This window comes from Artibeus jamaicensis, unplaced genomic scaffold (genome assembly GCF_021234435.1).
Source record: "Artibeus jamaicensis isolate MK-2021 breed Jamaican fruit bat unplaced genomic scaffold, CSHL_Jam_final contig_391, whole genome shotgun sequence".
Taxonomy (NCBI): Eukaryota; Metazoa; Chordata; class Mammalia; order Chiroptera; family Phyllostomidae; genus Artibeus; species Artibeus jamaicensis.
The window spans coordinates 32,277,888-32,384,814 of NW_026521814.1; the positions used below are offsets into that span (position 1 = coordinate 32,277,888).

Here is a 106,927-nt window from a genome sequence, read left to right on the forward strand (position 1 = left end):
AAAAATGAGTGATCCCTTCCGAGGTGACTACTTCCAGGAATGTAACATTCGTTTGCAAGTCCACGTTTCAGGATTTTGGTTTACAATAATCACATGCGTTATGGCTGTCTTCCATGTATTGATGTTACTGCTGTTATTGGTATTTTGTTTTCTGATGTCACTATTCTCATGAACAATACACCGGTGTTCACCATCAACCCCCTAGGGGCATTTCACCTCTTCAAACTCACCCACACTCTCTTCCACAATACACCTATCTGGCTGTCATTGTTGCCTTGTTTACCCACTGATTCAGATCACTCTGCCCTATAAATCACACACTGTAACCTTGGCAGGGTGCCTCTCATTAGCTGGAAGAATTCTGCTCCGTTAGCACCGGCAGGCTATTTTTTCCAAGCCAGGGCCCCAAGATACTACAGGATATAAACAGATCAGGAAAGAGTCATGATGGGATTGTGATCACGTGAAAGCTCCAACTGCTTGCAGCACACAGCCAGTAAGTCGAGTGACGAGGAGGTGGGCAAAGAAAGTGACTTTATGCGGAAAGCCAGCAAACTAAGAAAATGGCAGACTAGCATCCTAAAGAACCATCTTGAGAAAGTACAGAGAATGTAGACTTCTTTTCTGTCCCAGATGGAGGGGTTTGCTGTCAGGAGGTGACTGGCAATCACAGACATCTGGATGTCAGCAAGGGTGCAAGGGGATGGTGAAACTTCAGACTCTGCTTACTGTGGTCTCAGTAGATCCTTTGACAAACAATCATTATTTTTATACATACCTTCCTTATCTCCTTGTGGAGGAATTTTGAGCCGGGAGGTTGTTTTAGTAATGTCTAGGCTGCAGGCAAGATCCCTTTAATGATCAGCACATCTGTGTGCAGGTCTGAGCAGAAGTTGCTGACTTGCCATGTTGTGAGAACTGAGCAGCCTCGAGCAGAATGGAGTCAGGAAGACTGATCGTTTTATTCTACTACCATACGTCTAGCCACTCTTCAATTTCTATTACAATATGTGGGACTACTTTTCAATTTGATTTTAACTTTACAATGCATTTTAATAAGAAGGATACTACTGGATTTGATTAAATATAATGTGGTTCAGTAGTATATGGTACATTTAAATGAAAGGCTTTTTTTTTTCTTAAGAGAGGGAACACTGCAAATTCCTTTAGAGGATCATTTTCTTGCTGGAGCAACAAATGCAAACCTTAAGCCAGAACAAGTCCTAGTGTCTGTTTTTATTCCTGTCACCAGAAAGGTACAAGATTAAGAAATGCATCATGTCCACTTTCATCTGTTTGGTTTTAGTTGCTTTATTTTTATCTTGAATTACATTCAACATCATAAAAATAGAATTTGCGGCAAATAGGTTACACATGCCTGGGTTAAAACAATAATAGCAGATTCAGTGTTGACCTGATTTATTTGGAACTTCAGAACAGTGCATTATTTTCTTATCCTTCTCCAAACATTCTAAACCTTGGATCCTTGGAATCACAAACCATGTCATTGAAAAAGACTAACACACTTATTGTATAGGTAAGAAGATTGAGGCCCGAAGAAATTTAATTATTTCAATATGGTTTCACAGTGGCAGAACCAGGACTGAAACTCCATGGGGCACATAGAAAAGGTGTTGTGATGTTCCGCACAAACTAATCTGCAATGCCAGAGGAGCGCAAGTTGAAGCTGACAAAATCCATTTCCACCTCCAGCCGAGATGGGCAGAAGACTGACTTCTTTAGTGGGAACTGAGGACAAATGCCTGAATGAGCACTCCCTTCACTGATGGAAACTGGATACAAATTCTGAAATTGAAAGGCATTCTTCAATTTTTTAAATAAAACGTTTAGGGTTAACAGCAACCTACCAACAGGGCGAAGCAGAGGTCATTTGTCCTGACTCCCTGTATTTCACTGTCTAGTTTTATGAAAGGGTTTTTTTCCTGAGCACTCTCTGAAGTTTCAGAGTGCAGCAAGAAGACAGATGTGTTATCAGATTTGTTGTCAGAGTGACAGTCAACCCTCCCCACTGCAAAGCCACTTTTAGAATTCTTGGAGGAAGTAGGCTCTTCACTGGGAACAGGGCCAAGTGGGGACTAAGAAATCAGTACAGAATGCATGTGTACGTACATACAATACATATTTGTTCTTCCTTATTACGAAAGTGAAATGTGTCCTTTAATGAACATTTGACAAAATCAGAAAACTATAAAGAAGAAAATTAAAATCTGTAAACCTACATAAGTAATTTGAAAATATTAAAAACTTGATTCTCATGCAAATTTAAAGTAAGCACATGTCAAAGATTTCTGTAACTCACTAACAAGGGACCAGCAAAATGGTACAACTAAACGAAGGTAAACTTAAAAGACTGAGTCAACAGGCACTGAAAGGACCATGAAAGAAGATTTCCAATTTAGATACTCAACTGGTTAATATCTTGCAAAGAATAAGACTGGGAACTTTGAGAACACAAATAATTTAATTCATTACTGGGGAAAAATCCACATGTTTTCATGCAATTCCACAGATTCTAGGCTCTAATCAATAGTAAATAATAACTCAAAGAAATGTTCCCCATAAAAGTCATTGGGTGGATCTGCTAGTGTGTTCCAGTATGACATGCAAAGGACATGCAGTCATTCTTTTGCCTTTCTTTCCAAGTCTTGGATAATTTTTCTTAACACACCATTATAATTTTAATAGATTCTGTTAAGTCTGAAGTGTTATTAGGATGTAGGTAGAAGGCAGAAGCGACACTCACCTCTTCCCAGGACCAAACTGGAATTACAACTAAATTAAAGATCATCCTTGACTTTCAGTCAAGATGATGGCATAAGTCAATATGCCTCGCCTCCTCAACTACATCAAAATTACAACTAAACTATAGAACAACCATCATTCACAACTGTCAGGAATTGCGCTAAATGGAAGTGCTACAGGTACGGAATTAAAGAACAAGCTACATCAAGATTGTTAGGAGGGGTGGAGATATAGAATAGGCTAGTGGTAGATAAAAATCAGGAGGGATATGTCAGGAACACAGGGTCTCAGCCCCACACCAGGCTCCCCAGCCCAAGGTTCCAGTGCCAGGAAGTGAAGTTGCCATAACTTTCAGCTGTAAAAATCAGCAGGAATTGAGGAATTTCCCTTGATTCACTCAAACAAGCAGCATCTGCCTTCAGTGAACCCCCATATCTTTCACTAAGTTGTCCCAGATCCAGCACTAGCAGCAGCTGGCCTTGGTTCACAACTTGGCCTCACCAGGACACCTCCAAGCCCAGCACAAGTATCAGCTATCTGAGATCACTTTGTAGCTTATGCTGTGCAACCCTGGACAGAACACAGGTGATGGGTGTGACCTTGGACATGCCAACAGCAATCAAGGCCCAACTATAGCAAGAGGGTATATACAACCCACATGGTGCACACACCTCAAGTACCAGCTTGGAAGATAGGGGGCGCTGTGCCACTGGACCCTACAGGACACCTACTACGTTAGGCCACTCTACAAAGCTTGGGAGATGTAGCAGCTCTACCTAATACAGAGAAACAAACACTGGGAGGCTGCCAAAATGAGGAGACAAAGAAACATGGCCCAAATGAAAGAACGGACAAAATTCTAGTAAAAGAACTAAACAAAATGGAGACAAGCAAGATACTACATGGAGAGTTTAAAACACTGGTTATAAGTATGCTCAATAAACTCAGGGGCAGAGCAGATGAACTCAGAGAGAACTTCAACAGCATAAAAAAGGGCATAAAATTCATTAAAAGGAACCAGTCCAAAATAAAGGAGACACTAATTAAAATAAAGAATAATTTACAACAGCAGTCCCCAACCTTTCTGGCACCAAGAGGCAGTCTTTCCATGGACAGGGGAGGAGGACAAACAAGAGGCAGAACTCAGCAGGGGGTGGGGGGACAGGAGTTAGAGCTCAGGAAAGCTTCACTTGCTCACTGCCCCTCACCTCCTGCTGTGGACCAGGTGGGAGGGAGCATCAGGGAGAACAGAGTCAGGAGGCAGAGTTCAGACAGGAGGTTTCCCTTGTGTCCCAGTTTCTAACAGGCCATGGCCCAGGGTTTGGGGGCACCTCATTAACAGGAAATCAACTGTAGAGTGGATGAAGCCAAGAATCAAACCAGCAATTTGAAATATAAGAAAGCAAAAAACAATCTAGCAGAACAGCAAGAAGAAAAAAGATTAAAAAAATGTACTGTAAGGAGCCCCTGGGACAAGTTCAAGTTTACCAACATTCACTTCCTGGGGGTACTGGAAGGAGAAAAGAGAGAGCAAGAATTGGAAACCTATTTGAAGAAAATAATTCCCTAAGTTGGTGAAGGAAATAGACATACAAGTCTAGAAAGAGTAAAGAGTACCAAACAGGATAAACCCAAAGAGGCTCACCCCAAGACACATCCCAATTCAAATGCCAAAGGCTAAAGACAAAGAGAGAATCTTAAAATCAGCAAGAGAAAAGCAGTTAGTTACTTACAAGGGAGCTCCCATACAACTGTCAGCTCATTTCTCAAAAGAAACTTTGCAGGCTAGAATGGCCTGGCAAGAAATATTCAAAATGATGAAAAGCAAGGACCTACAGCCAAGATTACTCTACTCAGCAAAGCTATCATTCAGAACAGAAAGATAGATAAAAAGCTTCCCAGACACACACATACACAAAACTAAAGAAGTGCATCACCACCAAACTGGAATTATATGAAATGTTAAAGGGTAAGAGTCCCAAAACACCAATTCAAAAGAATTTATGTACCCAGTGTTTATAGCAGCATTATTTACAGTAGCCAAGTGTTGGAAACAGCCTAAGTGCCCATTAGTAGATGAATGGATTAAAAAACTGTGGTACATTTACAAAATAAAATATTATGCAACAGAAAGAAAGAAGAAAGAATTCCTACCCTTTGCAACAGCATGGATGGAACTGGAGATTATTATGCTAAGGGAAATAAGCCAGTTGGTTAAAGACAAATGTCATATGATCTCACTTATAAGAAGAATCTAATGAGCAAAACAAACTAATGAGCAAAACAGAGCCAGAGACATGGAAACAGGGAACAGACTGACAGCTGCCACAGGAAAGGGGGGAGGGGAAAATGGTGGAAAGAAAGGGAAGGAAACAGCCAAAAAACATATGTGAATGACCCATGGACATGGACAATGATGTATGGAATGACTATGGGTGCAGTGGATGGGCAGAACAGAGGAGGGCAAAGGGGGAAAATTGGGACAACTGTAATGGAATAAATTAAATAAGAATAAAAATAAATATAAGAGAAATATAAAAATATGAACAATAAAATGGCAATTAATACATATCTATCAATAATTGAATCTAAAAAAACAAAGTAAACAAACAAACAGAAACAGATAGATACAGAGAACCTTTTGATGGTTGCCAGATGTGAGGGGGGCAGTGGTGTGGGTGAGAAAGCTGAAGGGGTTAAGAAGTGCAGTTTGGTAGTTACAGAACAGTCATGAGGATGTAAAGTGCAGCATAGGAGACAGAGTAGCCAAAGAGCACATATGCATGACCCATGGACATGGACAACAGGGTGAGTATTGCCTGAGGGAGTGTGTGGGGCTGTGGGGGAGGGCAAGAGGGGAAAATGGGACAACTGTAATAGCATAATCAATAAAATATAATAATTTTAACAATGCAAGATCCACCAGAATATTTGTTTTTTTCAAAGGGGTTTTACACATTGGTCAAGTTTAAGTACCCTGCCTAGAGGACTAGGAAGCAGGTTCACAAACTGATGATCCACATTTGATTTAATTTAAATATTAAATATTTTGCTATTCCCTGTGCCTTTTATTTATGATGTCATTCCAAATATTTATTTTTATAAGGCCTGTCAAATTCTAATGTCATCAGGAAAAACCCAAAGGAAAGACGGGAGGACTAGGTGAGTGTTCTCCTTATTATCTCTGCCAGGAAAAGGCAAAATTGTGTTGGCCACAAAGTCCATTTAGTTTTTTCTGTAAAGTAGAAGACACATTTTTCATTTTTACCAATAACTCTATGGGTCTGAATATTTTGAGTATGTCGGCTATCACCTGCATGGTTAAACATTACTTGTTCTCAATGTCTCAATTGGATCGCTGTCAGCTTCATCCAGTCTACCTGACCGTAGAGCACCGTCCAGCAAGAAATCTCCATTAGGAAACTTTGCAGCACTTTTTTTTTTAATTTTTTTTTGATTTTATTTATTTATCTTTAGAGGGGAAGGAGAGAGGGAGAGAAACATCAATCGAACCGTGGTCCTCTGGTTCACAGGCCCATGCTCAATCCACTGAGCTACACCAGCCAGGGCTTTGCAGCACTTTTGACACTTTTGAAACTTTGCAGGTTTTGAAACAGTCACAGAACCCTCTCCATACACTGCACAAATCTTTTTTACTTTTTGCATTTCTGTTGCATTTTTACCTTTCTTGACATAATAAAGTATAATGTGTCAAAAACATCACTTATTTTCTCCCATCTTCAATATTAAAATGGCTGCAAAAAATTCACCAATTTTGATAAGATTTTTTAAATGCATGCTGATATGTCAGCTGTCACTGTCACAATACAATCTAACGAAATTGTTTCAAATGAAGTTCAAGACAACTAAGTGCTACTAGAGCCATCTTATATGGGGGGAAACCCAAACGAACTTTTTGGCCAACCCAGTACATCCAGATGTGTGTAAGTCCTAAGTGTGTGGGCTGGTTGGTGGTGCCTGTTCAAGAAACAAAGCATTTATTAGCATCTACTTCTGCTTTTCCAAAAGAGAGAAAGAGATGCCTGTGTTCATTACGCTTCTTTGTTGAAGAGCCTGATTTCTCACAGCGTGGTAACAGCAAAGGCCTTAGAGTGAAGCACACCGGGGCTGCAGCTCCTGCTCTGTCACTGCCTGCTGGGACAAGTCCCTCCGCCCTGCCTCAGGGCCTTGGTTTTCTCACCAGAGCAGTGGAGATAATAACAGTCCTAACAGTAAAGGATTACTCTACTTTTAATAATAATTATTATACTTAGCATTAGTATTATTATTTCCAGCTCCACCCAGTCTACTCCAGCAGAGAAGCTGACACAATATACTGAGACAGCCAGTCAAATAATTTGGAAAATGGCAGGGTAAAAATAAATACATACACACACATAGGTGTGTGTAGATATACACCTATCTGTGTACATGCCTAGGTACATAAGTACAGGAATATGGACTAACCCCTTCTTAATTTAAAAAGCAATTCCAGCCCTGGCTAGTGTAGCTCAGTGGATTGAGTGCAGGCCTGCAAACCAAAGGGTCACTGGGTCAATTCCCAGTCCAGGGCATATGCCTGGGTTGTGGGCCAGGTCCCCAGTGAGGAGGTGTGGGAGGCAACCACACATTGATATTTCTCGCCCTCCCTTTCTCCTTCCCTTCTCCTCTCTCTAGAATTAAATAAATAAAGTCTTTTTTTAAAAAAAAAAAAAAGCAACTCCAAAAACACAGAGTCCCAGAGCAGAGCTAGCAACTACTTTTAAGCACCTCCCTGAAAAGCATGACCTGCGGCTTGTACCAAGCACAAATCTCACTTGAGATGAATGTTCAGAGCTTGGTGCAAACAAGAAGAGGCAAGCCCAGCACGGAATTTTTTATTACTTTCCCTAAACTTATATTTCTTTGTAACCAATCATCTCTTCTGGATTGCAAAAGCCTACGGAGGACCCAGCAGCCTGTCGACTACTAGATATTTCATGTAAAGGATGTTTTTACCTTGGTTTAGGTTACACTTGGGTGGAGATGCTCATCAATCTGTACAGATACCTGCAGAGCCCTGCAGCTCTGCTGGGCCCTATGTTAACCCTTCAGTCATGGGTGCTGGGCGTGCGGCGGACAGAGATCTGGGAGAGAGCCAGGGACTCCTTGGAGCCATAGGTATTTACCAACCAGGAGGAACACACACTGACCCATCCCAATAACTACGTGCTGGAGGGGAGGGGTCAGACACCAATAGACCTTCTCCCTATGTCTGCACTGGTGCTCTTGCTGTTCTGATCACCATGGCCCCTTGGAGGAGAAGCAAGGAGAGGCCTTCAGCCATGGGGTGGGAGCTCTGTTCATCTCCAGGACCCAGAGAGCTATAGGTGATGAAACCACCAGTGGGGAAAGTGCCTTTTCTTTCATTCCTGATTTCTCTTCTCAGTGGCTACCTGGAGCATATGGATGGGGAGAAGAAGGAACGTGAGCCTCATCCATATGTTGTTTATGGAGCCTCCTGTTCTGAGACTGAAGTTGACTGCCTGACTGGGGCTCCAAGGTAAAGCGGGACCGTGGTGTTCACCATCTTCACAGTGTACAGTGTGCACACAAACACATCTTCTATGCTGTAAATAACAATCACTCTGATCCTGCCAATGGAAGAACCAGGGACAGGTATAAAATTATAGTAAAGGTCTATTTTAAGTAAATAGTATTTTCCAGCATGTAATTTCTCTTGGCACAGGTCCTTAGGACTGACATCTTCACGGATGCTCCTTTCAGTACAAACCCAGCCCCGGACACTGGGCAGGTGTGTGGTACCAGGACTCCCCGCAGGGACCCGTTGTCGATTCCACTCAGAATATGATTTCCCACAGTTCTCCAAAAGTTGTTTATATCCAGTACAAGTATTCTGCACTATATATCATATGTCAATATTACACAAAAAAAGACAGATAAAAATTGAAAGAAAATTCAAGAAAAAGTTAACAATGATTGTCTTTATGTGGCGGAAATATGTGTGATATATCCTGCTTTATAATTCTCCATGCCTTCTAATTTTTCTTCAATGAACATAAATTAATGTGTGTACTTAGGGAATATTATATAGATACATAATCATGCAGTTACATTAGTATTCATATTAATATTGAATTTAAGTAGACTGAACAATTTAGAGAAATATAAGGGGGAAAATGCTTAAAAACAATTTTTCTCCTCTTGCTGAATTTCTGATTTTTATCTCACAAGTAAATAAAATAACACACCCAAAATCTTTTCAAAATTTAAGTTAAAACCTTTCCAGCTGTTGGCGTAGCTTTGCTATTTCTCCCCACCACCACCACCACCACCAGCCTTGTTACTCAAAGTGGGGCCAATGGGCCAGCTCCATCAGCTCACCCAGACCTTCCAACCAGTGCCCAGAGGAGGTGAGGCCACTGGTCTGCAGCCTGGACCTGAGGAGCTGGACAACTTGAGCAGCTTGGCATCAAACCTGACGCACATGTTGGTTTCATCTGCCAACATCTTCCTCCCTTCCTAAGTCCTAAGGAGCTCATTTGCCTAGATTGGCCAATGAGCTTCCTAAGAAACAATTTAATTGGTCCCTGAGTATTTCTAAAAATGTGGTCCTCAGACTCTGCAACAAAGGCCTCTATAGTGTTTCTTGGAAATGTGGATTCTTGTGCCCACCCAGGCCCAGACTTCTCCATTGTAAGTTTGCTGGGCTGCACATTCTACTCTGCACATTTAACCTGCACCTGAAATTCATCTTAAGTCTGTAAAGTTTGACAAACGCAGCTTGCCTCAGGCCCCACCTCTTCTTCCCCTTCCTATCCCCTCCTACAAGCATCTTCCTGCCTTTTTATTGCCTAACCAGGGGTGTCAAACTCATTTTAATCGGGGGTCACATCAGCCTTGAGGTTGCCTTCAAAGGGCCAAAATAATTTTAGGACTATGTAAGTGTAACTACTCCTTTACTGTTAATGAGTTGAAACTATATCCGGCCCTGGTGAAAACGAGTTTGACACCCCTGACTTAAGCAAAGGCAAAAGGGGAAATGTTATGATCAGGAAAACCCTACATTTGTCCCATTGGGAAAGGTTTTCTTAAACCAGGAGTGTCTTAGACTGGAACTCTTGAAATTTGATCTTTTCCTTTAGGGACTAGCAATTGAAAATATCCAAATTCGGCATTTAAATTTGTTTACTTTATTCTGTAATTTTATAATTCAATAAAATGCAATGTGTAGCTCTCCTTCAATTTTTTTAACCTTAAACCTTTTTTGTCCTAAGAGCATAATAGCTTATAAATAGGACTTCACATGGTTTTTAACAAAAAATTTAATAAAAATATTTCTTCCAACCCACCTTGGTTTAATTGATCTACTCTCCACCATAATTTATAAAAGGAAGTAAAGAAATCCAGGTATTATAATAACTACAGTATCCTGGTTTCATTTATTCTAGTTCACGTTCCCTTAATGTTAGCTTCTTTTTCATCTAATTCAACAGGCATTTATTGAGAATGTAGGTGCCAGGCTCCACACTAACAACAGAATACAAGAAGGCCAGGCCTCAGAATGCTCAATGAGAGAGGAAGTGAAGCAAGAGCAAGAAAGAGGGAGGGAGCGAGGGAGGGAGAGAGAGAGAGAGAGGTGAACAAGGAAAATACCCTGAACGCCACCCTGATGGGGGTGCAAACGCAGTGAGGCCAGGAGAAAGCAGGTCATAAATCCACCCAGTGGGGTGGTGGGAGGATTCAAGAGGCTCCGAAGTGTCAGTTATTCTTCAGCTGGAACTCAGAAAAAGAATAGGATTTCCAAGTGGACGAGCTGAGGTGGGGAGCAGGGAAGAGAGTCAGGAGAAACTGCCTTCACAAAGAATTGGAGGTCTGAGTGAATGTGGCGGGTCTGGAGAATTGCCCAGAACTTGGCAAGTGTCGAAGTCCTAGAATGTAGGATACCTGGGCAAGAAGAGCTAAGGATTAGGGTAGGCAGGATGACAAGCCCCAGATCCTGAAAGACCATTGTAAACTTAACCGCAGTGCTTTTAGGAATGGCTGGCTGTGGTTCAGAGCTCCGTTTTTAATCACGTTGGAACACATTTTTGACCAACATCATATGCTTATAAACTGTAAAATGTTTGCCTGTAGATTCAAGGAGCATTTATCTGAGGCATGGCATTAGGTGCCCTAGAAGCACTGAAATACTCCCTGGTAGCCATGCTTTATTCTCGGAGCCCAGATGTCTACAAAATCCCCACTGTCACTGAAATACCAGAATCGTTTTATATTGCTTTGGTGCGTTCCCAAAATTCCGTAGCCATCTATTCATCCAAGATAAGAACTCAAGACCCCTCTCTCAGCTTCTAGGGCTGCCTGACAGAATTCCAGATGAGCTGGCTTTAACAACAGAGATGTATTTGCTCACAGTTTTGGAAGCTAGAAGTCAGAGATCAAGGTTTGATTTTTCTCAGTGGCTTCTCTTTGGCTTGCAGATGGCCATCCTCACGGGGTCCTCACATGACGGTCCTTCTGTGTGTGCACATGTCTGATGTCTGTGTGTGTTCTAATTTCCTTTTCTTATAAGCACCCTCTACAGACTTCATTTTAACTAAGTGGCCTTTCTAGAGAACTTATCTCCAAATACCGTCACACACTGAGGTACTAGGGGTTAGGACTTCAACATATGAATTGGAGGGGAGCACAGTTCAGCTCATAACAACCTACACCTTCAAGAAATAATAAAACAGTCCCCTGAATTTGTGTACTTCTTGAAATTGCAGATCCCAAAGGGAGTTGGGACAGCGGGGGCAGCAGTGGGGGGAGGCAAACTTATGGCCAAGTGGGGCTCACTGCCTTCAGAAGTACAAGTAGAGTCTTCACTCTTGAGAGAGATCATGAAACATATTTAAATCAAACAAAAAGTCAAATATTTTGGTTCATGAGGCTAAGTGCCACCATGAGATAAAAGTGAAGTTGCAGGCAAATTTCACCAGCCCAGAGTCTTCTTTACACACCCGTCCCGCATGTCCTCCCGTTCAATTCTTTCTTGCTCTCTGAGTCCCCTCACCTGCTCCCCAAGTCAGAATGTCTCTGTGACATTCAGAATCTTTCAAACAAGATTCTCCCCAAGGATTGATTTGCTCTGAGATGTTCATAGCCACTGATCTAAGAGGCATTGACCCACGCTCCCCGGAAGCCCTGGAGTCTAACTGGCTTATTTAGGCTTCAGCAAATTTTCTCAAATACAAGCATACAAAAAACACATCTTCACCAACCTATGTCCTGTTCTGAGCCTGCATGTGGCCAAGACAAATAGCAACTTTAACCTCAGATTTTCAGGAAATTACCTCTTTCTTAGGAGTAGGTTGAAGTGCAGAGGAAAGTAAGACTATGAATAGCCCTTGTCTTCACTTCTGCAGCAGACTTTGGCCAGGGATGTCTCTAGAGACTGTCCTGACACAACTCTGCCTCTTGGGGTCTGGCCACACCCCTGCCAGTTCTGTTCCAAATTGGGCATAGGACCTCTCTGCTCTCACCTCCCCTCCTTACCTCAGGGAAACCCCTCCTTTCCCCCACTCCACATTTTCCTCTACATTTGCTTCAGAGGAAAACCACAGCCTGGGACAGTCTTTATTTGCTTTAGGCCCTTTGTGTTGATCAGGAGGACCTGCGTGGATCAGTTTACTGATGAGGCACAGGTCTGGAGAACAGGCTTCTGCGTAATCCCGCTTTGCATGGACATTCAGGTGCTCGGTGTGAATTTGCTGTCTGTGATGAAATTAAAGGGCAGGGTTTTTTTTCCCAATGAAAATTCTCATTTTTCCTCCACTTGTTACTTCCTATATGCATCAAAGCAACTGTAAAGTGAGTGAACCTCTTTAAATGATGGTTCAATTGTTTCCAGCCCCAAAGAAAAGCACAGTCAATGGAGTCAATGCTCATAGCAAATGGACATGTTGGTTATTTCTTTAAACATTTGGTCAAAATGCAGTTGATGTAGGATTTTAATTACCTCAGTAACTAAATTAGATTAAATAGATTTCTGATCTGGTCAATTATCGGGAAAGTATCTGCTAAGCAAACTAATATAAAAATTGAAATGATAATATCAAGTCATTGGGCACACACTAAAAGAACACAGTTTCATTTTCCAGCTGCTAAAAAATATATCTACAACTTTCATAAGATATTATTCCTATATTCAGCTGCTTACTGTAGCCCTAAATGAATCTGGTATGAAATTAGATTGCACTTTATGTCTTTTAAAATTATAGGGCTTAGAATAAGATGCATTTTATCCCAGACATAAGTTTATGAGAATGAGGAGATTTATGACTCAAAGTTTGAGAAAAATATGAAAATATATTATGTTGGTAAGAATAAAAAGACATTGACTTGTTCTTTTAAAAAAAACAATTTTTCTTCTGAATTACAACTTTTTTCATTTAACACTTTTTTTAATAAAAAACGAAACTTATTTTTCTGAAACAAAACAAAGTTCTGGAGCCCAGGGCAGCCCCATGATGCCATCAGGGCCCCCGGCTGCTTCCAGGCTCCTGCTCACTCTCCCTGGAGTGTGGCTCCCAGTGAGTCCTGTCACCTGGTGGTGCACCCTCCCTCACCCCACCCCACCCCACCCCCCGCCAGTGACTGTGCTCCAGGAGGATAAAGGGGCAGAGACAACAGGCTAGATGGACGTACCAGCAGAATTCAGACCTCTTTTGGTCTGAGTTATTTTATTTTATTTTAACGGCTCTGAATTTCAGAAGCTTTTATTTTATGGCCATCATTAAACAGATTTTTCTTCTTTGATCTATATAATTTTTTTGCCTTGTTTTGTTTTATATTTTTCAGTGACAGTTGACATTCAGTGTAGTCTTAGTTTCAGGTGTACAGCATGGTGGTTAGACAGTTACATGACTTACATAGTGACCCTGCAGATACATCTGGTACCCACCTGACACCACACATAATTATTGCAATATTATTGACTATATTCTATGTTGTGCTTTACATCCCCATGGCTGTTTTGTAACTGCCAATTTTGTACTTCACCTTTTCTACCCAGACCCCCAAACCTCCTTCCATCTGACAGCCAACAGTTTGTTCTATGTACAAGTCTGTTTCTGTTTTGTTTGCTCAATATAATGACATTTTATGAATAACTACCTTCCTTCTTTTGATCTTTTGCAGATTCCCAGAGATGATCCTTCAACATCATTCATACCTTGGTTCATCCATGTGTCTTAATCTTATGTTTTCCTTAGAAAATGACTGGCCTTAACATTTTCAAACCAGAGCAATATATAAATTGGCTCCCAAATGTCAAGGATAATTTTAGCACCTTTTAATTATTCTCCATAGTTTTGGTCACTGCATGACCATGTTTAGGATGCAAATCTTCACCGAAATATATAGTGAAGAATCAAAATTCTTCTGAAGATCTACAGTATCACAGGGTTATTGTCTTAGTCTATTTGGGACTATAAAAAAATACTATAAACTAGGTGACTTTAAAAAACAAATATTTACTTCTCAGTTCTAAAATCCAGGAAGTCCAAGGTCAAGGTGCCAGCAGATTTGGTGTCTGGTGAGCAGCTGCTTCCTGGTTCACCGACTGCTGTGTTCTCACCGGGTCCTGATTTGCAGGAAGGGACAAAGGAGCTCTCCAAGTTTTCTTTTATAAGGACACTAATCCCACATATGAGGGCTTGGTCCTCCTTATTTAATTGCCCCCCAAAAGCTCCATTGCCTAATGCCATCACCGTGAGAGTTAGTAGTTAACATATGAATTTGGGCAGAACACAAGCATTCAGACCAGAGTCTTCTGCAGCTAGTCCCCCCAAATTTATGTTCTCATAGGCAGGCAAATTGCTCTCCAACTGTGAACTTGTGAAATTAAGCATGTTATAGCCTTCCAAAATGCATGATGGGACAGGTATAAAATACACATTCCTGTCCCAAAAGGAGAAGTAGGAAAGAAAAAAGAATGGCAAGTCCTAAGCAAGTTCAAATTGTTAAGGCTTGATAATACTTGTCTTTGGCCAGATGCTCTGCCCTCTGAGTCCACTCCTCATACTCACCCAGATCCAGGGCAGGAACGGGTTAAACAACTCATTTGGCACTCCTGACCACCTATTCGCACCAATGCCAGACTTTCTCTTTGCCCCACTCACACCCCTAAAGACCAAGATCATAGTCCTCAGGGGTGAAAATTTCCAGGCACTCCCCCAACTTGTGGGGAGGGGACCCCTCCCCACACATCCTGAGGCCTCACTGGTACCAGCTTCCCATAAGCCCAGCTGCCACCTGGTTCAGCAGAGGCTGACCCATCAGAGCTGGGAGGGGAGGAAAGAGGCCTCACAGTCAAAAAGGTTGAGAATGGAGGGTCTGGAACCAGGACACTGAATGACCACCCCAAGGCTCCTACACAGTGCCCCACTCCCGGTCTGCTCACATGTGTTCCGTCTTTGGCTTTTGAAGAGCTCACAACAGACAGCAGCACACCAGGGACATGGAAGTGTGGCCAGTACTTTTCCATTTACATCAGCAAATGGAAATGGCAAGGATTTGTTGCCGTTTTCTAAAAATCGGTTTGTTTGAGTCGTGGGGGAGGGCAATGTCATTTCCGATATTGAATCTGTCGTTGGGTGACAGGTCCTTTGACATAACTGTTAGGTAGGACAGGAAGTACACCAAGGCAGGGAGGAGGAGAGAGACCTGTCGCACCCATTCACCCAGCAGTCCCGAGCCTGGTCCGATAAAACGGCCAGGCATTCTGAACACCACATGCAGAGATAGCCCGGGAGGAGGGAAGGACTCAGTGAGACTCAGCTCCGGGAAAGAGAGACTCTGTAGCAATTCCACCAAGACAAAGAAAGGGCCTTTACTAGCCGAGAAAGAAAGCCTTTGTAGCTGTACATTATTCCCAAGGTTTAGAAGTGGGGAAGAGGAGGAGAACCTAAAACTGACTAAGGTAGGTAATCCATGAACCCCAACAGTCAGAGTACTCGGATTAGCTGAATGTCCACTTATAGCCTCAGCTCAAGTGTATAGAACAAACTTACTAACAACTTTATTTCCTTTATACGTGGGACATTCAGACTACCAGGGTGCCTGCTTGCAGATTTGTGCTTGTGTGTTTCATGCATAAACTTGCTGTCTCATTTCCACTTTACGTGTGTGTCTCTCATTTGAATGGGTCTCTTGCAAGTGAGGCAAGAACCAAGGAACAGGCTGGGGGGTGTACCGGCGGGGGGAGGGGGGCGCCCTAACTTAGATCTCTCCCTGGTAACATAAGTAACTCATATAACCTTACTCATAACAAGTATACAAACCCCTGAGTATTTGATAGGATTTTCTCTCATTCACCAGAACAATCCATTTAAAAGTGAAGAAATGGAGTCTGGAATAAGATCTGAGAGAAACACTCAGCAGAGACGTCACCCACCTTTGTACCCTGTGTTCACTCTGCAGTGAGGGGTTTCAGACCAGCTCCCAGCCCTGGGGCTTCTGAAGGAGGGGCAACGTGAGGTCTTCAGGCCTCACTCCCAGCGCACTGAGCTGAGCAGTAACCTTTCTGTTGAATTTGCTCACACCCCTGGAGTGGGGGAGTGGTGGGGGAAAATGGAGACAACTGTACTTGAACATAGATAAAAATAACAATAATAATTTGTTCACACGTCCTAAAATTTCATTCAGACAAAAGTTTCCCTGCTCAAAACAAGTTTGAAAACACTCTTGAAAGTTATGCAAGGTCAGTTTTCAGTTTCCCAGTAATTAACGTATTTAGTTTCCTTAATTCAAAGTATTTTTATATCTTCCAACTCTAATACTATAATCTGATTTAAGATCTCTAAAACTGGTCTTCACCATTAAATGCTTGTATTTTATGTTGACGCTGGAGGGTTTCTTCCCACAAATATTGGGAAATGCCATGACCCGCGGCAGGTCATGGCAGCGTCCTCACATCTGCAAACAGGAAGCACGTGCTCTTTTAAGGGGCAAAGTGGGATGGTGAAGAGATTGTGGACCCTTAACAAACCCTGTAGCAGCACCCCCCCCAGCATGCAAGCAGCCATAAGAAGGGTCTTCATCTCCATTGTTTCCTTCCCCAGCCTGCCCCCCCATTCCAGTTCTCACAGAGCCAACTCCTACTCATCTTTCAGGCCCAGCTGTACCTTCCTCAGGCCTTCCCTGACCCCTCTCCCCAAAACAAAGCGCATCTCCCTGTTCTCACAATAGTATTTAATTCCATGTTAATTTTCCCTCTTATTAACCGTGAACTTCTTGGAGGAAGAAAACTTGTATTGAAAACGTGTTTTTCAGTGTGCCTTATCATTTAGTGTACTGCCTGGTGCAAGATGGATGGTCAGTATCTACTGGGTGAATGAATGAATGAATGAATGATGCCTTCTTCATTCAAAGTGTCTTAGATAATCAGTCAGGCATTTATTAACCCCTGCAAAGAATACGTTGTCATTCACACTGACCATTGCGATTAGTACAACCACCTATTCTAACCTCCAGGAGCATAAGACCTAATTGGGAAAATGAAATACAAACGATGAAAAGATTGCCAGTGCCAGATAAGATACTAGTTTTCTGGTTCCTGGTTTATTAAATGAAAAGTAAAGAAGTGATTGTTGAGCTCTGCAAATGTTTTTGGAATTGGGAAAAAGGACAGAAGGAAAGTTTGACGCTGCTTTTTGGTGGTAGATAAAGAAGGGGGGAGGGAAGAGAGAGGGAAAGAGAAAGGGAAGGGAAGAGAAGGCAACCACAGCGGGACAGGAACAGGGTTGTTATCTCTGCAGGCGGAAGAGCCTCTTCCGTCATCCAACAAATACTTAACCAGGCTTTCACTCTGCGGTCGGCACCACGCCAGGCCCAGGGATACAGTAACGTCTGCCTCCGTGGAGCGTTCATTCCAGTGGAGAAGGCAGACGATTTGAATCAGAATCCATGCAGTTGGTAATGAGAGGTATAGAGAAAATGAAACGGGGTGGTAGAAGTGAGCGTAACAGAGATGTGACTTCAGACTGAGTGATCGAGGAAGCGCTCAAATAACAAGAAGGCACCAGTCCTGCCAAAGTCTGGGGGGAAAGGCAGAACACATAACGTGCACTAAGGCCTTGGGACAGGAAGAAATCCAGCACATTCAAGGGTCAATGTGGCAGAGATTATGAACAAGGGAGAGAGCGGGTGTCTGCAGAGAAGGGGGTGGGGCCAACCCCGGGGGCCCTCCACGGAAAGTTTGTGGGGTTCTGCTAGATGTGATGGGAGGCCAGTGGAAACTTTCAAGTAAAGAAATGCTAGGTTTAGGCAAAAGAATGATGAGAAGATTAGTTTGGCTGGAGCAGGAGATTGCTTTTAAAGAGCAAAAGAGTCTGAAGCCAGAAACAGGGGCAACAGGGGCAGATTTTGGAGGGCTTTGCACACAGGGCCAAGGAGTTTGGTTCTCATGTTCCAGGCCTCAGAGAGCCACTGGAACTACTGTTAGCAGAAGCAGCATGATCAAAAATTCTGACCTGGGGCCCTGCCTTTTATTCACAGCCTGCATCATCTCCAACTTCGACTCTCGCAGCCCTGTTGTGGATTTATTCGGCGACTTTACAACACACACAAAACACTCACAGACACACTCAAGTACACGCATATGCACTGAAACACTCATCTCCACAGGTGCACGAGGAAGGCTGTGCCTGGGACCTAGGCATTAGAATTATGAAGTTGGAAGCTTCCAACTGCATTTGCATTAGGAACGTTTCTGGACTAGCTCTGTGGTGGGAACGATTCTGAAGCCACATCTGGACCATGTGGGAAAGAAGGTCTTCCTTAGTTAGCCAGGCCAAGAGGACGGCAAGTGGGCACCCTCTCTGGCCTGAGGCACGGTCACACCGTGCAGGACAAAGGGTTGACTCTAGCACTCCAGGGCTCCGCACACTCGAGAAGGAAGTGTTGGGAACAGAGATCTTGCCTCCTCCCCTGAAACCAGACCACCTGAGCAGCTAACTGCATCACCCACATGTGAGGCTAAGTCCTGGGCATTGCCTTAGCTGAAAAAATAAGAATTAGTTGATTTCATCTGCATATATCTAACTAGAGATATTCAGCAAAATCAAAACTGGTATTTTTCTTTTTATCAGGGAATCTGTCTTATACGCTCACAGGTGTTGGGGTTTTTCTTACTTTCTTTTTTTATTGCATTTTTGTCTATTACCACTTATCACTGACAGGTGTTTTAATCCCAGAGCTCTTGACTTTAGTTTCCACTTTGCCACTTAATTTCTGCATGGTCCTGAGCTGCACAGGTCTTATCTGTCAGAGCCTCTGTTTATTTATCTGTGAAATGGTTGCCTTGACTAGATCACTGTTTTCCAGCAGACCAGTCCTGTGGGTGGGAGGAAGTGGGAAGGGTAGACAGGGGCTAGTGAATGCAACATCCCACACCTCCACTTTAGGGCACGGACTGGAATTGTCTGTATAATGCCCCTCGAGGATATATTTCTGCAACCAGAGTCAAATAAGAGTTTGGAAAAGTGGGAGGTCCACTTCCAGCTCTCCTTGAGAAGAAGGAAATCCACTCAGGATACATCGCTGGGGCTGAGATGGTGTGCAAAGTGGTTTTAAGCTTAAACAGCTGTTACGGTTTTCACGCTGAGGCCCTCTGACTTCAGAGAAAATGAGTAGAGAAGAGATGCAGCTCCTGCACCGAGCCAGCTTTGAAGCCAGGGTAGGTGGGAGGTAGAGTGACGCTTGAGAGGCAGGGCCACCGTGAGAGCCCCAGATTAAAGAGGCCAGAGAGCCAAGGAGTCTCCGCCTCCTGCCAACCTCTGCAGGACTGCAGCTCCCAGCTGTTGGAAGGATTTTAGTGTCTGGATTTAAATCCTTTGTGCCCAGTTCAGAGGCTGGTGCAGGAGCACATTTCCACTTAGAGTTGTAAAGCGACACCTATTTACAGCTGCGATGCCTGATCAGTGGAGATCGGATGAGTTGGTTTTCTTTGTGAACGGGAGGAAGGTAAGTGTTGGGTATTTGAGAGAGCAGAAAACTACTAGCTTGGGGGGGATCCTCTGTGGCCCATTTGGGTGGAAACCCCTCCAGTCAGGGACAGGAAGCCAGGGACTGGGCAACCCTACTAATTTGGTCTGTTCCCCACTCAGCCAGGCTCAGCCTCTGGGATGTGGGGAGGCCGTATAGCACTGAGGTTAACCCGTTGGTCGAATATGCTGGTTCTAACCCAGCTCTGTTATTTTACTGTATAAACTTACGTAAATTACTGCTCCTCTCTGAGCCTCAGAGCACCCATCCTCAGAACTGACTTTCTACAGCGATTGTCAAGATTAAAAGAGAGATGCTTCTTCACAGACTAAGAATCCCCTCAATGCCTGTAAATCACTCAGAATTGAGCTGGAAGCACTGTACCTAGTAGCATATCTTGAGCTTCAAACTCAAGAGAAGAAAGAGAACTTTATTTTTTTTTCTATTTATCTATTTATTTTTCTATTTCTCCATTGCACAGAATTGGTTGAAATGTAATTGCCATCAGTTTTGAGTCCCCTCTTCCCCTGGGTTGTGAAAACAGGGAAACTTTTCCTGAGTTCCAGGAGGAAGCTCTATGACAAGGGGGGGGTCTCCCCTTGTCAGCTTCCTTGGCGTCCTCCCCTCCAGTCCACACAGGCCACCAGTTAAGCCTCAGTGCCCTCTGCCAGAACCCATCCTTTCCTGAGTCCCTGTCTTCTTTTTAAAAGCATTTTTAAAGGTTTATTTATTCATTTCTAGAGAAGGAAAGGGAGGGACAAAAGGAGGGAGAGAAACATCAATATGTGAGAGAAACATCTTGATAGGTTGCCTCTCGCCACCAACCAGGGATCTGGCTCACAACCCAGACATGTACCTTGGCTGCGACTTGAACTAATGACCTTTTGGTTCGCAGGCCAGCACTCAACCCACTGAGCCACACTAGCCCGCCCAGTCTGTCTCTTAATGGAACCAAGCTGTAGCTCCCAAAGCAGGTGGCTTCTCTGGGGTCTCACTCCCCGTCCTCCGTGGCCCCGCACACCTAACTGGGACTCGATCATGTTCACCTGCTGCTCACCTCTCCAGAAAGGACATAGAACACAGAAGCTGTAAATTCTCATCATTTTCCTTCTAACTCTCTATCTTGTCTTCAGCCTCTGCAGCCAGCAACCACTGTACATTTGTCCAAAAATATCACTCATGGGCTGAGTCCTTATTCATCTGCTTTACTGCCCTAGACCTCAGAGGCTCTTTCCTGCATTTTCTGTTCCACATCCTCTGTGAAGTGGATGCAACTAGAACAGGGAATAACTATAGAGTTGGAGGAAATTTAAGTGTATGCGGTGGGGGGTGGCAGTCAGCTAGATAATGAAAATAGTACCCAACTACATTCTCAGTAAATGTTTCTAAAGAACCCGGGGTGGGAGGAAAGGCTGGCAGAGGAGGGCTTCTCCTTTCACTGATTAGAAGCTCCCTAGGGATCCAAAAAGCAGTTGAATTTTAATATCTTGACTTGGAAGCACCTTGCTGTACTTTTTAAAAATATTTGAAGTCACACTAGTTCATGTTTCTCTTCTGGGTAAAAGAGAAGAACCAAATGTGATGAATTGTATCTTCCTTTCTTGAACTGCCGGAGGGGTTTGCAGGACGCCCCGAGGCAAAGTCGAAGGAAATGTCCCCAAATAAGCAGAGGGGAAAGAAGTACCAAACAAGGTTCCTCTGTGTAAACCCCCCACTTTTTCAGGTGAGGGAGGGAGAAATTCTGCTGTTCCACCAAAGCCACCCTGGGGTCCTGAGCTGGGGCAGCAAAGACCGCCATCGGCCACCCTGCCACGCTGGCACCTCCAGGGTGACAGCAACTCGCTCGACCCCCCTTTCTGCCACCAGCACCTACGATCCCTGACGTTATCGCGTGCACTCCCCGCTGGAGGTGTCTCGGAGGCACCAGCATAGAAACGCTTCCTACCCAGCTTTCTTCCTTCCAGGACCCTTCACCAAACACACAATCACACGCACGGCATCCAAGCCTCCCCCAGCATGAACTATTTCAAGAGGACGAACGACTAGGCTGGAGGACCCAGTGGAGCAAACCCGAAGGACACAGCTTGCAGGGCCCCTGGACATAACCGTGGTTTCCCGCTCTCGCCACATCGGAAAGCGTAGTGGCCACACTTCTTGGGGCGTCTCGGACTCTGCAAGTGTGTGTGCGGGTTGTTTGCCCTCCGATCACAGAAAAGCAGGGGCAGCTGGAATCAAGCCCAGTATTGTACCCCAACCCCTAACTCGAGCAGGCCACGACAGACGCTCTAATTCAGTCCTCGTAGTAACCCCTCTTCTGTTTTCAACGCAGGTGATAGAGAGGAATGCGGACCCGGAAGTCACCCTGCTGACCTTCCTGCGAAAGAACTGGACCCTTTTGATCAAAGTCTCAGCCGTGCCTATATTTTCCTTAAAACCCAGGCCTACTGGGATTATGAGAGTCAAACTCTCCATCCCGAACAGTCAGCCCCTTGGCCCTTGCTCTGCCGTTGCAATTGTCAGTGGTTTTAAGGATATTAAGTTAACTGGGCTCTTTACAGAGGATGAAGTTTCTCTAGAGGTTCTTATATCTTGATTTCAAAGCAGTGAAACAGAAGCTAAGCTCTTTACTTCTGCATTAATTACCCCCGTAAGGGCCTTCCAGACCCCAGGAGGGCACTTATGTAAGGGAGGGTTGTGTTTCCTGTCCCCTGTCCTGGGAAAAAAAAAACCAAAAAATTTTCCAGATTTAGGAACAGCATACATCAGAGAAAAAGATCGCCTTTTCCTACGTCTGTTTCCTTACAGCAGATTGCCTCCCACCATTTTACATTCTGAAATTTAAATCTTCATCCCAGCAAACATATTTTGATTGATAAATCAAATGGATCACCCAGGGAAGACCAAAAAAAGAAAGACAGAACTACAAATTGAGGAAATCAGCCCCTCAATAAGTGTTGGTTAAAAGCCATGGTTTTTCATTAGTTGTCAATGTTTGAAAATAAGGAAATCTCATACGTGGTTTTAAGAAACAAGATTTTTAGCTTCTCATAAAAGATGGGAAGATAGCCATTCCTCTGTGCCTGGAGCCTGGCTTAGAGGTGAGCAGGGACCACCCCCTGTGCAGGGTGCAGGGGGGGCTCTCCTGCTACAGCCAGCCCGCTCCCTCGTTCGCATAACCTCTCTGGTCATTTAAGGTTACGACTTAATTTAAACGAATAAGCCCCATGACTTTAAAAAATCCCAAGTCTTCTTAGCCAGTCTGGTTAATTACATCCAGTCCTCTAAACTTTGTGGAAATGCACCACAGTTAGAGAGAAGGTGGAATAAAGAGGTGCAGCAGAGGCTGAGCCTAGAGCTGGAAGCGAACCTGCACCAAGCAGAAGCAGAGGGACGCTCAAGGTGGTCTGGGAAAACAGGGTGGGGGTTTTCTCCCAAGCCTCACTCACTTGCGTTCAAATGCAATACAAATTACTGGGCAAAACTAGCAACACACAGAAGTGCTAAAAACAAATTCTCTTCCAACTGCATAATTAGAACCAAGAAATGATGAAATAATCCATTATCCTATGAGATACTAATGGAAAGCACATGAAGCTAAAGTAGGTACTATTTGGTTGGCCAAAGAGTTCATTTGGTTTTTCCCATAAGATGGCTCTAGTAGTGCTTAGTTTGTCTTGAATTTCATTTGAAACACTTTTGTTAGATCGTATTGTGACAGCTGTCATATCAGCATGCATTTCTTAAAAACTTACCAAAATTGGTGAATTTTTGTGTAGCCATTTTAATATTCAAGATGGAAGAAAATACCAAACACTTTCAGCATATTATGCTTTATTATGTCAAGAAAAGTAAAAATGCAACTGAAATGCAAAAAAGATCTGTGCAGTGTATGGAGAAGATGCTGTGACTGAGCAAACCTGTCAAAAGTGGTTTGCAAAGTTTTGTGCTAGAGATTTCTCAGTAAGTGGTGGGTGCTCCATGCTCGGTGAACCAGGAGAAGTTGATAGCGATCAAATCAAGGTATTAATTGAGAACAATCAACATTCTACCACACAGAAGATAGTTGACATACTCAAAATATCCAAATCAATAAAGTGATTGGTGAAAGTGAAAAAACTGTGTTTTTTATTTTATGGAAAAAACTAAATGGACTTTTTGGCCACCCCAATACTCTTTCCTCTTTGCAAGTGAGAGAACAGTAGGGAGAGGTTAATACAATTAGTGTCACACAGCTGATAGGTATGGAGTGGCCTTTACTGAGACCTGGAGGCGATGACTTCCCAGACCCGCACCCCTCACACACACGCCCAAAGAAGACTTTCCTCCACTAGCAACACCCTAGGGAGGCAGCTGCAATGAAGGCCACACATCCACGTTGGCATCTTTTCCTTGACCACCTCCTTCCAGTAGGTCTCACGGGAACCAAAGACGGCTGCAGAAGAGGAGGCTGTGGCGCCTGTACTGTGATGGTGTCCAAGTGCGACCCTGTGTCCAAGGAGATCAGGTATCCTCCCCAGAAACCCAGAGGCCAGAAGGGGGCTTTGATATTTTGCCAGGCTTGTGTTCTCATCTCACAATTTTAAAAGGTTTCTCTAAAAATCTGATAAAACGATGACCTCTCCACTCAGACAATGCATTAAATTAATTATGTTTTGCACACACTTTCAGGGAGATCACGGTCCTCCTGAGCCCCATATATGCATTGCAAGTTCAGAAACCCCAGTTTAGGACAAGCATTCACTTTACAGATGAGAAAGCTGAGTTTCAACAGTACCTAGGGACTTGTTCAAGGTCATACAGCTAGTAAGTCATAGGATGAGGACTCAAAACCCTGTGTTTTGGCTGACGCTAATGCCCTTCATACTGTTGGGCTGGAACGACCCTGCAGAGCAGGACCCGGGCCATACTTGCCTCTGTAAATTAAGGACCAGATTCCAGGACTTGGGCTGCTTTCAAATCCACTGGACCCCGCCCCCAAAAATCAAGAAATGGCCTCAGAACACAAGCCATCCAACACTGTTCAGTGACCTTATATAGGGAGTTTAAAATTAGGAAGCAAAAAAAGTCACCACTGTGGGTAAAAGACATGGGTGTGCCTTTTGCCTGGTATGGGGCCAATGTCCTAATGGATACCTGTTGAGGTCCAACCTGGTGACACAACTCCATTCCCATTAAGTCCAGACCCAGGTAGTCTGTTCTGGGCTTACGAAGTGTTTCTGAAGTTCAGAATGTCCCTGAGGGTCCCCACTTTTCCAGATACCACAGAGTCAGCAGAGGGGGCCCTTCCTCCCTGCCCTGCCTCCAGTTCCCCTCTCCCAGGCTGCACGTCCTAGGCCTGGGGGGCTTCCTGCTGCCCTTCTTGCTTCCCAGGTTCCCCACGAGGCGGGGCCGTTATTGCCCTTGATTTTCCTTACTTCTCATTCAAAGACACTTCTCCATCACTGCGTGCCTGGTGCCCATCTGCTCTCTGTATGGAGCTGCTGTCACCACTGTGGAAGGTGTGGGAAGCATCAAAACCAAGCTGCACCCCGTGCAGGTAAGAGCACATGTTGATTCTCGCCTCTTCACTTTATCTTTTTAATGGATTCTGAACGGACTGTGCTTCTTGGGGCTTCTAGACTGTGGTCAGGTCAGTAGAATCTTTGGCTACATATCAATCAAGGTAATAATATCTGTTATGTAGTTAAAAGAAAGCTGGAAATCCATCCGAATTTTCTTAATGATCATCTTTTTTTCTTACTTTGTTTATTTGAATGATAAAAAGGATTATCAAAACATTGATTAATACCTATTGGACTGATATGGAATAACTAAACAAAATAAACATCTCTGAAGTTAACAGGATAAAATTCAGGATTATTCCCTGTGGCCTGAAGGTCTTGGGAATAAAACCAGAAATGAGGGTGCCTGCACCAGGGCACAAGCACAGTCCTTTCTCCAAAGCTTAACTCGAAACTGGGACACAGAGACTGGTTATAGGAGCGCTGTGACATGCATTGGCAGAAAACAGTGATTCCTTCGTCATTGTCTGGACCTATGACTCCCTATGATCTGGGGAGTCATTGGTCCAGATCCACCAACACCACAGGTCCTTCCAGGCAGGAGGAACTTAGGTTTGACCACATGAAAATCGATTCCAAGGAGGTCAGCCAACACTAAGGACCCAATGGAGTTCATAGTCTTGGAGAAGGTCAGAGAATATGTTTACAGCAAGGGTGATAAACCTGACTCCTAGGACAATCCTACGTTATATTGTGAAATCTAGCACAGGACTTCCCAAATGTTCGTGTGCCTAAGAATCAGCAGGGAGTTCTTTAAAATGCAGATTCTGAGTCAGAAGGTTTGGAGCAGAGGCCTGAGGTCCCGCATTCCTATCAGCTCCCAGGTGGAACCAATACCCTTGGCCCACAGACTACATTCTAAAAGCAAAATGCAGAACACAGACCAAAATCTTGGAGCTTTGGAACTAGAGTTCCTCTTGAGCCAACACAGAAGAATTTAAATAAGTAACTGTGAGGTCAGCAGTAGATAATCTCCAAGTTAATCAGAAAGAGATGACCCCATGGTCAGAACTGAGCTGGTCAAGAAGGAAAGGTGTTGAAGAAAATGGTTTTTAAAACCTACCCATAATTTCCTTATAATTACTGATTTCTGGGGAATTCTTCTTACTCTGGGAGGGAGGTTGGACACTGCTAATTCCCAATTAGAAGTATCTTGACATTTGAGCTTGAGAATTTATTATAATGATAGAAAATGGCTTCTGAGTCACTTCTTCCAGGAGCAGAGTAGGGAAGGGGACACTGGCCATCTCCAATCAAGGGGAGGAGGGCACAACCTAGGGAATGAGTTCTGCCCTGTCCGGGGAGATGCGGACGTGGACCCTGGGGAGAGGAGGTGGCAGCAGGAAGGCAGGGCCTGTGGCCATGTATGTGTGCTTCCAGGAGAGGATCGCCAAGAGCCACGGCACCCAGTGCGGGTTCTGCACCCCCGGGATGGTGATGTCCATGTACACGCTGCTCAGGAACCACCCGCAGCCCTCAGAGGAGCAGCTCATGGAAGCCCTGGGGGGTAGGTTTGACACAGGAAGTACTCACCACCCCCAAGGTTAGGTGGGAAGTGTGCCTCAGACTGCTTCACCCCACCCACAGTGTCACCCCAGCCCCACTCAGGGAGTGCCTTGGTCGTTTCTAAAGTAGCTACCATTCACCCAGGAGAGAAGAAGAGCATTTGCTGAAGTGACCTGCACAGAACTAACACAGTGCACGTGAACCACGCCCCCACTTGAAACCCCACTTCTCTGTCTAGTGACTTATGTGGCTGCCTACATTAGGGGTGTCATAACCAAGAACCACAAACTGGGTGGGTCAAGACAACAGGATGTATTCTCACACAGTTCTGGAGGCCAAGAGTCTGAAATCAAGTCTGAAGGGTCTGCAGGATCCTTCCTTGCCTCTTCCTAGGTTCTGGTGTTGAGAGTCACCCCAACTTACAGATGCATCACCCCACCCTCCATTTCCACCTCCTCACGGCCACCTACCCTGTGTGCCAGTGTCCAAATTTCCTCCTTACAAGGGCACCAGCCACTGGATCGGGACACGCTCTACTCCATTATGACCTCAATTTAATATGGGTGCATCAGCAGAGACCCTATTTCCAAATAAGGTCACGTGTACAAACTCCAGAGGTCAGGACCTCAACATATGTTGTGTCCCCTTTTTCAGGGGACACAATTTAACTCATCACAGCTCTTCACACATCAATAGGATCCTTTAAAATCTGGAATGTGGTTAAGTTACTAAAGATTTCATAAGCATATCCCTCTTGCAGGATTAACAAACACCATTTTCAAGGGTCAGTAATCTCTAAACTAGTCCCATGTTTGACACACAAATTCTTAGACTGAGTCCTAAGCTCGATCTAAGAATTTGACATTCTCCTAACGTGCCAGCTCCTAGCGAACTTCTTTTCCTCTCTCTGCTCCATTGCAGGAAATCAGATCAAGTCATCTAAAATCTCCCCCTTCCTTAGGTCCTTCAACAGCTCCTCCCCCCCTCACATGTGGCCAAGCCTACCCTCCTTCACCAGGCATTCAGAGAAGTCCAACTGGGCTCACTAATTCGTGCTTCCTCCTCTGCTACATGGCTCTCTGCTGGCCAGTCCCCTTGCAGTCCCTAGTTTCTCTGCACATTTTCCTTTCTGCACTTTTGCTCAAGCTGCTTTGTGAATCCTGAATGTCCCTCCCCTGCTCTCCACCAACCCATTGCTTTCTCATCCTTCAAGCCTGGGCATCTTTGTGAAGGCTTCCCGAATAAATTATATTCCACACTGACCCTCCTCCACCCCCACCCCTATGCCTTCATCCTTGGAAACCTGAGGTTCTCAAACATCACCATGCAATGGAATCACCCACAACCTCTTAAATGCAGATTCCTGGGCCCATCCCTGGATGTTCTGATTCAGGAGCATTTTTTAACAAACACCCTCAGGCAATTCTGATGTAGTGACCTAAAAGCCACTGGGGAGCCTTACTGACAAACTGTCCAAGGCATGACTCTTTGCTCATGTAGTGCCTTAGAAATGGCCTGTATTTTTTTGTGTTTGAAGATCCCTATACCTTTCATAGTGTCTGAGATATAGTTGTTGTCAATAGATACATGTTGAATGAATGAATAAATTAACAGATGCATGCCAGCAAAATCACCAAACAGACTATCGTCTTCTTTAGGACAGAGAATAAAACTGGAATTGAGGTGGTGAAAAAGATAATATTCTAAGAAGAGAAAAAAAGGATTGAATAGTCTGGCAGATATGTAAATACTCTAAGAGATGCCCGGGCTTATTTACCTTTCAAAAGCAACCAGTTAAAATAAAGCCTACTGATAGCCATGCTCCTTATTTTACTAGGCAATCTGTGCCGCTGCACAGGGTATCGGCCGATCCTCGATGGTGGGAAGACCTTCTGCACGGTGAGTAGGTGACTGTGGGCACACCTTGCAGAGCAAGAGTGGGAGCTGGAGACATTTGGGCAGGAGCAGAGAACTGGAGGATCTAGTACTTTGCTAGATACTTAGGAAAAACTATTGAAGGAAGAGGATAGCAGAAGTGAGTTAGGAGTAAATGGGAAATAAAAGAGCCAGCAAATGGAAACCTGCTTTAAACCTGCTTCATTGATTGTCCATTTATTCCCAGTGAGTGCCATGCAGATTCCAAATGTGTAGTGGCCTAAATGATTTTCTTTTTTTTATGTTTTTAAAATTTTTTGCCTTTCTTTTGCTATTTTAAGTTCCTTATATAAATGTTAACATTCATTGTTGTTGAGTCTTATATATGGTAAAAAATGGACAAATAGTCATTGCCCTGAAAAGCATCTTAGTGATTAATTTTACCACTAGTATTTTACCTAACAAAAAATTCAGAGATGTACCCAAAGTTGTATGAGTAATAAACAGAAATGTATATTACAATGTGCTTTCTAGTTATAAAACATCAGATAAAACCTGAGTATACATCAATAGCAAAATTTACATGTATATATCCAGATGATGGATTATTATGCAATAAGCAAAATTATATTTTAAAGATGTTTTCATAATGTGGAAAAAAAGGTTCCTGATGTAAATGAACAAATAGGTAAATAAATAAACAAAACAATAGAGAAGTGAACAAAAGGCAAAATAAAAAGTGTGTTGTATTATAAACATAGTACAAATATTTATTATGTACAAATATTGTCAGTGGAATAGGGTAATGATAGTTTATTTCTTTTGTGCTTCTCTACAATATATTCCATATTATTGCTTTATACTTAATTAAATATTTTCTATATGTTATGTGTCATAAGTTTTATATAAACTATATGTATCATTTTACTTTAAAAACAAAGAAAAAAGATCTCGTGATGTTCCCTATTCTAACAGAAACCACCAAAAGTGATGAAAAATGTCATCTCGTTTAAATTGCCAAACCTCTCAAGGCACACACCCATTCACATATTAAAAAAATAAGTTTTTCATCTCGGGGCATTTCCCCTTCCAGGATTCAAACGGCTGTCAACAGAAAGGGACGGGAAACTGCTGCTGGGATCAGGGAGAAGATTCCTCACGTGGCAGGAATAGTGACGTAAGTCCCTTTACTTGTTTTGTCCTCTCCCTGAGAGCACTGCTTGGTGCTGGCCCAGTGTTGACACCAAGCTTGTCATCCTCTGCTTCACTTCAACAAATGTCCCAAGTGTCCACACGAAGAAAGCGCTTTTCATTCGGGAGGTGGCTCAGGTGGTGACTCGAAGCCCAGGCTCCGACCTTCCTTCCTCTGGGCTCTCTGGAACCTGAAACCACAGAACAAAACCCTGCTCCGACGAGAGGGAAGGGATGAGCCCCGTCCTTGGGCGGAGAAGGGCTTCTGTGCCCGCCCCACTCCTGCAGAGCTGTCCTCTGTCCCTGTGTCTACCTGTTTGTTCACAAAGGGCGCAGCAGCCTCCGGAAGGCTCAAAGTCACGTGGTCAGTCCGTGCCCCTGCACAAACCTCACCTAAAACATTCCAGTCCCCGGCTTGGCCCTCTCAGAGACACCAGTTTTCAAAATAAGACCCACTGCCAGGTTCTTAAATGACTGATTTGGAGAAGCTGGAATTCAGGATAAATAGAGTTGGCTCCCTATAGATGAGGAAATCCAAAGGGACAGAGTTGGCTTTAGAGGAAACTGCGCCGTCATCTCCCCCCTGAATCTCTCCCTGTTTCTCAGACCTTCCTTAGTCCCCTTCTTGGCCTCCCACTGCCACTGTGTTGTGGGTCTGAAGAGGCCTGTGATGAGCAGAACACTGGGCCTCACCCCACGACCATTTCACAGGGAAATACTGCCTTGGAGGGGTCATTACGTTCAAAAGTCTGACTCGTGGGCGTTGTGGCCTTGGCTATTCAATCTGGGTGATGATCGGGCTCTAGAAAGCACCTGACTTACTTTGACTAAATTCAAAAGAACATGTGAGGGAGGAGCCCCCAAAAACACAGAATGTGTTTATAAAAAACTGTGTTATTTATTCTTACATGTTTAAACTTCAGTCACCTTCTCCACTGGATGCAATACACCCATCGAGACTTTTTCCCCTCACTCTTAGTTTTTGAACTCATTTATTTTTATGCCTTTTAGTGCTTCTGCTGTTTTGTTTGTTTGTTTGTTTCACCTCTTCCACATCAGCAAAATGTTTCCCTCCGAGGAGTTTTTTCACTCAGGGAAACAAAAAAAGTCACTCAGGGTGAGATTGAGTGAACAGGGGGGTGGGACACGGGGGTCATGCCGTTTTCGGTCAAAAACTGCTGAACACTCAGCAGTGTGGGCAGGCGGACTTGTAATCGCCCTTCATGAAACGGGCAAAACTCAGTGAAAAAGTCTTCAAAAAAGAAATCACTGATGCCGAACGCAGCCTCTCACAACAGTGCCAGCTGGTACACTGATACAGATGGGTTCCTAGAACACTCCCCTAGTGGGGGCTCACCCCCAGAAGATAATTCCAGTTTTGGGGGTTCCTACCTCATATGTGTCCTGATATTTCTTCACAAAGAGAAACACAAATATAAAGCAGATCTTATGGCCACTGAGCCACATGTCCTTCCCCTATAGAAAAACAACACACAGGAGGCCACAATTTGAGAAGGTGAGCACGGATGCAGAGCAGTTGAATTATCTTTTTTTTTTTAACTTTTTTTTATCGATTATGCCATTACATTTGCTCTATTCCACCCTCCATTCCCCTCCACCCTGCATACCCCTCCCCCACCATTTCCCCCTTTAGTTCATGAACACGTGTCTCAAATTCTTTAGATTCTGTATTTCCCCTACTATTCTTACCCTCCCCCCATCTATTTTCTATCTACTGTCTATGCTACTTATTTTCTGTACCTTCTCCCCCCTTCCCCTCCTCCCACTCCCCTGTTGCTAACCCTCCATGAGATCTTCATTTCTATGGTTCTGCTCCTGATCTAGCTGTCCTCTTAGTTTGCTTTTGTTTTAGGTGTGGTTCTTAATAACTGTGAGTTTGCTGTCCTTTCACTTTCATCTTTTTTATCTTCTTTTTCTTAGGTAAGTCCCTTTAACATTTCATATAATAAGGGCTTGGTGATGATGAACTCCTTGAATTTGGTCTTATCTGAGAAGCACTTTATCTGTCCTTCCATTCTAAATGAAAGTTTTGCTGGGTAGAGCAATCTTGGTTGTAGATCTTTGGTTTTCATGACTTGAAATACCTCTTTCCAGCCCCTTCTTGCCTGTAAGGTCTCTTTTGAGAAATCAGCTGACAGTCTGATGGGAACTCCTTTGTAGGTGACTGTCCCCTTAGCTCTTGCTGCCTCTAGGATTCTCTCCTTCATTTTAATCTTGGCTAATGTAATTATGATGTGCCTTGGTGTGTTCCTTCTTGAGTCCAACTTCTTTGGGACTCTCTGAGCTTCCTGGATTTCTTGGAAGTCTATTTCCTTTGCCAGATTGGGGAAATTCTCCTTTATTATTTGTTCAAATAAGTTTTCCACTGGTGGCTGTGCCTTTCCCCCTTCTGGTTCCCCTATAATTCGGATGTTGGAACGTTTAAAGATGTCCTGGAGGTTCCTAAGCTTCTCCTCATTTTTCTGAATTCTTATTTCTTCATTCCTTTCTGTTTGATCATTTTTTCCTTCCTTCTGGTCCACTCCCTTGATTTGAGTCCCAATTTTCTTTCTATTACTATTGGTATCCTTTGTATCACCATTCATTTCAATTAGTTTAGCTTCCATATGTTTCTCTAATTTGTGACTAAAATCAACCAGTTCTGTAAGGATGCTGATAACCAGTGTTTTGAATTGTGCATCTGAAAGACTGGCTATTTCTTCATCACTTAGGTCTATCAGTTCTGGGGCTCTGAGTTGTCCTAGAGCCATTTTTGGTCTATTCGTGCTGTTAAGTGAGCGGAGCGAAGCCTTAGTTGTTTACCAGGACGGGGAGACCCAGGTCGCTGGTTTGTGACGCTGTGTGTGGGGGCGTGGTCAGAGAGGGAGCAATGGCGGTCCTCTCCGCTCGCCCAGCGCATCCAGTCACTCCACACGCCTGGGGCTTGTTGTGCGAGCCTGCTGCCCGCACCGGCTTCCCTTCTCACTGGTTTCTCCGCACGTAAATGCGCGCGACCGACCGACCCACCGCGTCCCTTCTTTGTGCGCTCCGGCAGCCAGCTCGCTCGCGATCGCGCCCTCGGTTGCCTGCGCGCACCGCGCACCGCCCCCGGGAATTTTTTCTTGCTAACCTGCTCCGCTGCTGGCCTCGCTCCTCGTACCGATCCAGCTGAGTATCTAGTTGTCCTTTGGACTCCATATTGTCGATTTTCCGTGTGGCTTGGTTGTGACTGCTGTTAAAAATAGTTGTGCTTAGATTTGGTTGTGCACAGAGGCGAAGTGGTTTCTCCACCTACGCCTCCATCTTGGCGGAAGTCGCAGTTGAATTATCTTAAGGGTAACCTTCTAGAAGACCACTCTCTCCACCAGGGTAGGCCTGACATCTGCCCCTAGACACCCCCTCCTATTTAAGCTACTAAAATATCTTCCACTGAGCAACTGTCACATCTTGGTCCAGCACCTGTCAAGGGGAACTTTTAATTCCTCATTAGGTTTGTTTTCCTCTTTCATTCTCAAACACAATCTCATTTCTAGGTTTGAGAGATACACACATTATTATTTCCAGTGCTGCCTACACTTCCAGTTCCAGCTAACACAAAAACTGGTCACTCAGGTACCAGCCTGTCGTGCCTCAATCTGGGGTTCTACTAAGAACCTTTACAAGGCACAATTGCAAGTTTGCTTTCTAGATCCCAAGAAAGCCTCAGAGAGGAAGTAAAAGATCAGGAGTGTTGGATAAATAAATGTCAGGCCACTTTACCTGTCATAAGTACCCTTCAAAACAGGCATTGTTTCCACTTATCCTTTAAAAGGTTAAGTACCTTTCCATAGGAAGGGCCAGAGTCATGGCAGAGCCGAGAGTGAACCCAGATCTGCCTGCCCGCAGCTCCTCCCCACGCTCCACCCCACGACAGAGACCCCCTGCCCTGCTCCCAGAGCACCCTCCCACCTCCCCGACCTCTGCAGGGATGTTTTCTGGGAATAAACACTGGATTCAGGCAAGATTGCAACAGAGGCAACTTTTCACTGTGCTTTAGTTTTCTAATCATCAAAATGGAGATGATAAGGTGCTTTCTTTGTATAGTTGTTGTGAAATTAAATAAATTACTAGTACCTGTAAAGCACCTGGAAAACAAGCACTCCATAAATACTAACTCTTGCTATTAAAGTTGGTGGGGGGAAGTTTACACATGGGCACATTATGTTTAGAGTCATTTTTACTTAAGCTACAGGTCTTTTCAGAGCTTTTAGCCTTTGGAAGCCCAGCTCGACAGATGAGAGGATAGTGGTTTGCATTCCAAGCTTATACGACCTCTGATAGTTTTCAGGGACTCTGCTAGTGCTCAGTTGGGGACTGTTTGAAGTATCGCATGGAATACCTTTTTCTTCAGTATTATATTAGTGGCAAATCAATATTTTTCTTACAATAAAAGGCTTCCTTAAACCAATTTGGTTGGAACTATTTCTCTGTACAAGGAGAGTAGGAGAGTTATTACTATGTCCATTTTGCCTAATTAATTAAATAATTGTGATGTGAGCTGTGCTGATGGGCCATCTTCTCTGCCCTTTACACAGATTTCCACAGGGTTATTTGCAAAAGACGAGTTCCAGCCCTTGGACCCTACCCAGGAGCTCATATTTCCCCCAGAACTCTTGGTAAGATGAACTGGGTGTTTTACGTGCTTGTTAAAATATCACTGGTTATAGACTTAGTTTCTAAACCACCCTTTCCTTCCTGTGTTTCGGAAACGTTGGATCAGACTAATGTGCTTGTCCCTGCTCTGCTCATTAAGGCCTGGCCGATGATGGACACGTTCCCCAGAGCCTCAGTGAGGCTGTTTGTTAAATGACATCATCCTTACCCTCATCATCGCCATCGAGCATGTGTCCCTGTTGACTGTCCCAAGGCATACAGCTTTGCTCAACTTCTAACTCGTCTTTCTGGCCATTCCAGTAGAGCAACCCTAAGGGGCACTTCCAGCCTCGCGCCCCACCCACCCCATTCCTCACCCTTCTCTCTCTCGGCATCTCTATCTTTCCTCTCATCATCCAATGGTCCCATTCTATAAAAGGACTAAGTCTGAATGGGGTTCCGATGTGTTTATGCAGGCAGTTGACAACTACCTACTCATTCAGCCACATGCCAGGCACTGTTTTAGGTACTGAATATACAGCAGGGAACAAAACTACACAAAGACCTCGAGGAGTTCGTGATCTGGGGGGAGAGACAGACAATAAGCAAGATAAGAGATACAGAGTATGAGCAAGTGAGAAAAAAATAAAACAGGAAAGAGGGATAGGATGCAAGGGGTTTCGGTTTTAAATACCCAGTGACAGAAGACTTCTCTGAGGAGGTGACATTTGGAGAAAGCCGTAAAGGAAGGGAGGGAGTCAGACTCAAAGATATGTGGAGAAGAGCAAGCCAGGCAGCGTGACTCAGCAAGTGTAAGTGTGGGGAGAATGTCCCTCTGGTCAAGGACAGAGCAGGGGCCAGCCTGGCTGGGGTGGGGCAGAGGCAGGGGTAGGGGGCAGGAAGGCAGACCGTACCGAACTTACAGCTTTTACTGTGTGAGAGGAGAAGCTACTGGGGAGGCTGGATGGAGACCGGGTTTGCTCCTTTCAACATTGTAATGGGATGCGAGGTCACGCAGGCTATTGGGATGGGCGGAGCTTGCAGAGGGGCAAGGGAAGAAGCAGGGAGCCAGTCAGGGCGCTGGTGGTGTCCTAGGAGATGGTGGTGTCCTAGGAGATGGTGGTGCTGGACAGGCTGCCTCTGTGCAGGTGATGAGGAGCAAGTGGATTTTGGAATAAGAGCCAACAAGGTTTGCTGATGGACGTAATGTGGGATGTGGGAGAGAGAGAGGAGTCAAGGCTGACTCGGGGCTTTGGGCAGCTGGAAACTAGCCATTTCCAGAGAAGGAGAAGACTTCCTAAGGAGCAGAGTGTTTTTCCTTTTGGGGGGATTCTTTTGGGAGGCTTGGAAGAGGACAAAATATGAGCATCTTGGTTTTAAACATATCAAATTTGAGATGCTTATTACACATCGAAGAGTAGTCACTGAGAATTCATTCAGATAAATGAGTTTGGATTTTAGGTGAAAAGTCCAGGCTGAATACATTAATTTAATAACATTAGTATAATCATGATTTTTAAGGCCACGATACTGAATTATGTTAAATTAATCTATACTGCAATGTCAGTGATGGGTGCCAGTTCACACTGTCACTTGTCTCCAAAGAGCTACCCACAAACAAGTCTTAAGCTAAAGGAGTAAACATCAAATTATGGAAATTCAGGCATTAGTCAGTGGGCATAGTGAGTATCTATTTGGTCAAGTGCAGCCCAGGCCTCCTGAAATCTCTCTAAAGGAACGTACCTCCACCTGGGACCTTGCCTAACCCAGGAAGACAGGCGTGCCCTGCGCCCACACATTTGTCATTTGCACTTAGAGAATGGCAGAGAACCCAGAGAAAAGAACCCTGACCTTTCATGGAGAGAGGGTTACCTGGATCTCCCCTGGGACCCTCAAGGATCTCTTGGAGCTGAAAGTGAAATACCCTGAAGCCCCCCTCGTCCTCGGCAACACCTCACTGGGTGAGTGATTACCATGGTTCTGATGCTCCTGTTAATGCCCAGATGCACTTACTCTCCCCTGCCTGGCTGTCAGTCTATGAGCACAGCTTTTTAAGGATAACACCCCATCCTTTATAATAAAAGTAATATATTATAAAATATAGTTATGTCACATATTCATAATATAATAATTACATGTTATACAGTCACATAAAAGTATAGCACAAACATTAATATATTATATTACATTACATTATATTATGTTATAATGGTCTCCAAAGTTGAAGACCCTAGGAGCATGCAGGGTAACCCCTTGAGGCGTCGGGGGAAAGTATTAGAGGGCTTTTATTAATCATTTATTTTATCTTGTCCTTATTTTACATTGCTTTTGCTGAACAGTGAGTAGATATAAGAGAATTTTATAAAATATATGCGGGTAAATTAACAATGCACACCCATCTATCACCTACTCCCCGTTTAAGAATGAGAACTTGACTGGGACTTTAAACACCCTGTGGGCCCACCCAAACCACACCCCCTCCCTTCCCTTCCTCTCTGAGGCACTCTTTAGCTTGCATGTGGTACTGGTCAGTCCTTCCTTATTTTTACAGTTTTACCACACGTATTTGAATCCCTAAGCAGTACATTATTTAGTTTCCTGTATTTCTGAACTTCACATAAATAGATTGAGCTGGTATTATTCTTCTGCAGTTTGCTTTGTTCACTGAACATTCTTGAGCTGAGATTTGCCCGCACTGTTGACTGTAACTGTGCTAGATTTCATGGTGTGACTACGGCACAACTGACCCTTCCACTCTATTGTTGAATCCTTCCCAAGTGCTTTCCACTTGGAGTGCTTTCCAAGTTTTGACTGTTGCTGATATTGTAATATGTAACTCATGGTGCCCACATACAAGAGTGTTTTAGGAACCTCTCACCCATTTTACTTCCTACTTTTATATACATCCACTGGGTGTGTAATTAAATAGATACACTGGGTGTATAATTAAATAGATACACTGCAAGTGGCACTGTAAATTTACTTGGCCGGGTGTATAGGTACTGCTTCATATCTATATTTATTTACTTATTATCGATTTTAAAATTAGTATCTAAACATTTTTTAAAGATTTCATTTATTTATTTTGAGAGAAAGGGGAAGGGAGGAAGAGGGAGAGAAACATCAGTGTGTGGTTGCCTCTCACGCACCTTCTACTGGGGACCTGGCCGGCAACCGAGGCATGTGCCCTGACTGGGAATCAAACTGGCAACCCTTTGATTCTCAGGCCAGTGTTCAATCCACTGAGCCACACCAGCCAGGGCAATATCTAAACATTTTTATGAAAAAATTCCCATGCCCCAAAAAGACATTTTCTCTTTCCTAACTCTGTCTAAAATATATATTTACTTTTCAGGACCTGCAATGAAATCTCAAGGACATTTTCACCCAATTCTCCTCTCTCCTGCTAGGATTTCTGAGCTGAGTATTGTGTCTACAACAAGTGAGGGTGAGTTCCTGGTATTGTAAAATATCAATGAACCAATCCCTGCACTAAAGTTCCACTTACAAATAGTTTGGAAATGCCTCGTACGCTTGTCTTGTCTGGCCTTTCTCTAACTCTTCATCATTTTGCTGATGTGATGTGCATCCCACCCTGAGACTTTACTATCAGAAACTTTGCACAGATGATGAGGTATTTAGATGATATCATCCAAGACATTGTAGCCACCTGCAAGATTCTTGCCTGTTGAGTGCCATGGTGACCTAGAGACAATAAATTTGACATGTCACTTTGATGGGCAGATGGCAAGGGAGAACAGGTGCTACCCATCAGTTGGCTGAATGGTCAGTCCCGGGATCAAAGATATTTGCAGGGGGGAAGTAGGAGAAATATTGTCTGGCACTCAGACATGGGGACAATGGCAAGAGGTCAGATTGGGCAAAGACCTGCCTGGGGTACAACATCGGAAGAGCCCACCATGTACCGATATCATCAGACAAGGAGGCATTCACAAAGTGAGAAGGAAACATGCAAGACTTTGCCTTCAAGATGCATGGATTTCTTTTGACAGAAGGAACTCTATTTTACTCCTTTCTGCATCCCTTAGATGTGCTAGCACATAAATACATGCACGAGTATTGTGAGTATTGTGCACCTATATAAGAGCTCAGTCAGTGACTTAATGGGAAAACAAATGAATGAATTGGCCAGGAACTTGAATTTGGGATGCATAGAAATAGCAGTTTCCTGAACTTAGGCAACAAGGAGGTTGACTGAACTGAAAGCAGGCCACCCTGTGTTTGGGGGTCAGTGCCAGGCAGTGGAGGGGACCTGCCTTGGCTCTATCACTTGCCATGCAGGAGTCCCAGTTTCCTAGCCTCTAACCATCGTCAGCCAAACTTAGACGGGGCGGCAGACCAGCAAGCCTGCCCTTCCCTGGCCTTGCCCTACCCATTCTCAAGGAGAGGGTCACTGCCTGGTTGGGCTCAGCACCCTGGCTTTCCAGCTTCAGCCTTCGGGCGATTCAGGCAGCGCACCCGAATACCTCTCAAAAAATGAGGGGAATGCACTTAGATTTGCCTGAAATCTTGGTGTTGACAGAAAGGAGATGAAGGGAACCAGAGTTTGCCACCCTGAAGTTATTTGGGGGGATATTGATTTTAAGCTGTTTATTAAGAAACCAGACTCAGAGGCAACCTTGACCCTCCCCCTATTTCTACCCAAAAGATTCAGACAGAGAAACCTCTTTGGGAAGAAGGAGATCTTAGCATGCAGGCTTCACCTATTTGATTTAAGTATGGCAGACAGAGGGCTTCAGACAGGAGACCTGTTAGCTAGATAGCCCCCGGGTCCCCTTTTCTTTCTGAGTCACCTTTCAAAAATTTCCCTGCCATGTGTGTTCCACGCTTCCTCAACCACCTATAAATTGTCCATTCTTGCTTCTGAAATCAAAAACCCCCTTCGCTCTCTTCTCCTCTGTCCACAATGTCTTCTCCACCCAGTGCTGCCTCACCGCCTTCGGACTTTTCATGTCTATGTGAATTCCCCATGCGCATGTATTAAAACTTGGTTTTCTCCTGTTAATCTGTCTCTGTGAGTGTAATTAGCCCAGCGTAGAAGAACTTAGAAGATGGAAGGAAAAGCAGTAAAATTTTTAGCCCTCCTTCCCCCAGAGAAAAGGGGAAGGGAAAGTAGTAAAGCGGATGGGTTGGAAGCTGAGGCAGCCGGTGTCAGCGGGAAGGTTCCGAAGGTGTGGATGGAAAGCCCTTCCTCCTCTTTTTGCCCCAGGCCACACTTAGTTCACGTGCGTCAAACTCCTCCATAGCGCCACAACTCGGACCTCAAACAAATCTTAAATAAGTGGAAATCAGTTGCTCTATTGAAAAAGGTGACAGACTTTTCAGCATCTCCCCCCTCCCCGGCCCTGCCACTGAGCCCCCTACACCTGCCCCTGAGAGCCTTCTTCGGGGCACAATGCACAATCTTCCTCTTAACTCCGGTCCCTCATTTTACAGATGAGGAAGCCCAGAGGCAAAAGGAGACTGTCCTTGCCCAAGGTCTCTAAACTGGCTAGGGACCGGGTCACCAAGCCGCACCTCTCCCGCTTTCCACCTGGAGATCTTTTGCTACTGCCATTCTCTGTCCCCAAAGCCCACCCCAAACAGATGGCTCAGTTTGCATTCTGCAGGCAAAGTAGGACCAGATTCTGAAATCTGAGGGGAAAAAGTTTGTCTGCTTTAGAACTTCTCAAAATTGAAGTGTGAGCGCCCTCTAGTGGCCTCCATGGATGTTTCCCAGGATTCTCAAACTTCCTGAAGCCTGGAGGAGTGAAAAGGAAACTGCTAGGACAGGTGTCCTCTGGAGCCAGAGGTCCCCCCCCACCACCAACCCCACCAGCATCCCCACCCTGAAATTAAATTTCTTCAGCAGCATATATTTGTTTAAGTTTTGCATCCTAATGTATGTCACCTGCATGTTTAGGTCACTATACACTTTTCCCTAAAATATAGTAAGTTTAGTACGGTATGTTTAATACAGTAAGTGCTCCAGAAAATCGCTGCATCTTTACCTCATAGACCCATGAATTCTGAGAAGCATGGGGTTGAAACAAAACCCACATTCTGAGAATCACGCCAAGTTAAAGTTCTTTTCAACTCCAATGAAACACAAACTATGCTTTGTGACCAAAGATGGAATAAAATATGAGTGGGATTACAATAAAGAAAATTTTCTCAGTATAGCAGTGTCGCACCCACCCCAAAGGGAGGGGGTAGTGTAAGCGATGGAAATGGCCAAACAGAAGCTGCAGCAGATTGTCTGGGCTTCACCCGAGTTTGAAATCTGTGCTTGCAGGGACGCAGGCAGCAGAGCAGACAGCGGGCAGCGTACTCTAGATGATAAGTCTTTTTGTTTCTGGTTTCTTCCCTATTAAGAAGACTCTGGGAAGGAAGAATCATATGGAGCAATCTTGGTCTGCCCAGCTTTCCTGTGGGGGAAGATGAGGCTGGGATTTTTGCAGAAGTTGAAGACCAAGCTCCAAAAATAGGAAGCAACAGACCATAGCTGAGGGGTCTGGCAGGGGGTCCCAGGCTATGGAGTACTTTTTATGAGACACTGAGACAGAAAAGGGTGAGGACCCTAGGTGGAGACGTTCCTGGGAGGAAGTGCAGTTTGGTTGCTTTTCTGCAAGATTTGCTCAGCAAAAGGATAATAAACAGCAGTGGTTTCCATAATCAATCTGGTTAGCTCAGATTATTAAAGCCACAGGTGCTGTGCATTTATGTTGGCAGAGGTGAGGGAAGTATTGTGTCAGACCATTTTTAATGTTGATTTGAAATAAAGCTATGTGGGGGGAGTGACATATTTTCAAAGATTAATCTGCAAGAAAAAACCAAAGTCCAGCCTGCAATCTGCCATCAGACCTGGGCCCTGGAAGTGATGCAATCAGTCTCAACCTGTTAGAGATTCATCCTGCAAACCCGAGAAGTGAAGGATTAACTTTTTTAATGACCAAGTAGACTTTATCTCAGGACCGGAAGAAAGATATTACATTAGGAAATCATTTACTTTATCACATTATCATAGTGAAAGACAAAAATCTTGTGATCACCTAAATAGGTGAAAAAAACAGTAAAAATGCAATACCTACTTATAGTGTATGAGTAAATTCAGAGTCAACTAGGAATATAAGGAAACATTCCAAACTGGACAATGGGAGAAGGATTAACTTTAAATGACTAAGTCATCTCCTGATGATTGGGGTGACCTCTTCACTTCCAAAGATTGATCTAAACACTTTATATTCATGCCATAAATCCACCCCAAAGCCAGGGTTAATATCCTGATGATAATCACAAGGGTGCAGTGGTTGTTAAAATTCTGAATTACTTCCTTGCCAGGTAGCAAATAGCGCCAATCCAATCTTCCTGGAAACTCTCCCATTGGTGCTGCTTCCCTGGCCCCTCCCCCAACAACACCCAACGTAATCCCTGTGGCAGCTCCTAGCATGGGCTGTGCTCATTCCGATTGGCTGAAGCCCCTCATGCAACTGATTATTGAAGATTTTGAGCATCAAGAGCAGCTAGCTATAGGGTGCGTATCAGCAGTCAAAGCATTATTGATTTTAGACAATGACCTACACAATTGAAAGGCCTTTGCCATTATTTTAATGACATCAGGTTTATTCCCCTTAATTAGAAAACGTCATTGCACATCTTCAGTGTTGTCAGTCAGGAGGAAGTCACAGAAAGTCCCAGTAGGGTCTGCTACCTGCTGCTGGTTACTGTCATTCCTTCTCTCTGGCTTCTACTCCCTTGTGTTTGTTCAAACAAGAATGTAGACCAGTCCAGAGGTCTTAACCCTCGCTGCACAGGAGAACCACCTGGGGAGCCTTTGAAAAAGGCCCAGGCCCAGAGATTCCACTTCAGTTGATCTAGGAAGTGAGCAACTGAGCTGTTTTCAAGTTCCTGGCGATTCCCTGAGCAGCCAGGGCAGAGAGCCCCCGTGCTGCACAAACACTAAGGCCCTGGCGTCATGATTACAAGCCAGCTCTTCCTTCCACGTCATCTGCAAAAACAACTTGTTTTCCAGGGCTGACAATTGGTGCAGGCTGCAGCCTGGCCCAGGTGAAGGACTTCTTGGCTGAGAGGGTTTCTGAGCTCCCAGAGGAGAAAACTGAGACATACCAAGCCCTCCTGAAGCACCTGAAGAGTCTGGCAGGCCAGCAGATCCGGAATCTGGCAGTACGTTCTCCCGCCTGTCCATCCTATTTCTCGGTCTCACCAAAATGCTGAAATGGACATCAGCGGATCTGTGTGCAAGAGTCTCAGCAGATTGACGTGACGGGCATGATAAATATTTAATATTTAACAAACATTACTGAATAACATACTTAAATATTTAATGTTCAACAAACATTATTGAGTAACATGCTTGCAGGAGGATTCTAAGTGAAGTTTAAGTGAATAGCCAGGTAGCACTGTAGGGGGAAGGACTTCATGGCTGTGCTAATTTTGTAATAAGACTGTCAAAGAACCTAATTGAGTCTAAGGCTGCATTAGCAGAAGTAAAGCACCTAAAACGAGGAGGGTGGCCTCCTCTGGGCCAGGCTGTGTAGGCCACAGCTGCAGCATAATGCTCAGATCCAGAAAACAGTTGAAGGCCTGGTTATCTTGAATATCAGGAGAAAGCAGAAGAGGCATGGTTTTCAAAACATACATGATCCCTCTCCTCCATACCCCTAGTGGTGTATTAGGAAGCCTTGGCACATGGGGGTTGGAGGAAGACATGTTTCCTTTGAAAAACCTTCAGGTGATTTCCGAGCATTCTCTCCTCCATCGAGAGCTCCGACTGACACCCCAGAGCCTGGCAAAGGGATGGTTGCAGGAGGGCACGGTCAGGTCAGGAGCCAGGGAGCCAGGTCAGGGAGAGGAATAGGGGGGCAGTCAGAGGGATCATGAGAGCTGCTTCCAAGTATAGACTCCTGAGGACAGATCGATTTATTCCACGCAACTGAACGGGTGGAAGCCTGTCCAATAGAAGACAGTGTAGGGAGAAAGATTTCAGCTCAGTGGAAACAAAAACTTTAAAATCAAGCTGTCCCCAGAGAAACTGGGGATCCCTCTCCCACCAGGGTTGCAGCCTAAACCGCAGCAACGCAGGTGGGCACGGTGGGTCCCATCACTGCGGGGAGCAGGGCATCGAGCTGAACGCCCAGCCATTGCCCTCCCAAGTTCTGAGGTACTGTAGCCTGGACTCGATCAGAGTCGAGTCTTGCAAAAAGAAGACAAAGGGACCCCCACTCTAAGTGGTATGGGTGAGGCTCCCAGAACCCCAACATGGTCCATGTGAAGCCTGCACTGTGGCCAAGGCTGAGTTGGGGGGGGTTCAAACCTGGCCACTGAGCCTCGCTGCAGGGGTTCGAATCCCAGTCCTGGCCCTTTCTAGCTAGGAGACCTGGTTCAAACCTCACAGTTTCTCTCTGCCCAGTGTCTCCTTCTGTAGAATGGGGAACCGGCGTCAGTCTCACTGGGTTGCAGTGAGGATGAGTGAAGTCGTGGGAAAAGGCTGACAGCAGCGGAGCACACCGACAGCCATGCACATGTTAGTTAGCGTCGGCTCCTCTTAATCCCAAGCAGCCGGTGGGAGAGGGGCCTCCGGCACAGACTGAACTCCGAGGCGGTGTGAACTGAGTCTCCCCTGCAGAGGAAGCCCAGGCTCCTCGGGGCTCTTTCACTCCCAGAGACGGCCAGGAGCAGGTGCTGCTGGGGCAGAGGATTCGAGGGGCAGGATGACTCAGGCCGGAACTCTCTCTCCTCAGTCCTTAGGGGGACACGTCATAAGTCGGCATTGCTATTCGGACCTGAATCCAGTTCTGGCTGTGGGCAATGCTACCCTCAATCTGATATCAAAAGGTAAGCTACCTCAGCACACTCTGAACAGCACCTGAAGGTGGTTGTTGTGGGGGGGGGGGTGTCTTTTTCTAAGGATTCTCTTTAAGTCAGAGCCCATGTCTCTGGCCCTCAGTGCACCTGGGAAGCTCAGGCTCCTGGAGGAGGGCCCGCTGATGCAAAGGAGTGGCCGGCGCTTCCTTCCGGCTCCACACTCACAGAGCCCCACCCCGGACCACAGCTCAGTCAGCCCAGGAGCCAGCTGGGGGTGGGCTACCAGGCTGAGGCAAAGGCCCCCTCCCTCCTTGCCACGTACCCAGACCTCTCCCCCAGTTGCCGTGTGAGAAGCCACAAGTCTAGTGAGGACACACTGCAGACACCTGGGCCCTGTGGGGGCGGGAGGAAGGCAATGATTAGTTCTACATAATGGCCGAGAGGGATGTTCCCTGGCGCTGCTCCATGTTAAACTCCCCTGGTCTCCCTGGAAGTGCTCAGCTTGCACACTGCCTCCGGCTGTTCCCAGGGTGCTGACACTCCCCTAATGGGCACTAACCGTGAGCCCAGCTGCGCTGGACACTTTACACACAGCAGGTCTGATCCATCGGCCACCCGGCTGAGGTCACCTGCAGAGGCGTGCAGGGTGGGAACCCCAGCCTGTCTGATTTCCAAACAGGTGAGCCGGCCTCTTGTCCATTCGGCTGCCTCCCCGGGGCCTCTTACGCCCCCTCCCCATCTGTTCTTTCTTCTTTCATGCACAACCCGTCACATACGCACTGCTGCTGCCCATCCCACTCGGCCTGTCCATTATTCGCCCCTGCATGGGCTGGCATGGGCCCAGGCACTGGGGTGCATAGCCTGACTGTGTGAACTTCAGGGGGTGTATGACCAGGAATTCTACCCCAGGCATCGCAAACCTCCCGAGAGGTGTGTTGGCCAACACCATCCCATCCCTGATCGGTGGGGGAGACTTGGTAGCAGAGGAAAAGCTCTCCTGCCTCCACTCAGCTTTGTATGGGGCCCTCCCTGGAGGCAGGAGGGGAAAGGCCTCATCCCAGACAGCCCGTCAGCCACGTTGCTGAGTCCTGCAGGCCTGTGGCCCAGGACGACCCCAGCTGACCCCCAAAGACCAGGAGAGAAGAAGCGCAGACTCTGGGGTATCAGGACAGGACGGACGCCTCCTACACTCTCAGTAGGAGTAGTAAAGGTAGTGAGAATGTCCTTCTACCGGGCTGTCAGTTGTCAGTCCAGCTTAAGGTCTCCGTTCTCCCAGCTCCGCCAAAGCGCCTGCACCCCGAGCGTAGCCCAGCTCCAGCCAGGCCAGGATGTGAGCTGGCTGACCAGCAGCGGGCGGGCCAGCCACGGTCAGCTGGGGGTCCTGTGGTCTCCTGGATGCTCCTCCTGTGGAGCCACACACCACCTTCTAAAGCCAGAGGGGACTGCTTGGAGTACTCAGTGAATACAATGAGGCTGAAAGATTTTGCACGTTCTTCCCTTTCCTTTAAAGGTATCTGGCTTAGGAGCCAAAAGGAACAGTAAAAACAAAAAGCAAACCCAATGGTTTGAACTCTGTTAAGAGTGGAAACAAACCCTGTCTCAGGGTAAGTTATGTCCTGGCCTTAACCACAGAATTGAAGAAGTTGGGTTTAAACAGCCTCTGCTGAGAGATGAAAACCCGCACAGGCCCGGCAGACCCTGGAGGCCCCGTTTACACAGCGCAGGTGCTGATGAGAGTGTCAGGAAGCTGCCACCACCCCCCCTGTGGTGGAGGCAGGAGAGACCTGACTCCCTCCCGCACACTCAGGCCTCTGCATCACTCGGTGCTGAGGAAGGTGCCCTTTTCTTCTTTGCTGCTGACATTTAAAAGTGCAAAATAAATCTCACACTCCTTGTTGCCACGGTGCAGAAATGTCATTTGTCTTCAACAGAAGGCACACGGCAGATTCCTCTAAACGAACATTTTCTTGCTGGGTTGCCAAGGGCAGATCTGAATTCAGAGGAAATTTTGCAGTCGGTGTATATCCCTCACTCTCGAAAGGTAAGAGTCCCCTGGTCAACTCCTGCTTTTCCCTTTTTATCACTGAGCCCAGTCATCTGACAAGTTTGAAAGCAGATAGGAGGAAAATAACTCTGCCGTGAGAATAATAACTTCCTGTTCACCACGTGCTGGTGCGGCTGCAGGGGCCTCCCACACCCTTGAGCAAACAGCCCCAGGGTGTGGATTTAGGGTGTTGTTTCAGCTGTGGGGTGGGGCCTGCTGAGGGCCTGCGGTCAGTCATGCTTCCTGGTGTTCGGCCGAGCAACTCTGGGGTTGGAAATTAAAGCTGTCTGGCCGTGGAATGAGCTTCTCAGCCTGACTCACAAGGAAATGGTGGCGGGGCCAGGCCGCCCCACCCCCCACTCAAGCTGACCCGAACAGTTCATAGAACACGAGGATCTCAGACATCTGCTAACACAGGTCCCTGGGGCTGCTGTGGCCACGCCTCGCCCCCAGCTGTGAAGGAGGCCGGCCCCCTGCCCTCACTCGCTGTTGCCTGTGCCTCTCTCCAAAACCACACCCGAATCCGAGAGGACAGTCTTCCCGGAGAGGGGCAACACAGACACACGCACAGATCAAAAGCCAGGAATCAGCTGGGTTGTGCAGGAAGTCTTGTATTAAGCCGTGCTCTCAGCCACGTGTGGTCTTCACTTATTTTTCCTGCGGAATGAAAACTTTGAACTATGCTCCCTGTCAAACTGTACAGAGGCCCAGGGCAGAAAGACAGGCAGACTCAAGCACAGCACCCACAGTGGCCACCCTGATAGAAACACACCCAAGATACAGGCCATCCCCATTCACCCCATGCTGGTCATGGTGCCAGGAGGTCAGTGGGGCGGCCACCACCCTCCTGACTCTTGTTTCTGGTACAGGACTCCTTAGCTCTCTGCTGAAAAGTTCATTTTGACCCCCTCATTAGCTATGCAAGGTGGAAAGCCATTGTTTCTGCAAACCAAGATAGGCTGGGGGTCTCTCTTGCACTTCGGGCAAATCGTGTGGAAAAGCACTCCTCCATCCTCACAGGACGAAGGGGTCTGGAGACGACAGGGAAGGGCGCCTGGAAACAAGAGCGCGTGGGAATGACCCCGGCCTCTGTGCGGAGGCCTCTGACCTCACAGGAAAGCGGTGCAGAGATCCCTGTGCCTTGAGGGCATCGGGCATTTCGGGGGGCCTTTGCCAGGACACTGTTCCCAGTCCAAATGAGAAGGCAGCCAAGTGGCCCTCAGATTGTGCCAAATGTCCTTTGTGTCCCCTTAGATTGGGTCTAAGTGCTTAAATTAGTGGCACCAAGAAGCAGAAACATGCTCTTAGTTTTGGCTATCAGATAACTCTACGTGGTTTTTGCCCCCGCAGTGGGAATTGGTGTCAGCCTTCCGGCAGGGCCAGTGCCAGCAGAACGCCTTAGCCGATGTGAACGCCGGCATGCGAGTCCTCCTCAAGGAAGGCACAGACACTGTCGAGGACCTGAGTGTCGCCTATGGAGGGGTCGGGGCGGCCACCATCAGTGCTCCCAGAACCTGCCAGCAGCTGAGAGGGAGGTAGGCAATGAACCCTGCACCCGAGGGTGAATCGATGTCAAAAAAAAAAGAGAGAGAGAAAAGAAAAAAGAAAGTGGAAATCTAGCTCAGGCAAGTGTCGGTAAAGCCCTGAGAAAATGGAAACTCCTGAGTGTAGAAACACTGGTTGTTCTTTCCACAGTTTTTCTAAATGAATGAAACATTACTTGACTTGGATTAATGAGGTGGCACTCTTTGGGTGAGGAATATGACAAAGATGACCAGCCTTTAGCCCCAGTCCTCTCGTGACACCAGCATCTCAGCAAACCGACACCAGGCAGTGTCCAAACAGCCCCTGCCCTTCCCTCCAGGAGGGTGCAGCCTCTTCCTTCCACTGTAAGAGCTGAGTCCAAGTCTGAATTTTGTCCAGTTCCTAATGGAAGTGGCCCTTAGCCGTCTATGTATTTAATGCCAGGTTCCAGCATGTTTTGGCTCTTGAACACACTTGGTTCATGTTCAGGGAACAGGTTTCATCTGTACCCTGCCATGACCCTCAGCCCACTTCTTGCTTCTGTTTTCCTGAAGGGCTTGGTTAGGTGATTTCTAAGTTCTCTTCCAACTCATTAACAAGAGACTCTGGGATCTCTAAATGATCACCGTCCAGTAACTAGAACCTGTCACATGATCAGAACAGCCCTTTAACTGGTTCCTTCCTGCCTCCAACCCTCCCAGGTGCTGGAATGAGCTGCTGCTAGACGAGGCTTGCAGGCTGCTTCTGGAGGAAGTCTCCCTCCCGGGCTCAGCTCCAGGGGGCAGGGTGGAATTCAAGAGGACTCTGGTGGTCAGCTTCTTCTTTAAGTTCTACCTAGAAGTTCTGCAGAAGCTGAAGAAGCTGGTAAGGCTGTCCTCTGTGCCTCTGAGCGCTCGGGCTTATAAGTGCACCTTGCAGCCACAAGCTCCCAGCTTTTCCACTGTTTTTGCGAACTGTCTTGTGGGCAGCCTGCACCAAGGCGGGCCACCTGTTCTGGGTCAGTCCCCAGCCGCCCCTCCTTCCGGATTCCTGAGGCTCGGGACACCAGACTGTCTGCAATCCACAGGTGCTTACCACATGCCCTGGGCAGTGAAACTTCACTGGTGCCCCTGCTTTGGCGTGCAGTCGTTTTTCTCTCAAAATCACTTGGCGAAAGTATAGTTACATATAATAAAGTACATCTATTGAAATTCAGTGAGTTTTGACAAGTGTGTAAACCCACGTGGCCACACCTCAGAGAAGACTTAGAGCATTTCCATGACGCCCGAATTACCCTTTTGCCCCCTTACAGCCACCCCTCCCATTCCTGCCCCTAGGCAACCAAGTTTCAATTTCCATATGGAATGTAAAATAAAACTTTATTTTTCAAAGATATGAAAACTTATTTGCATGCTAATATTTAAGTAGCTTCTTTCTAGATATTCTGATTATAAGTTTCCGAGTTAGAACACTTGACTGGTTTCCGTGACACAGGGAGGCTTTCCAGTAGTACAGCTCTCCAGAGAAGCTGAGCAGCTGAGAAAAACAATTAGTGTATGGACTCATTTGTGAACCCATATACCCATATACCCATATCATGGACTCCAGCTCATTCTGGAATGGCTTATTCAGCCCCAGATTTTCTTTCCTCTCCCATCTGCCAGCCACTCGCCCCCAGGCCTTTCTCTCTCTCTCCTCCAGGTGACTTGAGGATCAGATTCAAACCAGTCAGTCCAGTTCCTCAGTATGTGGAGAGGGAGGGCAAGAAAGTTTCATACAAAGAAACTTGCCTGGGAGGTGAGAGGGACTTGGGTTATTCAGGCAGCACTGACCATGCGGGTTCATGGAAACTTTAGCCAAGAAATTTTCTCCTAAATCAAAGCCCCACTTAATCACAAACTACTCAGCTTATCTGTATTGTTTTGAATCTTCACTCAGGACTGCCTTCGTTTTCCTGAAGTTTCTGACCTATTCCTAAGTGCTCTCGAAGATTTCCCAGTCACAGTACCCCAGGGCGTCCAAAGGTACCAGGTCAGTAAGTTTGATTTAAAGGAAACTTATCCACTGAGAGATAAACAAACCGCAGCTGGTGAACAAGCCAGCAGTTCAGAGTTGCAATTTCCAGTTCTGACTTTGTAGCTTTTGCTAGCCTGTGACCCTTTGCTTAGGCCAATTCAGGGAGATACTGGACCTGAGACCAGGCCTGAGCTACTGCTGTGCACTCAAGGCTGAACTAACCTGGAGCAGTTTGAACATCTAACGACTGATAGCCTCTTCAGACTATCAAGCTGATGTCCTTTGGGCATTTGTTTGAGGAGCAGCTGAGCCTGGTGGGGGGGAAGGGCAGCATGGGAGAGCAGCGAGGTTCAGCCCCCGCCCCCTTGCAAATGTTTCATCTTGTCAGCAAAACGAGAGCCCTGCACGGAACTGAAACCGCAGGGCCTTGAAGGACAACTTAGAAAGTATCTATTATTCTCTACCAGAGACCACCGGGCCTTGAAGGACAACTTAGAAAGTATCTATTATTCTCTACCAGAGCACCAGTCCTCCCCGACCCCCATCTCCACACACCACACACAGGTCTTCCTGGAGAAGAGTTCCACAGTAAACATTTTCTGCGTTACTTTATACTCCCAGCGATGTTTTTATGACCCTCACAGGGGCAGCCAAGGCAGCTCAGTCTGGATCAGATGGACTCCATTGCCATTCGCCACCGCCTCCCCACCAGGGGTCCTGCTCAAGTCAATAAGCAGGCTTTGGGCACAGACTTTGGTCCCTTGCCCAAATTACATCGCTTTAGCCTTCACCATCACGGCCACTTTATATGTGAACAGGTTGATTCCTGGAAAGGTCAGAAAGCAGGACAGGGAGACCCTCTAAACTCCATAACAAAGGGGCGGAGGGGTACCACTTAGAAAAAGAAGATGCCAAAAGGAGAAACTGTGGTGCCCCTCATCTGTTTCACAATTTTACCAAAAAGCTGGCCCTGTGGGAGGTATTGCTACATAACTGAAATGGCCATTTCCCAGCGTAGTTACATCATTAAATTGTCACGCTCTTTATCTGACCCACGGCCGAGTTTGTTGCCCAAGGGTGGTTGTGTTTTCTCAATCCTGAGTCGGGAGTGTTGGTTATTGTCCAGGCCACTTCTGAAGATTCAGCTTTTCCAGGGCAACTCTTGTCTTCCTCTGTAGAGGGTGGATCCCTGCCAGCCCCTCCAGGACCCAGTGGGACGCCCCATCATGCACCTCTCAGGTCTCAAACATGCCACAGGGGAAGCCATGTTCTGCGATGACATCCCCAGGCTGGATAAAGAGCTTTCCATGGCTTTGGTGACCAGTGCCAGAGCCCATGCAAAAATCATGTAAGTAAATGAAAAGCTTTCAAAAAGGCTCTTGAAAACACACCTGGAGGAATGTGCCCATCCTTCTGCAACGTGCTAGACCCGAAGGACCTAAAATGGAAAGAGTAAAACACAGTAAAGAAAAGGTCATCGGCCCCAGGAGGAGGAAGAGACGGTGTCTGGAAATGGCTACCATGGAAAAGAGAACAAAAACTACTGTTATGCGTCTCTTGCTTCCACTCTAACCTCCCAGCACCTCCCCTCCCCGCTGCATCCTGAGGCAGGGCTCCAAGGAATAACTCTTCATAGAGCTGATATTCAGCTGCTGATAAAATACTGAAGTACTTCATTCCCAAATGGTAGAAGGCCACATCCTAAACTTCCTAAGGATGCCCCAGCAGGGTCCTCCTGGACCAGAGCGAGTCAGCTCTGGTCAGAGCCTAAGCTGGACCAGTTGTTATATATTTTAATTGTCAGCTGTGCTCTACCTTCCTCAAGGTTTGGGCCCTCAAAGCTTGCTGATGTCTACCTCTTAAATATTTCTCTTTTTCCAGATCAATTGATTTTTCCAAGGCCCTTGTACTACCCGGCGTAGTTGATGTGATAACAGCTAAAGACATTCCAGGCACCAGTGGTGCTACAGACAGCAAATTTTTGGCTGTAGATGAGGTACGGAATATGCCTTTCTGGATGACTTGTGCACATAACCACCAAGGTACCACCTCCAGCCAGCTTCTCCTGGTCTCCCAGCCCTCTCTGCCACTGGGAAGGAGGGGTGGGGGTAGAAGTGCCAGTTCTTCTAGCTTCTTTCTACCCCTAATGTCTTCATCCAGACAGACCTACTCTTCTGGAGTCAGGAAGTAACATAACAAAAGGAAAAGTTATTACAGAAAAACAGCAACTCTTACTTTTCTGCTGTGTGCTCTTGAGTCAATTTACCTTCATCTGAAAAATGCAGGAGCAAACCTGTATTGGGATAGAATAGAAAGATCTAGAAAGGAGAGTACAAAAAGCACAGTCGCTCCCTGTTATTCACACTGAATTCCCTCCCTTTCTGGACCAGCCAATTCCTTCACCTTCCACCTACCTCGCACACTCCATGTTTAATAGACCTGCTCTTGCCATCTTTGACCTTTGACCAAGACTACAGTCCTTCGCTGAGCACCTGTTTCTCAAGGCAGACTACCGTGGCGGGTGTTCCAGCTCCACCCCTGACTAGCTGTGTGTCCTCGGGTGTCATCACCTGTGAAATGGGAATAATCTCGGCATCCACCTCATTGTGTTGATTTTAATGAGCTTGTACATGTGAAGTGCTTGCATCGGTGCCTGGCTCGTGAAGGCTCTCGGTGCTGGCTATCGAGGCCACATATCAGACTGTTTCTCCCCCAGCCAGGGCATGAATCCCTGTTCTTTTAGTTGAACTCCAGGCAGTGGTTTAGGAACTGTGTTATCTGCTCAAGCTGACATGACAAAATACCACGGACTGAGTGGCTTAAAAAAAAAGAGATTTATTTTCTCACTGGAGAAAATAAATAAAAGTTCTGGAGCTGAACGTCAAGATCAAGGTGTTGGCAGGTTTGTTTCTCCTGAGGCCCCTTTGCCTGGCTTGCAGACACCCACCCCTTCCTGGGTCCTCACATGGCCTTTCCGCTGTGTCCAAGCCTCCCCGGTGTCTCTTCCTCTTCTTGTAAGGATATCCGTCAAATTGAATGAGAGCCTCACCCTTATGACCCCCTTTAACCTTTATGACCTCTTTAGAGGCCCTGTCTCCAGTGCAGTCACATTGAGGGGTTAGGGCTTCAACACATGAATGGGGGTAGGAGAGCCAGGTTCTACAAAAAATACTCCCCCTATCTTTAATCTCTGAAATGACACCATGAACGCAATACAGTGAACCTCACTAGATAGGACAGAGCAGATGCAGGTCATAGCCAATCTCATACCCACTCCCAGGCTTACATTCATTGAGTAAAATGGCCAGTGGAAACATCTGTATTATTGAAATTATTTTTAAATTTAAAAAGTATTTTAATGTTTTAGCCAAGCACATGCAGTTGAATGTGACTTCAGCGTGGTTAATATTACTCAACGATGACAACTAAGACACCAGCCACTGGTACAGTTGAGCCAAGCTTACTGCTACCCAGAATTTTCTCCCTGCTTCGCGCATGTCTCTTCCGCAGGTACTGTGTGTGGGCCAGATCATCTGCGCCGTGGTTGCGGAGACAGATGTGCAGGCAAAGCAGGCAACTGGAAAGGTAAAAATCACCTATGAAGATCTGGAGCCCATAATCCTCACCGTGGAGGTAAGCTGGCTGGTCTCTCCCATAAGGTTGTCGAATTAAAAGCACTTTTATAAATACTTTAATGCAAGACTAATTCAGGGCTCTAATTTTTTTCGTCATTGGCTTGCTCTGAAAAGATCAGCTCTCTCTCTGAAAGATACGACTTGTACAAATTGAAATTAGCCTTGGCTCCAAGAAACAGGAAAAAACACTAACACAAATTTCTTTCTCTCTTATATTCAAAAAGTCTAAAAGTGGTCACTCCAGATTATGTGGTATTCTATGTGTTGGTGATCTGGGCTCCTTCTATCTAGTTATCCCTCATGCATGGTTTCCATTCATACTTTGTCCCATAATGGCTACTGAAGCTCTGGCCATTGCATCCACATTCCAGATAGCAAAGACAATGAGGTAATGATGAAGGGCATATACCTGTCTTTAAGGACAGTCCCAGAAGTTGCACATATCTTCCTATACATCTCATTGGTTAGAACCTAGTCATATTCCATGCCTAACAGCAAGGAGAGCTGGGAAATATACATTTTATTCCAAGTAATCAGGTATCTACCAAAAATCAGGAATTTTATTGCTTGAGGAAGAAGATGAGACTGGACATTGGGAACAATCATGTTTTTAGTGTGGAGCCCAACAGCGGTGGGACTCTTACAATGGAATTCCACAGAAATCCCCATTCTCCTGAGGATGGACGACAGAATGAGAAAAATATTTAACTTAGAATTGAAAAATCCAATGTCGATTGGGTTTGTAGGTTCCAAGTCTAAGTTCAGAGCAATTGAGTTAAGAAAAGCTTACTTATTTGTGTAGCTGCGACCAAAAATAAATGTTTTCCAAAGGCCCCGGTGAACATTTTTAAATGTGCCTGAAAGGTACAACTTGTTTCGTGTTCAAACTGTTTCATGATCTTTCTAAACCAAATCACCTCTTATCCAAATTCCTGTCTTGCCAATTCTGTCAGAAGCCCGGGCCATTTTCTGAGCTCACTCCCCTTCCTAGGATCCTAATACGGGCTTTTAAATTTTCAGTTCTAATCCCATCTTCTCGAGGGAAAATGATGCACCCAGAGGACATACCCGCCAAATATCCTGGGACTCAGGAGGGTTAGGGATCCAGCATTCCCTCAGAATAGGACTGTCCAGAGTCAGCAAAAAAAAATCATTTGGTAAACCAAAGTAGGTAACAAAATAGCCACATATACCAGTACTTATGTACCCATCCATTCATTCATTTATGTGATTATGCATATATGTGAGGCAGTGTAGGGTAGTGGTTAAAAGCGCAGGTTCTGGAAGCAAACTGCCACGTTTGAGTTCTGATTGCAGCAGTTACTAACTGTAGGACCTTAGGCAAGTTCCTTGGCTTCCCTGTGCCATGGCTTCTTCATCTGCAAAATGGGGTTGATGATAATAGCACCTACCTCATCAGGTTGTCCTGAGACTAAATGAGTTTATACATGTAGAATCGTGCCTGGCATATAATTAGTGCTTACTAAATATAGCAGGTATTGTTTATCAAATTATATTATGTTATGACACATTACAGTATGGTGATGAATATGCTTCCACATGTACTTGTGTGACTTATTGAGATCTTGGTATAGCAGAAAATGAAAAAAATTGACCACATTTTTCATTTTCTGCAGCTTTGACCTATCAACTGTTCATCACTAGGCAAGATGATTCTGAAAACTAAACCTGGGCTGACTCTATCACTTGGAGGAAATTATTATAACTTCTCTATGCCTAGTTTCATCATCAGGAAAATGGATCATAATAGAATTTATGTTAGAATGCATGTAAATACACAAAGCTCTGGACCATCACAGTGCCTCCAGCTCTCAATTCGGAATATTTTTCTAACCCTTGTTGCAATCTAGAAGACATTCCCCCTGACATACCACCTCTGTGGCGAGCCTACTACTCTAGTACTTCCTTGCTTGTGTGGCTGCATTAATGTGTCCTAATACATGACAGTCTGGGGGCGTTGGCTGGTTTTGATTAAGAATAAAACTGCCAGCCCTGGCTGGTGTGGCTCAGCGGATTGAGCATCAGCCTGGCCTACAACCCATCATGCCTGGGTTGTAGGCCGGGTCCCAGGTTGGGGGCACGTACAAGGCAACCCATTGATGTTTCTCTCACACATCAATGTTTCTCTCCCTTTTTGCCTCCCTCCCCCTCTCTCTAAAAATAAATAAATAAAATCTCTTTAAAAAAACTGCCAGTAGGCCCTGGGTGGTGTGGCTCAGTGAATCAAGTGCTGGCCTGCAAATCAGAGGGTTGCCATTTTGATTACCAGTCAGGGCACATGCCTGGGTTGCTGGCCAGGTCCCCAGTGAGGGGTGCATGAGAGGCAGCCACATGCTGATGTTTCTCTCCCTCTCTTCCCCTCTGTCTAAATAAATAAATACATAAAATCTTTTTTTAAAAAAAACTGCTGGTGGAAGAAAAAAATACAAAGAATTTGGCTTTTGTGTTTTGTTCCCGCCCCTTAGGATGCCATAAAATACAACTCATTCTTATGCCCTGAAAAAAAGCTTGAACAAGGAAATATTGAGGAGGCATTTGGAGAAGTTGATCAAATTATTGAAGGTAAGAGACTCAGGATATTTGATAGGACCTTTGCAGGATTCTATTCTGAAGCGGACATTGGGAGCACATGGTTTCCTCTCAGAAAGACCATCCTCTGAAGTCTTGGCACTTGGCCAAATTTTTCTTAGCTCTCCTCTTCCTAAATTGTGTGTGCGTGTGTGTGTGTGTGTGTGTGTGTGTGTGTGTGTTTGTGTGTGTAGCTTTTGAGAGTGGGAGGTAGGGAGCAACCGAATAAATAGAAGAATAACTCCTAAGATATTGATGGGTCAAGGGCAAAGTAAGGAACAGAACCAGACACTTTCAGCTTGTTGCCCACCCTGTGGTCTCTGAAACAGCTTGCCCTCAGGACAAATGCCTGACCCACCAGCTCCTCAGTCAGGACAAACCCATGCTGGCCAGTTTATGTCTTGCTCGCTTTTGAATTCCCTGTGCCTGCCCTCCACAGGAGAGATCCACATTGGAGGACAGGAGCATTTTTACATGGAAACACAAAGAGTGCTTGTTATTCCAAAGAGAGGGGACCAAGAACTGGACATTTATGTGTCAACGCAGGACCCCGCCCACGTGCAGGTGAGGCCCAGGACCGCCCCCACCCCTCTAACTTTCCAGTTCTATCGTGGCCTTCAGTCCTCACGGCCTCAGAGTTGGCGGACATTTTCCTTAGAAGACAAGCCAAAGACATCAGCAGAGAACTTAACACCCCAGAGCTCTTTTATTTTTTCTGGTCTTGTGAAGTAGTAAATAACAGGACAGCCAGAGTCACATTAGAAAGAGTGCGTTCATTTGCGATATGCTTAAATGGACTCTGGACAACAGCATGAAGCTATATCTGTACCTGATGTTCTCTAAAATAATTATTACAGTTAACCTTTGGAGCAAACCCCTCACTTTATAGCACATGTTCCTGTCCCCAGTCACAAAAGCACTAGTTCTAGCTGGGAGCGCTTCTTCGGTAGGTTGTCACGAGTCTGTGGTTTTTCACCTTATTGGGACAATAGGTCTAGGAGTTTGTCTAGGACTTCAGCTTCTGGCGGGAACCCAGGTCTCAGTTCCCCGTCTGGAAAATGCCATTTTTTCTGCTGGAAAGGCGTTCTGTGACAATGACTATGTTTATGAACTCAGTAGGGCTCCACAAGACACATTCAGACTATGTCGATCTTTTTTTGTACGAGCAGTAGGTGTGGATGAGTTTTGCTGCGATGTTGTATTTCAGCAAACCAAAGTCTTCATTGCCATTTCACTGTTGTAAAATTTTCCCCATATCTAACTTTTATAGAAAACAGTGTCTTCTACTTTAAACATCCCAATCAACAGGATCACCTGTCATGTGAAACAAGTGGGTGGAGGTTTTGGCGGAAAAATTAAAAAACCAGCTACACTCGGCGCTATTGCAGCTGTGGGCGCTATTAAGTAAGTGCACTTGGGGCTACAGAAGGGCATAAAATGTCAGAGCTGAGGGCATCTCAGTGGCCTGAGAGTCGCTTGGGCTGCTGTCATAACCACCTACATTGGGCAACTTAGATTCCTGTCTTTTCTTTTTTTAAAGATTTTATTCATTTATTTTTAGGGGGGGAGAAGAAAGAGAGGGAGAGAAACATCAATGTGCCTCTCACACGTCCACATCTGGGGACCTGGCCCACAACTCAGGCATGTGCCCAGCCACTTTTCAGTTCCGGAGGCCAGCACTCAACCCACTGAGCCACACCAGCCAGGGCTCTTTTTCTTTTTAATTGTAAATATAATACCCAGCCTCCTAGAGTTATCAGAAAAGTCTTTTGTAGATAGGACTTTGAAAATGCTAACTTCCTATAAAAAGGAAAAGTGGTGTCGTTCGTTGAACACCTGCAGGGCTGGGCCTGCCCTGTCTCTGAGAATGGAGTGCCTAGTAGGACTAGTAGGACTAGAAAAGTGGGAGCATTGTCCCCCACTTTTCCTTCCTACTCTCAACTGTAGACCCAGTGGGGTGAGGAAAGAAAGGCTCCCACCACCTACCTCCTTGCACCTGGGAAGGGCTGGCTCTCCAATGTGTGCTCAGTGAACCTATGACATCTTCAAAGGGCTCCCAGGCTGACCTCAATGAAGGCTTGCTCCTTCACTGTGTATGCTGTGCATGGTGCTGGCTTTTCCATTCTTTATTTATTTTCTTTTTTCTTTCTTTCTTTTCTTAATTTTTAAAATTTATTTACTTATTTTCTGGTACTTTGTAGAACACCAATCAGCCTGTAAACATCAAACATCCTGGTTCCTTTTGCAACTTCTGTGTAGTCCAGAGCTAGGATACTCAGATAGGTGTCTCCTTCCCCAATGAGAGGTAGAAAAAGGCAGGATCTGAATCTCATCTCCAGTTGTTTTTATAATGAAGATCTCTCTATTCACACCTACCAGGGACCCAGCAAGGGATAATCAGTTCATTTTATTCCCACCAGGCTTGTGCCTTTAAGACTTCTCAAGCATGACTGCCCATTAGAATCATCTCTAAAGTGTTTAAATCCAACTCCTAGGATGCCCCATTCTGACCCAGTCATCACTGTATTTTACAACTTCCTAGTAGTTCCACTGTTCAGCCAAGTGCAGGAAATAGCATCTTAGGCCACAACCCTGCCTTAGCACACACTTGCCTTGTGTTAAGTGATCTCCAGAGCAGCATTCCAAAATTGCTGATGATAACAGTCTTCTTGGCTCATAGAAATTCCTGCCTCCCCATCCAGACCCACTTTATCAAAGTCACCAGAGAATGAACCCAGAAACTGAACATTTAACTGATGCTCCAGGTGGTCCTCACCATTAAAGAAGACCAGGGAACTTTACACTAGAATCATGGTTTTCAACATGTATCTGAAGACTCCTGCATCAAAATTGCTGAGGAAAATGCAGATTCTAAGGCCCCTCCCCAACCTCTGATTGAATCAGAGTCCTAGTGCTCAGGCTCAGGAATCTGCATTTTTACCAGCCCTCCAGAGGATTCTTCTGTACTCCAAAGTCTGGGCATCTCTGCCCCTGAGATACAGAAAGGCTAAAGCTCCTAGCTATTCAGGGGCCCAACTTGGCCAACAGCATACCAGCCATGGATGAGAAGGAAGATCCAAATCCAGACATCCTAGGACAAGTGTTGGCCTTTTTTGCAGTTGTGTTGTTAAGTTTGCATTTATCTGTTCACATTCTTTGTCCTTTGTTAGTGGTGGAGATATGCAGAAATGGCTGGATGTGTATGATTGTCAAGTTTAAAGCCATAACAACAGGAGTTAACTGACATGTGACATTAATCAATTTAGCTAGATCTGAATTATACACCACAAAGGCAATAGTAATCTTGTCATACACTAATTCAGACCAATGCCTAACAGAGTGTATGCGTTCAATGAATATATACAGAATGGTTGGATGGCTAAAGAAGTGGTTGGACAGAATGGGTGGGAGGGCAGATCAGGGGTGCATGGGTTGAAAGGTAGGTAAATGGATGGGTGAGTAGATAGTTTAACGAGGGTACTAGGGGAGTAGATGGGTGGGTGAGTGGGCAGGAAGGAGGATCTGACTAAGATGTGTTTTCATCAGAACTGGTCACCCCATTCGTCTTGTGCTCGATCGTGAAGATGACATGTTAATAACTGGGGGAAGACACCCACTATTTGGAAAATATAAAGTGAGTATTGAAATTATTAAAATACCTTATTTTATTTCAATGGCTTTATTCTTTTCTATTATTTTGATTTTGCTGAATTCTAAAAAAAAATAATTTAGTATCTAAAACAGTCAATGAGGATGTCGTGTTGTTTGAATGCTCATAACAACTTTATGAGGAACTTTTAATAAATCTAGTATAGAATTATGAAGCTAAATAATCAAAATACTTGGTAAAAAAAAACACTACTGAAGGAATAGGGTTTACTCTAGTGTTTCCTCAATGACAAGGAAAAAACCTGAAAGAAGCTACAAACTTGTTATACCAAAACTTCACTTACCAAGTATTTCCACTAAGTGGTTATGAACATGTCACAAAAATTTTTTGCAAATAGGAAAAAAGAATCCACTAACAAGTGAAATCATTTTAAATTGTTTCAAAGCATATGTATTGCATTTTTATGCAACTGTAGCATAAACACTATTAAAAATACTGTTCACATCTTGTTGATGACATACTATTTTTCAAGTTTGTGACTGAGTTTTTAGAACAGTTCTAATGTAACGTTTCCCTCTCAAACATGCTTTATTTGGGAATTGCTTATAGCAGACAGGTAACTCAACTTGTCACTGCCTTAGATTACTGAACTGTTATATTCACTGTATTACTAAAGCCAGGCTTTTCACACCACAGACAGCACAATTTCATTTCTTCCATTGGCACTGGTAATTTTTATAATTGGAGGGGAATAAACCATAGCTGACAATTAAATTTTGTATTCACCTTCAAGTGCACAGAAATTAGTACAGATATTATCATCTTCTGAGGCACATTCTGGGATGGGGCAGTTGGCATAGTGTAGTGGTTGCAGAGTTCTTTGGTTTTGGCCTAGATTATAAATCAGGATACATTTATATTACAGTTATGAGACTGTTTTAGCACTAGTCCTTATTAAGAAGATTCCAGACCATAAGTATTTTGGTAATTATAGTAATATAAAATATAATTAAAAAGAGGGAAATAATCAGATTTTCTTTAAAATCCAAATTTTATTTTATTTTCAAAGAAATATCTTACTTTCAATATAGTAATATACGTGTATGTATACATGTATGTATATGTCCTCATTCAAACTTAGCTAACAATGTTTTGCTTGGGTTTTTGGGGGGGAACTATTTGTAAATTAGTATAATAGATATTGATGTGTGATAAGCTCTTCCAAAATTCTTTAAAAGTTCATATTAAACAGCTTAAGAATTCTCTCTGCTATCTTTGCTTAGCGTGCTTTCTTCACGAAAAGTTCAACTTCAGCCTAGCCTTTGTCAAAATTACCATGAATTCTGAATTCGTGGATTTTTCCACATGTCCTAACTGCTCTGATGTATCATCTGACGTTTTTCTTGGAGTAGATGACAATAGCCATATGGTTGTATGGTTTCATCAGTTGTATTTATCCCTGTTTTCAGAAAGACAAAGGGGCCGGAGCCAATCCTTCTCTGGTAGAAGTACAGCAGGGAGTGGGAATTTTTCTCTTCAACCTGGGCTGTACAGACAAACTGGTCTAGGTGGTGGGAGGTGGGTGGCAACTTCTGAAAAAATGCAAGGTGCCTTCTGTGAGTCCCCACAAGAACAGAAGCACTAACCCACATTGGTTCCGTCCACACCCAATTACAAAGCTCCTCGCAGCTCAGTACAATGGGAGCCACCACTCCACAGCTCATTTCTGACCTCGGCTTCCAAAGTTTCCTGAAACTAGATGCACTGTGCTTCATTCCGATGCACACTGGAATTCCAGAGACTGTCCCATAACAGGGAAAACCACAGTCTAAATTAGAAGGAATACCAGTAAACAATGAAGGATAATCTTCCAAGAATAAGGAAGAAGAAGGTAGCAATTATATGTCTGGAGATAAGCAAGGACTTTAGAATTTCATGCTGACTGTGCAGCCAGAAAATTACACGTTGAAAGGAAAGGGCTCGCAGAATTCAGGTCAGAGGAGGTCTTTGTCAGCCAGGTACTAAAAAGCAAGGGAATAACCAGGTGTGGGACACCACCAAGCAAACAGGAGCAGTGTCTGTCTTCAGCCCTGCCCAATAGTGGAACAGGGATGTGGTTCCAACTTGGCGTGTAAATTTCAAACACAAAAATGTCTATCATTCGATGACAGGTGGGATTCATGAAGGACGGGCGAATCGAAGCTGTAGACATTGAGTGCTTCATTAACGGAGGGTGCACAATGGAAGACTCAGAGGAGGTACGTGCATCAGAAACCAATGTCCTTGGTCGTCGATAGAGTACAGAATTTCTAGATGAGTCTTTACTGAGCGTATTTCCTCAAGTCCTCACCGAGTTCCACAGCAGCTTGACTCTGTGTACTTGACTTTTACAGAAAAAGAAAAACTGTTGTCCAATATATGTGAATATCTTCTATTCCTTTAGGTAGCAGAATTTCTTTTACTAAAGCTGGAAAATGCATATAAAATCCAAAACCTTAGGTTCCGGAGCCATGCGTGTATGACCAATTTACCATCGAATACGTCCTTTCGCGGATTTGGCTTCCCACAAGGAATCCTAGTAATAGAATCTTGCATCACAGCTGTGGCAGCCAAATGTGGTCTTCTGCCAGAAAAGGTAAGGTTGTAATAAAGGTCACAACCAAGATTGCTGAAGAATCAGGTGATGTGTGAAACCAGCTACCCAGGGAAATACCATAGAACAGCGATTTTCAACTGGTGTGCCGCTACTTTTTAAAACATGCAATACCTGACTATTTAGTTAGGGGCAGTGACTTCTTTTCCCTTAGATTGTCAAGGAAAAAATAACAACATCCTGCACCCTGAGTGCATTCCAAAGTGAAAAGCATGTGCAAATGACCTAAAGATCTAATGCCTCCTGATTCAGAATTCATGCCGGGCCACATAAGATTGGATAAAATGAGCCACAGCAGGGTATAGTTGCCTTGTAAGAGAATGGCCCAGGGCACAGGGAATCATATCTGGCCCAAAAGGAAATGTGCAAAATTTCTTGCTTTTCCTTTTCCAGTGATCAGACAACTAAAGCCACTAACAGACAGCTAATTTTGTTGGAGGAGGGATAGAACAGCCGCAATCCCAGGGTCTGCAGCAATTGCCTACTATTACTAAGCACCAGAATGGGGACTGTGGAGGGCCAGCTAAGGCATCTGCTCAGGGTGGGGAAAGAGACACCCTGGATGGACCCTGCTCTGTAAGGAAGCCTGACCAAAGCAAAACAAACAACCTGAGGACGGCCAAAAGCCTCTGTATTTATTTCAACAATAAATAAAAAAGACTGAAAAAAATGATAATAGCCAATACAATAATTATCTCATGTAAATGATTCAAAATTATACCATTTTTTGTCAGATCAGCAAAAAGTCTAATGTATTTTTGGTGTGCCGCAGAATTTTAGTAATCAGTTTATGTGCCATGAGATGAAAAAGTTGCAAATCGCTTCCCTAGAAGAACCACTCAGTTTAGCCCTGGATCAGGATTCAGGATATATTCAGGGCTGCCTAAAAGAATTCACCTCCCTCTCCTTATCCTCCACCCTTCTTGTGCAAAGATTTCTTTTTCCTCCTTTTAAAAATCTGTACAAGGATAATTACTCTTTTTAAAGTTCCAACCCCACTGAAGTAATTAAAATAAAAAGTGAACCTCTCCTTTTATCCCCTCATCCCTATTGGTTAAGGGTAACCATAGTTAACAGTTCCATCTTTATTGTTCTAGTCATTTCCCTATGCATATCCACCCATCTGTATTCATACACACATAAACATTGCCATATGTTTGTATGTGCACAGACCATGATAAATGCATTATTCTGCACTTCACTTTCTCTACTTGACAGTAGGCCATGGCCATCCTCCTGTGGCAATAGAATGATCTACTTCCTTCTTTTTCATGACTGAATAGTGCTATGTAATATGCATGTAGCATAATTTATTTAGCCATTCCACTACTGGGACACATTCAGGTTGCTACCCATCTTTGGCTATTAAAATGATGTGGCCCTCTTTGTATAGCGTAAATTTATAGAAGTGAAATTGCTAGTGTACTTGAAAACTTTTGAGAGATACTAACAAAAAGATGCCCTCCAAAAATATTATTTTGTACCATATGCTAGCAGATGCTCAGAATACGCAATATGCTAGACAAGGGAGGGGCCGCCACTGGCAGTTGAGGTCATTGTTAATAACACTTTCTGCTCCTCCTAAATTCCCATGAAACCCCAGCCTACTTTCTGCATCTCAATCCCGTTTCCTCAATATAGTCCCTCACTCTAGCAAGGACTCTCTGCGTATTGTCCTTTGACCCTCTTGTCCCTAAATTCAACAGGGAGGACCACCAGGTTTGGGATCTGTGACTGTCAGCGTACTTCCTCCACACTAGAGAGCACCTAAACACAGCAAAAGTTATCCTAAGAGAAGTCACTTCAGCTGTTCTATTGGTACAAAGGAGGAAGACATCTCCTTGGTTTGGCAGGAAGGGAGTTAGAACTTTCTGGAGCAGAGGGCACTTAAGCTAGGCCTTGGAGGAACGATAGGCACAGATATTGAAAAGGTAATCAAGGCCAGTGGAACAGCTTGAACAAGGAGAGGCACATTCTTTGTGGCTCAGATTTCTTATCTATAAAGTGAGGTCAACATGACTCGGTTCACAGAGTTCCTGCAAGAATCAAATGAGTTAGCATCTGTTAAAATGTTTGTTTTTATAAACTAGAAGTGTCATTGCGGTGTTGCTACTGATGATAATAATTACTTCATTTGTTATTAGAATGAGAGGATAATGAGAGGTAATTCAGTGGGCTCCCCTTCTTTGTCAGCTGCTGCAAGCTTCCAGGACATGAGACTCACCCGTATTCACACACATTTTCAAAAAGATTTGACTTGTCAACATAGGAAATGCCCAAACCTGTAGAGACATTTTGTAACAGTTTATCTGAGGCAAACTGATGATTATACGCCAGGAAGCAAGATCTCCAGTACTCTGGAGAGTAACAGTTTGGCAGCTTCTTTTATGCATTTGGGATTAAGGAGGGACTGTAAGGAAGATTACATGGAGGGGGGAGAAAGCAAAGCAGGAATTGGATTGCAAAATAGTTATCAAGATTCTGTGCTCTCTTGAGGGTGGTTACGGCTTATTTCAAAGGTATATTAGCCTAGATGCACAGAAACAGTGCACAGGGCTTGCTTAAGGCAAAGGTAAACTTTTTACTAAAAAAGTTACACGACCCACCCTGACCTGCCCAGTTAGGAATTTATGATCAGATCACCCTGGGAGGTTCCTCTCCATAGAATCCCTTTTCTCATCCACAGACCACACATTTCAAAGGCAATTAGAAGGCTTAGAGAAGATCTGCCATTTGTCAGTAACTGCAGTGCTCTTCCTCTCTAGCAGAACAAATCATCAGTTATGATAATAAACCCTTGCTTTTATATACTATTTAACAACTCTGCTCCACCTCTGAACCTTGTAGGAAGGAGAAAATCTGCCTCCCTAGTCCCCTTCATCACCCGGACCTCCGCCGACCGGTCACTATCAGACCCTCCACTTTCAGGAGGGAGAGGCCCTGACTGGCGCTTTGAAAAAGAGATGAGAAAGAACCTCCATTGTTTTTGTAAAAGCAAATGCTGTTCAAAGAGAAAGAAGAAAGGCCCTGTCTTTTCTCCACCAAAGTTTGTGCTTTAATGGAGAGGCTTTTCAAGTCTCTCTTTTGCAGTCAGCTTCTGTCTTGCCATAACTATTGATTCAATTTCCCACCCATTTCAGGTTAGGGAGAAAAACATGTACAAAACTGTTGATAAAGCCATCTACAAACAAGAATTCAACCCCGAGCCCCTGATAAGATGCTGGAACGAATGTCTGGACAAATCATCCTTTCACAGCCGAAGAATGCAAGTGGAAGAGTTCAATAAGAAGAATTATTGGAAGAAGAAAGGCATTGCTGTTATCCCCATGAAGTTTTCAGTTGGCTTCACTGCAACAAGCTATCACCAGGTAAGTCCTGTGCATGGTAAATAACCCTCATGTCAGACACACTCCTGGCCCAATCAGCTCGCGTTGACAGGGCACTGAGCCCCTCCCCTCCAGCCCCAGGGAGAAATGTGCAGGACTTTGAGCGGCACCCATCTGCAAACACTTTCAACACTGTGAAGCAGAAAAATGCCTCGATGGCAGAAAGTGGCATCAGTCCGCCAGCAGCCATGTAACTGCCAGGATGGAGCATTGACCACTCGATGACCACCTTATTCAAAAAGGGAACAAGAGCCCACAAGGCCTGTGGTGCTGTGCTTTCGGAGCTTGGGGGTCTCGAGGCTTAGGCAGGAATGGGCTGCTCTCTGCCTGTGCCCCAGACCCCACAGCACTCCTCGGCACACCCTGAGTCTTTAGGCAGAGAAGTCATTCCATGTTGCCCTCACCAGCCGTTTGTTTCAAGCCTCCTCTCCCAGGAACCTGTGTCAGTTCTGATGGGGAGACGAGGATGGGAGGCCTGCAGGTAGATTTGCAAATGGAAGAGGCAAGTCACTCAGAGGCCCCACTCCAGAAGGGAGGAGGAAGGATGGCACCTCGACCAGTGCACTCAGTGGCACAGGACTGGCACAGTCTTCCCGGCAATCCCAGTGTGTCATCCACAGGAAGCTGTTTAGAAAACTGGGAAAGACTGTTGCCTCCCCTGACTGTCCACTAAAAGCAGAAGAATCTTACATGCATTAGATCTAAATGTAAATCTAACAATGCATTAGATCTCTCTTGTGGGTCTACCACTGAAAGCATTCTTCCACTCACAGCCAGTTATCGACAGCCAGTACACACTCACACACACCCCGCAAAATCTGCCCTACGGAGGGAAATCTTTCTTAGGTAATGAAGCAGTTCCCCCAAATCCCTAATCAACTGGAGTCAGACAGACCAGAGAAATCCCTGACCCTGACGCTGGCTGTGTTATATCAAACAAGTTATTTAACCTCTCTGAGCCTCAGCTTCCTCAGTTACAACCGGAGAATAATAATCCTCTTTCAGGACTGATGAGAATTCGATGAGATGATGACTGTACAGCACTTGGCAGGGTTCCCAGAACACTGTGTCCTGTCCTTATCCAGGGCAGCCCATCCCCAGGCCCCGGAGGTGCAACACACCTCTCAGGGCCATGGCTCTTCTGGCAGCCGGAGGAGACTCCCTGGCTCCTGGGTCCCACTCCTGTTCAGGTCCAACGTGCCATTCTGTAAAGAGGTGCAGGAAGGTTGACTGTCCCGTCTGCAAGCCTGGGCCGCATCAACAGCTGGGGTGTAAGAGATCCCGGAGAGTCCCATGCATAGCTTCTCCTCTGATGCCAAATGTTGTGTCTTCTCTGTGCCCAGTAATTCGATTCCATCCTGACACCAACTACCCAGAGTTAGTGCAGACCCCATAGGACAAGGGCCGAGTTCCACAAGGCTGTCTCCCTTCCAAACGCTAACACAAACGGGGTGCTGGCATTTCTGCCCAGCCAACTACAAATTTGGGGGCTTCCACCACCCAGCCCCTCAGGTTTAATAATTCACTACATCAACTCACAGAACTCGGGAAAGTGAGTTGTAGTAGTAATCGTAAAATAATTTACGATTACTACAAATTTATTATGAGCGATACTGCCTCACAACAGCCAGATGGAAGAGAGGCGTGGGAGAGGGGGTGCGAGGCCGTCGTGTCCCCCCTCTAGGCCATGCGGCCCTCCAGCTCAGGGGTGTGTTCACCAGCCCAGAAGTTCCCAGAACTCTGTTGTTTGGGGGGCGGGGGTTTCAGGAAATTTCGTTACATAGAAACGCTTGATCAAATCACTGGCTGTGGGAGACTGAAGTCAATCTCCAGTCCTTCACCTCCACCTGGAAGTCAGGGAGTGGGGCTGAAAGACATGACTCCCTGAGTGGCTGGTTTTCCGGCAGCCGTTCCCGTGCCCTCCCCACAGCCCTGCAGTTACTATGTTTCCTCCTGACTGTCATTTCATTAGTATACAAAGGACAGTAGGTTCCTCAATTCTGTGGAGTTGTTTGGGGGGAAATTTGTATATATTGATTTTTAGAGAGAGGAAAAGAAGGAGAGAGAACAAAAAACATCGATTTGTTGTTCTACTTACTTATGCATTCATGGGTTGATTTCGTATGTGTCCTGACTGGGATAGGACCTGCAGCCTTGGTGTATCCGGACGGCACTCTAACCAACTGAGCTACTTGGCCAAGGCCAATTTCATGGGTTTTAGGAACCCTGTGCCAAAAACCAGGGGCGAAGACCACATATTTATTTTTATTATACCACAGCTCCCCTCACCTTTATGGCTGCCCCTCACCGAAACCACAGCCTACTTTCTGCCAAGTTCTCATCTCACCACAAAAAAGCTTCTTTAAATCAAGCATCAGTCTCCCTTTGAAAGGCCTCCAGCTTCCCCACAGAGTTCCAAATTGATGCCCTCAAGTAGCAGGCTAGGAGCTGAAGCATGTCATTCCAGGTCAGCTAGCTGATGACTCATGAAGCTGGAACACCTACTCCTTAAACTAGGTATGAGAAGCACTGTCCTCACAGGAGTCAAGAAGGCCCTCAGTGAGTAAATACTATTATTAGAATCTGCAAGCCTCGATGCTCTGGAATCCCTCCTGGGCCTCCAAGGCACCTCCACACAGAATAAACTGAAGCCCTGGCTGCACCTCCTCCTCTTCTTCTTCTTCCTCCCTACAGAAAAAAAATACCACATTTCCATTCATCCAGTTCAACAAACATTTCTTTGGCGCCTCTGTGACTCAGACCTACTCAAAGTTCTCTTCAGGTCACAACGATAAAAAAAGACTAAGCGCCCTTCCTCTTCGAGTCTCTCACGGAAGACCTGTCTCTCCGAGTGCCCCCGCTTCCCGTGGCTGCAGTAACGGAGTACCACAAACTGAGTGGCTTAAAACAACCAATTTATTCTCTCGGTTCTGGATGCTAGAAGTTCAAAATCGAGGTGTTCTCAGGGCTATGTTTCTCCATAAGGCTCCAGGGAAGACTCCTGCCTTACCTCCTTTTAACTAATTACAAAGACTGTTTACAAATAAGGTTACATCTGAGGTTCTAGGTGAACAGGAATGTGTAGGGGACACTATCCAACTCAGTACATCCTGCAAGAGAAAGTGCAGAGAAGGGGGTAACTGATCCTTCCCAGAGGGGAATGAGGAACATTCCCAGAAGTTTTAATAGAATAGAGACCATGGGTGTGGATCTGAAGGCTGGGGGTGAGCCAGGAAGAGAGAACAGCATACGCGAAAGGACAGGTCAGACAGAACTGTAGCAATGCCAGACTTAGAAGCAAGGCAAGAAAAGACAAGGATAAAATGGGAAAAGTTCAAAAGACCAAATCCTGAAGGTCCCCATATTATAATAAGGAGCAGGCAATGGGGAATTCTTGCCCCCCTTGCCCAAGTGGCAAACTGTCCTCCCTTCATGTATCCATTCAGTGTCACTTTGGGGAACCCTTCCCTGGCTGGCAGAAGCAGCCGGATCTGCCCTCCGGGGTCTCCGGGGCCCCTGTGCACACCCATTTATCTCATAAATCATTCTGCATTCTGGTGCCTTGCTGTCCAGCCTGGCCCCCCACCGAGCTCCTTGAGGAAGAAGCACATCTAGGCTGAGCCTAGGTTGGTACATAACACACGTAAGTATCATACTTACAAGTATTTAACTCACTAGTTAAGTGGCTTGCCAAAGGTTTTAAGCAGGGGTATAGCTTTCAAATAGTTGCAACAAATACCCACAGCTCCTGACTATCCCAGGGGACTCCTACTAAAACCAGGTTCCTAACTTCCAATGTCTTTACCAGCAACTTTTGCACAAAATGAAACCGAGCTTCAGAACCCTGCCGGGAAAGCCCGCCCCTCTGACCCACCACTGCCTCCTTTCTTACGTTGGAACCCACTAAACACTCACTGCGCTGCACGCTCTCGGTCGGTTGTTTTTCCAGGCAGCTGCACTCGTTCATATCTACACGGACGGGTCTGTGTTGGTCACGCAAGGAGGCAATGAACTGGGACAAGGTATTCACACCAAAATTCTACAGGTAAGATAAATAAAATGAAGTCATTAGTTTCTCTATTCGTGCTTGACATGACTGACATTTGGCACTAATTTCAACTGACAGCTCCCTGAACTCAAACTCTAAGGTCTTAACTATGGAGTTGAAAAACTTCTTTTTTTTTTCTTTTCTATTTATCTTTAGAAGGGAAGGAAAGGTGAGAAGGAGAGAAATATCAATGTATGGTTGCTTCTGGTGCATCCCCTGCTGGGAACTGGCCCGCAACCCAGGCATGTGCCCTGACTGGGAATCAAATCTCAATCTTTTGGTTCACAGGCCTGTGCTCAATCCACTGAGCTACACCAGACAGGGCTGAAAAACTTCTTATACACCAAATAGAATGGCCGAAGTGTGGAAAGCACACACATGTGCAAATGTTCCTGGAGCTTGGCCGGGAATCATGGACGGAGGTGGTTGTTAGTGAAAACACCAGTATTGAGCCCTGGAGCACTAGTGGGTGTGTTGTGCAGGCTTCCCCAGAGTAGGAGTTTCTCAGCTCTTCTCTCTTGAGATCTGTGTGTATAATTTTTAAAGTTTGGACAACAGTATTACCATATTATTTTGACAAGTAAATTTAAAAGAATATTTTAACACATACACACAAAATATGAAGATATCTCGGGAGAAGAAAAAATAATTCTTTGAAGGGAGTAAGTCCAACTTCATGACAAATTTACTAGATTGTTACAGCACACATCTGCAGCTTTTGACTGTCCAGCCCCTGAGCTACTTTGGATTACACCTCCCACATTCCAGGGAGTTCTGAAGGACTCCTCAATGCTGGTGGCTTTCCGCCCCGTCCTCCCTGCTTGTTACTGATGCAAGGTTCATGCACAGATGTTTTGAAAAAAAAAAACAGCCAACAGTCAAGACGTCAGAGTTTGAAGTAAAAAAAGGTTTATGGTGTATTAATCGAGAAGGCCCAGCTGGAGGAGATGGGGTTGTTTACAGCTTCTGCAGATCCATCATTGTTTTCTTTTCCTTTTGTCTTTTTCTTCTTCTGCAAATTCATTTTAAGAGAACCCAGAACCCAGTTGTCTTTTCTGTCATCAAGGGAAAGGAGGAGGAGGAAGAGGAGGAGGAGGAGGCAAGAAGTAGGTGAGGGCCACAGACAGCTAGGTCCCAACAGGGTTCTAAGGAAGAGCAAAATTTCTGAGCCTCTTCATTTCCAGTTGGTCTGTTGACCCCTGCTGATTTGAGAGCATCTGGAGACTCCTATAAATCTTTAACAAACAGTCATCACTTTGTACGTACTTCCCCACTTCTACAGGAAAGGTGACAGAGGGCTGTTCTTTAGCAAAAAAACTCGAGCCTCAAGCAGAATTTCTCTAGTTAATTAACATTCTCTATGGCAGGAGCTATTTACCTCAAGACTAGAATTTAGACAGTCAGAGAGAGCAAGCATTTCACTCTGTTGCACTCCTTGCCCCAGTACCCACCGTGAATATAGACACAGGACCACCTGGCCAGTCATGGTCCCTGAATCCCAATGCATGCAGAGATTGATCCAGGAAGAAGCACATGATCAAGCACGGCCAGAGTCCTTTCTTAGGACTGTTTTGTAGATCCTGGGAAAAGGAGCTATTATTCCCCTATGGCTGTTTGCTGCTACGCTACAGGCCATGGGTTGTCAGAGGCAAGTCTTCCATGCCATGGAGGAAGCCTGTCTACTATTGGGCCATCACAGAAAGTGGCCATCACAGAAAGAGAAGCAAACGTGAGAAGCTCTGAGAATACACTGATGAGACCATAAAACCACTAGATACAGACGTACATGAAGCCAGTTCCATCTCTCCTTCTCCTTCTCCTTCTTCAAATTTTAATCACCAAGAACTGCTAGAATTGCCTTTTTTTTTCCATTTTGCATCTTTCTGGGAAAACTTAATAATTGAATGGCATTAGTCTGAAAGGCTGAAGATTAGCATTTAGGAAGAGGTACATACCTGCAAACATCTGGAGAAGGTGTTTTTGCAAAAAAAGAAAACAAAGATAACATCAACCAAAGTGATGCTTTTTTTTCTTTTCCTGCCTTACCTCTCCTCCTCTCTTTATTTTTCATTTCTTCTTGATCAAAAATCTTAATTTCCACATGTGTCTGATAGAAAAACAGAAAGAAAAAGAACAGAAAAGAAAAAAGTGAACAGCAAATACCAGAAGTATATAAGCAAGTGGGAACAAATAGAAAAAAAGGGGGAGGAAGCTAAAAGTTAAGGTGAGGATGAGGGCAAAAAAGGGGACAGGCCCTCAGGTCATTTCAAGTTCATCTGGTCCTGATACCAACACAAGATCAAGTTCTGAGTCAGTCAGTCTGATCTCTTTCTTCCTGCCATTGTCACCAAATAAATAAGAATAATAGGAGCTTGGCCTACTCTCTACACATGTAAAACTTAGAAAAATGAAATCTTTAACATCCTAAATGTACTAAATTTAAATGATAGAATCACTGGAATATTACCAAGAAAACACATTAAAAAAATCAGCATGAAGCTCTACTAAAAAGTGGTTTTAATTTTTTATAAGACATTATACTAGGCTTTGAAGGACATCATGAACATAATAAAAATATTAATTTTTATTAAGAAAAACAATGACTCAAACTTTCTTAGAACTCCTCACTGAACTTGAAAATATTTATTTTTCTCCTAGGTGGCCAGCCATGAATTAAAAATACCCATGTCCTATATACACATCTCTGAAACGAGTACAGCCACAGTGCCTAATACAATCGCTACAGCAGGGTCCATTGGCTCAGAGGTCAACGGCAGGGCCGTGCAGGTGCTTCTTCCTGTCTGTCCTTCCTGGGGTACTTGTACCACATCTCTGGTTTCTTAGCTGGATACAGGCACAAGTGACTGACTCCGGAGAAGTCATCTGTGTCACTAAACATAAGCGTATGTTAATCAAAGTGTCAGGAGAGTGTGTTAGTTAGTTGGTGTCGGCTACACTGAAGTGACAGACCCAGAACAGAGTGGCTGGAACCCAACAGAAGTCCCTTTCTCATACACACAAAAGTCCAGAGGGAGCGTTCAGTCTTTCAAGCACCCAGAGTGACAGCGATTCTTCCACCTCCAACATGTGGCTTTCAAGGTTGCCCTGAGCATCGTCATCCAATGAGCCGGAGAAGGGAGAGAGCATGGAGGGCAGACCTGGCAGTGGTGCAAGTCACTTCCGCTCATCATCCATTAGCAGAACCAGTCTCAGGCCACAGCTAACTGCAGGGGAGGTTGGGAAGTGTTGGGGAACCATATGCCCCACAACTATGGAAGAGGGGGAGGATGGATTTCAGTGCACAGGCAGCCTCTGTCCCTGGAAGACACAGAAAGAAGAAATCTGGGCCGCAAGTAATGCAGAGCTGTGCAAGTTTCACCTGACACACGTAAGTTCTGGTAGGCAGGTAGGCAGACAGAACGCCAGCCAGGTAGAAAAGGTGCGATTTAAGTGTCTATATCAGTGGGGTTCTACCACAGTACTCATCCTTTCTGTTTGTACTTATCTTCAAACTAATTTTTAAAAACCTGTTAGTTTTTAGTTTTTGAGAACAGAACCATGACTGCATGTTCCTTCACTCAAATATCCGATTGTATGTACTTTTGAAGTAATAGCTACTTGCCTTGCTTCTATTGTAAGCGGTCCACTTTTTCTATGGGGATGCTGTGGAGGCATATCCCCTTACTCCCAGAACACTACACTTCAGCTCCCAAGAGGAACCACTTTAAACTCACTGACCTTTGTGAGGACACACCTAAGGAGCTCAGAAACCAGAGACGCTTTTTACTCAGGACAAATGTGTGGGAATCTTCAAGTTCATCAGATTCAATTTCAGATGGACTCAAACACAAGATAGGAGTAGTCCAGTGTATCTGGGAGTTGTCAGCCTAAACTAAGTGTTAATTCATCTTCTAGGACAGCAATTTTCAACCAGTGTACCACAAGAATTGTTAAAACACACGATACCTGACTAAAGTCAGGGGCACTGATCACTTTTCCCTTATATTGTCAAATTTAAAAAATGACAATAGCCAACTGATATGAAGTATCAAAATTATACCCATTTTATTATCAGACTGGCAAAAAATTTGGGGGGTGTGCTACAGAATTTTAGTAATTAGTTTACATGTGCCATGAGATGAAAAAGGTTGAAAATCACTGTTCTAGAACATTGAGTTTTAGGTTTCAATTTCGAGTATCAGAAACTTTGTAGATCCAGGTTATCATAAAAACAAACTTAATTATTTTCTCACTTCACACCCAAAGCAAAGTCCATCACGGCGGGGCTTTGCTGGTGGAAAGATGAACAGAGAGAGAGATGGACGGAGTTGGGTAATGCTTCAGACCCAGGAGGATCTTGGCATGTGATGGCTGCAGATTGGAAAGCACAACTTTCCGTGAAAATAAGATGTTTTGTTGCACTTATTGTAATGGCTGGAAAATACAGGAAAAGGTATAAGTCGAAATGCAGAAAAAGAGAAGGAGGAATTAAGAACGTGAATATTTTTAGAAAAGGGACCTGAGAGTAGAAATTTGGCTGAGCCTGTCTTTTCACAGGAAGTGAAGCAGGGAGGGGGAAGCTCTAGAGTAACTGACCCTCCTCTCAAGGTCGAGGGCTGTGCTGTTATTGTCTCTCTGTGCCCAGTGCGCCCATCTCAGGCACTATATAAGTATTCACTGACCTAGTCAATGGTCAATTAATATTCTTCCATACAAATCCTAACCACTAGGCTCTTCTCTAATGGGAATTCACTTCTTTACTCCTTCAAGGACGCTTGTCAGATCCTTCTGAAACGCCTTGAGCCCATCGTTAAGGAAAATCCAAAAGGCACATGGGAAGATTGGGTAAGTGTTCCACTCGGCTACTACACATGAGAAAATAATGCAAACTAGTGCCAAGAGAACCATGGCAGCACAGTCATACCATGTACAGATGCTTCTTCCAAGACTGGGCAAGATCATCTATGGCCCAAAGGCTGAGACGGCTGATCCATGATGTGCACCAGGTATATGTGGAGAGAGCACACTGAGAGGAGGAATAGAAGTGTATGAAGAATACCCAGCAGGCCGTGCGCACCCTGCTTAGATAAGAAAGGAGAGGAAAAGAGTGAGCCTTCTTCAGCCACACCCACACACAGATGCACACAAACACACACACACAAATGATGTGATGAGTAAGGAGGAAGAAAGCTAAGACATAATTGCTATTGAATAAATCCCAAGGGAAATAACTTGCGTAATCCAAATTTACAATGCCCTGTATACTAGCTCATTGGCACAATTATCTCACACTTGCACACGCACTGTCTGGAGTGCTGACGCTTAGGAATGCAGGCCCACACACCTTGTGAATGAGCCCGTGCATCACAGGCGTGCAGCAGGGCTCTATTTTATTAGTTTCCTGCAGAGTTCTGAGCTCCATCAGGAGGAAACTGTCAGTGGACCAGCTGAGGGAAAGGATATTATGTTGAGTTCTACTATTGGTAACAAAGCAACAACAACAATGATCAGATGTCAATTTTAAGACATATTTTCATTTTGAATGTGTTCATGCCCACCTGTCCGATGGTATATTTATTTTAACTAAATATGCTCATTCTGCAGATAAAAACTGCTTTTGAACAAAGTATCAGCCTTTCTGCCACAGGATTCTTCAGGTAAAAATTACAATAACATCTTGACTTAGCTGAGAACCTGTGAGGTAACCCAGTCACTCTGGGCCTCCATTCCCTCATTTGTAAAGTATGTTTTCATCTTGTGGTCTCCGAGGTCCCTTCTAGGTCCCAAAGTCTGTGACTTCGCATAGGCCTTTGAGCTGTGTCCAAAGGTATACTAAAGAAAAATACTTCTATTGGGTAAAAAAAAATTAAGGCACGACTTACAGCAGCTAATCATTATTTTCTTTATTGTGAAAAATAAAGAATAATAATGTTCTTTATTATGAATAATAAAAAGAAATAACTTGAAACCCAGTTTTGCAAACCTTCCTCCCAATACCATAAAAACCTTTCTGTGTTGAAGCTCCTCGCTAGACAGGAGGAGATGGGCAGGTGACCACCACCCACTGGCATTCCTGCGCGTCCAGTGGTGGGGGGCCCTCGGTAAACGCAGGTTAATGGAAGGAAGCCCAGATAGGAAAGCTGATTGTCAAATTCTGGAAGTGTACGACATTAGTTTAACAATCCAATGAAACAAACCACCTACAGAGAGAAGGGGGGAGAGAGAGAGAGAGAGAGATCCTTAGGAAGAAAGAAGGAGAGGAGGTCACAGTGCAGCCCAGTGCCCTGTGCATTGTGAGTCCTGAATTCCTGCGTTCAGTTACCAGGAAGAGAGCAAATCAGCCCTGATCTGATTCTCCATTATAAACTAACACATTTTCCATTATAAATTAACACATTGAACTGCCAGCCCCCCCCCTTTTTTTTATCAGCTAGAGGATCCCTCTTGGAATGCTGATAAAATCAACTGAGGTTCTCAGTGTGCAGAGCTAAAGCAGATGTGTCAAAATGCAAATCTGGAGGTCTGAGCCCAAACCGTCTGTTGGCTTCTCCCTATTTGTGACATCCTCACTACAGCGCAGAGTATCCTCTTTTAAATGGAGGCAAAGATTAGTGTTACTCTAACTAGCTAGGTTGTGAGTACAAGTAGCAGTTTAAATGAGTTCAAAAGGCAGTAGAGCCCTGGCTGGGTGTCTCATGTGTCCGGAGCATTGTCCTGCACATCGAAAGGGTGCGGGTTTGACCCCCAGCCAGGGCACATAACTAGGTTGCAGGGTTCAGTCCCTGATCCAGGCTTATGCGGGAGGCAACCAATCCATATTTCTCTCTCACATTGATGTTTTTCTCTCTCTCTCTCAAAAATCAATAGACACATCCTTGGGTGAGGATTTAAAAAAAAGAAAAGAGAAGGTAGTTAAAATAAACAACAAAGAAATGCTATCATAACTTCATAACTTGGTAACTTTAAAAATGAATCAATACTGTTTGCAAACACACACCAACACAGGCACACCCTACACTAAAGGGCTTCATTTCTTTCATCAGGGGCTACAAGGCCTTCATGGACTGGGAGAAGGGGGAGGGTGAACCGTTTCCTTACTACATCTATGGAGCAGCCTGTTCCGAGGTTGAAATTGACTGCCTGACAGGAGCTCACAAGGTAATATAACTTCCCTCCTGGCAAGTAAAAACAATAACAAAACCGCAGTGGACATTAATAGCCCAATTTCATTATGTAATACTTGTATACAATAAGAACAAGAGTCAGTTGCTGTGGGAATGTCTAGAGATCCAGCTTTATCCTGCATTTCCACTTAAGAAGTAGTTCAAGAAGGAGTTGCCTGTAAGAGCCTAAAATGCATCGTTTCTTATTCTACATCAGATAATAAAATCCATCTTCCAAAATTTTCGTAAAAAAGTGAGGGGGGGTTGTTTCTAAAGGAAGATTAAGTTATGTAATCTGAAGGAATAGGTAATTCAGCAAATTTTCTTGAGTAAACATTTTGAAAGCACATAGCAATGTGATAAACTTTCTCCAAGGTCAGTTATCCCAAGGGTACTACTGATCTAAAGAAATAGATTGAGGATGGGAAGATAAGGGGAGGGTTGTAAAAAAAATTTTGTGTCTGTTAGCTAATTGGGTATCCAAGAAACCATGTACTGAAGGAAGTCATATTTATGCAAAAATGAATACCCCAAATACCATTCTGGGAACAGAGATTACAGAAAGCTTTAATAAAATGTAGTTTAGTCTAAAGTTTAGTCAATTGTTAGGAAATCTGCAGGATTGACCAGTGACACATCTAAATCCCATGTACAAATTATTCCAACATCATCTCGAACCATCCTGCCCCAAAATAGAAATGGCCAATTCATGTAAAATAAAAAGGACTCTGCTAACATGGACTTGTAAATCTTCTCAAAATGTCTTCGATTTGTTCCATTGTTGATTGACTTGTCCACCACTTAAATATTATGTGAATAAGACTTTTAAAAATATAGTAAATGAAGGGATATCTAAAGAGCCTTCCAATGTCACTCAAGTTCATCCTTAGGACACAATTACTATGATGTCTCCCTTTTCATTAGAGATCATTGCCAAGAAGTGACTCACGAAATAGAATCACAGATTGCTAAACTGTGTATCCTAATGTATGTCACACCATGACACACACAGATAATGATGTTTGCACAGCACCGTGTGGCAAACAAGAAATTCGTGGTGGCAGGTGATTGGGCTGCCCCCAAGCCCCAGATGTCAGTGCCACTGTCCAGCCTCAGCGTTGAGAACCCTGTGCCCTACCTGAGGCTCCACACTAGATGGGAAGCTGTTGTTAGAAATCAACTCATTTTCTTTTTTATTTTTTAAAAGATTTTATTCAACTAGTTTTCTGATCCTCCACCTTTAAGGTGGTGTTGCCAGATCTAGCAAATAAAAATGCAGGATACCCAGTTAAATTCGAATTCAGATAAACGACAAAATAATTTTCTGGTATAAATATGTTCCACACAATATTCGGGACATACTTATTATATCTGGTGATTCCACCTGAAGTCCTTGGTATAAATCCCCAAAGGAATGGACCTGATGGATGGATCTTCCAGAATGCATGATGCCTCCCTTGTTACAGTTTAAGGTCCAGTCATTTCAGGATCAATAGTTTATTCTTTTAATTAGAGACAAATCAGAGAATGTTGCTGGTCAACTAAAACATCTGATAATTCAGTTAGTGCAAAGCCACCTCTTCCTGTTGTCCAACCCCCACAAGGCAAAATAAAACAGGTTTCAAGATGGGAGTAAGTTGAAGGCAGCTCTGAGGTGTGTCCAGTCTCCTGCCCCATCAAGGCCGAGAATGTGTGCAGGCTTATCCCAGTGCCCACAGGAGGGCACATGTGGGGCCAACGTTTGAATCAAAAGAGCATTTCCTAGTCAAAGAGCTAGACAGGAAGCAAGAGCCCAGGTGTTGGGCCTAAACAGAGACTGGTGGTGTTAGAGCAAGGACCAGACTCGGGGGCAGAAGGAAAGCCCAGAGATCTTCCTGAGACAGACCTCAGGGGCTTTCTGCAGCTCTGTAACTCTCTGTGTGCACGTGCCAGGTACCAACACTGAAGAGCCTGGTTAGTGTGATGTTTCTTGGGGAGGAAGTAGGTTAGCAAAGTCTAAGGTGGTCTCAATATTTGCCCTTACTATGTTTCAAGACCTTGCAAATCCCCAGATTCACATATGCTACTATGGCTGCACAATTTCCTCAGTAAAACAACATAAAAACACCTACACTGAACCATCATGAGGATTAGATGTGTTCATGAGTCATATCTGAGCAACAAGTCCAGGTTGAGAACCCGATGGACAACCAGGCTCAGTTATTGACTAAATGACACTCAAGTACAACAACATGCCATGTTGAGCCACTTAAGAGGGACTTTTGAGTCAAGAGGAGTCAGAACCACAAATACAAAAGACCCTCTGGGGCCACTGGCAGCGCCAGCACTAACTGTGAAGAATTTAACAGCTGCTGACCACCTCCACTGTGGGTGGAATTCCAGGGTGGTGCTAATTAATTAGCAGGGGTTCTGGAAAAATTTGGGACCACTCTAATAACTCTTTAAAATCTTTTCAAGTTTTCACACAGAAGTAATTGTGATTTTTGGCAGAAAATCAGAACAGACATCATCATGGACGCGTGTAGCAGCCTCAATCCAGCCATCGATGTCGGGCAGGTAGGTCCTGGCCCGCTGAGATGCCTGCTGCTTCCTGAGGGCCGTGGCGGAGGGGGGAGCAGCCTTCTGAAAAGGTCTGGTCTCACAGAGTTTGACATTTCCCCCCTTCAGGTTGAAGGAGCGTTTATTCAGGGAATGGGCCTTTATACCACCGAGGAACTGAAATACTCCCCGGAAGGTGTCCTGTACTCGAGAGGCCCGGATGAGTACAAAATTCCAACCATCACCGACGTCCCCAAGGAGTTCAATGTCTCCCTGTTGCCATCGTCACCAAACCCACTAACCATCTATTCCTCCAAGGTAAGCACCCAAACCAGCCACTGTGCCATGTGGTGGACCAGGCAGCATAATGAAGGAAAACAGCTGGACAAAATAAAAAATAAATGTCAACCATTCTACAGACCAGCTCAAGATAGGCTGTTAGAATTTGGAGGTGAATCACCTAGAGAAAAGTGAGAGTCGGGGAATCCCGGGCCAAGGTTCTCTGTATTAAATCCTCTGTCACTGAGAACTCTAAAATGCAGCAAAATCATCAATTGGATAGAATAATATTTTCACTCATGAACCTTAAGACTGAAATATTAAATGAGAATGAGGCCCAATGCTCCTGAAATCTTAGAAAACAGTGGCAGCATGAACAGAAAACCCTGGTCAAAGCCTCAGAAAACCTGGATTCCTGCCCCACCATCTCTGTGATTTTAGGCAGATCACTCACCTCAAAGGGGCTCAGGGTCCCCAGCCACACTTTGAAGTAATCCAAAGCGATGTTTCTCAACTGAGGCAGAAAGAGGTGGGGGACTTTCCCCCTCAGGAGACCTGTGGCAATGTCTGGAGACGTTTCACATTTCTGGGTTGTCTTCCCCACTACGGGGGAAGATGTTACTTCTCGTGGGTAGAGGCCAGGGACGCTGATAAATAGACCTTGATGCACAAGGTAGCCCTCGACAACAAAGAACTACCTGGCCCCTGTGTCAACGGTGTCGGAGAGCAAAGCCACCAACCCTCAGCCATTGCTGAGGTGGTAAAATCGCAAATTAAAATAAAGGTCAGCGAGTGTCTGCATTGCTGCATGCAGGTACTTGAAAAGCACCCTCACTGTTGCAACTGCATTTAGGTTTGAGATGTAGTATTGAAATTTACTTTTAAAATCTTTTGGGAGACTTCTTACTAATGGTGGCAAATTAATACCAAATGTAAATAAATAAATGAGTTCACATCTATCTTCCAGAATTTTATCGTTTCCAAACTGGATCCAGCTTGCAGCCCAGAAGCTTCCTTAGGGCTTACGGCGAGGAGGAGGGGCAGTCTTGAAAGGAAGGACAATCGACAGGGCCTTCCGGTTCTCTTTGGGCTGGAAATCACTCAAAAGGGAAAAGGCAAAGGATGCTCAGAGCCCACAGAAAGCAGCTTTCAGGCCACCAAGAGTAACAGGCAAGCAGGACCCTTGGGTTCCTGTGGTTGTGGCTGGCCACCCACAGGAAAATCATGGGTGTGCAGGTGTGAACAAAGTATACTAAGCAATAATAACAGGGACCCACCCAGTACCAGGTGCTGTGCTAGGTGCTTTTGCACTCTCTGAACTTCACGATGTCCTGTCAGATAGGTATCAGTCAGATGCATTGCCTGCATCTCACTCACAAAAGAGAATGGACTCAGAAAAATCTCACCCAGAGAAACCCAGGAGTAAGGACCAGAACTCAGTTTCAGTCTGTCCAGCTCAGGAGTTGCAAACTGGGGCCACTGGCCAAGTCTAGCCTGCAGATGCGTTTTCCTTGTCCCTCACAGTGTTTTTTAAAGGCAGGGAACTTTACTTGAAAAACAAATATCTAAATTTTCTTGAAAAATTGGATCATCTGGTCATTTTGGATGAATTTGATCATGAATTTGAATTTCTGGAAGGCAGCAATTAGCTAGAAATGAAGAAAGCTGCCTACTTTAGACAGGACACAGGTATCTCAACTTCACCACAAATCCTACAATTTCTTACTGACCTTCATGTTTTCGCATCACTCATTCATGTTACCCACTTCTTACAGGTGGTAGGCTTGCAACCCATTTTCTGGTACCAAAGCCTGGACTCTTTCTCCTAGACTACCCTGCCTCTCCCAACCCTGGAGTCATAATGAGGCATTTCTCTCCGCCCGTGAAGCTGGGCAGTTCAAGCCACTGAATGTGTTTTTCTGAATAGGGTACCCTCACCACACACACACACACACACACACACACACACACACACACACTTTCTCTCTCCCCTCTTGCCTATAGAATGAAGATTTAGCCCAAACAGGATTAAAGATAAGGGAAATTCATGTGGTATTGGGATTTTTAAGAGCACTCAAGCTTCATTCAGTCAGTAAGTCAATCAACAAACATTTATTGAGAGCCTTTTGTAAGACACTATACTAGGGCTTGGAGATACAATGGTAAGCAAAACCTGGACCCTGATTTCTAGTGACTTGTAGTCCAAAGTAGAAGATTCTAAAACCAATGTGCTTTCTTGCAGGGCCTGGGGGAATCTGGAGTGGCCCTGGGGTCATCTGTATTCTTTGCCATCACTGATGCTGTGGCCACGGCACGCAGAGAGAGAGACATAGCTGAGGACATCCCAGTGAAGAGCCCGGCAACTCCAGAATGGGTTCGAATGGCCTGTGCAGACCGGTTCACAGAGATGGTATGAAATTATGGCTTATTTTCCTAATAGGTGACTTTTCTTTTTCCTGCTTCTCATACTTCTTAGGTAAACTTATAACCTAATCTGTGTCTAATCAAATTGTAAGAGAGAAGTTAAAATCAGCCATAATCCCACTAACCAGGAATCACCATACTGCACACACACACACATCATTTCAACCATCTCTTTTAAAATAAATTATTTACATATAGATACACAATCTTTTTTTTAAGATTTTTATTCATTTCTGGAGAGAGAGGAAGGGAGGGAGAAAGAGAGGGAGAAAAACACAGATGTGTGAGGTTGCCTCTTGCAAGCCCCCACATGGAACCTAGCCCACACCCAGGCATGTGCCCTGACTGGGAATCAAACCAACAACCTTTCAGTTCACGGGCCAGCACTCAGCCCTCTGAGCCACACCAGCCAGGGCCAGACGCACAATCTTCACACTGGCCCAGGGTCTGTCATCAGCCCGACCGCCCTCCCTCCACCCATCCTCTAACTCATACACATTCATATGTAAAATGTACCTTATCTATAGGCTTCTTTACAAAATCAGGTCATCTCTGATGTGTTTGAAACGATTTGACCAGTGTAAATGGGAGTGACTCTGTGAGCCTCATTCTCAGGAAATCTGGATTGAGAAGATACTTTTTCCCATGAAAAATCGCTCAAAAAGTAGTTGCTTAAACCCAAAAAAATCCCAACTGGCCAGACTCATTTTTCCCACAAACTCATAATCTTTATTTATAGCCACTGGCATAAGTTTTGGAGGCGAGGGCCGGGCAGAATGTTTAACTTCTTAATAATAAGCCCCTTGTTACTAAGGCCACTTAGACCATGTCTAGAGTGAACATTTACCTGTCATACGTATCCTGACCTGCAATATTCCTGCCACTCCTCGGCCTCACATATATTTGAAACAATGAGCATATAAGCCCTTCAAATCCTTGAGGAGTTAGAGATTCAAGAGTCGCTCTGTCGTGGCCTCCAGACCCGCCCCCTACACACACCTGCCGCTGCCCGCACTTTGCTGGGCACCAGCAGGAACCAGCCATGAGTGGGGCCTCCCAGGGCAAGCAGCAAGGAGGAAGCCCCGACTCATGGTCTAGCAGAGAGCACAAGAAACACAAAGTATCGATTCTTTGGCTATTTCCTGTCGCAGGAAAAGGAACGCAAACCAGAAACCTGGGAGTTGGCCTGGCATTTCTCTCTCTTGTTCTAAGTGGCCAGACCTTCACCATGTCCTGTGCATTTTAACCCCTAACAATCTCCTACGTCCTCCATTTCTATCCACTCTGCTGCGCGTTCATTAAACAAACATTTGTTGAGTATCTAATAGGTGCCGGGCGTTATTCTGGGTGCTGGGAATATAGCAGTGAATGAAAGAGAATTATCTCTACTTACTCTCTGGAGCCCCTAAGTCCAGCCACCATCTCTCTAGCCTGGAGCAGAGCAGCCTCCTAGTGGTCTCCTGACACCCACCACAGCCAGAGACCTGTGGTGTGACAGATATGTTCAGGTCACTCTAGCACACAGGTAGCAAACACAAGGCCCGTGGGCCAAATCCAGCCCTCCACCTTGCTTTATCGAGCCTGGCACCCAGCTTCTACCCGGCTGCAGTGCCAAGCTCCTTGCTCCTAGTTAAGGAGTAGTTACATTTGTATGGTCCTAAAGTTACATTTGGCCCTTTGAAGGCTGACGTGCCCCTGGTGAAAATGAGTTTGACACCCCTACTCTAGCACAAGGTGAAAAGGTTCCCATTGCTCTGGGGTTAAAGATGAGACTTTGAAACCTGCCCCACCAAGTCTAGAAACCTGTGAGGTCCAGTATGGCAGGCCGCCCCCCCCCCCCCACCTCTCCAGCCGCAAGTGGCCCTCCCGCCCGGCCTTCTCTCTCCACCCTCCACGTGGCCTTGTTCCGTCTGTTCCTTGTATCAAGGACAGAGGCTCCGCCACGCTCCGGCTCCTGCTTGGAACCACCTTCTTTCTTTTCCTCACCTGGCTAAGCCCTGCTCCTCTTTCACATATTAATCATTTTCAAGAAATTAACTTGATACTTTCCTTATTGCACAGTTTGAGGTGCCCAGCACATAGTGCTGATGTTTACAGCTGTTTACAGCGGTTACTCTATAGCAGAGGAGAAAGAAACAATTCCCGTTCACTGTAAGTGCTTGGCTGACTCTGGGTTATCCCTGTGCATCAATGGAACAAAACTTTTCTAACGTAGCCTTAACTTTTCTTAAAGTCAGAGGAGTCGTGGATGTGGCTCCCACCTTGTTCGTCACCATGTGATCATTCATTCATCCAACATTCACTCAAACCCTTCCATGGTCCCAGCACCACTGGGGATCTAGAGACAGAGTGAGCTAGTCAACTTTGCCCACATGGAGCTTACATTTTATTGGGGAAAACAGACAGTAAACAATATAATTTCAGGTGATGATAAACCCGGTGAAGCAAAATGGAAGAATAGGAGGCTAGAATGCAATGGAGAAATTTATTATAGTTTACTTTTATGTGGTTTATTGAGAAGTTTCTCTGGGCATTCACATTGAAGCTGAGGCCTAGGATAAAGTGAAGGAGCAAGCATGAAGCTGGCACGGGCATGGTTAAGGCAGAGAACAGCTAGTACAAAGGCCCTGAGGCAGTTTCAATGGATTTAAAGTAGACTTGGACTAAGTAGCTCTCAAAAGTAAATGATAGTCTTCTTCCTAAGTGTCTGATCTTGCTTCTCTGGTAGAAAAACGGCCACTAGAAGGTTGTAATTGTTCTCCCTGGTAGGGAGAGCAAAGAAATAGAAGTCTATGGATGCACCACTTACCTTCACGTCAGCACGGTGACACCTGGACAGTCCTTCCCATCCACAGTTTTCCTGGCAACCAGCCTCTGGCATGATCAAGGTCTAGTCTTCTGATCTTCAGAAATTATGTTCATTCTGTCAGCAGGCCTCCTGAAGTTTTACCAGCCTGGCTCCCCATACTGACCAGTCTTCTTTAAGTATGGTGGAACAAATCTGAGCCTGTATCAGCATTTACATTTGATCAAACTACAACATGGTTTTTAAATTGGAATATGTCATGATTCTCACTGCCATACAGCAGTGTACCGTATTAAAAAATTTTAAGAAGCATAGATGCTAACATTTTTTTGCATTTGCCTTTGAATGGTGTTGTTAAAACACAGCTTGCCTTGACAGGTGAAAAGATGAGAGGATCAGATGTCCATGTGCTGAAACTCGGGCACTGCAAAGTCTAAAGCCTATCCTTTCAATGAGCTCCTTGTAACCACAGGAAAAGTACTTCTTACAACCATAAGGAAAGAAACAGCTTGACTATGTCTGCTCCTTAAATAGAAATGAGGGGTGCCCTGACTGGTGTGTCTCAGAGGGTTGGGTGTCATCCCACAAAGCAAACCATCTCCAGTTTGATTCCAGGCGGGGACATACCTGGGTTGTGGGCCAGGTCCCCAGTTTCATGCAAGAAACCAATGGATTGAGTTCTCAAACTAGAAAATTGAGTTCTCTCTTCCTCCTTTCCCTTCCCTCTAAAAATAAATAAATAAAAACTTAGAAAAAAAGAAATGAAGGTCAAACACAGTACTTTTACTTCTGGAACTACATAAAATATGCATTCGAATGCTCGTAAAAGCACTGTGTAAATACAAGTCACTGTAAATATTACAGTTAAGGTCTCCACCAAACACCCATAACTGTTAGTGACCTTCAAAAGGCACCCCTCCCAAAGACTGTAAAAGTTTCCATATTAAGTCAAGTTGACCCGGTGAGGGCAGAAAAAATGACTCACGACTAGCAACCTCATTTTCCATGGCTTATTAGATTTAGGCTTCAACAGAAAGCAGGTGTTAGTAGGAAGGCTAGAGCATTTTTGTTGCAAAAGTTCTTCTATTTGAGGAAGCACTTACTGTATGAAAACACTTCCACACATGTGGCTCTGGTTCCTTTTTTAATGTATTTTATTAATTATGCCATACAGTTGTTCTATTTCCCCCCTTCATTCCCCTCCACCCTGCACACTCTCTCCCCCACCATTCCCCCCTTTAGTTTATGACCACGTGTCTCAAGTTCTTTAGATTCTATATTTCCCATACTATTCTTGCCCTCCCCCCTGTCTATTTTCTACCTACCATCTATGCTACTTATTTTCTGTACCTTCTCCCCCCTTCCCCTCCTCCCACTCCCCTGTTGCTAACCCTCCATTTGATCTTCATTCCTATGGTTCTGCTCCAGATCTAGCTGTCCACTTAGTTTGCTTTTATTTTAGGTGTGGTTGTTAATAACTGTGAGTTTGCAGTCCTTTCACTGTTCATCTTTTTTATCTTCTTTTTCTTAGGTAAGTCCCTTTAACATTTCATATAATAAGGGCTTGGTGATGATGAACTCCTTGAATTTGATCTTATCTGAGAAGCACTTTATCTGTCCTTTCATTTTAAATGAAAGCTTTGCTGGATAGAGCAATCTTGGATGTAGGTCTTTGGATTTCATGACTTGGAATACTTCTTTCCAGCCCCTTCTCTTGTGAGGTCTCTTTTGAGAAATCAGCTGACAGTCTGATGGGAACTCCTTTGTAGGTGACTGTCCCCTTATGTCTTGCTGCTTCTAGGATTGTCTCCTTCATTTTAATCTTGGCTAATGTAATGATGATGTGCCTTGGTGTGTTCCTTCTTGGGTCCAACTTCTTTGGGACTCTCTGAGCTTCCTTTGCCAGATTGGGGCAGTTCTCCTTTATTATTTGTTCAAATAAGTTTTCCACTTGTGGCTGTTCCGCTTCCCCTCCTGGTACCCCTAAAATTTAGATGTTGGAACATTTAAAGATGTCCTGAAGGTTCCTAAGCCTCTCCTTATTTTTTTGAATTCTTGTTTCTTCATCCTTTTCTGTTTGGTCATTTTTTTCCTCCTTCTGGTCCACTCCTTTGATTTGAATCCCAGTTTCCTTTCCATTACTATTGGTTTCCTGCGTATTTCCATTTATTTCAATTAGTTTAGCCTTCATATGTTCCTCTAATTTGTGACTAAAATCAACCAGTTCTGTGAGCATCCTGATCACCAGTGTTTTGAACTATGCATCTGAAAGTTTAGCTATTTCTTCATCGCTTAGATTTATCGGTTCTGGGGCTCTGAGTTGTTCCAGAGCCATGTTTTGATCTGTTTGTGCCTGTTGCGTATGAGGAGAGGAGCCTTAGGTGTTCACCAGGGCGGGGCCACCCAGGTCGCTGGTTTGTGCTGCTGTATGTGGGGGCGGGGTCAGAGAGGGACAATAGCAGTCCCCTCTGCCACTTCCTGCCACTGGGGCCTGCGAGGTCCATCTCACTGCTAGCTCCTTCACTGGTTTATCTGCGCACAAATGTGTGACCTCGATCAGCCCTCAGTGGGTCCACTGCCTTGTGCCCTCAGTGGGTCCGCCTGCTTCTCCACACCTGGGATCAGCCCACGGCTGCTGGCTCTGCCCCTCTTATGGGTGTGGCTGAAGGGTTCGTTGTTGTCAGACTTCCCGTGTAGTTCAATTTTCTGTGGTTTGGCTACATTTTTGTTGCTAAAACTTTGTTGTTTTTAAACTTAGTTGTGCGAGAAGGCACAGTGCTTCCACCTATGCCTCCATCTTGGCGGAATTCTCTGGTTACCTTTCTAAGAGTCGTTGCTTTTATCCATGGGCCCTTCCTGAGGTGGCTCCTGGCCAGAGCGGTGGAGCCCATGGCCGTTTCAGCTCTGAGCCCAGGGGAGCAGCCTGGCTCAGCCAGACGTGGGCCCAAACGTTGTGTCTATATACAATTTCCTTTTGGGGAGATGAAAGAAAAGTGTATTTTTTGGAAAATGTGTTTTATAGAGTCACTTAAAAACTACTCTTTTTAAAGAGGACATTTTTATTTATTATAATTAACACTTTCAGGTTAGTACTTTTCCTTGGAAACGATGATTTCATTTTCTAAAACACCTTTAAGATTCTTCTAGCCAGTGTGGCTCGGTTGGTTGGAGCAGTCCCATGCGCCACAGGTCACGGGTTTAATGCCTGGTCAGGGCACACACCTAGGTTTCGGGTTTGATCCCTGGTCGGGACGCATATGGGAGGCAGCCAATCAATGTTTCTCTCTCTCTCCCCCCACCACCCTTCCCAGCCCCCAAATCAGTAAATGCATAAAAAAATTTTTTTAATCTTTGGGATTCAGAGACATAAAGGATTTCACTGCCCCCACAATTAGAGAAATACTGTCTCGGAGAATTTGGCAGTAGGACAAACACAAAAACCTTGTTTCCTTGTTATCACCAGCAGCAAAATGTATTTACTGAAGTGAACTAGAGACGTGGGGGGGGGCGGCTGCTGCCGCAGTGGGAGCCATGTCGAGCCAATTAGCAGAGCCAGTTTCCATCTCCTGGGAGCTAAAATCAGACAACTCAGCTTAGAAACAAGTCTGTAAACAGGTTTCAGCTCACTCCACATTTTGAAGGGGCAGCTTTCTAATGCTGACTCATAAGGAATCCTTGCGACCACAACAAATGGCTCCGTCACATGTCAGACTGAGCCCTGGTTCTATGGTAACTTCACGGGAAAGAGCTTCTCATTCTAGACCAGTGCTCAGTTCAAATCAGCCGTACCTGCCCTGCCCCTGTCATTCCATAACAGTGAATCAACCCTTCTCTCCTGGCACACACAAACGAATTACTAAAATTTCTGCAACACACCGAAAAATAAATTTTTTGCCGATCTGACAAAAACTTTGTTCTGTTGTTGTATTGGATGTTGTCACTTTTTCAATATGACAATCTAAGGGAAAAGAGGCCAGTGCTCCAAGTACTAAAAATTCTCGTGGCACATTAGTTGAAAAGAGCTGTTCTCTAAGGCCGGCCTTTACATTCCCCACTTTGTAAACCCTCCTCCGTCCCCCTCTCCCGCTTTCCTTCCTCTGTAGCACTACTGCCATCACCACCCACATGTCTCATTTTCTCTCCCTGCTTCTTTTGCACTTCTAGTTGCCCAGACGCCGTGAGAGCTGGCAGCACTTACAGTGCCACCTGTTCAGTAAAGGCAGCCCTTCCTGCCAGATGTAGGAGAGGCGTGTGCACATTTCCGGTGCTGCAGGCAGCCTGGTTTACCTGTGCTGCAGTCGGCTGGCTCACCCATGTCCTCTGCACAGCCTGGCATTTCTCTGAGCTGGGAGAGGGGTGCAGCCTGTCCTCCGAGACTGCATTCTGCTTCCTGTGGTTCTGGAACCTTCCCCCATAACACGTAGAAACATGCAGTCTCCTGGTTGTTCTGCTGAAAGCTAAGCCACAGATAACTGGCAGGGCTTTAAAGCAGCACAGACACACCCAGTCACATGGACTGTGTGAGATGGGACGCAGATGCAGACTGCACGACTCGGGAGGTGACTCAGAGTGGCAGTGCCTTTCTTCCTCAGAGTGACAAGCATACTCCCCATTCCAAGACTCCTGTGCACACACACATGTACAAAACACAATGCACACACATGCACACACATTTCACATTCTTTGCCCTGCATCTCACACTGTCTTGGAAGAGGTTTTTCGTCACTCTAACAGGCTGTGAAACATGCTTGTCCCAGGAGGCAGGGACTGAGTCTGTTCTCTTCAATGCTTGGACATGGACCCATTGTACAACTGAAGGTAGATTATCAGATACTGTTATTAAGTGTATATTTCTGTATCTAAAACTCTCCTATCTGGTCTCTGGAAGGTTACTCCTTTATGTGAGAGAATCAGGGGAAGAGGAAAGATAGGGGAGGCACTAAGAAAGGAAGAGGACGAAGCTGGAGGCATTCCTCAGATTCAGAGAGGGAATGAGCAGGGCAGGATGTGAACCGGGAAGGAGTACCAATGCGCTGCTTTAACTCAGTTAACACAGGGCCCTGGAGGCAGAGGGACCTGGGTTGGAATTCCAGCTTTACCGGTCAGGATTTATTTATATTGTCTGATCACTGCATTTCCTTATCTATAAAATGGGGGGAGGGAGGAGTGCAGAAAATAATTATAATTACTTAACAGGGTTGTTGCAAGATTTAACAGCAACCTTGATAACACACAACAAGCATTTAGCAGTTGACCACATGTAGACAGTGATCGATACGCACTGACAACGATGACGATTGAGTCAGAAGTCCCCAAGAGCACCGTCAGTGTCAGAGATTCACGAGGTGGACTCACAGGACTTAGAACACTGTTATGTTCATGGTTTGGTTCATTACAGTGGAAGGATACAGATTAACATCAGCAAAGGGAAAAGGCAGGCAGGGCCGATTCCAGGACAGACCAGGTGTAAGCGTCCAGTGGTCTCATCCCAGCATTTGATTCTCCCAGCAAGAATATCCAAGAAGATGCACAAGGTATTGCCAGCCAGGGAAGCTCACCCGGGTCTTGGCATTCAGGTTGCTTCTTGAGCATCAGCCACATAGGCCTAGGTCACCTGCGTAGCTGACCTTAGCTACTCAGTGTTCAGTATTTCCAGAGGTCATTGATGCCACAAAGCCCAAGGCCTCAGATAAACAAACACACTCTTCTCAGACAGGGTATTTCAAGGGCTTAGGACCAGGGGAGCCCAAACTTTGGGCATCTCTGGGCCACACTAGGAGAAGAAGAATTGTCTTGGGGCCACACATTGAATATATTGCAACACATAATCACAAAAAAATCTCATAATGTTTTAAGTAAATTTATAATTTTGTATTGGGTCACATTCATAGTCATCCTGGGCCTCGTGCAGCCTGTGGGCCGCAGGCTGGACTCCCCTGGCAGTGTTATCTCCCAGGAGCTGGTCAAAGGCTAAATTTTTCTTTAGAATGTGCAGGGTTTGGACAACCCAGGCCTGCTGAGTGGATCTTTTACTACACAATAATGACGATGAAGATAATGATAAAGAATTCTGGATTGGTGGCAACTACTACTGACATTAGGCCTTGACACCAATGAGACTGGACACAGACATATCTCGGAAGCTGAGATTTATCTAAAAGTGGAATCAGTCTGGATGGCCACCATGAATACATTGCATTCATTATGGCTATCAAGAACCAACCAGGGAGCCCTGACTGGTGTGGTTCAGTGGATTGAGCGCTGTCCCACAAACTAAAATGTCACCAGTCCAATTCCCAGTCAGGGTACATGCCTAGGTTATAGGCCAAGTTCCCAGTTGGGGGCGTGTGAGAGGCAACTGATAAATGAATGCTTCTCTCTCTCACTGATGTTTCTCTCCCTCTTTTTCTCCCTCCCCTCCCTCTAAAAATATAAAGTCTCTAAAAAAAAAACCCAAGAAGAAAAAAAAGAACCAACTAGGGAGAAAGAGAAGGAGGGAGGAAGGGGTTGATAGCACCAGGCAGGGGAGAAGATACAGGGAAGATCACCAAAGACCAAGGAAGAGCAGCGTAAGTCCCAGGGCTGGATCTCTGAAACCAAAAAAGAAAGGTATGTCTTCACTTAAGCTGCTGGGGAGTAAATAAGACCCAAGAAGCCCGAGGTAGCAAAATAACGAATATTGATCTGAGTTCCAGAGGGAGAACTTAAGTGGGGTGGTTGGTAGGGTAATAATATGGGTGTGATCATTTATACTTTCAATTCAAACATTTCACCTAAAAGGTCATGGGGTGTGCTTAAATGTGATATTGTTAGGTTGCCAGAATCACATGCTTATGATTTCGTAGTACAAGATTGTCTAATAAAAAAGGGGCATTGTTGTGATGCACCCTGTATAATTCTCTTTGAGATTCATGTCTTGGAGGCAAAGGAGTTAGGTAGCTAATGAAGTGCCTTCTTACTTAACAACATGAAGTGGAGCAGGAATAACAACTCCAGACCCTCTGTCTCTTCAGAGGTGTCACTGGAAAGGGAGGATATAGTCCTTTTCCCAAGATAATCCTGCCTCCTCCCATCAGCAAATGTTTCCCAAACCTACAGGTTTGATATAATTTTCCTGGTGAAATATTGCAATGGTATTTTGATATTAAGGTATATGAATTTGCTTTCTTTCTCAGATCCCGAGAGATGACCCGAAGACATGTGAACCTTGGTCTATCCCTGTGGCATAACACTGCTGTCATTTCTTTAAAAGGTAAGAGCAAGAAGCTGAAACATGCTTATTCAGAAAGGGAAACCAGATCTGCCACTCCTTTGTGTGCAATGGAAATTCGGGGTGGCAGGAGGGGGGTATAAGGGGACTGAATGGTAGTGGAAAACATACAATAAAGATTAATAAAAAATAAATGAAAGAAACGGCAGTTGTGGGGGTGGAATTTAGGATGGCATGAGTATATAAATCAAGTTTCATTTTTAAAGATTTTATTTTTATTTATATTTAGAGAGAGAGGAAGGGAAGGAGAGAAACATCAATGTGTGGTTGCCTCTCGTGTGCCCCCAAGTGGGGACTTGGCCTGCAACCCAGGCATGTGCTCTGACTGGGAATCGAACCACCGACACTTTGGTTCGCAGCCCGCACTCAATCCACTGAGCTACGCCGGCCAGGGCTTCAAGTTTCATTTTAAAATCTTTTAAAAAATTTATATTTATAGAGAGGGGAAGGGAGGGAGAAAGAGGGGGAGAGAAACATCAATGTGCAAGAGGTATATCAGTAGGTTGCCTCTCACACCCACCAGCCCCTGGGAACCTGGCCCACAACCCAAACATGTGCCCTGCCTGGGAATCGAACTGTCCACCCTCCAGTTCTCAGGCCAGCACTCAATCCACTGAGCCACTCCAGCCAAGGCTCATTTTTTAAATCTCGTTCAATATTTCAACCCATTAACCCCTAACAAGCATGACTTTCGATAATGACGAAGGAAGATCAGGGCATTTTACTTAGCATAGCCCTTTTCCTTTTCATTGTAAAATAAAATTTTACAATGAAAATGCTATAGATTAATATATTTTAAAAATCCTACTTCTTGATATTTTTTGAGAATCACTACAACTGGAGTGCAACACATCACATTAAAATCTGATTACTACATTAAATAATTAGTGCTATTTGGAAGAGTTACCCGATTGTTTTCATTGACTCCAACTGCTACAACTCTGCACTGCTGCTTAACACAGAACGCAGAGCACTAAGGGCTTGGAGAGCTGACCTGAAACTATCTGGGAAATATATGCTGTCAAAGAAACACATTTTCCTCGCTAGAAAGTTAAACTGCTTTTCTGCACACTTAATGGACAACATTAGAGAAACTGGAAGCAGGCCAAAACTGCATCATAGATTCAGAGAAACAATATATGTAATCAAACTCTAATTTTCCAATTAAATGTCTAAAACAACCCACAAGTATTCACATACATATGTTTACTTTCATTGTGCTTTGTCAAATGAGAACTTGTATCAATGACTTTGCTAGATCAGACCAAATAATCGATGAGATTTTTGTTTCTCCTTTCATAATAACAACAAAAACCAAAACAGGCAACACTTTAAATTATATTTTTAAATTAATATAAAATAGTAATTCAAACCATACACCCAGGGAAGGGGGACCAAATATCTGAGTTCTTTAAATATTCTCTCTCTCTACCTCTTTCTTTGTAAGTCTTAAAGTTAAACGTGGATTTGGTGGTAAATCCGCTCTCATTCCTGTGTGAAGGAAGGTGTGTGAAGTGCATAATAGCACTGTGCCCAACACTAGTACTCACTACAGGATCACTACTCACACACACTCAGATGTGCAAAATACCAAATTCTAACAAATTAGAGCCCACCAATAAATAAACTGAGTTGTCAAGTTTTTATATAGATTTTAAAGACCATTCTTTGATTGCAAGACAAATTTAAAAAACAAGACAGCCCTGGCTGCTGTAGCTCAGTGGATTGAGTACCAGCCTGTAAAACAAAGGGTCACTGGTTCGATTCCCAGGCAGGGGACATGCCTGGGTTACGGGCCAGGTCCCCAGTAGAGGGCTTGCAAAAGGCAACTACACATTAAAATTTTTCTCTCTCTCCCTCCTTGCCTTTCTCTCCAACAATAAATATATAAAATCTTAAAAATTAAAAAAAAATTTCTTGCCACTTTATCACTTGCGGCTGTTTCTGTGTGCAGAATTTTCTCTATACTCAGCAATTAAAACAAAACTGAGTCCTTAACTCTCATCTCTTACCTGCAATATGTATGTGAATCTCTGATCTCATCCAGCCTCTTATTTTATAAATGAAGGCATGGAGGCCAAGGGAAAATAAGTAACTACCTAAATGTATTTATTCACATCCATGAAACTTACCAATCCAATTTTTCAACTATTTATTGAGGGATTTATACACTTTTGTAATTATTCTCTTTTCTTTCTCTTCCAGGTACTTCAGTTTCTTACAAGTGAAAAGATGGCTTGTTAACCTAACTGGACTCCACGTTGACATTCGTACACTACTGTGAAAAAAGCAATGACACAAAATTTAGAAACATTATTCACGTCTGATCATATTAACAAGATGAGTCATTATTTACAAATGATTAACTTAGACTTTCTAGCCTAGAGTCCACCAGACAGACCATGCAATAGTCACAAAATCAAGTTTAATGCTGAGTTGTTTCTGACAATAGCAGGTGAACATTGCGTTAAAAGCAAACTTTCCTTTGTGTCCATCCATTCTGAGCTGGTAATACAAGTTATAATCCTAGAATGAAAGACACTTCTCAGTAAATAAATATGTAATTACTTTTCCCACAGATGTGTTTGATTCAGTGGCCACAGGGAGGGACACCACAGAGTTCTACAAGGTTGAGGTTTTGTTTTGTTTTTACTGTGCATTGGCTGTGGGTCTGTGTGTTTGCATTTGGCAGCAAAGGTGTGGTTTTTCCTCATGTAGATCAGCTGTTCAACCGAGTGCTACTCTTGTGGAACTTGGAGGGCAAGCAATGTAAAATTGTTTTCAATGTAGTATCACAAACCCTTTTATTTTTTAATTTATTTATGAAAAACACCTAATCTGCTATCAAAGTTTCAGAAATACTTCATTGCTCAGTTTCCCATATATTGAAGTGAGTAACACAGAGCAAAAAATTAAAAATTGTAATTACCCCATGCTAATAGTTGAAAACATGCAGAATCCACCAAATTTCATTATGCAATTTTAGTGGACTTCAGAAAAGGAGAAACCAGCTTGACCAGAAAGTCAGGGAGTAAACTGACACTCTGTCAGCCAGGATTCACACGATCAGGCTCACCAAGCCTTTGACTGTCGTGATTCCTTGAAGTGAAGGAAGGGTAGGAAGGGCAGGCTGAGCTGAGAGCACCTGGCGATTGGTGAGAGGAGGTAAACATTAGACAAGTCAAATGGCCTGGAAGCTGAAGGTCACGGGAGGCACTGAGCCCATCTGATTGAAGGGACTGGGACATAGCTGTCTGCAGGCTCATTGGCTGCTTTTGGAAGCTCCGTGAGGCCACAGGAGCCCGACAGAGAAATGAAGACAGGAGCACAAAGAGAAGGGAAACAGGAACAGAGAGGTCATTGGCAGGACAAAATTTATGCAAGATTTTTGAACATGTGAGCAGAAGAGTTGGGAAACTTAGTGGGAGCAGCTGGAGTAAAATAGGTTGAAAGTAAAAAACTATTTTTAAAAGTAATTTAAGCTCTGTCAGTTGGTTGGAATGTTGTCCTAATAGGTCAAGGTTGCAGGTTCCATCCCCAGTCAGGGCACACACAAGAATCAACCAATGATGCATCAGTAAGTGGAACAACAAATTGGTGTTTCTCTCTCTCTTTCTTACAACTCAATAAATTAAAAAATTATAATTTTTAAATGTTTTGGCTCTTGAAAAGAAAATCCATAACTGTGTCATCTAAATGATAAGTTTGTTTTATCATTTGTATCATTTTAAATGATTGTGACTAGAATTTTTTAATTGGTCTATTAGAGCTAAGATAGCTGCTGGGCCATCCGTTTGAGCGTAAATGGTTTTATTTTCCATGTGTCATTACTGGGAACTATAAAACATTAAAAACAGAGGGGTCTGAATAAAAGTTATTTGTGTGACTTGGTGAACTAAAATGTGGATGGCATGGATATGCAAAACATACTTTTTTTTAAAGACACATTTGAAGTCACATACTTTAAACTGGTTCTTTGGGCTCAACAAGCATTGTTGAAGGGTGAAAAATGAAACCTACTAAATTTTTTGAATAAGTAATACATTCACATGGCTCAAAAATATGAAAATGTGTACAGTGCAAGGACTTACTCTCAGACCACCCCACCCAGCCAATTCTCCCACAAGCACAGAGTGTAACCACTTTTATTACCTGCTTTTCACTTTTTTTTTCCCCTTCAGGAATAGCTAGTCCCAGAATGTCCAACCACTCTTGTCAAGATTAGAGCTACTCTCAGCTGGTCCCACACACGGATAGGACACAAAGGCCAACCGTTGGGATATTAGGGAAAGTCTACGGGTACAGGACAAGCACCTGGTTCCTGTCCCTGTTACGCCAGCTGGACCCGTGAGCAAGATGCTGTTCCCCCTTCTCTGTCTAGGCGATCCCACCCCTTTCCCCACATCAGCAGTACCCCGATGTCCAAGATAGTGAAGAACTGTGACTCTCAACACTCTCTTTGCCCGATGGATCCTCCTGTTTCTCCCCCACGGTCTTGGGTGCACAGGAGGCATTTCTTGCCTTCTGAACCTGGACTCTCTGAGTGGGTTTTCCCACCTGATCAGGAAAAATAACCTGCTCCCAGCTCCACTCCCAGAACAGTGAAAATTACCACTTGACCGGTCTCATATAATTGGGTAGGTAAATAGCAAAAAAAAATATGTTTTCTGATTCAAATGCCAAAAAAGAAGTAAAAAAAATAGGCTAAAATAGTTGGAGACAGAAAATAAAGGCATTTTCTCAGCCTCCCTGCATGACATTGATTGAGTCAGTAGTAAGATATCACGAAATATAAAACAAGTGATCTTTCCTTGCTTGGCATGGCCACCACAGCAGGACAGATGCCCCCATTCTCTCTTAACTTCACAATAGATGATGTCACCAGCTGTCTAGCTGGTCTCGCTCCAAACCATTCTGCACGTCACTGCCAGGATAATCTTTCTCAACATCCGTACTCTCCACCCTCACTGGGTAAAAGAACAGCACTCCACAGAACAGTTTCTTCTTCTGAAAAGGACCGTGCTATCATCTGTGTAGCAGTCATCCATTGTTTTTATCTGCATGGGGTCTTTTCCTTGGGGAAGTCACCTGTTCTCCCCTCCGTGTACTCCAGGAGGGCTGCTGGGAAAGGGATGGGATAAGCTCCATCGGAGTCTCTCTCCTGAGAGTTAGACTGTTGAGTGAGGTAAACAAGGTCAAAAGGCCCCTGGTGCAGATGGCCTGGATGGCCCAGCCACGGAGAGTAAGTCCACCAGCTCTGCTACTGAGATCTTAGTGGTGGCCTGTCCCTACCCATGGCAAGACCTGCTTCTTTCGCTCTGACCTTGATACTGTGACCTCTCCAACTGGATTAGTTTCCTATGGCTGCCATAACAAATTACTACAAACTGGGTGGCTTATATATTTATTGTCTCAGTTCTGGAGGCTAGAAGTTTGGAATCAAGGTGCTGGCAGGGCCATGGGTTCTAGGGAAGAATCCTTCCTTACCTCTCCTGATGGTGCCTTGCTATTCCCTTGGTATTTGGCTTGTATCCGAATCATTCCGGTCTCTGCCTCTGTCTTTACCTGGCTCACTTCCCAGTGCATCTGTGTCCAACTCTTCCTCTCCTTTCTCTTATAAAAACACCTGGGTCCCCTGCTCAAACCCAGGACTACAGCTCCAGTGTGTGGTGTTGGTCCGCAGGAAGAAAGGAAATGGGCAGTGAAAATGGGGGGGGGGGGGAGTGAGGAAAAAAAAGAGAAGGGAAAGGAGCTGGAGAAAGAGAAAGTCTGGGGAAAAGGAAAGGAGGAGACAGAGAAAAGAAAGAAAGAGAAGGAGAAAGAAGAAAAAAGGAAAAGAGAGGGGGAAAGAGAAAGGGAAGGAGGAGAAAAGTAAGTAAAGAGCAGGACAAAAGGAAAGGGTGAGGGACAGAGAAAGAGAAAGAACAGTTTAAGGGAAGAGAAAGAGGACAACAGCATCTTGGCAAGGCCCCTATTGGAGCCCCCGGAGAAAATAACCAGATCCTAGTACTGGGCCTGCATAGACCAGTAAAGGCCCATGTTCTCCACTCTGTAGATTTAAAAATAGTCCAGCAGTACTAGGCTCCCACCCAAGGTTTCAGTACAGCGTGCATCAACCCTGAAGACAGCCAGACGGAGTTCTTGCAGATTGATGAAAGTGAACATTTCCATTCGTATTGGGAAATGTATGTGTCCAGGAGAGTACTCCTGATCTTTGTGGTGGATTCAGCAGATTGCAACAGATTACCTGAAGACCAGAAACACCTTCGTCAATCAGTTAAAACTCCAGCATTCCTCCGCTTGTGTTTGTAAACAAGCAGGACCTTGAAACAGACTATCACCTTACGTACTCGTAGATCCATGAAGCTTTGGCATTATCAGAAGAGAAATGACAGGAAGAGCTACTTGTTTGGAGCCCAAGTGACTGCAAATGGCTCAAAGATATCCTTCACCATGCAAGATGCCCAAGACCTGATTGCATACCTGGCGACAGGTGTGCAGTGATGAGGCCCAGGCCCCCCGTGCAATACACACGTCACCGGGGGTGTTGCATGGCAGGCTTGATGCCAACGTTTCCACCTGCAAATACAAGAATAAGCCCTTTTCTGTTTTCCCGATGCACGGCATGTAGAAAAAAATAATGTTGAGCAATTAGGAGCATCATTTTATTTAGATTTTGAACTTTAAAAATATTGGCAAAATAAAATATTTGGGGGGGATTTGGATTTTAATCAACAAAATTAAAGTGAATATCAGCAAGCATTGATTCCATTTGTTCTTTTTCAACATGAGGTTCATATTAAAATATTTTAATAAACTTTTCTCTTCCAAGTAACAACAACAACAAAAAGACACTAATCACTGGGTTTAGGGCCCCCTCTAATTCAGTATGACCTTATCTTAACTAATCCCTGCAAAGACCCTATTTCCAGACAAGGTCACATTCTGAGTTTCCAGGAAGACACGACTCTGGGGGGACACTATTCAACCCACTATACCAATAAGCCTTCTTTCTGAGGTTGACATACAGTTTTGGGGTGGAAGTGACCCTTCCTCCCTTGTGTCCTTCTATCTCACCACCTATTTATCTACATATGTACCCTCCCAGGACTGTATTTTACTCACCCCTTTCTTCAGGGTGTATCTCAAACTAATCCTTACACTAGTTCGGCTAAGGAAGAGCCAACTAATGTCCTCTATTCAAATAGAAAATATTTGTGAAACCTATACTGTATAACTCAGATACACATGAGCCAGGAGAGCTAAAGATTAAAAAAGAAAGCTGTAGTTCTTTGACAAAGAAATCAGGTTTCATAATATTATTGGATTTTAATCTGTTGGACTCTCTATTTATTTCACTTGCACATGTTAAGAAAAAATTTCCAAAACTTGAAAATAAGAGGAAAAACATAATGTGGGTTGTTTTGGTGTCGTGGTCCAGCACCAATAAGCCCATAAAAGAGTAATTGGGTGCCCTAGGGCTTCCCTGTCCAATATGATGACCATAGCCACATGTGGTTACTTAAATTTAAACTTAATTTAAAAATTCAGTTCCTTAGTTGCCCTCGCCACCTTTCAAGCACTCAGTAGCCACATATGGCTACTGGGTACAATATTGAACCGCACAGTGGAGACCATATCCATCATCCCAGAAAGTTATATCACCTTCTATACTGACAGCATTGCTCCAGGGAAAGGTGATTTTACATATTTACTGTTTATCATAGGGTTCAGATTCTGAAAAGTTAGGTCTCAAGGTAGACAGTCTCTAGACACTGGAAAAGGCAATAAAATGGATTCTCCCCTAGAGTCTCCAGAAGGAACAAGACCTGTTCACACTTTGATTTTAGCCCAAGACACTTTGGTTTTAGCCTAATGAGACCCATTTTGGACATCTGACCTCCAGAACTGTAAGATGGTAAATCTGTATTGTTTTCAGCCACTGAGTTTGTGGTAATTTGTTATGGCAGCAATAGGAAACTAATACAGTAGGTGCTCACTTATAGAACAATGAAAAATTGCAAATGATTTCTGTGTAGTTGAAAAATAACCCTGAAGGTTTCAGCTTTTTGCCCTATAGGACATTAACAAGTTTTGTTTTGGTTTTTGGATTTCGTGGAGGTTTTTTGCCTGACTCTGCAAACTTATTTTGACACATCGGTTTTTCATATCTTCCTTTGAACTTATGTTACCATCTTTGTTCCCTCATTGACTATATCTTTAACCCTGTTCACTACATATTGTATAAGAGTCATGCTTTAGCCCTGGCTGGTGTAGCTCAGTGGATTGAGCACAGGCCTGCAAACCAGACAATCGCGGTTCGATTCCCAGTCAGGGCACATGCCTGGGTTGCAGGCCAGTTCCCAGCAGGGGACCCACGAGAGGCAACCATACATTGATGTTTCTCTCCCTCTCTTCTTCCCTTCCCCTCTAAAGATAAATAAATAAAATATTTTTTAAAAAATCTGTGTTTAAAAAAAAGAAAGAGTCATGCTTTAATATTTTTAAAGTTAGATGCTGACATGCAGCTAGCAAGGAAAAAAAACAGACACAGGACTTGGAGATTTTTTTATGGCAGAAGAGCCTACACAATGAACATAGTTATTTACAATTTAAATGAAGAAATTTCATATTCTATAATAAACATAATTTATTAATTTATCAGTTACAGCACCTTCTCCATACAGCGCACAAATCTTTGTGTGTGTGTGTGTTTCAGTTGTGTTTTGACTCTTCTTGAAATAATAAAGCGTAATATTCTGAAAATGTTGCTTATTTTCTTCCATCTTCAATATTAAAATGACTACACAAAATTCACTAATTTTGATAAGTTTTATTTATTTTTTTTAAAGATTTTATTTATTTATTCTTAGAGAGAGAAGAGAGGGAGAAAGAAAGGGAGAGAAACATCAGTGTGTGGTTGACTCTCATGTGGCCCCCACTGGGGACGTGGCCCACAACCCAGACATGTGCCCTGACTGGGAATCGAACTGGCGATCCTTTGGTTCACAGCTCACTCCACTGAGCTACACCAGCCAGGGCTTGATGAGTTTTTTTTAAATTCATGCTGATACGACAGCTGTCACAATGTAATCTAACAAAGTTGTTTTGAATAAAGTTCAAGACAACTAAGCTCTATTATAGCCATCTTACACAAAGAAACGAAATGAACTTTTTAGCCAACCCAATACACTTGTGCACATACACAACACACATGCACATGTGCCTATGAGTGTGTGTGTGCACATATTACAATGTTTAAGGCAGGTTCACAAGTGTTCTATAATCATCTGTCCAAAGCATAGTAATATAAATACTTTTACCAGATCATTTTCCAAGGGAAGCAATGAGCTTTTCAAAACAGGCCTTTGTCATCTTCTAGTAGCTGGAATAAGGACCTAATATTAGTTGCCCTTAAAAAGAAACATTTGTCTAGCTATTTCTACCACCAAAGTTCACATGTTGCACCTAGCACATTTCATCTAAATAGGTTGAAATTTTACATTCAAAAGTACTATGGGGAATTTGCCCCAGTGGCAGAGTGAAAAGATCAGCAAATCCTGTCTCCAAAAATACTAGAGAACTGGGCAAAATTGCCCCCAAAGTACCATTTCAGGACTCCAGACGTCAACCAAAAGCCAATAACAAATAGAGAAGTGTTTATTTATGAAAAACTGCTAAAGTTTAGGTAACAATAGCGGTCTATGGCACTCTTCTGAAAGAAAATAATAAAGATCAAAGTGGAAATTCATGAAATAAGAACACAAAGCAAAACATAGAGAAAAATTAATAAAAGCAATAAACCTTTAGCTATAGTGGCCAAGAAAAAAAAGAACACAAATTACTAAAATCAGGAATGAAAGGAAAATAACTAACACCTTTACAGATATTAAAGGAATTATCAGAGGATGCTATGAATAACTTTATACCAACAAATTAGACAACTTAGATGAACTGAAAAATTACCAGAAAGACACAAATTACCAAAGTGGACTCATAAAGAAATAGAAAACATGAACAGATTATAAGGACTTGAATTATTAATTGAAAATCTCCCCACAAAGAACAGCCCAGGACCAAATGGTTTTACTGATGAATTCTATCAACTTTCCAAAAAGAAATAGTGTCGATCTTACGCAAATTTTATAAAGAATGCCAGAAATAATTAAGAAAATATTTTTATTCATAAAATCAATCTTAATTTAAAGTAGGGAAGCCAATCTGGCCTATCAATGATGAAGAAAATTTCCAAAATACTAGTATCATAAGACATTGTCTTGAATATTGCTATTATTCTATCAAAAACTTTATTTACATGCTGGAGTTTGCAAGAAGTACAAATTACAGAATTCTTAATTGAGACTTGAAGTCTGAATAACAAAATCTTGCATAACACTAACAAAGACAAATAAGATCTCCGTCTCAAGGCAATATATTATAATGGTGAAACCAGACAGCTTGGGTTGAAATCAATCTCTTCCATTTACTATCTCCATGAGCTGGGAAAGTTCCTGATCTCTCTTTGCCTTAGTTTACCTATTGATAAAATGGGGCTCATAACAGTATTGACACGAGAAACCTCCAGACCTGTAGAGAATATTTAGCTGAATTTATCTGAGCCCAAATGATGGCAATTTCTGGGAAGCAAGATCTCAAATGCTCCACAGAATGACAGTTTTGTAGTTTCTTTTATACACCTAGAACTAAGGAGGGAACATAAGGAAGTTTGCACTAAGAGAGAAAGCAGGGCTGGGATTGGATAACAAGATAATTAACAAGATTATGTGCTTTCCTGAGGGTGGTTGGCTTATTTCAAAGATGTGTTCAGCAAGAAGCACAAGAACAGTGGACAGGGCCTGTTTAAGGCCAAGATAAACCTTTTACTAAAAAAAGTAATATGCTTTAAGTGTGGCTGCTCATCACGACCTCCCCACTTAGGAATTTAAGACTATATCTCCGTGTAGAACTCCTTTTTGTCCACAATAATTTCTAGATCATAGGGTAGTTTTGAGGGAAAAGATTCGTGTATAAAGTGCTCAGAAGAATGCACGTGTACCTGCTTTATATAAAAGTAGCTAATATTTTTATCAGTGGAACAGAGTATCTTTAACGGACTTCAGAAATGAGAAAAACTCTGTTTTAGGAGAAGAGTAATCAATAACACTAAAAGTTTTTAGTTTCCCATTCAGTGGAGATACCAGATAGTGTGGATTGGTGTTGCTGATGGAGACAGGGTCAGGCTCTTAGAACTGAACAGCCTACACAGAGTTGAGTGAAGCAAGAGAGATTCATTAAGAAAAGTACACTTCCCGAAATATGGGAGCGTGCCACCCCTGACCAGAGAATGGCCCCCTTCCACCAAAAGGGTGCAGGCTTTATCGGGTCCCATAATTCTCCTTGATTGCCCACACGGGGAGGAAACTGTAATGCTAATTTAGGACACTGAAGCAACGGTACAACTGAAGCTCTAGTGTCAAGTGCAGCGACTTGGTGTCTCAGAAATCAGGATGCTGACTGATGACAGCTGCGCTGTCTCAGGACTTCCTCATTTCTCTTCTATCTCCTGTCTCATTGGGACTCTGGGGAAAAAGACTTCCCTCTGCTCCTCACATACATCTGATCTCCCACCAGGCCTCCTGGTTCCTTTTATGGGCCAGACCCTTCAGAGTGCTGTTTGCTCAGCATGGAAGAGCACAAAGTCTAGACTCAATAAATATTGAATGATTCAGTAGATGAATTTGTTTTATTTTTAGTAAACTTGCTACTGTTTAATGGGGGATGGGTGAGAGGGGTGGTCCAGCGGGAATGGGGTCAGGGTGTCAGAAGCGAATCCCCCTGTGGGATAAGTCAGCTCTGGCCTCTTGGATCTGGCTCTGCAGCTCCTGGGTGGCATCCTCGCATCGTGAAAAGTTGCCACATGATAGCACACAGTGCCCAGTGCATAGCAGCCAGCAGATACCAGCAAATAGGCCGGCAGTGGCCACAGGACCTTCTGGCAGGACCAAGGCAGCTCCAAGCCTAGGGCCCCAGTGGTCAGAGCCGCCCAGGCAGAGCCCATGACAGCCAGTGCCCAAAGCCACTGTGCTAATTTTGTCATGGTTGCTCTGCCCTGAGTTGCCCAGTTGTGCCAAATTTGGTATTATTTTAAGTGGAAATAACATCTAAATCCCTGGTAACCTATGAGGCTGCCATGTGGGGTGGGCAGTCATGCCCCAAGTCTACAACTTCTTTAGTAAAAGGCTAAGCCAGACCTATCTACTTTTCTTGAGCATCTAGGCTAACTCATATTTGAAATGCCAGATGTAATCCTCTTTTCCAGACCTCTCAAAGGCATAACACCCACAAGAATCTTGTTAACCCTACTGCACACAGTGCAGCCAAGAGGGGGGGCCCAAAAAAGGGATTTGGAATGGGGTCCAGAACTCAGGGTATCTAGGAAATATTAGAAAGACATATAAGATGTCCTCACCCCTTCCCCCTCAACAGGTGTGAGTTGGGGGAAGGGACAAAAGGAGCAGGGCCACTGAGAGCTGTTTTGTACAGCAACAGCTTTGCAGCTAACCTCTGGCATGGTCATTTAACATATCTATAACCTTTAACTGGTTGCATAGATATGTTAAATAGCTGTGGCCATGCTTTGAGCTAGGGAGAAGGGAGGGACTTCCACCCAAGATGTAACTGGGAGGTAGGTCTCTCGAGTTACAGCACCTGCATGGGAGCTTGGAGATGATTGGCTCTGTGACATGGAACCATACCTGCCCAGACTCACGATAGCAGCCCAGTAACCTTGAATCATACAGAAATGCTGACAGGTGTAACTGATTGTGGGAGGAGTCGGAAATGGGGGTACAGAGGAAGACTGGCGTGGGGATTTAAACCCAGACTCAGCAGCCACTGGGGGAGAACCACATGCAGCTTTGCAGAGAGAACCATGAGGCTTCACCAGAGGGGGGACCCCCCCCCCATAGCTTTAGTAGAGAGAATCACCATGCGGCTTTAGCAGAGAATTGCCACTAGGCTTTTGGCCAGAGCAACAACCCCCACTCCCTACAGCTTTGGTGGAGAGAAGAACAACCATGCCCTTTTGGCCAGAGCAGGGACCCCTATAGCTTTGGTAGAAGAGGACCACACGGCTTTGGGGTGCTCCCTTTGGCCACATGGCCTGGGAAGCAGGAGAGACTTTGCCTGGAAGAAGGGTGAAAGAACGCTTGCCAGTAGGCCATGAGAAGGTGCCTCATGGCTTTGGATTAATTAGAGATCCTGCCTGGATGGTGACACAGTTGACAGTGACAGCGGCCTATAACATGGACACCTACTTCTTTTCTGGAGTGATGGTACCCCCAAATTAGGGAAGGGGAAAAGGAAGCACTGTGGGTGTCTGTGGGTATCCAAAAGGACTTTGGTATTTTAATGGGGACATTGAGTCACTACTTTAAGTCTGTATAGCTTTAAATAAACCTTTCCTTTCCTTTTCACAAATCTCTGGCATTGAGAGACGTCTTTCCTCTGGCAGTCGACAATTGAGCCCAGTAGGGGGTCCTTTTGGTAGTAGTATACCATCCTCAGACCCCTGTGTTCTGTAACACTTTTTGGTGTCCCCTGAGTGGATCAGATAATCGCCCCCACCCCGGCCTGTGTTCTGTTACGCTACTGTATTCCAATCCCCACCTTACTTTCTCCCACTTTCACATAACCTCCAACTCCTCCCTTATTCCAAATGTATAAAAGAAACTTCAAAACTGTCATTCTCTGGAGCATTTGGGATTTTGCTTCCCAACATATGTTGTCGGTTTGGCTCACATAAACGCTTATAATAATTCTCTGTAAATTCGGGCATTTCTTAAGTCAACAAATGTAAGAAAACATGACCAGGATAAAAGGTACAGAAAAAAGGAGCCAACAAATACAAAATATTGGGAGAGGTAACAGGAGCCTTTGGAGTAAAGTTTTAAGAAGACAGGTAGCCCTGGCTGGTGTAGCTCAGTGGATTGAGCACGGGCCTGTGAAGCAAAGGGTCGCTGGTTCGATTCCCAGTCAGGGCACATGCCTGGGTTGCAGGCCAGGTCCCCAGTAGGAGACCCATGAGAGGCAACCACACATTGATGTTTCTCTCTCACTCTTTCTCCTTCCCTTCCCCTCTCTCTAAAAATAAATAAATAAAATAAAATGAAAAAGAAGACAGGTAAATACACTCTAAATAGCTCAGAGGCCAAGAGGGTAAGTATTGAGAGAATTACTGAATTTGGCAATCATCTAAGGAAGAAACTCTGAGAAAGCGATTTCCCCTGAAGTTGGGAGGAACAGGGGACGAGAGTAGATATTAAGAAAAATCTGTAAATTTATGTAGGCTAATTTACCAAAATATTTGATAAGGAAGAGAAGCAAGATCCATGAAAGGTGATTTTAGGGACAAACCCTGCTTTAGAGGTTTCTCTGGTAGGAGAAGAGTAAGGAAGCAATAGAGGTAAAAAACTAAGGTACAAAGAGGGAATAAAAATGAGGCTAGGTCCTGGAGACATTGTGCATTCTTATTTCTGCTGTATTACAACGCTCAGTGCTTTTCACATGCATTATCTTAACAT

General features: G+C 44.4%; 1 protein-coding gene and 2 pseudogenes across 1 annotated transcript; 2 read left to right on the forward strand and 1 right to left on the reverse strand.

Moving 5' to 3' along the window:
* Nucleotides 1-19,716: 19,716 nt before the first annotated feature.
* On the forward strand, nt 19,717-95,299 carry LOC119065518 (aldehyde oxidase 2-like). The gene is made up of 36 exons (XM_053665017.1): nt 19,717-19,770; nt 22,121-22,178; nt 24,199-24,295; nt 25,219-25,327; nt 26,733-26,859; nt 28,696-28,757; nt 29,827-29,910; nt 34,499-34,579; nt 36,373-36,517; nt 37,912-38,004; nt 42,589-42,740; nt 44,318-44,411; nt 46,313-46,422; nt 47,776-47,960; nt 48,651-48,813; nt 49,867-49,959; nt 51,123-51,292; nt 51,826-51,940; nt 53,455-53,577; nt 56,066-56,162; nt 56,608-56,732; nt 57,439-57,572; nt 59,715-59,802; nt 61,950-62,036; nt 62,222-62,413; nt 65,572-65,799; nt 69,767-69,862; nt 72,524-72,652; nt 74,636-74,710; nt 75,470-75,522; nt 76,909-77,023; nt 79,519-79,584; nt 79,696-79,884; nt 82,088-82,255; nt 92,251-92,327; nt 94,551-95,299. Exons 1-35 carry the CDS (start codon nt 19,717-19,719, stop codon nt 92,302-92,304), a joined length of 4,011 nt encoding a protein of 1,336 aa, XP_053520992.1. The 3' UTR covers nt 92,305-92,327; nt 94,551-95,299.
* Nucleotides 95,300-98,486: 3,187 nt separating this feature from the next.
* Nucleotides 98,487-98,849, forward strand: LOC119065512 (ADP-ribosylation factor-like protein 9; annotated as a pseudogene).
* A 5,315-nt stretch (nt 98,850-104,164) lies between these two features.
* On the reverse strand, nt 104,165-104,442 carry LOC119065479 (dolichol-phosphate mannosyltransferase subunit 3-like; annotated as a pseudogene).
* Nucleotides 104,443-106,927: the final 2,485 nt, after the last annotated feature.

What these genes read in the sequence shown, in the direction of transcription:
- LOC119065518 (XM_053665017.1), top strand. Translation starts at nt 19,717, where the DNA reads ATGCCTGATCAGTGGAGATCGGATGAGTTGGTTTTCTTTGTGAACGGG. An exon ending in TATTTCCCCCAGAACTCTTG is followed by an intron (nt 34,580 to 36,372) that starts GTAAGATGAACT and finishes ATTTGCACTTAG; the next exon opens with AGAATGGCAGAGAACCCAGA. An exon ending in AAGGCACATGGGAAGATTGG is followed by an intron (nt 74,711 to 75,469) that starts GTAAGTGTTCCA and finishes CTCATTCTGCAG; the next exon opens with ATAAAAACTGCTTTTGAACA.